The sequence below is a fragment of the Rana temporaria genome, chromosome 1, assembly GCF_905171775.1.
Source record: "Rana temporaria chromosome 1, aRanTem1.1, whole genome shotgun sequence".
Taxonomy (NCBI): domain Eukaryota; kingdom Metazoa; phylum Chordata; class Amphibia; order Anura; family Ranidae; genus Rana; species Rana temporaria.
In genome coordinates this window covers 655,711,510-655,855,688 of record NC_053489.1, presented here as the reverse complement: position 1 = coordinate 655,855,688, position 144,179 = coordinate 655,711,510, and the positions used below count along the sequence as shown (strand labels likewise).

The 144,179-nt window shown below is 46.9% G+C and overlaps 1 protein-coding gene across 1 annotated transcript; it reads left to right on the top strand.

Annotated features, from left to right (window-relative positions):
* Window positions 1-38,185: 38,185 nt before the first annotated feature.
* Window positions 38,186-142,280, top strand: LOC120924544 (5-hydroxytryptamine receptor 7). The gene is made up of 3 exons (XM_040335510.1): window positions 38,186-39,683; window positions 44,014-44,579; window positions 141,314-142,280. The coding sequence occupies exons 2-3, from the start codon at window positions 44,071-44,073 to the stop codon at window positions 142,083-142,085; spliced, it is 1,281 nt and encodes a 426-aa protein (XP_040191444.1). The 5' UTR covers window positions 38,186-39,683; window positions 44,014-44,070; the 3' UTR covers window positions 142,086-142,280.
* The last annotated feature ends 1,899 nt before the right edge of the window (window positions 142,281-144,179 follow it).

The following is a 144,179-nucleotide window of genomic DNA, read 5'->3' as shown; positions in this document are numbered from 1 at the left end:
ATACATCAAAGTGAACATCATTTAAAAATAAACCAAAACCATTGGCAAAATAAAACAAAACCCATGCAACAAACCACATTTGTGTTTAGCAACAGCATCCTGCCCCTTCTGAGGGCAGCTGAGGACTGATCGATCCAAGCTTTTTATAACAGTGCTAGTAATGAAGCAATTGAAATCACATGACCAAATTGCAGTCTCTAGTTTGGGTGAGCTTGTAATTGGGCACACCTGCAATTAACCCAAACCACGCTCTATGAGCATCCAATGAGTGTTTTTCACCTTTTAAAAAGAAAGGATATTTTTTTTCTAAGTGTTTGAGCATGCTCAGTTCATCACACATGTAGGAACCAAGCTGCAATGGAATGAGAGCTTTTTTTTTTTGGTTTCCCCTGATCTGATGCTTTCCAGCCTGAAGGGGAGGTGTTAAAGACAGAAGTAAACACGCACATTTAATAATCTATTTGTGTGAAAAAAAAGGTTGCCAATTTTGTTTGGGAGCCACGTCGCACGACTGCGCAATTGTCAGTTAAAGCGACGCCGCGCCGAATCACAAAAACTTGCCCGGTCATTGACCAGAAATATGGTCCGGGCTCAAGTGGTTAAAAATTAACAAAACACAAAAGTGAGCCCAATTTTTGGGGATAATGTGAAAGATGATGTTACACTGAGTAAATAGATACCTTACATGTCACGCTTTACTATTGGAAACACTCCTGCAATGGGGCCAAAATGAATTCCGTGAATATCCCCATAGGTGACCTTTTTCTTTTTTTTCCAGGTTACCAGTTTATAGTTACAAAGAAGGTCTAGTGGTAAAAGTATTGCTCTCGCTCTAACGCACGCGTCAATACCTCACATGTGTGGTTTGAACGATGTTTATATATGTGGGCGGGACTTGCGTAAGTCCCGCCCACATATGTAAAAATTATTTTTACTTTTTGCTATAATAAATATCCCCACAAATATATATTCAAAAAACTAAAAAAACCCTCAGTTTAGGCCGATACGTATTCTACATCTTTTTGGTTCCAAAAAATCGCAAATAGCGTTTAGTGTTTGGTTTTTGCAAAAGTTATAGCGTCTACAAATTTTTTTTTGTTGTTGTTTTAACTAGTTATTGGGGCGATCAGCGATTTTTATCGGTACTGCGACATTATGGCGGACACATCGAACAGTTTTTTGGAACCATTGGCATTTTTCTAGCGATCAGTGCTGTAAAAAATGCATTGCTTACTCAAAAAATGCCACTGGCAGGGAAGGGGTTAACACTAGGTGCGAGGGAGGGGTTAAATATGTTCCCTGGGTGTGTTCTAACTGTAGGGGGGGGGGGGACTGACATGTGTAAATGACAGATCGCTGTTCATGAAGGGGAACTCCAGACCCCCGGAAAAAAAATAAGGTGGGTTCCCTCCAGGTGCATACCAGGCTCTTAGGCTTGGTCTGGAACATAAGGGGTTAAACCCGCGCAAAAAAAATAGCGTGGGGTCCCCCCCAAGATCCAAACCAAGCCATTATCCCAGGCACGCAGTCTGGTCAGACAGGAATGGGGGTGGGGACGAGCGAGCGCCCCCCTCCCTCCTGAGCCATACCAGACCACATGCCCTCAACATGGGGGAGTGTGTGCTGTGGGGGAGGGGGGCACTGCCCCCCCAACCCAAAGCACTCTTGTCCCCATGTCGATAGGGACAAGAGCCTCTTCCCGACAACCCTGGCCGTTGGTTGTCGGGGTATGCGGGCGGAGGGCTTATCAGAATCTGAGAGACCCCTTTAATAAAGGGGTCCCCAGATTCCGGCCCCCCACCCTATGTGAATGAGTATGGGGGTACATTGTACCCCTACCCATTCACCTGGGGAAAAAAATGGAAAAAAATAATACACCACACATGAATAAATTAATTTATTAGTCAGCCGGGGGTCTTCTGCCGGGGCCCCCCACCACCACCCCATTAGGCCCCGGGCTTCGCCATCTTCTGCCGGAACCCCCTTCACCAGTGAGGCTCCTGCCTTTGGGGGAGGGTCCCGGGCTACTACGACGGTTTCTGCGGGGGGGGGGGTGCACTGGCACCCCACCCCCGTCTTCAGCGACGTAATTCACCGGGACCCCCTTCACCAGGGAGGCTCCTGCCTTTGGGGGAGGGTCCCGGGCTTACACGACGGTTTCTGCGGGGGGGGGGTGCACTGGCACCCCACCCCCGTCTTCAGCGACGTAATTCACCGGGACCCCCTTCACCAGGGAGGCTCCTGCCTTTGGGGGAGGGTCCCGGGCTTCCACGACGGTTTCTGCGGGGGGGGGTGCACTGGCACCCCACCCCCGTCTTCAGCGACGTAATTCACCGGGACCCCCTTCACCAGGGAGGCTCCTGCCTTTGGGGGAGGGTCCCGGGCTTCCACGACGGTTTCTGCGGGGGGGGGGCACTGGCACCCCACCCCCGTCTTCAGCGACGTAATTCACCGGGACCCCCTTCACCAGGGAGGCTCCTGCCTTTGGGGGAGGGTCCCGGGCTTCCACGACGGTTTCTGCGGGGGGGGGGGTGCACTGGCACCCCACCCCCGTCTTCAGCGACGTAATTCACCGGGACCCCCTTCACCAGGGAGGCTCCTGCCTTTGGGGGAGGGTCCCGGGCTTCCACGACGGTTTCTGCGGGGGGGGGGTGCACTGGCACCCCACCCCCGTCTTCAGCGACGTAATTCACCGGGACCCCCTTCACCAGGGAGGCTCCTGCCTTTGGGGGAGGGTCCCGGGCTTCCACGACGGTTTCTGCGGGGGGGGGTGCACTGGCACCCCACCCCCGTCTTCAGCGACGTAATTCACCGGGACCCCCTTCACCAGGGAGGCTCCTGCCTTTGGGGGAGGGTCCCGGGCTTGTACGGTGTCTTCCGCCGGAGGGCGCCACTCTCCGGGCTTCTGCGATGCCTTCCGCTTCTGCCTGTCTCCTCCGCGGAGCACAGGGCTTGTCTCCGCTGTCTTCTCCCTTCTCTTCCATTCGATGTTGACACGACGAGGTCCGGCGCTGGAATGCCGTCTGAGCAGTGGGCATGGACTTATATAGGGCAATGCCACCATGTGACCTCAACCCATGTGACATCACATTCCCATCATGCCCAGGGAATGTGATGTCACATGGGTTGAGGTCACATGGTGGCATTGCCCTATATAAGTCCATGCCCGCCGCTGACACGGCATGTCAGCGCGGAACCTCGTCGTGTCAACATCCAATGGAAGAGAAGGGAGAGGACAGCGCAGACAAGCCCTGTGCTCCCGGAGGAGACAGGCAGAAGAAGGAAGAGAGAAGAAAGAAGACGGAAGAAAGCCCTGGCTCCGCGGGGGAGCCAGGCAGAAGAGGGAGCAGAGAAAAGACCTGGGAGTTGGCGCACCCCCGGCAGAAGACCAGGAAGACCGGAACCCTGGCGGAAGGCACCGGAAAGACCGGGGGATAGGCGCCATCCCCCGGCAGAAGACCCCGAAGTCCGGATGCCCCTCCCTAATGAAAAAGAGCTTAAATGGGGTGGGGGCATCCGGCGGAAGGCTCCGGAGAGGACCGAGGGATGGCGCCCTCCCCCGGCAGAAATCACCGAAGCCCAGGGTCCCGGCAGAAGATCGGGAGAGAAGAAACCCCCCCTTCTAAGAGAGCTAAAGAAGAAAGGGGGGGCTCCGGAGCTGATTAATAAAATATTTTATTGTGTGTGGTGTTTTATTTTACTTTACATTTCCCCCATGTGAATGGGTAGAGGTACGATGTACCCCATACTCATTCACATAGGGTGGGGGGCCGGCATCTGGGGGCCCCCTTATTAAAGGGAGCTCGCAGATTCCGATTAGCCCCGCCCGCATACCCCGACAACCAATGGCAAGGGTTGTCGGGAAGAGGCTCTTGTCCCTATCGACATGGGGGCAAGAGTGCTGTGGGGTGGGGGGGCAGTGCCCCCCTCCCCCACAGCACACACTCCCCCATGTTGAGGGCATGCGGTCTGGTACGGCTCAGGAGGGGGGGGGGCGCTCGCTCGTCCCCGCCCCCATTCCTGTCCGGGCCAGACTGCATGCTTGGGATGAGGGCTTGGTTTGGATCTGGGGGGGACCCCCGCGCCGAATCGGCGCGGGTTTAACCCCTCACGTTCCGGACCAAGCCTAAGAGCCTAATGTAGCCCTGGAGGGGGACCCGCGCCGATTTCAAGTTTGAAATTTGGCGCGGAGTTCCCCTTCAGGGCTGAAAACAGCTCGGAGATTCCCGTGCGCCGCGTCACGCAGCGCATTCACGGGTACGCCGCTTGGTATTTACCAAGATTTTCACGGCGTACTGACAAGGCGCACGGGAATCCCTGACTTTTCTCTCTGCGCATGCCCAGTATGCAAATGAACCTCCCGAGGTTCAGGCGCACTGTGCAAGCGTACGGGGATCTGTTTTCAAAAAACACTTTCCCTTTCAATTCGGCCCGCCAAACACTTCAAAACACATGTCACTTCACTTCCCCTGCATCCCCCCACCTCCCCCCCTAATAAACTCCCGCCCAAACCCCCGCAATTTACAGTTTAATGTGCCGTGCGCCAGGTCTGTACTGGTGCACAATGCACCCTCTCCTGGGCGCACGGAGCACATTAGTAACTAGGGAAATACACTGCACTAGCAGCGTATTTCTTTAGTAAATGGCAAAACGGCTGCTACTCCTGCTTTTACTCCATGAGTCATGGAGTAAAGGCTTGGTAAATCAGCCCCAATATCACAAACACCTACTGTATACATTAAAACATTTTTACTGGATTACGCTATGTCTGCCTTCTTTCCTACAAATTTTCACATGCGATTTTTATATCTTCATATTGTAAGTGTGATTTTACTTATTTTATACATTAAAACGTTTTTACTGGATTACGCTATGTCAGCCTTCTTTCCTTCCTCACTTGGCTGCCTTCATACCTGACCATTTGTGAGCGGTGAGAGATCCATTTGACATTGAGGTAACGACATCCGGCTACTGTACATAGACCTCTAGGCTGGGTTTGAAAGCCACACGCCAACAGAAGATCTCTGGTTGGGATCTTCCCTTTCGGTAAGAGGCAGTTTTTTTGGAAGGTGAAGGATTTCCTTTCTATCCCATTACTGTTCTGTGGTTCCTTTGGGTTTGATGTCACTATATTACCTGCCGGAGAGCAGCATATTTCCAACTACTAAACCACCATCTGAAGCGTCCTTTCTTTTGAAAATAGGACATTGATTTGCTCACTCCTTTTTTTCACTGGGACTTTTCATTATTTAATTCAAATAGGGTTACCTATTTGTTTTTGTGATCTCAACACATCCACAGTACTAGTATTGCAATATATGTAGTCGCTGATTTTTGTTTGAATCATCTTATCAGTTGCACAGCTTGTTTTGCTATAATTGTTTATTTGTGTGTCTCGCATTTTAAGTTGCAGCATTTATGTTTTTTGTTTGTTTGCACGACAGCGCAGTATCACTTCAATCCTTATATATTCTTGCACTGCAGGTCCTCAGGTACAGCTTCTTCTCCAGCAAGGATAACAGCGTGTACCACAGTAAGGACATCACCAAATCTCACTCCAAATCTAGTCAGAGACAGCATTGCCTTAGATGATCTCATGCTGCAGACATACAACTGTTAGGCCACAGAACAGGAGTGCCTAGGCACAGGAAGTGTTCTTTTATTTATTTTTAGGACCAAATCAAGACAGCTTGTTCAAATGGTACTTTACCATTGGTCTAAAGCCTCGTACACACAACCGGTTTTCCCGGCAGGAAAACTGCCAGGAGAGCATTTGGCTGGGATTCCCGGCCGTGTGTATGCTCCCTAGCAGTTTACCCGTCAGGAAAACAGCCGGGAATCCCGACGGGATTCCTGCCAAGAAAACCGGTCATCTGTATGCTTACCTAGGGGCGGACTGACCATTGAGGCACTTGGACACTGCCCGAGGGCCCCATGCCACTAGGGGGCCCCATCAGGGTTGCCAGGCTCAGTAAAACCAGGGACAGTATGCAAAAATCTGTGTTTTTTTTTACATCTGTCCCTGATATGTCTGAAACCGACATGCTTTTGATGTGAAAATCCCAAGATTTTAGCTGCCTCTGCACTGCTTCCTGGCATGGTGGTCATCTGTAAGCCTGGGGGCCCCATAATCTTCTATTGTCCGGGGGCCCCATGAGTTGTCAGTCCGCCCCTGTTCTTACCTGCAGGGTAACGAAACCGCGTGTGCTCGATAACACTTAGACGCATGCGCAGTAGCATACAAAGTTACTGTGGGGTTTAGCAAGATGCCGGCGACGAAATCGAATGTGACGAGACGCCGGCTCGTCGTAGTCAATGATGTCACTGCGTTCTTGCCATTCAAAAGAACGGCAGTTCTTTTGAGTGGCCTTCTGTATACAAGGCTTCCAAGGCAAGCTTGCCAGGAATCCCGTCAGGAAAACCAATTTTTTTTCCTGACGGGGTTTCCCGGCCGTGTGTACAGGACTTAAGACTCCAAGCTGTCCATTAAGCTCAGTGCCTCAGACAAGAAGTTAGGAGAGGCACTGTGAGCTCATCCTCTCAGTCTGCTGCAAACAGAGCGTGCCAGCTTGTATTTAAACTGGCTGTTCTGTATGCAGCTTCTGACAGGCTGCACAAGGAGTCCCATATCTCCAGAACTCCAGGAGCCCAAATTTGTGGGGTAGGTCTCTGTGACCCCAGGTCGCCAAGCAACGACCCTCGAAGCTCAATTGTTTTTTTTGTTTTTTTTTTGGGGGGGGGGGGGGTTATGTTCATTGCAGGTGAGGCAGAGCCTCATAGGATTGCCACCTGTCCATGATTCACTCAGACAGTTGGTTTTGGAATCAACCTGGACACATCATGCAGAGTGGACTATGGATTCCCAGCAGGCTTGCTGGCTGCAGTTGGCTAAGCTGAGAGTGTCTGATATACTTTTTCACACTGCCCAAAACCACCACTAACAATACTAACAATTCCCCCATATACAGTAAGCAGATAAAACGTCAGCTTTAAATCAAGCATAAAGAGTCAGGCAACACAGGCAAAGTAAATAGAGCTGTAGCGCCCCCTTACTTTCAGTACGGGCACTACGCTAAAGTTAGTGGGGAATGAGAGAGTTATTTTGCTCCCATTCATAATTTATTAAATTTGGGCTGCTGTCATTCCTGAACTGTCCTGTAGGTCAGTCTGCGCTCCAGGGGTGCCGATTCCACCCCTGGGCGACAGTTGGCGCTAGAGGGGTGCTGGCAGAGCCACTTTTCCCCAGCAGCCAATTAGAGGAGTTTTCCCTTGCGGGGCATGCTGGGGGAGGGTATATCTGTGGCAGACGCTGGGGGAGGGTATATCTGTGGCAGACGCCATTTTCCTAGGTTCTTCGCGGGTTCCAGGTTCCAGGTGCGGCACCCACCTTCAGGGTGTGTGCATCCAACGAACCCCGGCGTTATGGCCTACCAGGCCGGGGTTGCATGCTACGCAGAGCTCCATGCTGCTGAAAGGGGCCCCAGTGACTTACTGGGTCCTCAGCTTTATTGAAGAGGTCCCAAGCTGTGTGCTACGCGATGGGGGATCGGCTCAAGGAAAACCCGGAGGCAGGTTATCTGAGGGGCTTGAACGAACCATCTGGTGTCTGGGACATTGGCAGGTACACTTCAACTGTCACCCGTTGACCCTAACCTAGAACCATCTGGTGTCTGGGACATTGGCAGGTACACTTCAACTGTCACCCGTTGACCCTAACCTAATCTACTGGGAGGATTCGCTCAATCCATTTAGCTCATCCAAGTACTAGGCCTGTGGCAGAGGTCCCTAGAGCCAGGTCTGTGGCAGAGACCTGTTCCTCCCAGCAACCATAAAGTGGCACTTCGGCTGCCAGACTCGTGGCAGGAGTCTGTCCGGGGGCACTTCACCCACTCTGGCTAGAGTGGCGACGAACTGTAACTACTACTACTGAGAGCAGGATTGCTCTTTTCATATCCAGGCCTGATACAGAAAGGCACGGAGCAACGAAGTGGGGGAAGGGCCGCATGACAGGGTGGGACCGTCAGCACAGATAGGTCAGGGGGAAGTAGGGGATGGGCTGGCCGGGCAGAGGGGGCGTGGTCGGCAGAAGGACAGACGTGGAGGAAGTGACGTGGGTCACTCCTCCATTTTACAGCAGAGGGAAAGCTTGTCAGCGCAGCTCCTCTAAACATGGCGGCGGTTGCGGAGCTAATGGCGCAGTTACGCGCGGCGGCGGCCACGGAGGGGGCCGAGTGGGTGAGACAGCAGGTGGCTGTAGCATTGGAGGCGCCGGCCGCGGCACCCGCGGAGGGGGGTAAAACTTCGCGCGCTCGGCGGTCAAAACCGCCGGAGCGGTACAGTCCGGGGCCTTCCCCAGGCACAGACCGGAATACTCGGAGACCCGCCAGGGGCCCTCCAGCTCCATCCCCGCAGCGGTCTACAGCCGGGCCCTCGGGGGGGGCTGGGAGGAATCCGCGTCGCGGACGTTGCGCCGCGGTGGGGGGGTCAGACAGCCCGCCTGGGCCCTCACCACCAGCTCGACGGAGATGCCCGGACAGCGCGGTCGGGACTGCAGGGGACGGTCGTGGCAGTCATGCGACCCAGCGGGTGGAGTCCAGCCAGCGGGCCCGGGGCCACTCTCCTACGGCGGCCAGGGGCCCGGCAGCGAGTGGAGGGAGTTCGGAGCGGAGTATGGGGGCGGCGAGGAGTGAAGGTCGTGGTCGGGGAGCGGAGGCCCGGGCCAGCGGGCGCTCACGGAGCCCATCTGCGGAGGTCGCGAGTGGGTCTGGTGTTCCGGGACAGAGGGGTCGGAGTTCAGCGCAACACAGGCCGTCTGCAGCTGCGTCACGTCAAGACGGTGACCGACAGAGAGACTTTTCGCCAGCGCGGAGTGAGGACCGGTCCGAGGGGGAGCTGTCCGGGTCAGAGAGTGATGATGGTCCGGGACAACGAGCAGCGGTGGATTCCATTCCGGCGGCGCGTGGACCTAGTCCAAGGCGGCCTGGTAAGTCACAATCTACTTCAGTTTGTAATTTATTGCAGGATTTGTTAGTACAGAGTGGGGCGGGGGGGGGGGCTCTGGGAAAGACAGGGCTCAGGAGACGAGGGGGGCTGCCACGGGCGGGGCACTGTCAGGGGGTGAGGCTCAGGATCTCTGGGCCGGGTTGCGGGACTTGGTTAGGAGGTTTGATCCAGGAGCTGGCAGCACGCCCTCGCCAGCGGTGGCGTGGTCCCCGCTGGGGGGGGGGGTCGGGTCAGACGGAGGGGGTTCAGGCAGCAGGCCCGGTGGGGCAGGAGGGCTCGGGGGCGGCGTCGGCGGTTGCGAGTGTGTCGGGGGCGCAGGTGGTTGCGCCGGAGGCGGCGAGTGATAAGAGGGAGGTGGTCCGGTTAGCAGACGCTGCGCAGAGCGAAATGTACACTTGCTTTGAGGCGACGTTGGGGGCTCATCTGAAGCCGGAAGTTAGGGAAAAGATTTGGAAGGGGGAGTACGTGGAGATTTTCACGTTACTTCCCCTCGAAAAATTTAATCTAACCCGGGTGAAGCCAGAATTGAATAAGAAGGAGGACGAGGAGCGACGGCGGTATCGTCTGATACCCCGTACGTTTACCAATTGGCTCCAAGCGTTTTCGATCCTGGCATGCGTGGTGGGGGAGAAAGCGCCTGAGCACTGTTCGGGTTTGTTTATATACCAGGAGGCTATCCGGTCGGCACATCAGACGTATGGCGGGACAGCGTGGTTGCAGTATGATGAACAATTCCGTCAACGGATGTCTTTCCGACCGACACTGCGCTGGAACCAGAAGGACATCAACCTGTGGATGACCTTGATGACAGCGGCGCGGGCTCCACAACAGTTTTTTCAGGGAGGGGTCGGGGGTGCTTCTGCCTCAGGACTACCGGCCGAAAAGAGATGGGGCTATTGTTGGCAATTCAATGAAGGGACGTGCAAATACGGCACAAACTGCCGATTTAAGCACACGTGTTCAGGGTGCGGAGGCACCCACGCGTTGGCAAAATGCTTTAAGCGGAACAAAGGTCGTCCCGGTGAGTCTGGGGGAAAAGGGGGTGACTCCGGTGCGGGTGGCAAGGATGCTTCCCTTCCTCAATAGATACCCCGATAGGCGCGCGGCAAAGTTGCTGGAGGAGGGCTTTGCCAGCGGTTTCAGGATACCATGTTCTCTTTCAGTTGTCCCCCCAGAAGCGAGTAATTTGAGATCGGCGGTGCTGCATTCTGAGGTGGTTTCGGAGAAACTCACCAAAGAAGTGCGTTTGGGTAGGATGGCCGGGCCGTTTGCGACGGCTCCGGTTGATGACTTGGTCGTGTCCCCGCTGGGGGTGGTCCCCAAGAAGGAACCGGGCAAGTTCCGGTTGATACACCATTTATCTTTCCCAAAAGGCGGCTCGGTCAATGACGCCATTGCGCCGGAGGATTGCACGGTGTCTTATACGTCATTTGACGCAGCGGTTTCGTGGGTGCGCAAGTGCGGACGGGGTGCTCTCATGGCGAAGGCAGATGTGGAATCGGCCTTTCGGTTATTGCCGGTTCACCCTGACAGCTTTCGGCTATTGGGATGCAGCTGGGATGGGGCATACTACGTGGATCGTTGTTTGCCCATGGGTTGTTCCATCTCTTGCGCGCTGTTCGAGACGTTTAGCTCCTTTCTGGAGTGGGTGGTGCGAGACGTATCAGGGCTCAGCTCCGTCATTCATTACCTGGATGACTTCTTGTGCATTGGCCAGCCTGGGGCAAACACGTGCGCGGTACTGTTGGGCACGCTGCAGTATGTGGCTGAGCGGTTCGGGGTTCCACTGGCGCCGGGGAAGACGGAGGGCCCCACTACTTCTATTGTCTTCTTGGGTATCGTGCTGGATTCGATGAAGATGGAGTGCAGATTACCGGAGGACAAGCTGGCGGCGTTGAAGGCGGAAGTGTGAGGGACCATTGGGTTACGGAAGATTCAGCTGCGCAGCATGCAGTCGCTGCTGGGTAAGTTGAACTTCGCCTGTAGAATTATGCCCATGGGGAGGGTGTTTTGCCGCCGGTTGTCGGGAGCGACAGCTGGTGTGCGGAAGCCCAAGCACTTTGTTACCCTTACGGGGGAGCACAGAGCCGACTTGAGGGTCTGGCAGGAGTTTCTGAGTTCCTTTAATGGCCGTGCGTTGTGGATGTCCGGGCCTGTGAGCAACTTCGACTTGGAGTTGTTTACGGACGCTGCTGGCTCGACAGGGTATGGAGCATTTTGTCAAGGCAGGTGGAGCGCTGAGGCGTGGCCGAGGCAGTGGCAGGAGGCGGGATTCTTGAAGAATCTGGTGCTCCTAGAGCTCTTCCCGATTGTGGTGGCGCTGGAGCTGTGGGGTGAGACGCTACGGAATTCGAAGGTACGTTTCAATTGCGATAACCTGGGGGTGGTGCAGGTAGTGAATCGTATGTCGGCGGGATCCCCACCGGTGATTTGTTTGCTGCGCCATTTGGTGCTACGTTGCCTGCACTTGAATGTCTACATGTATGCTGTACACCTACCGGGGGTCGAGAACACCTTGGCTGACGCTTTGTCTCGTTTTCAGTGGGACAGGTTCCGGGAGTTGGCACCAGCAGCGGAGCAACACGGAGTCCCCTGTCCCGCCTGGATGTGGGACATTGTTTTCACAGCGCAGCAGGGTGGATCCAGCGGTCGGTGAGCAAGGCGACATGGTCGGCTTACTCCAAGGTATGGCGAGAATGGGTGGAGCTGGCGTTAGGACTGGGTATCTCCCCGGTGGGGCAAGAGGCAGGCATCGCTGTTCTTTATTTTCTCACGTTGAAGATGGAGCAGGGGGTGTCGGTGTCGGCGATAGATCGGGTGTTGGCAGGCTTGACGTTTTTCTTTAAGTGGCACGGGGTGACGGATTGCACAAAGGAATTTTGGGTGAGGCAGACGGTGAAAGGGTATAGGAAGGGCAGGAAGGCGGCCGATTGCCGCCGGCCGGTGTCGTTTGGGATGCTTCAGAGCCTTTTTCTGCGTTTACCAGCGGTGTGTTCATCGACATACGAGTGTGCACTGTTCAAGGCAGCTTTTGCACTGGCTTTTTTCGGAGCATTGAGGGTGAGTGAACTGGTCAGTTCCTCGCGAGGGGTGCAGGGTGGTTTGCTGAGTCAAGATGTAGAACTATCCGGGGGAAGTCTAGGAATCTGGGTGCGCAGGTCTAAGACGGACCAAAGGGGGAAAGGAATGCGGCTACAGTTGTTCAGGGTTCCGGGAGCGGGAATTTGTCCAGTGCGGGCGGTGGAATCGTTTCGATCCATGCGTCCTGGGGCGGCAGGGTCCTTCTTAATGCATCAAGATGGGTCAGCATTGTCAAAGTTTCAGTTCGTGGCGGTGTTCCGGAGATGTTTGAAGGACGCAGGGTATGACCCGAAGGATTATTCGGCGCATTCGTTCCGGATCGGGGCGGCTACCGAGGCCGCCCGGGCCGGTTTGGCGGCGGACGTGGTAAAGAAAATCGGGCGGTGGGATTCGGAGAGGTTCAGGATCTACATCCGCCCTCATTTGATGCAGGAGTAAGCTCAGGGCAGGGGAGTTATCTGGGGGGGGCAGTTGTTTGTATACAGTGAGAGTGGAATGGGGATTGCTGTTAGAAGTTATATGTGTTTTACTTGATGTTTTTCAGGTGGTGTGCCTTGCCTGGTATGGATACTAGGTCACTCATACGTGCATTGGGGGGCCAGACAGGTGGATGGTCGGCCGAACGGCAGGCAACTGGGCATCCCTTTTCAAGAAGCCCTGGTCAGGTGGATTGGGTTCCCGGGGTTGGTGTGGAGCAGGGTCATGCCGGAGGTGCTGAAGTTTGTGCGTTTAGATAGGGCTCCGGACGTCCTGGTACTCCATGCAGGCGGGAACGACATGGGTTCTAGGTCCATGCATCAGCTGATCCGGGACATAAAGTATGATTTTCTTAGGTTGCGCTCGTTGTTTCCGGACATGATTATTGTCTGGTCGGAGATGGTTGGACGCACAGCGTGGAGATGGGCTTGGTCGGTGGAGAAGGTCAACAAGGCGCGGGTTAAAGTGAACAAGGAGGTGGGGAGGTTCTTTATGCGTAATGGGGGAGTGGTGGTGAGACATAGAGAGTTGGAAGTTGAGACATGGCGTTTTCTGCGTAGGGACGGGGTCCACCTCAACGAGGTGGGCATCGCCCTATGGGTGCTGGGGCTGCAGGAGGGAATCCAGAGGGCCCTGAGGGTGTGGAGGTGCTCGCAAGGGTAAGGCTTTATCCTTGTGAGCGGTGGCGTGTTTTTTGGGTCTCGGTAAGACTAAAAGTCTGGCTAGTTGGGGTAAGTTAAAGTTGTACCCATACGTGGTATGGGAGGTTATGGTGTACCTTGTGGTTGGCGGGTGTTAACCAGGAAGGGGTTTAAAGGGTTAAGGTCACTGAGGACGGTTACACTGCCTCCGAGTCGGTGTCTTGCGGCTGAGGCCTAGTTTAGAAGTATTTGTCCCAGTGTCCAAGTTCGAGAGGGGTGGTCCTTTTGACCACCAGGGGGTTGTTGATAGGGTTATACAGTATTTAAGTGTTATTTAATACAGTTATTTATATAATGTTATTGGTTTTAATAAATAAGGCCTGATGGCCAATTTTACTCCACAACGTGGTCTTTGGCTTTATTGGGGTTAGCGGGGTGGTACGAAAGGGGGTGGTAACATGGGGGGTTTAAGGTATTAAGTGGTCACGGAGATCGGTCCTTAACATGTCAAGAAAGGCACGGAGCAACGAAGTGGGGGAAGGGCCGCATGACAGGGTGGGACCGTCAGCACAGATAGGTCAGGGGGAAGTAGGGGATGGGCTGGCCGGGCAGAGGGGGCGTGGTCGGCAGAAGGACAGACGTGGAGGAAGTGACGTGGGTCACTCCTCCATTTTACAGCAGAGGGAAAGCTTCCCACCCACCCTCCCTAGTTTTAGGCAGGCTAGTGGGGCGTGTTTTTTGGGTCTCGGTAAGACTAAAAGTCTGGCTAGTTGGGGTAAGTTAAAGTTGTACCCATACGTGGTATGGGAGGTTATGGTGTACCTTGTGGTTGGCGGGTGTTAACCAGGAAGGGGTTTAAAGGGTTAAGGTCACTGAGGACGGTTACACTGCCTCCGAGTCGGTGTCTTGCGGCTGAGGCCTAGTTTAGAAGTATTTGTCCCAGTGTCCAAGTTCGAGAGGGGTGGTCCTTTTGACCACCAGGGGGTTGTTGATAGGGTTATACAGTATTTAAGTGTTATTTAATACAGTTATTTATATAATGTTATTGGTTTTAATAAATAAGGCCTGATGGCCAATTTTACTCCACAACGTGGTCTTTGGCTTTATTGGGGTTAGCGGGGTGGTACGAAAGGGGGTGGTAACATGGGGGGTTTAAGGTATTAAGTGGTCACGGAGATCGGTCCTTAACATGTCATGCAAAGTTCCCTCGCTTCATCAACCTTTTCTCCCTACATAGTGTTGATGTTGGTCGTGTTGGGCCGAGAAATAAAGCATTCAGAAAATCTCATTCGCTGATTGGACATTCGTTTACTGCTCTACTCACTACAGTCACCCTAGACAAAGACAAGAGGTAACCTAATACGCCGATCCCAAAACAACCAGCGGCTCCTGAGGGGGAAGCGCTACATAGCTAAATAAGGAAGAAATATACATCCATAAGTCTGCATGTATAGTGATATCACATCCTTATTTTCTAAGCACTTTTATCTGTTGATATAATCACTTACAAAGTATGTGGCTTCTTTATCTTTTAATCCTTGTCTATGTTCCTGTGTAATGTTTATGCCCCAGATTTCCTGTTTTAGGGCGGCTCTTTGTTCTTTTGCACTCTAGAGTTGTGTCTCCCTACACTGTGCTCCTCTACCCTCCGCTCTCTAAACCAGTGGTGCCCAACCAGTGGCCCGCCGAGCTCTCTGATGTGGCCCGTGGAGATCTCTGATGTGGCCCTCGACCTCCTGCTCTGGAGTAGAATACTGTTATTAAAGGTCAGTTTATTACTAAAATCACAGGGTATATATGGTCAGATGTGTTCTGCGGTGGTTACTGGCTGCTTTTAACTGATCCGCAGGTGCAAAACAATTTTTTTTTTCCTCCTCTCCCTCTCAGTCTCTGGAGCAGACATCGCTCAAAACGCAAAAGTACCTACACCAAAAGCTGCTGGTGTACTTTTGCGCTCGACGGGCGCATGTCTGGGCGTATTTATGCTCTGGGCGTAGGCGGTGGGCCGGCGTATCTTAGGGGTTACGCCTAGGATTGCCACCTTTTCTTCAAGTCAAACCCGAACACTTTAGCGGCCCACGGCAATTATTTTTATAGTATAACCTATACATATATTTTGCTATTAAACACCATTTCTGATCATATGAAGTTAATACCAAGAGTTCCCCTTTACATCAGAGTGCTCAGAGTTCCCCTTTTACATCAGACTCTGATGTAAGGGGGAACTCTGGGGGCTCTAACATAAGGGATGCTCTGGAAACCATGATCTAAGGGGGAACACTCGGAACTCTTACAAATATATAAGAGGTCCATACAGTGAACTTGGTGTTGAGTTATTCACTTTACGGTCAACACTGAGGACAAGGGGGCACTCTTTATGTCTAGAGGAAAAGAGATTTCATCTCCAAATACGGAAAGGTTTCTTCACAGTAAGAGCTGTGAAAATGTGGAATAGAACCCCTCCAGAGGTGGTTCTGGCCAGCTCAGTAGATTGATTTAAGAAAGGCCTGGATACTTCCCTAAATGTACATAAAATAACTGAGTACTAAGATTTGTAGGTAAAGTTGATCCAGGGTAAATCTGATTGCCTCTCGGGGGATCAGGAAGGAATTTTTTCCCCTGCTGTAGCAAATTGGATCATGCTCTGCTGGTGTTTTTTGCCTTCCTCTGGATCAACTGTGGGTATGGAGTTGGGTGTATAGGATTTTACTGTGTTTTTTATTTTGTTATTTTATTTTTTGTGGTTGAACTGGATGGACTTGTGTCTTTTTTCAACCTGACTAACTATGTAACTATGTAACTCTGATATACAGGAGGACTCTGATGTAAGGGGGAACTCTGATGTAAGGGGGAACACTGAGAACTCTGATGTATGGAGAAGACTCTAATGTAAGGGGGAACACTGTGGCCTCTGGTGTAGAGGGGAACTCCGATGTAAAGGGGAACACTGAGAACTCTGATGTACGGAGAAGACTCTGATGTAAGGGGGAAAGCTGTGGCCTCTGGTGTAAAGGGGAACTCCGATGTAAGGGGTGCTCTGAGAACCCTGATTCACCTTTGTGTACTCAATCAGAGGCAGGAGAGAAAAGGGAGAGGTGGGGGGGAGACATTCACAGGCAGGGATGGATGGTGAGCTCACTAACCCCCTGGCAGTCAGCACCTCTCATGCAGATGTATCTGAGGCTGCCGGACTTCAAATTTCCAGCCCCAACGTTCCTTTTCTGAGGCACAGCACTGAGGATTGGAGTGTGGACAGACACAGAGGGGACAGGGTGGGGGGGGGGAATAGGTGTAGATTGAGCCCTCTCTAAGGCAGTGTGAAAGAGACAACTGCAGCCATAAACCCTGTTGGCAAGCCATAGTCCAGGCTAAAAAATGTGTGATGATTCCAAACCCGAACTGTCCGGGTGAATCCTGGACAGGTGGCAACCCTAGTTACGCCGGGCGTAGTTGTGAGCATGCGCAGCGGGGTGCGGGACATACGTTTACGTCACGGCGCATGCGCCGTTTAAAATACGCCGGACGTAAACCACTGCGACACGCTCGGACCATCATTTGCATGGGGTCACGCCCACTTAGGCCCCGTACACACGATAGAATCCATCCGCTGAAAAATCTCAGCGGATCGGTTTCAGCGGATAGATTCTATGGTGTGTACATTCCTGCGGATATTTATCCGCGGAAATTTCACGATTCCAGCAGATAAAAATTGTCTACAAATCTATCCGCTTGAATCGATCCCAACGGATTGATCCGCTGGTCTGTACAGACTCACCAGATCAATCCGTCCGAAGGGATCCCCCGCATGCGTCGTAATGATTTGACGCATGCGTGGAATTCCTTATATGACAGCGTCGCGCTCGTCGCCGCGTCATCATCGCGGCGACGGCGCGACACGTCATCGCGAGGGGATTTCGGCGCGGATTTCGATCCTATGGTGAGTACACTCCATCGGATCCAAATCCGCTGAAATCCTCGAGAGGATTTATCCGCGGAAATGGTCCGCTGGACCGTATCCGCGGATAAATCCTCTCGTGTGTACTAGGCCTTACACTAACGCTGGCCTGCGCCTTCGAAAATACGCTACGCTGGCTCATCTTGGTGAGCAATGGCTTGCTGAATGCAGTGCATGCCTCTCCGCGATGCGCCGGCGTAGCCTAAAAACGATACGCTACGGCGGGATAAATATGCGCCGATGTATGCGAATCCGGGCCATATTGTTTATCTGACAACTATCTTAACCGAAAAACATCAGATAAAAAAAAATAGACAGGATTGTGTTGTTTGTTTAACATCAACAGAAGGACACTTTAAAATTGTTCCAGGGATAAATTCCTGAAATCCTGAGATGACTTCTCAGGAATCGGTGACATCTGGCAGATGTACCGTCCATATACACAGGATTATCTCTCTAATGTACATTGATTGCCATCTGAGAAACACAGCGTCTGCAATGCAAAACCGTTGGTACAGTTCAACATATGTATTTTTGGAAATTTTAGAAGTACAGTAGTGTGTGTCGGTGCAGTGGTGGAGAGTACAGAAGTGTGTGTCGGTGCAGTTGTGGAGAGTACAGAAGTGTGTTCTGGTGCAGTGGTGGAGAGTACAGAAGTGTGTGTCGGTGCAGTTGTGGAGAGTACAGAAGTGTGTGTCGGTGCAGTGGTGGAGAGTACAGACGTGTGTTCTGGTGCAGTGGTGGAGAGTACAGACGTGTGTTCTGGTGCAGTGGTGGAGAGTACAGAAGTGTGTGCCCGTGCAGTGGTGGAGAGTACAGATGTGTGTTCTGGTGCAGTGGTGGAGAGTACAGACGTGTGTTCTGGTGCAGTGGTGGAGAGTACAGACGTGTGTTCTGGTGCAGTGGTGGAGGGTACAGACGTGTGTTCTGGTGCAGTAGTGGAGGGTACAGACGTGTGTGTCGGTGCAGTGGTGGAGAGTACAGACGTGTGTTCTGGTGCAGTGGTGGAGGGTACAGAAGTGTGTGCTGGTGCAGTGGTGGAGGGTACAGACGTGTGTTCTGGTGCAGTGGTGGAGGGTACAGAAGTGTGTGCTGGTGCAGTGGTGGAGGGTACAGACGTGTGTGTCGGTGCAGTGGTGGAGAGTACAGAAGTGTGTGTCGGTGCAGTTGTGGAGAGTACAGAAGTGTGTGCTGGTGCAGTGGTGGAGAGTACAGACGTGTGTTCTGGTGCAGTGGTGGAGAGTACAGAAGTGTGTGCCCGTGCAGTGGTGGAGAGTACAGAAGTGTGTTCTGGTGAAGTGGTGGAGAGTACAGAAGTGTGTGCTGGTGCAGTGGTGGAGAGTACAGAAGTGTGTTCTGGTGAAGTGGTGGAGAGTACAGAAGTGTGTGCTGGTGCAGTGGTGGAGAGTACAGACGTGTGTTCTGGTGCAGTGGTGGAGAGTACAGAAGTGTGTGCCCGTGCAGTGGTGGAGAGTACAGAAGTGTGTTCTGGTGAAGTGGTGGAGAGTACAGAAGTGTGTGTCGGTGCAGCGGTGGAGGGTACAGACGTGTGTTCTGGTGCAGTGGTGGAGAGTACAGATGTGTGTTCTGGTGCAGTGGTGGAGAGTACAGACGTGTGTTCTGGTGCAGTGGTGGAGAGTACAGACGTGTGTTCTGGTGCAGTGGTGGAGGGTACAGACGTGTGTTCTGGTGCAGTAGTGGAGGGTACAGACGTGTGTGTCGGTGCAGTGGTGGAGAGTACAGACGTGTGTTCTGGTGCAGTGGTGGAGGGTACAGAAGTGTGTGCTGGTGCAGTGGTGGAGGGTACAGACGTGTGTGTCGGTGCAGTGGTGGAGAGTACAGAAATGTGTGCTGGTGCAGTGGTGGAGAGTACAGACGTGTGTTCTGATGCAGTTGTGGAGAGTACAGAAGTGTGTGTCGGTGCAGTGGTGGAGAGTACAGACGTGTGTGCTGGTGCAGTGGTGGAGAGTACAGAAGTGTGTGCTGGTGCAGTGGTGGAGAGTACAGACGTGTGTTCTAGTGCAGTGGTGGAGAGTACAGAAGTGTGTGCTGGTGCAGTGGTGGAGAGTACAGAAGTGTGTGCTGGTGCAGTGGTGGAGGGTACAGACGTGTGTGCTGGTGCAGTGGTGGAGAGTACAGAAGTGTGTGTCGGTGAAGTGGTGGAGAGTACAGAAGTGTGTGTCGGTGAAGTGGTGGAGAGTACAGAATTCTGTGTCGGTGCAGTGGTGGAGAGTACAGAAGTGTGTGTCGGTGAAGTGGTGGAGAGTACAGAAGTGTGTGTCGGTGCAGTGGTGGAGAGTACAGAAGTGTGTTCTGGTGCAGTGGTGGAGAGTACAGACGTGTGTTCTGGTGCAGTGGTGGAGGGTACAGAGGTGTGTGCTGGTGCAGTAGTGGAGAGTACAAACGTGTGTTCTGGTGCAGTGGTGGAGAGTACAGAAGTGTGTGTCGGTGCAGTGGTGGAGAGTACAGAAGTGTGTGTCGGTGCAGTGGTGGAGGGTACAGACGTGTGTTCTGGTGCAGTGGTGGAGAGTACAGACGTGTGTTCTGGTGCAGTGGGGGAGGGTACAGACGTGTGTTCTGGTGCAGTGGTGGAGAGTACAGACGTGTGTGTCGGTGCAGTGGTGGAGAGTACAGAAGTGTGTGCTGGTGCAGTGGTGGAGGGTACAGACGTGTGTTCTGGTGCAGTGGTGGAGGGTACAGAAGTGTGTGCTGGTGCAGTGGTGGAGGGTACAGACGTGTGTGTCGGTGCAGTGGTGGAGAGTACAGAAGTGTGTGTCGGTGCAGTTGTGGAGAGTACAGAAGTGTGTGCTGGTGCAGTGGTGGAGAGTACAGACGTGTGTTCTGGTGCAGTGGTGGAGAGTACAGAAGTGTGTGCCCGTGCAGTGGTGGAGAGTACAGAAGTGTGTTCTGGTGAAGTGGTGGAGAGTACAGAAGTGTGTGCTGGTGCAGTGGTGGAGAGTACAGAAGTGTGTTCTGGTGAAGTGGTGGAGAGTACAGAAGTGTGTGCCCGTGCAGTGGTGGAGAGTACAGAAGTGTGTTCTGGTGAAGTGGTGGAGAGTACAGAAGTGTGTGCTGGTGCAGTGGTGGAGAGTACAGACGTGTGTTCTGGTGCAGTGGTGGAGAGTACAGAAGTGTGTGCCCGTGCAGTGGTGGAGAGTACAGAAGTGTGTTCTGGTGAAGTGGTGGAGAGTACAGAAGTGTGTGTCGGTGCAGCGGTGGAGGGTACAGACGTGTGTTCTGGTGCAGTGGTGGAGAGTACAGAAGTGTGTTCTGGTGCAGTGGTGGAGAGTACAGACGTGTGTTCTGGTGCAGTGGTGGAGAGTACAGACGTGTGTTCTGGTGCAGTGGTGGAGGGTACAGACGTGTGTTCTGGTGCAGTAGTGGAGGGTACAGACGTGTGTGTCGGTGCAGTGGTGGAGAGTACAGACGTGTGTTCTGGTGCAGTGGTGGAGGGTACAGAAGTGTGTGCTGGTGCAGTGGTGGAGGGTACAGACGTGTGTGTCGGTGCAGTGGTGGAGAGTACAGAAATGTGTGCTGGTGCAGTGGTGGAGAGTACAGACGTGTGTTCTGATGCAGTTGTGGAGAGTACAGAAGTGTGTGTCGGTGCAGTGGTGGAGAGTACAGACGTGTGTGCTGGTGCAGTGGTGGAGAGTACAGAAGTGTGTGCTGGTGCAGTGGTGGAGAGTACAGACGTGTGTTCTGGTGCAGTGGTGGAGAGTACAGAAGTGTGTGCTGGTGCAGTGGTGGAGAGTACAGAAGTGTGTGCTGGTGCAGTGGTGGAGGGTACAGACGTGTGTGCTGGTGCAGTGGTGGAGAGTACAGAAGTGTGTGTCGGTGAAGTGGTGGAGAGTACAGAAGTGTGTGTCGGTGAAGTGGTGGAGAGTACAGAATTCTGTGTCGGTGCAGTGGTGGAGAGTACAGAAGTGTGTGTCGGTGAAGTGGTGGAGAGTACAGAAGTGTGTGTCGGTGCAGTGGTGGAGAGTACAGAAGTGTGTTCTGGTGCAGTGGTGGAGAGTACAGACGTGTGTTCTGGTGCAGTGGTGGAGGGTACAGAGGTGTGTGCTGGTGCAGTAGTGGAGAGTACAAACGTGTGTTCTGGTGCAGTGGTGGAGAGTACAGAAGTGTGTGTCGGTGCAGTGGTGGAGAGTACAGAAGTGTGTGTCGGTGCAGTGGTGGAGGGTACAGACGTGTGTTCTGGTGCAGTGGTGGAGAGTACAGACGTGTGTTCTGGTGCAGTGGGGGAGGGTACAGACGTGTGTTCTGGTGCAGTGGTGGAGAGTACAGACGTGTGTGTCGGTGCAGTGGTGGAGAGTACAGAAGTGTGGGTCGGTGCAGTGGGGCAGTGTACAGAAGTGTGCACTGGATCAGTGGTCGAGAGTACAGAGTTACAGATAAGGGCCCGGATTCAGAAAGAAGTTACGACGGCGTATCTCCAGATACCCCATCGTAACTTCGAATGCCGTCGTATCTTAGGGTGCATATTTACGCTGGCCGCTAGGTGGCGCCTCCGTTGATTTCCGCGTTGAATATGCAAATTAGCGAGATACGCCGATTCACGAACGTACGTGCGCCCGGTGTATCAAGATACGTCGTTTACGTAAGGCGTTGGACCAGCGTAAAGTTACCCCTCATAAAGCAGGGGTAAGTCATGTTGGGTATGGATGTCGGTAACGTATGAACAGCGTTGTATTTTACGTCGTTTGCGTAAGTCGTCTGTGAATGGGGCTGGGCGTAGGTTACGTTCACGTCGACTAAGCATTGAGCGGGCGTAATTTAATTTGAAAATTTGACGTGATACTGAGCATGCGCGCGCATGCGCCGTTCAACCGCCTATTCATTTGCATGGGGTCATGGCTGATTTAAATACAACATGCCCACTGCCTGGAGCATTTGAATTCCGCGGGCTTACGGAGGCCCATATACGCTACGCCGCTGTAACTTCAGGCGCAAGATCTTTCTGAATACACTACTCGCCTGACTAGGTTACGGCGGCGTAGCGCATATGAGATGCGCTACACCCGCAGAAAGATACGCGATTCTTTCTGAATCCGGGCCAAGGTATATAGGTGAGCATTGCAGATAGGGAATATAGGTGAGCATTACAGATAGGGTATATAGCTCAACATTACAGACAGGGTATATAACTCAACATTACAGATAGGGTATATACAGTAGGTTAGCATTACAGATAGGGTATATACAGTAGGTTAGCATTACAGATAGGGCATATAGGTGAGCATTACAGATAGGGTATATAGCTCAGCATTACAGATAGGGTATATAGCTTAGCATTACAGGCAGGGGGGCAGATTCATCAAAGAGATACGACGGCGGATCTCCTGATCCGCCGTCGTACCTCTGAGTCCAGCCGGTCGGATCTATGAGGCTGATTCATAGAATCAGATTCCTCATAGATCTCCCTTAGATCCGACTGGTGTAAGTGACTTACACCAGTCGAATCTTAGGCTGCAATCTATCGCCGGCCGCTAGGTGTCGGCGCTTTTTTTTACGCGTCGGATATGCAAATGAGGAGAACCGCCGATTCAAGTCCGTACGCCCGCCCGTCGCTTTTTTTTAACGTCGTTTGCGTTCGGCTTTTTCCGGCGGATAGCTACCCCTGCTATATGAAGGGTAGCTAATGTTAAGTATGGCCGTCGTTCCCGCGCCGAGATTCAAATTTTTACGTCGTTTGCGTAAGTCGATCGGGAATACGGATGGCCGCAATTGACGTAGCCGCCGCAAACAATGATGTCCTAGCGATGTCATTTGGAGCATGCGCACTGGCAAATTTCGCCGGCGACGCATGCGCAGTTAAATCAGCGCGGGAACGCGCCTGATTTAAATTGTACACTCCCCCTAGCCGCGGAATTTGAATTCCACCGGGGGGAGTTACGATCCGACGGTGCAATTTTCGAGGTAAGTGCTTGGTGAATCATGCACTAGCCTCGCAAAATTGGACCGGCGGATCGAAAAACAGATAGATTACGCGGATCTAAAGATCCGCTAATCTATCTGAATCTGGCCCAGGGTATATAACTCAACATTACAGATAGGGTATATAACTCAACATTACAGACAGGGTATATAACTCAACATTACAGATAGGGTATATACAGTAGGTTTGCATTACAGATAGGGCATATAGGTCAGCATTACAGATAGGGTATATAGGTCAGCATTACAGATAGGGCATATAGGTGAGCATTACAGATAGGGCATATAGGGGAGCATTACAGATAGGGTATATAGCTCAGCATTACAGATAGGGGGCCAGATTCACAAAGAGATACGACGGTGTATCTACAGATACACCATCGTATCTCTGACTTAGACAGGTCCTATCTATGCGCCTGATTCATAGAAGCAGTTACGCATAGATAGGGCGAAGATCTGACAGGTGTAACTGTGTTACACTGTCGGATCTTTTTTTTTAATTAAAAATGGCGCCGGGGGCGTTCCCGCTGATTTACACTGAATAATATGTAAATCAGCGAGATACGCAAATTCACGAACGTACACGGACCCGACGCTGTGTTCTTACGTCGTTTCCGTAGCGCGGTACCCGTCGTATACTTACCCTTTCTAAAAGCAGGCGCAGCCAATGTTAAGTATGGCCGTCGTTCCCGCGTCGAATTTGAATTTTTTTACGTAGTTTCCGTAAGTCGTTCTCGAATACGGAACTACGTAGTTTACGTACGCGTCGCAGCCACTGACGTCCTAGCGACGTCAGTGGGAGCAATGCACGCCGGGAAATTTCGCGGACGGCGCCTGCGCATTTAAATCGGCGCGGGAACGCGCCTGATTTAAATATGACACTCCCCTAGCCGCGGAATTTGAATTCCGCTGGGGGATTTAGGATCCGCCGTCGCAAGTTTGGAGGTAAGTGGTTTGTGAATTAGCCACTTGCCTCCTAAACTTGCGGGAGCGGATCTTAATTCACGTAGATCGAGCGGATCTATAGATCCGCTGAGCTACGTGAATCTGGCCCAGGGTATATAGCTTAGCATTTCAGATAGGGTATATAGCTTAGCATTACAGACAGGGTATATAACTCAGCATTACAGATAAGGTATATAGGTCAGCATTTCAGATAGGGTATATAGCTCAGCATTACAGATAGGGTATGTAGCGCTACCCCCGGAGGAGCCGCTGATTAGATTTGGGGTCGGTGTATTTGATGGCAACGAGAGCAGTAACGGAATGTCCAGACTGTTGGTTGATGTTTTCAATGCTTTATTTCTGGTCCAACACAACCAACAGTCAACTCGAGGTAGATAAGACAGATTGGTGAAAAGAAAGAATAAACCTTGCAGATACAGACAATGGATGAACAGAAGCAGTCCTGCCTCCAGTAGTAACTCTTTCCTCGTCGCCACTTCAGCCGACAGAACCCTCTCACAGGCCTGGCAGCCGGAGTGTCACTTAGCTCTCCTGGGAAGGAACAAGTCTCTGCCACAGACTTGGTTCTAATGGGATTTGGATCTTAGGATGAGACCTCTGCCACAGGCCTAGTACTTCAGAAGTTTGGATAGTAGAGCGAATCCACCCAGTGCATAATTTGGGGCCACCGACTGACAGTTTGCCGTCAGTGTCCGGTACCCAGATCCCCGATGGTTCGTTCAAGCCCTATTGGATCACCTGCCTCCGGGTTTTCCTCAAGCCGATCCCCCACCGAACAGCACAACTCGCTTGGGATCTTCTCAATAGAAATAGGGGGGACCCAGTAAGTCACTGGGGCCCCTTAGCAGCATCAGTTGCTCCAGGCCATGAGGGCCCAGAGTCAGGAACTCCGCGTGGCACGTGCGCCCAGGTCTGGTAGGCCATATCGCCAGGGTCCCGGGATGTGCGCACACCCTAAAGGTGGGTGCCGCACCTGGAACCAGGAACCCGCGAAGAACCCCTAGCAATGGCCTCCGCCACAGAAATACCTCTCCCCAGCATGCTCCATGAGGGAAAACTCCTCTAATTGGCTGCTGGGAAGAAGCGACTCCACCCAGACCCCTCTGGCGCCACCGGCCATCCAGAGATGGAAACGCATCTCTGGAGCACAGAATGACCCACAGGACAGTTCTGGATTGGCAACAGCCAAATTGAAATAAACCAACATGGATGAGAGCAAGTAAGTCTCTCATCCCACTAAATTTAACGATAGCACCTGTACTGATAAGTACACAGGCGCTACAGGTATATAGGTCAGCATTACAGATAGGGTATATAGGTCAGCATTACAGATAGGGTATATAGGTCAGCATTACAGACAGGGTATATAACTCAGCATTACAGATAGGGTATATATACCAGCATTACAGATAAGGTATATAGGTCAGCATTACAGATAGGGTACATAGGTCAGCATTACAGATAGGGTACATAGGTCAGCATTACAGATAGGGTACATAGGTCAGCATTACAGATAGGGTATATAACTCAGCATTACAGATAGGGTATATAGGTCAGCATTACAGATAGGGTATATAGGTCAGCATTACAGATAGGTTATATAGGTCAGCATTACAGAGAGGTTATATAGCTCAGCATTACAGATAGGGTATATAGAGCACCCCCTGACGCAGGGCTTGCAGCACTGACAGCACCCCCATCCCCCCCCCCCACCCAGGTCCAGAACTTACCGGGCTGTGAAGAGGAGCCTCCTGTGTTTCCACTCTCCTCCACAGTGTGGACAGCAGCGATGGCTCCGGTGTCCGCTCCTCATGCTTCCTCCGTCTCCTCTTGCCAAACTGCTAGGCATCCAATAGGATCGCCTGGCGCTTTGGTCAATCGTGAAACAGGTTTCACGACCTGCCTTCCTGATTGGCGGGGAGGCACTCTAATGTGAAAATAGTGAAAATTCATTTGCTATGGTCACACATATGGGTGGGATCAGGGCACACTCTTTCCGCCCCAAGCCCACCCTTTCTTGGAGCCTATTAGAGCCTTTGGCGGGATAGCGGCCTCTGGCTCTAATCAGGTGCTTAAAAAAAAAACACCTCCCGCCATAAGAATCCATGCATCAGGCATCCTGAAAGGACTGGGTGTAGCTGTCTATTGGGGTCTGTTTATAAAGCAGTTATAAAGCATGTGACTACTCCACCAAATATTCATTTGAAACACATAAACCTGGAACGTACTCTGGCCACAAATGCTTGCTGAATGTCAGATTCCCCCCCTTTATAAATACACCCTGTACAGTTTACTAGCTCTGCTCTTTTCAGTGCTTTTCTTTCTCCCCTGTCTCCCCTCCCCCCAGTGATCAGACTGTACATGGAGGGCCAGATTCAGATAGGTCAGCGGATCTTTAGATCCGCGTAACCTATCTGATTTACGTTACGCCGGCGCAAGTTTTTGAGGCAAGTGCTTTATTCAAAAAAGCACTTGCCTCTAAAGTTGCGGCGGCGTTTCGTAAATCCCCCGGCGGAATTAATTCCGCGGCTAGGGGGCGTGTAACATTTAAATCAGGCGCGTCCCCGCGCTGAACGCATGCACCGTCCGTAAAATTTCCCAGCGTGCATTGCTCTTAAAGCGGTTCTCCACCCTAAAGTGAAGTCCCGCTGATCGGAACCCTCCCCCCCCCTCCGGTGTCACATTTGACACCTTTCAGGGGGGAGGGGGGTGCAGATGCCTGTCTAAAGACAGGTATTTGCACCCACTTCCGGCCCGGCATTCGGGCAAAAGACGGGCATTGCGTCACATCCCGTCGCCCCCCCCCCCCTCCCGTTGTGTGCTGGGAACACTCGGCTCCCAGCACACAGCGGGAGCCAATCGGCGGGCGCGGCGCGACTCGCGCATGCGCCGTAGGGAGCCGGGCAGTGAAGCCGGAGCGATTCACTTCCTGGTTCCCTCACCGTGGATGGAGGGGGGAGCAGCAGGGTGACGAGCGATCGCTCGTCCTCTGCTGCGGACGGCGCTGGACTCCAGGACAGGTAAGTGTCCTAATATTAAAAGTCAGCAGCTGCAGTATTTGTAGCTGCTGGCTTTTAATATTTTTTTGGGGTGGAACATCCGCTTTAATGACGTCGCTAGGACGTCATTGGTTTCGACGTGAACGTAAATTACGTCCATCCGTGTTCGCGAACGACTTACGCAAACGACGTAAAAAATTCAAAACTCGGCGAGGGAACGACGGCCATACTTAACATAGGATACCCCTCACATAGCAGGGGTAACTATACGCTGGAAAAAGCCGAACGCGAACGACGTAAAAAAAAAAATGCACCGGGCGGTCGTTCGTTTCTGAATCGGCGGAAATCCTCATTTGCATATTCATTGAGTAAAAAAAACGAAACGCCACCTAGCGGCCGGCATAGAATTGCAGCCTAAGATCCGACGGTGTTACTCACTTACACCTGTCGGATCTTAGGGAGATCTATGCGGAACTGATTCTATGAATCAGGCGCATAGATCCGACCGACGGAACTCAGAGATACGACGGCATATCAGGAGACACTCTGTCGTATCTCTATCTGAATCTGGCCCTGTAACTTTGTAGCAAGTCACACAGCAGGGGCTGATCTGTGTCAGACATTTGTGAGCACAGTGAAGAACTGCACAGGCACCAAAATTTACATTACAATTGCATTTACATTTAAATGTGTCGTCTCTAAGCCAGTATCTCAGTCCAGGAAGTAGATAGCTAACCTGGAGGATGCCGGAGCTGAGATGACGCTATCCTTCTGCAGAGAAAAGCAGATGAATACATTGCCAGGAGGGGGGGGGGGGGGCTGTGATTTCTGTGAGAGGAGAAGATGGAGATCTTGTGTTTCTACTAAGCAGGAACACGGATCTCTGTCTTCCCCCTGTCAGAGCATACCCCCCCACAGTTAGAAAGCACTCCCTAGGAGTACAGTTAACCCCTTGATCGCCCTGAGGTTAACCCCTTCCCTGCCAGTGTCATTAGTACAGTGACAGTGCATTTTTTTAATAGCACTGATCATTGTATTAGTGTCACTGGTCCCCAAAAAGTGTCACTTAGATCTTGTTCACACTGGGGTAGATTCAGGTAGCAATTGCGTCTGCGTAACCATAGTTACGCAGCGCAATTGCTTACTTGCCCCAGCATAACGACTTCTCCTGATTCAGAGAGCTCGTTACGCTGACTACAGCCTAAGACCCCATTCACACCTTCGCGTTTTGTCGCATGTAGCGCGACGCGAACAAACGCCAGAGGGACGAAAAGCAATGAAAGTCAATGGGGATGGTTCACATCTGCACGCTGATGCGCCTGACGCGCATCGCCTGTAGTCAAAAGAAGTTCCGGACCCTTTTTTGTCGCGCAATACGCGCGATATGCGCGTATTTGAGCGTTTTTGGTTTTCCATTGAAATCAATGTAAAACGCCAGATACGCGCGTATTGCGCGACAACAAGCGTTTGCTACAGGCGTTTTGTCAATAGAACTTGTCGCCCATGCAGAAGATTAAAAAAATCTACCAACATAGCAACAAGTGATGAAAAGATGATAGTTTTTCCTATTGGCTAAAAAAAAAACGTCTAAGTACAAAAACGTCGGACAACGCTGTATGCAAACGCGCATATTAGCATGAATACGCGCGAAAAAAACGCCGAAAAAAACCGCTGGAAAACGCCGCTATTGCCTACGCCTAGGTGTGAATGCAGCCTAAGTGCTCTTTCACACGTCCGTTCCGTTCGTCCGTTTTTTGGACGTCCGTTAACAGACCGCAATGCTTCCCTATGGGCTAGCGTCCGTTAGCGGATGAGCATCCGCTAACGTCCGTTAGCATCCGTCTGCGTTCAGTTCCGTTTTTTTGGACGGAAGAAAACCCTATTTTTCTTCCGTCTAAAAAACGGAACGGACGAAAAACGGACGTTAACGGATGATCCGTTTATCATCCGTTCCGCTAACATCCGTTTTTCTATGTAAAAAGCCCCCCCCCCCCCAAAAAAAAAAAAAAACGGATGAAAAAACGGATGGAAAAACTGATGCAAAAACTGATGAAAAACTGACGAAAAACTGATGAAAAACTGACGAAAAACTGATGAAAAACTGATGGAAAAACGGATCAACTGATGAAAAAAAAACTGATCTGAAAAACGGACGTGTGAAAGAGACCTAAGATATGCGTGGCATAAGGCTCTTATGCCCTCATATCTTAGGCTGCATTCTTGCGATGGCCGCTAGGTGGCGTTCCCGTTGTGCTCAGCGTATAGTATGCAAATTGCATACTAACGCCGATTCAAAACGTTACGCGAGCCCTGCGTACGCAATTTACGTCATTTGCGTACGTCGGGTTTCGCGTAAGGCTGCACATGCTATTAGGAGGGGCAGCCAATGCTAAGGATACCCGTCGTTCCCGCGTCGCGAGGTTTGAAATTTACGTAGTTTGCGTAAGTGATTCATGAATGGCGCTGGACGCCATTCACGTTCACTTTGAAGCAAATGACGTCCTTGCGACGTCATTTGCCGCAATGCACGTCGGGAAAGTTTCCCGACGGAGCATGCGCTCTACGCTCTACGATCGGCGCGGGAACGCGCCTAATTTAAATGATTCCCGCCCCCTACGGGATCATTTAAATTGCGCGCGCTTACGCCGGGCATTTTGCCGGCGCGCCCTCGCAATTTACGGAGCTACTGCTCCGTGAATCGAGGGAAGAGCAGAAAATTTGCGGGGGCGCAGGGCAAAAACGGTGCTCTGCGCCTACGTAAAAAATGTGCATATCTTACTGAATCTACCCCACTAACTGTGGGAATACATTTGTGCGAGTTCAGCTAAACTTGCGCAATTTCATTCCTACATGTCAGTCCCGACTTCAGAGACGATTCCAGAGACATCAGTGGAGGTTTCTGCACCGAGGTCAATGGAAATCGCACCCAAAATCGCCAAAAATAGTACAGGAACTACTTTTTGGAATCAGTGCGGCGCCGCAAATGTGGTGTCGCAATAGATCGGACACTGCCATTGCCGGCAATTGCTGCCAATTTGGCATGCGATTTGACGCGTCAAATCGCATGCCAAATCGCATCAATGTGAACCAGGGCTCAGGCCCCTTTCACACTTGTGCGACTTGTCCTGCAACTGGGGGCTGCAAAGCCTCAAGACAAGTCTTACCCCATGATTTCCAATGAGTAACATTCATATCTTGGCGCCTTCAAGTTGCACCGACTTCAAAGTAGTCCCTGTACTACTTGAGTCCGACATTGATGCGAGTCGAGGTCCATAGACCTCAAGATTACACAGCCATGCCCTGAAATCGCGTCAAAATCGCACAACTTTAAAAACGCAGTAGTGTGAAAGGGGACTTACTGTCCGATTTGTCCACCGCAGTGTCGCAGTCCTGCTATAAGTCGCTGATCGCCGCCATTACTAGTAAAAAATAAAACCCGTAAATCTATCCCATAGTTTTTGTAGACGCTATAACTTTTGCGCAAACCAATTATTATATGCTCATTAGGATTTTTTTTAACGGAAACATGTAGCACAATACATATCGGCCTAAACTGACGAAGAAATTCGATTTTTTTTAAAAAAATTTTATTGGAAATATTTTATAGCAGAAAGTAATTTTTTTTCAAAATTGTCGCTCTATTTTTGTTTATAGCGCAAAAAATTAAAACCGCAGAGGTGATAAAATACCACCAAAAGAAAGCTAAAATGTTGGTTTTGGGATATACTCGCCGTATAAGACGACCCCCTTCCTACTATTAATGCCTCGCCTCACCTCACTGTGCCACCATTACATACCAGAATGTGCCACCATTACATGCCTCACTGTGCCACCATTACATACCAGAATGTGCCACCATTACATGCCTCACTGTTCCACCATTACATACCAGAATGTGCCACCATTACATACCAGAATGTGCCACCATTACATGCCTCACTGTGCCACCATTACATACCAGAATGTGCCACCATTACATGCCTCACTGTTCCACCATTACATACCAGAATGTGCCACCATTACATACCAGAATGTGCCACCATTACATGCCTCACTGTTCCACCATTACATACCAGAATGTGCCACCATTACATGCCTCACTGTTCCACCATTACATACCAGAATGTGCCACCATTACATGCCTCACTGTGCCACCATTACATACCAGAATGTGCCACCATTACATGCCTCACTGTTCCACCATTACATACCAGAATGTGCCACCATTACATGCCTCACTGTGCCACCATTACATACCAGAATGTGCCACCATTACATGCCTCACTGTTCCACCATTACATACCAGAATGTGCCACCATTACATACCAGAATGTGCCACCATTACATGCCTCACTGTGCCACCATTACATACCAGAATGTGCCACCATTACATGCCTCACTGTGCCACCATTACATACCAGAATGTGCCACCATTACATACCAGAATGTGCCACCATTACATGCCTCACTGTTCCACCATTACATACCAGAATGTGCCACCATTACATGCCTCACTGTGCCACCATTACATACCAGAATGTGCCACCATTACATGCCTCACTGTGCCACCATTACATACCAGAATGTGCCACCATTACATGCCTCACTGTTCCACCATTACATACCAGAATGTGCCACCATTACATGCCTCACTGTGCCACCATTACATACCAGAATGTGCCACCATTACATGCCTCACTGTGCCACCATTACATGCCTCACTGTGCCACCATTACATACCAGAATGTGCCACCATTACATGCCTCACTGTGCCACAATTACATGCCTCACTGTGCCATTACATGCCTCACTGTTCCACCATTACATACCAGAATGTGCCACAATTACATGCCTCACTGTGCCATTACATGCCTCACTGTTCCACCATTACGTGCCTCACTGTGCCACAATTACATGCCTCACTGTGCCATTACATGCCTCACTGTTCCACCATTACGTGCCTCACTGTGCCATCATTACATGCCTCACCGTGCCACCATTACATGCCAGACTGTGCCACCATTACATGCCTCGTGGTGCCACCATTACATGCCAGACTGTGCCACCATTACATGCCTCACTGTGCCACCATTACATGCCTCACTGTGCCACCATTACATGCCTCACTGTGCCATTTCATGCCTCACTGTGCCACCATTACATGCCTCACTGTGCCACCATTACATGCCTCACTGTGCCATTACATGCCTCACTGGGCCACCATTACATGCCTCACTGGGCCACCATTACATGCCTCACTGTGCCACTATTACATGCCTCACTGTGCCATTACATGCCTCACTGTGCCACTATTACATGCCTCACTGTGCCATTACATGCCTCACTGTTCCACCATTACATACCAGAATGTGCCACCATTACATGCCTCACTGTGCCACCATTACATACCAGAATGTGCCACCATTACATGCCTCACTGTTCCACCATTACATACCAGAATGTGCCACCATTACATGCCTCACTGTGCCACCATTACATACCAGAATGTGCCACCATTACATGCCTCACTGTGCCACCATTACATGCCTCACTGTGCCATTACATGCCTCACTGTTCCACCATTACATACCAGAATGTGCCACCATTACATGCCTCACTGTGCCACAATTACATGCCTCACTGTGCCATTACATGCCTCACTGTTCCACCATTACATACCAGAATGTGCCACAATTACATGCCTCACTGTGCCATTACATGCCTCACTGTTCCACCATTACGTGCCTCACTGTGCCACCATTACATGCCTCACCGTGCCACCATTACATGCCAGACTGTGCCACCATTACATGCCTCGTGGTGCCACCATTACATGCCAGACTGTGCCACCATTACATGCCTCACTGTGCCACCATTACATGCCTCACTGTGCCACCATTACATGCCTCACTGTGCCACCATTACATGCCTCACTGTGCCACCATTACATGCCTCACTGTGCCATTTCATGCCTCACTGTGCCACCATTACATGCCTCACTGTGCCACCATTACATGCCTCACTGTGCCATTACATGCCTCACTGGGCCACCATTACATGCCTCACTGGGCCACCATTACATGCCTCACTGGGCCACCATTACATGCCTCACTGTGCCCACTGTGCCCACTGATGGACATCGATGAGGTAGTACTGATGGGCACCGATGAGGTGGCACTGATGGGCACTGATTGGCGGCGCTGGTATGCGGCACTGATAGGCACTCATAGGCGGCACTAATGGGCACTCATAGGCGGCACTGATGGGCACTCATAGGCGGCACTGATGGGCACTCATGGGCGGCACTGATGGGCATTAATAGGCGGCACTGAGCACTCATAGGCGGCACAGATGGGCAGTCATGGGCGGCACTTATGGGTGGCACTGATGGGTATTTATGGGTGGCACAGATGGGCACTGATAGGTGGGCACTGGGCATGAATGGGCACTGTGGGGTGGCACTGATGGACACTGTGGGGTGGCACTGATGTATCCATGTTGCCAGTCAGTGCCCATTTGTGGGCACTGATTGGCATCTTTTTTTTTTTTTTTACTGCCCTTTATTTATTTATTTTGACTTTTTTTTTTTTTTGCCCTTCCCTGGCGGTCCAGTGTGGCGATCCGAGGGGGCGCTGCGCTGATAAACAATCAGCGCGAACCCCCCCTGTCAGGAGAGCCGCTGATCGGCTCTCCTCTACTCGCGTCTGTCAGACGCGAAGGAGGAAGAGCCATCAACGGCTCTTCCTGGAACACCGCTATACAGGGAGTGCAGAATTATTAGGCAAATGAGTATTTTGACCACATCATCCTCTTTATGCATGTTGTCTTACTCCAAGCTGTATAGGCTCGAAAGCCTACTACCAATTAAGCATATTAGGTGATGTGCATCTCTGTAATGAGAAGGGGTGTGGTCTAATGACATCAACACCCTATATCAGGTGTGCAGAATTATTAGTCAACTTCCTTTCCTTTGGCAAAATGGGTCAAAAGAAGGACATGACAGGCTCAGAAAAGTCAAAAATAGTGAGATATCTTGCAGAGGGATGCAGCACTCTTAAAATTGCAAAGCTTCTGAAGCGTGATCATCGAACAATCAAGCGTTTCATTCAAAATAGTCAACAGGGTCGCAAGAAGCGTGTGGAAAAACCAAGGCGCAAAATAACTGCCCATGAACTGAGAAAAGTCAAGCGTGCAGCTGCCAAGATGCCACTTACCACCAGTTTGGCCATATTTCAGAGCTGCAACATCACTGGAGTGCCCAAAAGCACAAGGTGTGCAATACTCAGAGACATGGCCAAGGTAAGAAAGGCTGAAAGACGACCACCACTGAACAAGACACACAAGCTGAAACGTCAAGACTGGGCCAAGAAATATCTCAAGACTGATTTTTCTAAGGTTTTATGGACTGATGAAATGAGAGTGAGTCTTGATGGGCCAGATGGATGGGCCCGTGGCTGGATTGGTAAAGGGCAGAGAGCTCCAGTCCGACTCAGACGCCAGCAAGGTGGAGGTGGAGTACTGGTTTGGGCTGGTATGATTAAAGATGAGCTTGTGGGGCCTTTTCGGGTTGAGGATGGAGTCAAGCTCAACTCCCAGTCCTACTGCCAGTTTCTGGAAGACACCTTCTTCAAGCAGTGATACAGGAAGAAGTCTGCATCCTTCAAGAAAAACATGATTTTCATGCAGGACAATGCTCCATCACACGCGTCCAAGTACTCCACAGCGTGGCTGGCAAGAAAGGGTATAAAAGAAGAAAAACGAATGACATGGCCTCCTTGTTCACCTGATCTGAACCCCATTGAGAACCTGTGGTCCATCATCAAATGTGAGATTTACAAGGAGGGAAAACAGTACACCTCTCTGAACAGTGTCTGGGAGGCTGTGGTTGCTGCTGCACGCAATGTTGATGGTGAACAGATCAAAACACTGACAGAATCCATGGATGTCAGGCTTTTGAGTGTCCTTGCAAAGAAAGGTGGCTATATTGGTCACTGATTTGTTTTTGTTTTGTTTTTGAATGTCAGAAATGTGTATTTGTGAATGTTGAGATGTTATATTGGTTTCACTGGTAAAAATAAAGAATTGAAATGGGTATATATTTTTTTTTTGTTAAGTTGCCTAATAATTCTGCACAGTAATAGTCGCCTGCACACACAGATATCCCCCTAAAATAGCTAAAACTAAAAACTACTTCCAAAAATATTCAGCTTTGATATTAATGAGTTTTTGGGGTTCATTGAGAACATGGTTGTTGTTCAATAATAAAATTAATCCTCAAAAATACAACTTGCCTAATAATTCTGCACTCCCTGTAAGGTAAGACTGGGGCCGCTTGCTGCAGTACGGGATTGGGCGCACGGATGGAGGGAGCCCTACTGCAGCTGGACCTAAAGTGGTTGTAAAACCTTACATATACCAAGTGAAGTTACAGGCCTCGGGTGATACACAGAGATGAGACAAATCCTCTTGCATAAGTTGTACCTGTTTATCTGCAGTCTTCTCTTCTCTGCATCCATTCAAAGTCCAGAATTTATAAAGCTTGTCTGAGCTGTCAGAAAGCAGGGGGGCGGAAGCGGCAGTTACACTTTGCAGAGCTCAGTGAGGAGAGCTCTGCAAGCTGATTGAAGGGAATGGACACAGGAACAGAACACAGGAACAGAGCTAAGGCTGTCAATCACAGGCTATTTGCCGGAGCTCCCTCCCATGTCACCTTTTATCTCTCTGTGTCAGGAAAACTTGTCAGGAGTGACCCATGCTGATAGCGGAGGAAGGAAGCAGCAGACAGAAATTACACTTAGTGCTCTGCATTGAGACAATTACACACTATAGAGGGATATGCTTTGTTCATATTTCATGTCTGAGGTTTACAACCACAACCAGGAGTTGTAAAGAAACATTTTTTTTCACCTTAATGCATTAAGGTGGAAAAACATTGGATGCTGCCGCCCCCCCCCCCCCACCCCGACCCCCCGTTTTACTTACCCGACCCCTCGAAAGTCCTGCGCAATCCCAAGATCCTCTTCACCGCTCAGCCTGGCCACTGATTTGTTAGAGGGGATGGATTGAGAGCAGCGCAGCCATTGGCTGGCGCTGCTGTCAATCACATCCAGTAACGCGGCGCGCCGAGGGGCGGGGCCGAGTGATACAGTGAGCGCCTATGGCCACTCTCTGTTTCACTGGAGCGTGCCCGCAATTACTCATCACCATGCGAGCTCTCGCATTACTGTGGTCAGTACTTGCGGGGAGGACCAGAGACAGCCACCGAGGGACCCCAGAATACGTGGATCGGGGCCACTCTGTGCAAAACGAACTGCACAGTGGAGGCAAGTATAACATGTTTGTTATTTTAAATGGAAAAAAAAATAATTCCTTTAATAACACTTTAACCCTTGCAATCTGGGGGACTCCACTGCAAGGGTACATTTTATCTAATTCCCGGAGATCAGCACAAACCTACAGTATGTAAAACCCTCCATGAATGGTTATAATGTAATACATATTATTATAAATATAATATAATATAATATGTAGAATATAGTAATAAAATAATATAATATATAGAATAAAAATGTAATATATATAATATGTAGAATATGATATAAAATGTTCTTGTGAAAAAAAGAAAGAATATAATATAACATAATATAATATATAGTATTGAATAGAAAAAATAAAAAATAAATATATATATATAATGTAGAATATAGTAATAAAATAATATATAGAATAAAATTGAATATTTATAATAAATAGAATATAATACAACATTTTCTTGTTAAAAAAAAGAATATAATATAACATAAAGTAATATAATATATAGCATTGAATGGAATATATATATATATATATATATATATATATATATATATATATATATATATATATATATATATATATAAAAGATGTAATATAATATGTAGAATATAGTAATATTATAACACATAGCATTGAATAGAATAAATATAATATGTAGAATATCATATAAAATGTTCTTATAAAATAATATAACATATAGAATTGAATAGAATATATATATAATATAATATAATGTAATATGATATGTAGAATATAGTAATAAAATAGTATAATATATAGAATAAGATTGAATATATATAATATGTGGAATATAATATATATAAGAATATAAAAGAATATAATATAACAATATAATATAACATAACATAATATAATATAATATATAGCATTGGTTAGAATATATATATATATATATATATATATATATATATATATATATATATATATATATATATATATATATATATATATATATATATATATATATATATATATATAATGTAATGCAATATAATATGTAGAATATAGTCAGAAAAGAAAAAATATAATATATAGCATTGAATAGAATATACATATAATATAATGGGTAGAATTTAGTAATAAAATAATGTATAGAATAAAATTATATACATTTTTTTTTTATATAATATAACATAAAATAATATAATATATAGCAATGAATAGAATATATATATATTGTAATAGAGTATGTAGAATATAGTAATAAAGTAATATAATATATAGAATAAAATTGAATATAAATTATATTTAGAATATAATATAAATTGTTCTTGTCAAAAAAATAATAATATAATATAACATAACATATATAGCATATATATATATATATATATATATATATATATATATATATATATATATAGCATTGAATAGAATGTATATATAATATTATGTAATATAATATGTAGATTATAGTAATAAAATTATATAATAATATATAGAATAAAATGTAATATATATAATATAATATTTTGAATATATGTGAACAAGGCTTATCAACCGGAACGCGTGAGCCTGTTTGTACTTTTTTCTCTTTCCCATGAAATTGTATAATATAATATAATACAATATAATATATAATACATTTCGCAACAATGCGTCCCAGAAAACGACAGTGTCTAGGCATAGTGTCGTTCTCCAGATTTTACTACTCCTGGCGAAGAACAATAAAAAACCAGCAGAATCCATGGAAAGGAGAAGCTGACAATGAATCTGAAGTTGTGCGCGCTGCGGCTGCCCCTTGCTGGGAGACGGTAACTTTTGTCATTCATCCAGCTCAGAGCTGAGCACGAGCTGCACTTTACACATAGTAGACTTCCAACTGTGAGACATAGAACGTGAGTGACAGGAGGAGAGAGCTGAGGCTGGGCTCACCGGCTGGAGTGGGCAGATACATAGAGCAGCATTGCATGCTGCCTGCTGGATAAGGAAACAGTCTGTGCTGTGGGTGAAGAAGATGGTTAGAGGAGAAGTTCCCTAGATTTCCGAGAGATGGGCTATCACAGAAGAGGCTGTAGCTATTTATGCTGAAGAAGACCCACCACCCCTGGCACCTGAGTCTGTGCCTGCAGCCCTACCACCTTCAATCTTTGCCAAGCTGTGACTATAAAATATTATTTTGGACTCTTTGACACCTAAAAGATTCTTGATATGAATATAGAAGACTCTATCCATTCTACATATAGATCTCATTGGCACCTTGGACACTAGGTACCCAAAGATCTTGCAGAGAAGACTTTCTCCAGTTGTTCGTGGCACCTACGACCAGGTTAGATAAGATCTGTGCCCAGCTAAGATTCCAAAAGACTTGCTAGGACTGGTACAGTTCTATGGGTATATCTGAATCCGGATGGGACTATAAGAGACACATTTTACTTTGGTGCAACTTTCTACGGCACTGCGTTCTTCAGCTGTAGCCAGATGACCATGACCCTCATGGCACCAGTGACTACATCTCTTTCTTGAATACTGGAGGCCCACCAGCTTGGCGCACTGGCACCTGGGGTTACATCTGAATCTTGAATGTTACTTAAAGAGACACATTTTGTGGCACAACTTTCTATGGCACTGCTGTCTGTAGCTGTAACCAGATGACCAGGCGACACGTAACACCAACAACAACAACAACCTAATCTTGAATACTGAAGGTCCACCAGCTTGGCACAGTTCTCACTGGCATCTGTGGGTACATCCTAGTTTTGGATAAGATAAATTTAGCTTTGGAACACCTTTCTAAGGCACTGCAATCTTTAGCTGTAACCAGATGACCATGTCCTACATGGTACCACTGACATAGTTCATGACCTAGTTTTGAATTTTGGAGGTCCACCAGCTTCTCCCTGCCACCCTTGAGTACATCCAAATCTTGGATGTGACAAAAAGAGGCATATTTTGCTCTGCCACAACTTTCCACAGCACTGCAGTCTGCAGCTTTAAGCAGATGACCGTGTCCTACATACCACCAATGACAGTGGCTACAAACTGATCTTGGGCTTTGAAGGTCCACCAGCTTGGCACAGTGGTCCATGGTGCCTGAGATTGTGACCACATGCATATGTCTTAAGTTCTCTGTCCAGCTGTGAAGATAGAAGACACTTTTTACAAATGCAATTTTTTTTTCATGGCACCACCTGAGCTTGTGGCGACTACAAGCTTTTCCCCCAACAACTAAGACCCGTGACATCTCATGTGATGCCAGTCCTTTTCTCCTCGAATCAGCACATGCCAGGAAGATGACTTTGTGCCCCGGACTTCTAAAGCGCAGCCGAGACTCAGCGCTGATCATTGAAGGTAACATGGCATGAATGTGTAGGCTGACAAATGTAGGTTATCTGTCTATTTGCCACGCATGGCTGCCCCCTTACATAACATCTATACATTAAGTTACATAAAGATGCAAGCTTGGCTCTTTATTCCGGCCGAAGGGGGAAAAGCGTCACAAACAGTTAATGCATAAGTTAACCCCTGAGCTGACGAAGCCCTGCAGCACGTATTGGGTTCTTGCAGCTGAGACATAGTTGCCAATATTTTAAAAGGAATTTCTAAGGGGGGTCATTTAGCTGATGCGTTATATGCTTGTCGTTTTAATTACGGTATGTCTCAGAATAGCAAAGATCACTTTAGTGCATGGCTGCAAACAGTTAAAAATGACTTCAGGGACCATTAGTTGATTAAGCTCAATTATTTTTTTCCGGCTAGCTACAATTTTACCTTTACGTGTTCATGCACTACATTTAAAAGTAATTTGATTCTGAAATATTTTGACACGTTATCTGCTTTCTCGTTAGAAACATTAACTTAAAAATTCAAGACAATTTGAACAGATAGAAAAAAGAGGATGTAACACTCCAAAAACAGTTTTTTTTTTTTAAAGCTCATCAATGTTTTAAAATTAGGAACATACGCAAGACCGGGTATTGGCCACGGTAGATCTCCAAATCCGAAGCTCCTCAATGTTTAAAATTAGGAACATTCACAAGACCGGATATTGGCCGGGGTAGATCTCCAAATCCGAAGCTCCTCAATACTTAAAATTAGGAACATTCACAAGACCGAATATTGGCCGGGGTAGATCTCCAAATCCGAAGCTCCTTAATACTTAAAATTAGGAACATTCACAAGACCGGATATTGGCCGGGGTAGATCTCCAAATCCGAAGCACCTCAATACTTCAAATTAGGAACATTCACAAGACCGGATATTGGCCGGGGTAGAACTCCAAATCCGAAGCTCCTCAATACTTAAAATTAGGAACATTCACAAGACCGAATATTGGCCGGGGTAGATCTCCAAATCCGAAGCTCCTCAATACTTAAAATTAGGAACATTCACAAGACCAGATATTGGCCGGGGTAGATCTCCAAATCCGAAGCACCTCAATACTTCAAATTAGGAACATTCACAAGACCGGATATTGGCCGGGGTAGAACTCCAAATCCGAAGCTCCTCAATACTTAAAATTAGGAACATTCACAAGACCGAATATTGGCCGGGGTAGATCTCCAAATCCGAAGCTCCTCAATACTTAAAATTAGGAACATTCACAAGACCAGATATTGGCCGGGGTAGATCTCCAAATCCGAAGCACCTCAATACTTCAAATTAGGAACATTCACAAGACCGGATATTGGCCGGGGTAGATCTCCAAATCCGAAGCTCCTCAATACTTAAAATTAGGAACATTCACAAGACCAGATATTGGCCGGGGTAGATCTCCAAATCCGAAGCTCCTCAATACTTAAAATTAGGAACATTCACAAGACCAGATATGGGCCGGGGTAGATCTCCAAATCCGAAGCTCCTCAATACTTAAAATTAGGAACGTTCACAAGACCGGATATTGGCCGGGGGAGATCTCCAAATCCGAAGCTCCTCAAAACTTAAAATTAGGAACATTCACAAGACCGGATATTGGCCGGGGTAGATCTCCAAATCTGAAGCTCCTCAATACTTAAAATTAGGAACATTCACAAGACCGGATATTGGCCGGGGTAGATCTCCAAATCCGAAGCGCCTCAATGTTTAAAATTAGGAACATTCGCAAGACGAAAAATTGGGTGGGGTAGATCTCTGATTTTAAGTTCTACCTGGAGATCAGTTAGCTATTTAGTAGCACTTGATTACATTGCCAATGCCAGGGGTTCTCAACCAGGGTTCCATGGAACCCTAAGGTTCCTTCAGAGGTTGTTAGGGGTTTCTTGAGCAATGAGCAAATTAATTCCTCTCAGATACGCTCCCACTGACATCATTGGCACAGCTTGGGCTTTAAATATTATTGGAGCCATATTTGTCATCTTCCTGGATTACATATTACCATAAGTGTCTTAGGTAAGAATTGGGGTAAAGATCAGGTGCATCTACCAGTTACCGGTACACTTTGGGGCAGATCCTCAAAGAAATTACGCCGGCGTATCTCTTGATACGCTGCGTAATTTAAAATTTTGCGCGTCGTATCTTTGTTTTGGTATCCACAAAACAAGATACGACGGCATCTCGGCTAGATACGACAAGCGTACGTCTTAGTACGCCGTCGGATCTAAGCTGCAATTTTTCGGCGGCCGCTAGGTGGCGTTCCCGTCGAAATCTGCATCGAATATGCGAATTAGCTATTTACAGCGATCCACGAATGTACGTCGGCCCGGCGCATTTTTTTCCGTCGTTTGAATTTGGCTTTTTACGGCGTATAGTTAAAGCTGCTGTTCTGAGGCGTACTCAATGTTAAGTATGGCCGTCGTTCCCGCGTACAATTTTGAATTTTTTACGTTGTTTGCGTAAGTCATTCGCGAATAGGAATTTGCGTAGAATGACGTCACTGTCTTAAACATTGGCTGGTTCCGGTTTAATTTCAAACATGCGGACTGGGATACCCCCAGGGACGGCGCATGCGCAGTTAAAAAAAAACGTTTTTTACGTCGGGTCACGACGTATTAACATAAAACACGCCCCCATTACATCCATTTGAATTCTGCGCCCTTACGCCGCGAGAGATACACTACGTCGCCGTAACCTTCTCCGCAAATTCTTTCAGGATTCGAAAAAAAAAAGATAAGTTACGGCGGCGTAGCGTATCTTAGATACGCTGCGCCCGCGGAAAGGTATGTGTATCTGCCCCTTTGTCTTTTGCATCCTCCTTCTTTATGTCTCCACCAATGGTTTGATCAGGGTTTCTCAACTAGGGTCCCATGAAACCCTAGGGTTCCTCCAGGAGTTGCTAGGGGTTCCGTGAGCAATGAGAAATATATTCTTCTCAGATTAGCTCCCACTGACATCATTAGCACAGCTTGGATTTTTCATATTATTAGAGCCATAATTGGTTAACATATTCTCAAACGTCTTGGGTAAGAATCAGATAAAGCGTATCAGATGCCTTTAGCATCTGCCTTTCTTATGTGCCCACCAATGTTTAGATCAGGGTTTCTAAAACAGGGTTCCTCCAGAAATTTCTAGGGGTACCTTAAGCAAGGAACAATTTCTGAATTAATAAATCTTTATTTGTAACAAATTGTTATATGGAAATTGGAAATGCCTTTTAATAAACATATTGAAACAGAAAAAAAGTAATAATACGCTAAAATCAACCTTCCAATATTACATAAACTTATACAAATTCTAATGGCATAAAAACAATGGGTGTTCAATTAAATTACAGCCATGAAAGTCCAATATGTGAACAACCATCAATTAATGGTTGTACTGATCACCTAACAGTTAATTAGTTAATGGCCAAAAGGAACAATTTCCGCCTTTTAGATAAGCTCCCACTGACACCATTGATCTTTTTAGCTATCTGTAAGGGGGGAATTCTTCCCAATGACCACAAGTGTAAGAAGAATTCTTCTTGACACTGACAATCACACTAATAAATCATGTGTGTAGATATATTGATTTTTAGCAGGGGTTCCCTGAGACCGGAAAGTTATTGCAAGGGTTCCTCTTCGTTGAAAAGGTTGAGAATGGCTGGGCTATGCTTATCTTGGTTTAGAGTTTTCAGGACATCAATGAAATTTGAGATTGAATTTTAGAAAGTATGTTATGTTGCTAAACTCAAAGGACAAAAAAGTCTGGGACAAATTTAAAAAAAAATTAAGATTAAGTTCCATATTGTGGGAATGCCCAATGACTTGATAAGAAGGCAGGACCAGTACCTGATCCCTAGTCCTACCCCGTTCTTCTGTTCAAACCGAGTCCAGGCTGGCTTTGCTTGCTGTTTGCTGACTTGCACTGCTTCCCAGATTGCCCTTTAATTTTTCATCGAAGCAGGAAACCCTGTTTAAGACCTGCTGAACCCGCTTGACTGCTCTATATAGTCTAGGGAGCTGTGCTCTGGTGCTCAGAGATTTTGGATGTCGCTTGTAATGACAATTGGGAGCAGGAAAATGCACTTCAAAGTCTGAAAAAAGCACAGAGAGGAGAAGTAATCCTATGAAGGCATGTGTGTCTGAATGCTCTGACATGTGAAATAAGGCAATGTCAATAGTGTGGAGGATAGTTCATTAATCATGATAATGTACATTAAATATTAATGGTGGACATATGTGTGAGCTCCTCTGGCTCTTCTCAGTGCACCTTGTAGTTTTGCCTTGATTGTCAGAACTCAGAACAATACTCTTGTCTTCTTCAGGAGAGCAACGGAGCATCTTGACAAGCTTGGCATCTGTGAGGACCTCAGGAAGAGGGGATGTTGATACAGGTCCAGCCAACTCAGCTGTCATCCGTCCATCATTCTTCGCACAGCGTGGAGTCGCCCTGTCCCCCTCAACACCTTCTCCCACCTGCATTCATGACTGACAGACCCTTATCTTCTACTGAACAAGACTTGGTCACTCTGACAAATCACACCAACGCTACCAATTGCGGAGAGGAAATTTTGCCCTATGGGGACATCGAAAAGATTGTCATTGGTGTGGTTCTGTCGATCCTCACTGTGTTCACCATTGCTGGCAATGGTCTGGTCATTATCTCAGTGTGCATTGTGAAGAAGCTGCGGCAGCCTTCCAATTACCTGGTGGTGTCCTTGGCGGCGGCAGACCTGTCAGTGGCCATCGCAGTGATGCCATTTGTCATCATCACTGACCTGGTTGGTGGAAAATGGCTCTTTGGGAAAGTGTTCTGCAATGTTTTTATAGCCATGGACGTCATGTGTTGTACAGCATCAATCATGACCTTGTGCGTCATCAGTGTGGACAGGTAAGAGATGGGGGGCATCAAATGTATGGTTGGCTGGTCTTTTTGAAGCATGTGTAAGGTTTGTAGGTTGCATTGTTTTACATATCCTGAGAAAACCATTAGTCTAGGGTAGGGTTGTCCAGATACCACTTTTTTAGGACTGAGTACGAGTACCGATACTTTTTTTCAAGTACTCGCCGATACCGAATACCGATACTTTTTTTTAAATGTGTCCCCAAATGCAGCCATGTCCCCCCCCATATATGCAGCCATGTCCCCCCCACAGATGCAGCCATGTCCCCCCCCACAGATGCAGCCATATCCCCCCCATATATGCAGCCATGTCCCCCCCCATATCCAGCCATGTCCCCCCCATATCCAGCCATGTCCCCCCATATCCAGCCATGTCCCCCCCCCATATGCAGCCATGTCCCCCCCTCCCATATGCAGCCATGCCCCCCCATATGCAGCCATGTCCCACCCCATATCCAGCCATGTCCCCCCCATATATGCAGCCATGTCCCCCCCCATATCCAGCCATGTCCCCCCCATATATGCAGCCATGTCCCCCCCCATATCCAGCCATGTCCCCCCCATATCCAGCCATGTCCCCCCCATATATGCAGCCATGTCCCCCTTACCGTACATGCTGCCGCGCCGCCGCTTGGTTAATACAGGCGGGGAACATTACAGCTTTCATTTGAATAGCTGTAGTCTTTCATGCCGCGCTGCGTATAGACACTCCCCCTTGCTCGGGATTGGACAGTTCACCTGAGCAAGGGGGAGTGTCTATACGCGGCGCGGCGGGAAACACTACAGCTATTCAAATGAAAGCTGTAATGTTCCCCGCCCGTATTAACCAAGCGGGAATGCGGCGGGGGTTTGCGGCGGCGGGGGGGGGGTATTCTATTTCGGTATCGGGGGTATTTGCGGGAGTACAAGTACTCCCGCAAATACTCCGAATCGGTCCCGATACCGATACTAGTATCAGTATCGGGACAACCCTAGTCTAGGGCAGTGCTAAAATATTTGTTTTGTGGGAACCCAAGAGGACCATATGCCTTTTTTGTTACCTCATCTTTAGGATTAAAGTCCAGTTGAAGTTTCATTTTAAATCAGCTGAACATGTTTCAGCTATATCCATATTTTTACAGTTCTTTAGAAAGCAGCCATAGCCTTAGTAGAAAAGGCTGTCCCCTGCCAGCATACTGCCAAGAAGGACCATTGCTCTTTGTGTGGAAGAAATGGCTTCTCTGCAGGGGTCCAATGTTCACCCTACTAAGTCAGATCTTTAGTTCTGCAATCAGCAAAGCTCACGTCCTTGTTGATTGGAGAGCTCTAGCTCTGAATCAGCAGTGGGCATGAACCTCTGCAGAGAGACCACATCTTCCTTACAAAAAACATGCACCCTCACTGCAGCATGATGGCAGAGGACAGGCTTTTTTATTTAGATTGAGACTCTTTTAAGACTGTGAAAACCTTATGGACATTAAATGTATTTAGCTTTTTATAACTGTTTAAACAGTTCAGTTGAACTTTAATGTGTGTTTGGGACCCCAGAAAAAAGGTGTTTTTTTTTAACAAGAATGATTTTTAATATTATTGGAGCCAAATTTGTCATCCTTCTGGTTTTCATATTACCATAAGTCTTGGGTAAGAATCAGGTGAAGATCAGGTGTATGCACCAGTTACCTGTACACTTTGCATTTAGCATCTACCTTTTCTTTATGTGCCCACCAATGTTTATATGACTTCAGGTCTCATGAGTAAGGTTCACATGTCGATAGTTGGAAATGTTCACAACTACTAGAACCAAAGTGTGAGATTGAGGCATAAAATAGAGGCAGTAGTGGTACCAGAAGGGGAGGACTGTGCCAGGGGCCAAGGGGGTATTTACCCCCAGGTCAGTGCAAATAATATACAGTATGTTTGGCTGGTCCATGTCATTTTCACAGAGTAGTAGTTATCTTTTTGGCTCAAAGTAATTCTAGGTTTTCAATTCATCCTTTGCAATCCCTTTTTTGGCATACACAGCATGTATACCACGATAAACCATGTCCGTCTTTTCAGCATGCCCAACAATCACAGCAGCATTGGTGCATTTTTTTTTTTTTTTTAGCCCCCAGGAAAGTCTCTCTCCCATGAAAGGGCCACTTGGTTGTGATTGCCCTCCAGCATAAAAGTTACCGGTTCTTCCCAGGGTACCAGTGAAATAGACAAGGCAATTCAAATTGGATGACATTGTTCTCAACTGAAACATCTAAGATCTCTGATAGGCAAAAGGTTAATAGATACGTTTTACTTGAACTTGGTTAACATGCATGTCTAACTACTTAGATCATGAACACATAACAGCTAATGGTAAAAAAAGTTTGCATGACGAGCAGGCAGATGAACATCCTATACCTGGACAGTACAATCTCTCTTGTTTTTAGTCCCTAGGGCTTTCATTCCACTATGTTTTAAGAAATACAACCTCTTTTTGGGGTCCACCAATAATAGTAAACTATTTAGACCTAGACACATGTAGGTAGATTCACGTACAGATGCCTAAACTTGCGGCGGCGTAGCTTAGCGTGTTTAGGCTACGCCGCCGTAAGTTAGCTAGGCAAGTACATGATTCACAATGTACTTGCCTGCTATGTTACGGCGGCGTAGCCTAAATCGGGCGGGCGTAAGGGTGCCGAATTCAAATGTGTGTAAGGGGGGAGTGTTTTATGTTAATAAGGCTTGACCTTACGTTTTTGACATTTTTTTTACTGCGCATGCGCCGGGCGCCTACATTTCCCAGTGTGCATTGCGGCTAATTACGCCGCGCGGGCCTATTGATTTTGACGTGGACGTAAACGGCGTAAATCGCTATTCGCGGACGACTTACGCAAACGACGTAAAAATGTTGAATCTCGAAGCGGGAACGGCGGCCATACTTTAACATTGCTATTCCATCTAATAGATGGAATAACTTTAGGCCTGATAATGGCTTACGGAAACGGCGTAAATGTACTGCGACGGCCGGGCGTACGTTTGTGAATCGGCGTATCTGCTAATTTACATATTGTACGCCGACCGCAATGGAAGCGCCACCTAGCGGCCATCCGAAATATTGCAACCTAAGATAGGACGGCGCAAGCCGTCGTATCTTAGATATGTTTAAGCGTATCTCTGTTTGAGAATACACTTAAACATAAGTCGGCGTAGATTCTGAGTTAGGTCGCCTTATCTACTCATAAGCCGGCCTAACTCTTACTGAATCTACCTATTGGTAAATGGTACTTCTCCTTACAGATCCATCACACACTCCCAGGGTCTAGCACAGTCTTCATCTCAGCTTAAGTGACAAATAATGTAGCTGTGGTTTATAAATGGGAAATGTTAAATTAAATAAGACTTTCATTCATTCTACTATGTTTTAGTAAGAACAGCCTCTTTTGGGGGTCAGCCAATAATGGCAAACAGTTTAGACCTAGACACATGATAAAATGGTATTCAAACCTCAACATTCAAAAGCTAAAGCACCTTAGATCTGAAGTCCCATAAGTTGGTCATCCACCAGTGTTGCCAACCTACCAGATTGAAATTTACTGGCACGACACCCAAAATTTACTGGCGCAGCCACGTTTTTACTGGCATTTCACAAAAGTTACAAAATTAAATTTTTAGGTGCAAATTTCAGTATTTAGGCCACAAACAAGTACGCTAGGCAAACAGCAATGTGATTTAAGGGAGATATTAAGGTAAAAAATACTATTTTTGTTATTTTCGATATAATAAGGGTAAATTATTTAGTCACAGACATCACCCCCTGCCTCCATCCCCCTCTGCCACCAACACCCCCTGCCTTCACCCCCCTCTGCGGTGCCACAATTTCTGTCGCCACCATCCCCCTCTGCGGTGCCACCAACACCCCCTGCCTCCAATCACCCCCTGATACTAACACCGCCTGCCTCCAATCTCCCCCAGGCCCCCTGCCTCCAATCACCCCCTGCCTCCATTGTCCCCTGCCTCCATCCCCCTTTGCGGTGCCACCAACAACCCCTGTCTCCATCCCCCACCCTCTTTGGTGCCACCATCCCCCTCTGCGGTGCCACTAACACCCCTTGCCACTAACACCCCCTGCCTCCAATCTCCCCCTGCCTCTATTGTCCCATGCCTCCATCCCCCTCTGCGGTGCCACCAACAACCCCTGTCTCCATCCCCTACCCTCTGTGGTGCCACCATCCCCCTCTGCGGTGCCACCAACACCCCCTGCCTCCAATCACCCCCTGCCACTAACACCCCCTGCCTCCAATCTCCCCGAGTCCATTTCCCCCTGCCTCCATCCCCCTCTGCTGTGACAACACAGCCTCCAATCACCCCCTGCCTCCAATCTCCATGCGTAGTTCTAAGCCGAACCGAACTCAGCTATTTTTACTGGCACATTCCTGCAACCACGGACATTTACGGTAGGGCGGAAAAAGTGCCCGTTTTTACGAACTGTCCGTAAAATTACGGACGGTTGGCAACACTGTCATCCACAGACAAGTCATCTAAGCTTGCCAATCATGATGGTCTTCTCCTTATAGATCCATCACACACCAACAGGATTTAGCACAGTCTTCTTCTCAGCTTATGTGACAAATGGCTGTGGTTTGTGAATGGGAAAGGTCCATTCTCTGTTCCTTGCTACTTATTATTAACAAGTCATTATGATGCCTGGAAGACCTTATTATCCATTCCTGTTTTACCACTGATGGCCATTAATGCATATCAAAAGCACACAGAATGTATGCAGTAATATATGTTAAAGCAAATTTTTTTTGCATGTGCATAGAGGTAAAAGGCCTTGTTATTTATATGGTGAATACCACATGGAAATCTTGACCTATCTACCATAATAATGTCCACTACTTCAAACGGATGACTTAAAATGTAAGTAAACCCTCCTATCGTTTTCAGCCAAGGAAGCTGCCATCTTTGACTCTGTTTAATCTACAGCTGCCATGATGCTGCACATGTGATCAGTTATGACACCAGCCATTGGATGGTTTGACAGTTTGGTTTAAAGCACAACCAATGGGAGTGTTACATTTCTGGCACGTGCCGGAATTTAAACTGTTTTATGGATGGGTTTACTTCCACTTTAAACAAAAAAAGTGACTCAAAAAACACACAACAAATATAAAGGAAGAAAAACACATTTCGTAGATGTCTCTTTTAAACATGCAGCTTTTAAGTGATTTCCTACTTTCTTTATACTGGGCAAGGTAATGGGTTAAGTTTACAAGAAGGCATGTTATAAAAAACGTATCTTCCATGTGCTCCCCTTTCGTCCCGATGTGTCTCTATACTGCCCATGACACTTATATGTGAGAGTGCTTGGGCCTCGCCAGCCTTGGTGATTGGCTTCTCAGGCACAGGGCATTGCATTGTGGGTAGGCAGAAAGAGTGCCACCGGAAGCACCAGAATTTCTTGGACAGCCCCGTGGGGTGGGGGAAGGCTTAGAAAGTGAATTTACACAGCTTTGCTCCTTCCCACTATCTGTACGCATGTACAGGGATAACTGTGAAAGCCAATCACAGAGATCACATTTTTAGGAGTCCGCCTACGAACCTCCCTTGCTTACATTCCTTTAAAGAGCCAGCTTTCATTGGCAGAAAGGTGTTGGAGAAACATTGAGGAATGCCATTGTTGGATTTCAGTACTTTAGAGTTAAACACCTGGAACAAACCTGCTGTAAACAAATGTCAAATGAGTGTTATAATTTATATCTCATTGCAGGCCAGCGGCTCAGTAAGCATTGAAGCCAAAGCATCAGCATGATAGTCAGGCAAGTTGCACCCTGTAAAGGAGTAGTCAGCAATGGCAGAGTACAATGTCCTCTTAAGCCAAAACACTTTGGGGCAGATCCACAAAGAGAGTACGCCGGCGTATCTACTGATACGCTGGCGTACTTTCAAATTTCCTGCGTCGTATCTTTGTTTTGAATCCTCAAAACAAGATACAACGGCATCTAGGTTAGATCCGACAGGCGTACGTCTTCCTACGCCTTCAGATCTAAGATGCAATTCGCTGGGTCCGCTGGGTGGCGTTCCCGTTGTTTTCCGCGTCGAGTATGGAAATTAGCTATTTCTGACGATCTACGAACGTACGAGCGCCCGTCGCATTTTTTTACGTCGTCTCTAGTCGGCTTTTTTCGGCTTATAGTTAAAGCTTCTATTTGGTGGCGTACTCAATGTTAAGTATGGCCGTCGTTCCCGTGTATAATTTTAAACATTTAATTTCGTTTGCGTAAGTCGTCCGTGAATCGGGCTGGACGTAATTTACGTCCACGTCACAAAAAATTACGTCCTTGCGACGTCATTTAGCGCAATGCACGGCGGGAAATTTAGTAACGGTGCATGTGCAGTTCGATCGGCGTGGGGACGCGCTTCATTTAAATGAAACACACCCCCTACTCGCCGATTTGAATTACGCGCCGTTACGCCGCGAGAGATAGACTACGCCACCGTAACTTACGGCGCAAATTTTTTATGGATTCAAACCAAACTGAAGTAAGTTACGGCGGCGTAGCGTATCTCAGATACGCTGCGCCGGGGCAGATCTTTGTGGATCTGCCCCTTTGGACGTGTTATTTTGCTCAGTATAGTATAGGTTCACTTTAACCAAGAAGGCCCATATGGACAGGTTTAGTCCATTTGTGGATCCACGTCTACAGTACATGAAAGACATCTTAGGTCAGTCAATAAAAAATAGTGTTGGTATAATTTTGAAATGTTTTCTTGGTCACCATATTTAGGATATAGGATGAAACCCGGTTCCCTCCCTCAACTCCCCACCCACCAAACCACCCCTCTCCACTCCACTGATTTGCAAAGTGCTTCTCCCTGGAGCACCCCTTGGCTCCACTCGTATAGCTATGTTATTCATTCACAGATCAGTTTTATATCTTCCAATGGAAAGACTACAAGTTATCTCCCACCATAGCAGAGGAAGTCCCAGATCTCAATGGAGCACAAGTTTAGTCCATTGATTACTTCTTCCAGTCCATAACAGAAGGTCCGTACCTCCAAATTGACCTGGGGCTGGGATGCAAACAATGCAGCAGCCTGTGCATTGCACCTACCATGCACTGATTATGGTTGCATTAATTTCTTTATTGCAAATGGTGGACTATGCCATTAATATTTATCTGAAGTTTTCTACTTATAAATGCAAAGAAATAAGAGGTTACACGACCCTTCTTGGTCTTGGCTGTGGGTGCATTGTTTGCCGACCTACCATACAATCAATTGGAATCCATGTGTCCAGCGCCCTGCATATAGATTAGGGGCCGAGCACATTGATTAGGGGCGGCGCCCCTTCTACCCTAATGGAGCGACCACTACTGAGAAGCAGGTTTTTTACGTTCTTTTTTTCAGACATAGACAGACTCAGAGGTAATCAGATGTAAACAGATGCATGTCCTTTTACATCCACCTGCCCATAGACAGACATGGAGCTTCTACTCAAATCTGCATGAAAAACTGACTGATCTGATTGTATTCCTTGTGTGAAAGGGGCCTTACTGTTATATGTTTGAGGATAATGGAAAGATAGCATTGGACCCATAGGTTTATTTTACTGTTAATGTTATCTTAAGGTGTTAATGTTGGTGTAAATTATCTGGTTCCTGGGCAGGTGGCTTCTACACCCCAGAGGATCTGCACAGTCTCCTTGGCTTGTAGTGTAATGTAAGAAGAGTGCGCCAGGGCTCGAGTCCTGCATGAACGCATGGGAACGGCGTTCCTGTACTATCTCCACAGCAGGAACGCCGTTCCCTTTTTCATCGCTCCTGCATGATGCGTCTGCTTTCAGTGGCCCGACATACCAACAGGGGTGCCAGACATTGCGGGGGTTGTCAGGCAGGTGCCGCAGGGCGACATTTGTCCATATGGGGAAAGTAGCTGGGAAGCTCCTTCAGCCCGTGTCGCTGATCTGGCCGCCTATTAGGTTCACCAGGTGGGGCGGGGGTGGGGGCGGGAACTACCCAGCTGCCCCGTGACCATGAAGGGGGAAGGAGCTGCGATGGATCCCGAGCCCATTGCCTTATGCCGCCTTGCCGGGAAAAAAGTGAAAAAGTGAGTGCTCGCCCGTGCAGCAGCCTCCCTGTATGCATTAATAGAAGCTGCATATAAAGGAATTGATCTTTGTATATTCCTCATGCAGCCGCTGAAAGCTTGATTCTCCTCCTTTCCCGCCTGAAAGCATTCAGTGTCTGCATGAGGAATATGCAAAGATCAATTCCTCTATTTGCAGCTGCCCCGCCACTCCTCCTATCCAGCTTTTTTTGCTGCTCATCTCCTCCATCATGCTATCGAGTAATTCAACACATAATGTATTTTCCTTTATCTGGGTATGCTCTTGTCTTCCATTATTTAACCATGCTCTCAGCTCTTTGGTGATCAGTGGCAGTAAAAGATCACGACATTCTGGAAATATTTAAGTGCTATCCAGTCCCCCCTCCCCCAGTGCTATCCAGTTCCCCCCCCCCCCCATGCTCTCTAGTCCCCCCTCCCATTTCTCTCCAGCCCCCCCCCCCCAGTGCTCTACAGCTCCTCCTGTGCCCTCTGGACCCCCTAGTGTTCTTATATTAAGTCTGCAGTTTCTGCCCTTCTCCTGTATCATGTCTGCAGTCTCTGACCATCGCCTGTATTATGTCTGCAGTCTCTGACCATCTCCTGTATCATGTCTGCAGTCTCTGACCATCTCCTGTATCATGTCTGCAGTCTCTGACCATCTCTTGTATCATGTCTGCAGCTTCTGACCACCTCCTGTACTGTGCCTGCAGTCTCTGACCGTCTCTTGTATCATATTCACAATATCTAACCATCTCATGTAGCATGTCTGCAGTCTCTGACCGTCTCCTGTATCATGTCTGCAGTCTCTGACCATCTCTTGAGGGATGCAGATAATTCTGAGCAGGGATGGGGATACAATGTGGAGAGGGATGGATTATGCTGGGTGGGGATACATTGTGGAGAGGGATGGATGATGCTGGGCGGGGATACATTGTGGAAAGGGTAGCAGGTAATTCTGGGTCGGGGATGGGTATACATTTATTTTTGAGGTGAGGGGTAATCTTGGGCGAGTTCCCACACTTTTTTCCCCAGGAAAGTCCAGAAGTCCAGATCCAACTTTGTTCCATTAGAGGTCAGGAGTACAGATCAAGAAATATCCAATGCATTTTGGGGGTCTATGTGCCCCCTTCATCTGGGCTAGAAAGAATCTAAGAAGATTATTGTGATGCAATTGCCTATATATACTTCAGTTTAATTCTCCCTGCTAATTTAATGCTGTGGGTTAGAGGAAACAGGTGTTCATGTGTGACTCATCTCTCTGTGAAGACTGTTCATATGTTAAATAAGGCTGGCTTTTGAAAGGCCTTTAATTGTGTGATAACACTGTCTAAAACCTTTTGATGCTCAGAGGTGTTAATAGGTGTCACGCTGCATGCAGGGACGAAACGTCTGCCTAGGAAACTCAAGTGTGTGAAGGTGGTTTGTTGTTATGCTGTTTAAGGAATGTGCAGTGATTAGACATGATGATTATCGGTCGGTGCCGACCTGTCTAGAATGTTTTAGTAATTAGCCTTAGTGTGTGATTAGGGGGGTGGAGATCTCATTGTTGCTTTAATGTCTTGGACTGTATAAAAAGCTGAGAAGAAAACCATTAAAGTGTGTTGTTCCAGCAGTAAGCTTGGCATGTGTGGCTTATTGGGCGATCCCAGGAATATTCCCCCTTATGGAATATTGGGGTGATTATGTTTATGGGAAGAAGGGAAGACTTTGACGGGGATATCATTCTAATACCGTCACAATTATCATGTCAATCTGACATCAATAAAATGGGGTTGGTTTACGAAAGGCAAATAGACTGTGCACTTTGCAAGCGCAGTTGCTCCAGAGCTAAGTAAATGAACAGAAGCTCTGCTGACTTTCATCAGCCAATCATGTGCAAGCAAAAACATTTTTTTTTTCCTTGCACGTGATTGGGTATTCTTTGCAAAGTGAAGCTTTGTAGAGTGAACCTGAGTTTAGTAAATCAACCCCAATGACCCCTCCAGAGGGTCATAATTAAAACTAAACAGTCAATAGTAATGACACGCTCATTACTATTGACTGTTTGCTTTTAATTATGACCCCATGGAGGGGATATTGTATTGATGTCAGATTGACATGATAATCTTCTTATGTTCCTTCTAGCCCTAAAGAAGGGGGCCCGTACAGTACCTTAAAAAAGTATTCATACCCCTAGAAATGTTTCACATTTTGTCATGTTGCAACTATAAATGTAAATGCGTTTTATTGGGATTTGATGTGATAGACCAACACAAAGTGGCACATAATTGTGAAGTGGAAGGAAAATGATAAATGGTTTTCGATTTTTTTTACAAATAAATATGTGAAACGTGTGGGGGGTGCATTTGTATTCAAGTCAATACTTTGTAGAACCCCCTTTCGCTGCAATTACAGCTGCAAGTCTTTTTGGGGACGTCTCTACCAACTTTGCACATCTAGAGAGTGAATTTTTTTCCCATTCTTCTTTGCAAAATATCTCAAGCTCTGTCAGATTGGATGGAGAGCGTCTGTGAACAGCATATTCAAGTCTTGCCACAGATTTTCAATTTAGGTCTGGACTGTGACTGGGCCATTCTAACGCATGAATAGGCTTTGATCTAAACCATTCCATTGTAGCTCTGGCTGTATGTTTAGGATCGTTGTCCTGCTGGAAGGTGAACCTCCGCCCCAGTCTCAAGTCTTTTGTAGACTCTAACAGGTTTTCTTCTAAGATTGCCCTGTATTTGGCTCCATTCACCTTCCCATCAACTCTGAGCAGCTTCCCTGTCCCTAAAACGTTTGATCTCATCTGACCAGATTACCTACTTCCACATGTGTCCCCCACATGGCTTCTCGCAAACTGCAAATGGGACTTCTTATGGCTTTCTTTTTGCCACTCTTCCATAAAGGTCAGATTTGTGGAGAGCACGACTAATAGTTGTCCTGTGGACAGATTCTCCCACCTGAGCTGTGGATCTCTGCAGCTCCTCCAGAGTTCCCATGGGCATCTTGGCTTCTTCTCTGATTAATGATCTCCTTGCCCGGCCTGTCAGTTTAGGTGGACAGCCATATCTTGGTAGGCTTGCAGTTGTGCCATATTCTTTCCATTTTTGGATGATGGATTGAACAGAGCTCCGTGAGATGTTTAAAGGTTGGGATGTTTTTTGTGACCTAACACTGCTTTAAACATGTCCACAACTTTATCCCTGACCTGTCTGGTGTGTTCCTTGGCCTTTAGGATGCTGTTTGTTCATGAAGGTTCTCTAACAAACCTCCGCGGGCTTCACAGAACAGCTGTATTTTTACTGCGATTAAATTACACACAGGTGGACTCTGTTTATTAATTAGGTGACTTCTGAAGGCAATTAGTTGCACTAACAGGGAATGAGGGAAAAGAAATGGGGAAGGAAGGGTGACGGAGACAAAGAGGGAATTAGTCTAATCAAATATAAATATGGAATATATGGATAATTAGGGTGGAGATGAAATAACTGGGGAAGAATGAAATTAAGCTATAGTAGGAATAGTAATTTGGTTATGATATCTTTCCCAGTGGTAATGGACTTAAAATTGCTGGGGATACAGTATATTATAATTCCCCTTAAAGGTAAACTATGAATTGTAAAAATAGTTGAAGAGAGAGAGACGTAATGTAATATCCATATATGTTGTTTTTTTGGATTTTGCTTGTTCCTTTTCTTTTGTTTCCTGTATTGCTTTCTTGCTTAAAAAAAAAAAAAACAGAGAATTTGAAAAAAAATTAAAAATTAGTTGCACTAGATTTTAGTTAGGGGGTATCAGAGTAAAGGGGGCTGAATACAAATGCACGCCACACTTTTCACATATTTATTTGTAAACATTTTGAAAACAATTTATCATTTTCCTTCCACTTCACAATTATGTGCTACTTTGTGTTGGTCTGTACTCCAGTCTGTACAGCAGCCACGAAAGGTGGGGAGCAGGCTGGGACATGTAGTTCCTGAAGGTCTGATGTTTACTTCAATCAGTTGGACTTCAATCCCCATCAAATTCCTGGCAGTTCGTCTTATAAAACATGAGTGCTGACTGTTTATTAATTGCTCATCAGTTATTTATAAAGGTTGATAGGATCAGACAGGCAGATCTGGGTTCTCCTGTCATTCATGCTACGCCTGCCTCGGCAGGTACATCGCTGTTATCGCTATGTAAGGTTTGCCTGCGGAGGCAAATTGATCTCAGGAGACCATTGGGTTAGATATTGTGTGAATTCCTGGTGACATGGATGATTTAGTGAGGTTGTTATAACTGAGTGTTTAGGAGAGAGGGAGAGAGGGGAGAAAGAGCGAAGAGAAAGAGAAGAGAGAGGGGTGAAAGAGAGAAGAGAAAGAAAAGAGAGAGAGAGGGAGAGAGAGAGAAGAGAGAGGAGAGAGAGAGAGGAGAGAGAGAGCGGAGAGAGATGAGAGAAAGGAGAGAGAGCAGGAGAGAGAGAGAGAGAGATAATAGATAAAGAAGTGGGAGAGAGAGGAGGAGAGAGAGATAAAAGAGAGAGAGAGAGAGAGAGGGGAGAGAGAGAAAAGAGCGTGAGGGCGATAGAATAGAGAGAGAAGGGGGAGATAGAGAGCGGAAGAGAGACAAGAGAGAGAGATAGATAAAGAAAGAGAAAGCGCAAGAGAAAAAATGGAGATAGAGAGAGAGAGAAAGGAAAGAGAGAGTAGGAGAGAGAGAGATAGAATAGAGAGAGAAGTGAGAGAGAGAAAGGAGAGAGAGAAGAGAGAGAGAGGGAGAGAGAGTAGGAGAGAGAGAGATAGAATAGAGAGAGAAGTGGGAGAGAGAGAGAGAGAGAGAGAGAAGTGGGAGAGAGAGAAAGGAGGGAGAGAGAAGAGAGAGAGAGGGAGAGAGAGTAAGAGAGAGAGAGATAGAATAGAGAGAGAAGTGGGAGAGAGAGAGAAAGGAAAGAGAGAGAGAGTAGGAGAGAGAGAGAGAGATAGAATAGAGAGAGAAGTGGGAGAGAGAGAAAGGAAAGAGAGAGAGAGTAGGAGAGAGAAAGATGGAATAGAGAGAGAAGTGGGAGAGAGAGAGAGAGATGAGAGAGAGAGGAGAGAGAGGGAGAGAGAGCAGGAGAGAAAGATAGAATAGAGAGAAGTGGGAGAGAGAGAGGCGAGAGAGAGCGGGCTATAGAATAGAGAGAGAAGGGGAGAGAGAGAGGAAAGAGAAAGAGAGGAGAGAGACAAGGGACAGATCGAGATAAAAGAGAGAGAGGACAGAGAGAAAAGAGAGACCAGGCGATAGAATAGAGAAAGAAGGGGAAGATAGAGAGCAGAAGAGAGACAAGATAGAGAGATAGAGAAATAAAGAAATAGAGAATGAGAAAAGAGAGAGAGAGAGAGAGAGAGAGAGGGGGGGGAGACAACAGACAGAGAGAGGAGAGAAAAGAAAGAGAGAAAAGGGTGTAGAAATACAGCGAAGGGAATTGAGACGGATGGATGAAGGTAAGGAAAATAGACAGGGAGATAGAGAGAGAAGGGAAGAAGAGAGGAGGAGAGAAAATGAAAGGGAATACAGAGATGGAGAGAAGGAGAGAAAGAGAAGGGAGACAGAGAGATGGGGAGAAGGTGAGAAAGGTAAGGGAGATAGCGAGAAGGAGAGAAATAGAAAAGATGATGACAAAAGGTAGAGAGGTAGAGATAGCAGATGAAAACAGAACAGAGAGGGACATGGGGAGAGAAAAACATATGAACACTGAGAAAGGCTATCCATAGACTTCCACACATGGAAGAAAAGGTTGCTGCTCCCAACCTTTCTCTGTGATGCTGGTGACTGGTAACCCAGGTGTAGGCATCAGATGCAGTTCTTCTACACTTCCCATACATCATCCACACACCAATGATCTCAGCATTCAATAAAACCATATTCTTCTGGCAGAGGTGTAACTAGAACCCTTAAAACCCCCAGTGCAAGAAACCATGATGGACCCCCCCCCCCCTTCCATCCCAGCCACAAGCTTCTGATTTTGGAAAGGTGTCCATGAACATCCTCCCAGAACCCTGCCTCCTGCATGTCCCCTGGGGAACGCATCCAGCTCACTTTATGACTGCTGTGTCCTTCAGATGATCATAGATCACGGTAAAGGGCCAATCAGAGCAGCCTTTTTACCATGTGATCAGCTTATCACATGTAAACAGACTTGCCGGTTATCGGAAGCCTTTTCCTCCCACGCTGTGTCTGTACATAAACAGTAACTGTTTTCCTTCATGAAAAACAGTTGGACATTTCAAAATACACATCAATGTACCACATACTTGTCAAAAGAATGGAGATGTGTGTTGTGTACAATCATCTGGTCATCTTAAGATGGATATGCAAAAAATAGTTTCCTCAATTGTTCTTTAAAACCAAGCTGTTCATATCAGTTCCGCAGGGGGTGTTCATCTAAGGCCGCGTACACACGGTCGGTCAAAACCGATGAAAACGGACTGAAGGACCTTTTCATCGGACCAAACTGACTGTGTGTGGGCCCCATCGGTCAGTTATCCTTCGGTCAAAAAATGTAGAACATGCTTTAAAATTGAACCGATGGACGCCTAACCGATAGGTCAAAACCGACGGTTAGTATGCAAAAGCATCGGTTAAAAATCCATGCATGCTCAGAATCAAGTCGACGCATGTTTGGAAGCATTGAACTTCGTTTTTTTAAGCACGTCGTTGTGTTTTACTTCACCGCGTTCTGACCCGATCGTTTTTTTAACCTATGGCGTGTAGGCACATCAGACCATCAGTCAGCTTCATCGGTTAACCGATGAGAACGGTCCAAAGGACCATTCTCATTGGATGGACTGATCGTGTGTACAGGGCTTAAGAAGGATTTCTTCTGTGAAATATCTGACTTGAAATCACCTATTTCTTCAAACCACTACCTTACAGTAGGGATCGAAAGTTTGGGCACCCCAGGTACAAATTTGTATTAATGTGCATAACAAAGCCAAGGAAAGATGGAAAAATCTCCAAAAGGCATCAAATTACAGATTAGAAATTCTTATAATATGTCAAAAAAAGTTAGATTTTATTTCCATCATTTACACTTTCAAAATTACAGAAAACAAAAAAATGGCACCCTGCAGAGTTAATATCTTGTACTGCCCCCTTTGGCAAGTATCACAGCTTGTAAATGCTTTTTGTAGCCAGCCAAGAGTCTTTTAATTCTTGTTTGAGGTATCTTTGCCCATTCTTCCTTACAAAAGTCTTCCAGTTCTTTGAGATCTCTGGGCTGTCTGTCATGCACTGCTCTTTTAAGGTCTATCCATAGATTTTCAATTATGTTGAAGTCAGGTAGTGTTTAGGATCATTATATATTTGTAGAAGCCATCCTCTTTTAAACTTCAGCTTTTGCACAGGTGGCATCAAGTTACCATCCAAAATTTGCTGAAATGTTATTGAATCCATTTTTCCTTCTACTCATGAAATGTTCGCTGTGCCACTGGCTGCAATACAACCCCAAAGCATGATTGATCCACCCCCATGCTTCACAGTTGGACAGAGGTTCTTTTCATTAAATTCTCTGCCCTTTCTTCTCCAAACGTACCTTTGCTCATTCCGGCCAAAAAGTTCTATTTTAACCTCATCAGTCCACAGAACTTGTTTCCAAAATGCATCAGGCTTGTCTATATGTTCATTTGCAAATTTCAAACGCTGATTTTTGTGGTGAGGACGTAGAAGAGGTTTTCTTCTGATGACTCTTCCATGAAGACCATATTTGTAAAAGTATACCTTTATAGTGGAATAGTGTACCACAACTCCAGTGTCTGCCAGATCTTTCTGGAGGGATCGTGCAGTCAAACGTGGGTTTTGAATTGCTTTTCTCACAATCCTGCGAGTTCTGTCTGATATTTTTCTTGGTCTTCCAGATCTTGCTTTAACTTCCACTGTTCCTGATGACTGCCATTTCTTAATTACATTCCGAACAGAGGATATTGACATCTGGAAACGCTTTGCTATCTTCTTATAGCCTTCTCCAGCTTTGTGAGCGTCAACTATTTTCAGTTTCAGTTTTCTAGACAACTGCTTAGAAGAACCCATGGTGCTGATTGTTGGGGCAAGGTCAGATGAGTCTGGGCATTTAAAACCTTTGAGATTGAGAACAATCCATGACACTGGCAGGTCTCAGCTTTGCAAAGGGGGCAGTGCATGCTATAAATTCTGCAGGGTGCCAGACGCCATTTATTTTTCTGTAATTTTGAAAGTGTAAATGATGGATATAAAATGTAACTTTTTTTGACATATTATAAGAATGTCTAATCTGTAATTTGATGCCTTTTGGAGATTTTTCCATCTTTCCTTGGCTTCGTTATGCACATTAATACAAATTTTGACCTGGGGTGCCCAAACTTTCGATCCCCACCGTATCTCTATGGGAAGTCAAATAGGGAAAAAGGAAAGTTATTGTTTGACTTAAACTGCAGGCGGTTTTCCCCAATCACCTAACACCTGCTGGCTATACACAAATATTTAATATATTCTTGGTCAATCTAATATTCAAGGAAACAGATAGAATTATGAAACCCCCGGGTCATTTCTATGCTGTTTAGCTTCCTTGTATTCATTATAGACATTGGCCACACCTGAACTGTTCATCTCTTGTGCAGCACACAGCGTCTGCCTCACAGATGTCATTTATGATCTACCGATAATTTTTGGAGTACACTGCAAAGATTAACAACTCATAAATACTCATGAAATGGTCCTTCAAACACGGAAGGTAAAGGTAGAGGCAGTTTCTCCTTGTGATGGTGTAACGTGCTGCCAATGATTCACCAGGGTATCTGTTGGATTTATTTTACACAGGTAAATGTGCAACAACATAAACGAGCCTGTTGAATGGTAGGATTTGTAAGGCATGTTAAAGGCATGTTTAAGGCATGTTTAAGGCATGCACAAATCAACAAGTTTCTCAATGCTTCTGCCCTAAAATTCAATTAGTATTGCTACAATAACATGACCAAATTACTCATAAACAAATCACAGCTCATGTTTCTACTTCTCATGTATAACTTTTTTTTCAGTCGCTCTACTCAAAAGTTGAACCTGGTGGGCTGATTTAACCCATGACTTCGTATATGTCTTAAGCCTCGTACACACGATCAGTCCATCCGATGAGAACGGTCTGAAGGACCGTTGTCATCGGTTAACCGATGAAGCTGACTGATGGTCCTTCGCGCCCACACACCATCGGTTAAATAACCGGTCGTGTCAGAACGCGGTGACGTAAAACACAACGACGTGCTGAAAAAAATGAAGTTCAATGCTTCCAAGCATGCGTCGACTTGATTCTGAGCGTGCCTGGATTTTTTAACCGATGGTCGTGCCTACTAACGATCGGTTTTGACCTATCGGTTAGGAATCCATCGGTTAAATTTAAAGCAAGTTGGCTTTTTTTTTTAATCGATGGTTAAATAACCTATGGGGCCCACACACGATCGGTTTTGACCAATGAAAACGGTCCATCAGACCGTTGTCCTCTGGTTAACCTATCGTGTGTACGAGGCCTAAGATTCTCCAGTGAGATATCCAAGGCATAATTCCTGACTTGGTTTCTAACCACTTAGGAAATTTGAGTGTTCTCACCCATCTTTGTGAATTCTATTACAACTGTACTGTTGCATTCTTTATATATAAAAATAAATAAATGCAGATACAGGAGCAATGGTGGGATCGTAGAGACTTCACCAATCCTCGAGTGAAAAAGTCCTCAAGAGGTACAATAAACTATCAGGTGGATTGACTCTCCAGCATCCACCAAGAAGTCTTGGTGGACTGAACCTCTAATAGATCCCATTATCGCCAGTTACAGGGATCAACAATGGGTACCAAATATGCCTCCACTTTCAGCAACCTGTAACAATTATTTTCCAAAGATGGTTTATTTATTCTTTGTGTTTTATCTTAGCATTGATGCAAATGATTAAAGGGCATCAACTTATTCCATCCACAGGCTGAGCATGTCATCCTCATTCCTATAAAAGAATAACATGTGGCTCAGTTACGTAGATGACATACCTGAATATTGAATATATAAGTAATATTGAAAGGATCAGTGGATACGCTTCTGTCATTTCCACTGACAATCTAAATGATTCACTTTTAATAGTAAAATATCTGTATTAAATGTATTTGCTAAGATAACCATTATTACATTTAAAGCAATAAAACACCAAACCTTTAATAGATCGGATAACCATCACTACCTTAAAAACATAGAATATAGCGCCAATCTTATAATAGATAATTTTTAGAGTCTTACCATCCAGGAAAGAAAGAGCATGATGTTATTGATGCAATAACATTTTGGGCACTTCTGTTGCAAATGTACTATTTATCATCGAGGGAGTGAAAATTTTACCTGATGCTTAAAGGTAAAGATTATGTTTAGGGGTTTAGTTGAGATTGAGCATTAAGATATGTGTTTCTAAGCCCTACTTCTTTCCTTCAACTTATATCCTCATTTATCCCTATCCCAGTTCTCATATTATCTTGGCTCTGTGGCCTCCTTAGTGCCTCAAAGCCTCTTCTGAAAATCTTGTCAGTTGAAGTTCTGCCATTTGAGTTGACAGGTGATATATAATATGAGGGATACATAATGATACTCCATATATGTCAACTTTCTGAAAATGCACATACATATTAAAGGGTTTTTCCACCTTTACACATCCCTTCAGTACCTCTTCCAGCTAGTATAACAGTCTGCAACTTTAAGGCTCCATTCACATCTCCGCGACAAGCGACGCCGCGTACGTGGCGTATTTTGCCGCGGATAGTGTATCTTTTTTTTTTTTTTCAAATTCTTCCCATTGCTGTCAATGGGCGAACGCCAATGTCGCCTGAAAAAAAGGGTTCCGGGACTTTTTTGCAGGCGACAGGCGTACAGCGTCTATGAGATGTGAACCATCTCCATAGACAGCAATGGGAATTTCCCCCTCTAGCGGCACAAGCGTCCGGCGTCGGGAGTTTTGTCGCCTAGATGTGAATGGAGACTTAAACTTCACTACACAGCACCAACGGCTGTATAATGGCATGATGAGAGCAAGGGTGAGCGCTCATTGGTCAACGCTATCACCAATGAGAATCCTTTTGAGGCTCCTTTCTTCTTGTCAGTATGGTCACATGGCTAGTGTTGACCAACAAGCACTCCAATGTGATCAGTAGGCTGTTGTACAACTTCCTGTGCTGTTTGGTGATGTCGTAAAGTGCAGAACCATTTTACCCAGCTGGGAAGGACGGCAATAGATGAAGATCATATGAAGCACATGCAGTAGAGACTGGAGGGGTGGGGAGGATGTTGTAAGTCAGTTCACCTTTTCATCTTTTGTGAAAAGGTGAACTAACCCTTTAAAGACAAGGTTAGGAATTAGGTTTAGGGCTAGGCCGAAGAATCATATTGAGTTTTAATGATCAGTAGTTTTTGAATATTGCAGGTGTAATAAAAGTTATTCATGGTAAAGAAAAAAAATTGTAAAAACAAGTAAATGTCAACTTTTTCAAATAATTAAAAAAAAGGGATGTGTCACCTAATACCACCACCCGGCCCAAGTATCTTCTGTAAATATGCACCAAACGATCATAGTATCCAGGGTAAACCAATTGTACACATCACATTTTTGTAACCTTGCTGTGATTTATTTAGTTGCACCAGTGCCCAGGGTCGGTACAGTGGAGGGTACAGCCCATACAGATGTAAGGGGACTGGGAGTCCTGAGGGGCCCAGTCTTCCCAACGGTCCGAGTCACTTACAAGTTGGCACCTCCCCTTTGTTCTTTTCCGCCCCCTACAGTCCTAGCTGTGTAAGGGGCCCCAAAATGTCTGATGTCTGCCCTGTCAGTGCCCCATGTGGTATCTTGCATTTGGTTACAACAAAAATAAAAACTTAATAATAAATCCTAATTATAATATTCAAAATGCAACCTCTGCGACCAAGCATCAGTGTGATGAGCGAAACATGTCAGGGGGGGGGGGGGGTTTGGCACTGAATGAGGCCACACTCATTCACATATTAATTCACTGGGTCGTGAGTGGTGTTCCTTCCTTTTTCTGATGATGCTTCTACACCTCTGAATGTTGCATAGGTGTCTGCTCCCCTCACTGCAACCGGGGGGAGATCTTTTTTTCTCAACGAAGACAGGCACTTTAAGTTATAGCTTGATCATATTCAAAATGCAAACTTGGGATTTCCAGCCACCCAAGTCCATTTTCTAAGTAGTGGGAACACAAATTGTGTGTGCATAAGGACCCTCTGTAGATGTATGAGGCAGTGGCGGCTGGTGCTCAAAATTTTTAGGGGGGCGCAAACAAATGAAAAAAAAAAAGACAATTGCAGCCTTACTGTGCCCATCAAAGGCAGCCACTGTGCCCATCAAAGGCAGCTACTGTGCCCATCAAATGCAGCCACTGTGCCATGCCATCAATTGTCGCCACTGTGCCATCAATTGTCACCACTGTGCCCATCAATTGTCACCACTGTGCCATGCCAAACGCAGCCACTGTGCTATGCCATCAATTGTTACAACTGTGCTCACGTCAATTGTCGCCACTGTGCCCACATCAATTGTCGCCACTGTGCCCACATCAATTGTCCCCACTGTGCCCACATCAATTGTCACCACTGTGCCCACATCAATTGTCACCACTGTGCCCATCAATTTTCACCACTGTGCCAGGCCAAACGCAGCCACTGTGCCATCAAACGCAGCCACTGTGCTATGCCATCAATTGTTACCACTGTGCCCACATCAATTGTCGCCACTGTGCCCACATCAATTGTCCCCACTGTGCCCACATCAATTGTCCCCACTGTGCCCACATCAATTGTCCCCACTGTGCCCACATCAATTGTCCCCCACTGTGCCCACATCAATTGTCCCCCACTGTGCCCACATCAATTGTCCCCACATCAATTGTCCCCACTGTGCCCTGTAAAATGCTGCCAGTCAGATTGCCCCCCCCCCCCCCGGCACTTACCTTTCTGGGGTTCGCCCACCTCCTTCCACGGTCCCTCGATGTCTTCTGCCGCCCTCGATGACGCTTCAACCAATCAGGTTACTGATAACCAGAATCAGTGAACCTGATTGGCTGAGACGGCCGTCAGTCTTATCCAAGGGACGTAGCCCATTACGTTCCGATGATAAGACATCCGGGAGCTGAAGGGCTGTACTGGGAAAGCCTATCAGAGCCGTTGGCTCTGATAGGCACTTCCGCACAGCCAACCAACTGTCCTTATTCAGATAATCGGCGCCCAATGTCTGGTTATCTGAATAGGCTGGCCACAATAATATACACTCATGCAATGCATGAGTGTATGTTATTTGCGCGGCGCTGCAAACCGCATTTTTAAAAGCCTTAAAGGGCCCGTTTTTTTTTCTTAAATATTTTTTTTGACTACAGGAGGGGGGGGGGGGCGGCGCCCAGGCGCCCCCTATGGATGGGCCGCCACTGGTATGAGGGAAGTTGATCTCAACTGCAGAGCCAGTGAAGAAGGAGTTCTAAGTTCAAAGCTACCTTTCTCTAATGACCATCTTTACTCTTAATTAATCCTTTGGGTTTTCTTGTTTTCGACAAGCAGTTATTTGGGCCTAATCCAACCATAAATCCAAGCCCTAGGGCTTGCCATGTGCTCTTTGACCCTCTACTATCACATTGAGTTTCAGGGGCTGCTATTAATCATTATAACCGAGAACTGACTTTTTATTCAGCTGTTGAATCTTATACCATTTAGAACCTTAGAAGGTGTAAACCATTGATCATATAAGTTTCCAGAATTACCGGTTTACATCAGTTCTCATAATTTATTACTAGAAATCGGAATGCAAACAACCGGGGATGTGACCTGTGATTGAACTTTTTTTTATTACCCGTGTAATCACATTGCATTTACAGCAATCATAATTTTAGAAGCAGAAAGGAGCATGGATTGTTTACGGTTCTTTTATACTCGTCTTTCAAAAAAAACAAATGCAATAATAAAGAGTGATTGCATATCAAAGATAGTGCTGCTTAAAAGCCTTCCACTCGTCCTGTTGCTGGTTGTCCTCCCACAGCGGGTTCCAATTCCTTTAGGGCTCTTTCACACGTCCGTTCCGTTCGTCCGTTTTTTGGACGTCCGTTAACGGACCGCAATGATTCCCTATGGGCTAGCGTCCGTTAGCGGATGAGCATCCGCTAGCGTCCGTTAGCGGATGAGCATCCGCTAACGTCCGTTAGCATCCGTCTGCGTTAAGTTCCGTTTTTTTGGACGGAAGAAAACCCTATTTTTCTTCCGTCTAAAAAACGGAACGGACGAAAAACGGACGTTAACGGATGATCCGTTTATCATCCGTTCCGCTAACATCCGTTTTTCTATGTAAAAAGCCCCAAAAAAAAACAAAAAAAAAACGGATGAAAAAACGGATGGAAAAACTGATGCAAAAACTGATGAAAAACTGACGAAAAACTGACGAAAAACTGATGGAAAAACGATTCAACTGATGAAAAAAAAACTGATCTGAAAAACTGAACGGACGTGTGAAAGAGCCCTTAGGTGCATGGTATGCTCCATGAGACAACCACAGTATTAAACTTAGGGCTCTTTCACACGTGCGGACAGTTTCTTAGATCAGTTTTTTATCATCAGTTGATCTGTTTTTTCATCCGTTTTTCATCCGTTTTACATCAGTTTTTCATCAGTTGTCATCCGTTTCTCATCAGTTTTTCATCAGTTGTCATCCGTTTCTCATCAGTTTTTCATCAGTTGTCATCCGTTTTTCATCCGTTTTTTCATCCGTTTTTCATCCGTTTTTTTTTTTGTTAGAACTTTATTTTTATTACATATTTTGATGAAAAACGGATGTTAGTGGATCGGATGTTAAACGGATCGTCCGCTAACATCCGTTTTTTGTCCGTTCCGTTTTTTTGACGGAAGAAAAATAGGGTTTTCTTCCGTTCAAAAAAACGGAGCTTGACGGAGACGGATGCAAACGGACGTTAGCGGATGCTCATCCGCTAACCCATAGGAAACCATTGCGGTCCGTAAACGGACGTCTAAAAAACAGACGAACGGTCCGCACGTGTGAAAGAACCCTTAGGGGTGCACTTCAATTAGATCAGCCACATCCACTGGTGAAAATAGAGGCGTCATCTATAGTCCCCACATCTTGGCCACGCCCCTCTGATGCTTTTCACGCTTAGACTCTATGACTAAGCCCAATCAGGGTGAAATGTTTCACAGGGACGTGGCCAAGATGCGGGGACTATAGCTGAAGCCTCTATTTTCACCAGTGGATGTGGCTGATCTATGTGGAGCGTGCCACCTACGTTTATTACTGCAATAAAAAAGGGACTGCAAGAGGCTGATACTAGGTAAAATTCCGGTACTTACACTAGTTGCAAAAAAACATTGAATTGTGTTTTAGTAAATACCGATTTATTTTTTGTCTTTTATATCTACCTGGATTTTAGCATTAAACTTTCTGCAGACACATTGCCATGACAACTTTAGATTGTCCACAGTGATATCATATTTTATATTTATCTAGTTCCCTGAAATGATGCCGCATTAGTAACATTTATTTAGATAGGATGTATTAAAGCCCAACTCCAAGTTTTAGGGTTAGGGTTCCCACTAGGGTTGTCCCGATACCACTTTTTTGAGACCGAGTACAAGTACCGATACTTTTTTCAAGTACTCGCTGATACCGAATACCGATACTTTTTTTAATGTCATGTGACAGTATTTTTTTTTTTTTTTTTTTTAAGGGGGGGGTAGTGGATTGTCAGTGTGTGTGTGTTTTTTTTTATTATTATTATTTACATTTTATTTTTTATTGCAAATTTTTTTCTTTTTTTTAATTAGCCCTGTTGGGGGGCTTTGGTGAGATATCAGGGGTCTTAACAGACCTCTGACATCTCCCCTTTAAGACAGAGAAAGGGACTAGTGACACAGATTCCCCAGTCCCTTTCTCAGCTGCACTGGAAATGAATGGACAGGAGACAGAGGCTCCTATCCATTCATAAACGGAAGCATCGTAAACACAGTTTACAATGCTCATTCATATGAATGGACAGAGTCAGTGATCACTGACTCTGTTCATTCAGAAAAGGTAAGAGCCGGGTTTAGCGGCTCCTACCGCCGCTCTCCATCCTGACAGAGGGGGCGGAGGAGGACATGGAGGGGGGGGACACAGATCACGGAGGGGGGAAGCAGCGGCAGGCAGGAAGCGGAGGCGGGAAGCAGCGGCACTGAGGGGGGGAGCAAAACAGAGGACAGCAGCGGCACGGAGGGGGGGGAGCAAAACAGAGGACAGCAGCGGCACGGAGGGGGGGGGGAGCAAAACAGAGGACAGCAGCGGCACGGAGGGGGAGAACAGAGGACGGCAGCGGCACGGAGGGGGGGGGACAGAGGACGGCAGCGGCACGGAGGGGGGGGGACAGAGGACGGCAGCGGCACGGAGGGGGGGGGCAGAGGACGGCAGGGGCACAGAGGGGGAGAACAAAGGACGGCAGCGGCACGGAGGGGGGGAACAGAGGACGGCAGCGGCACGGAGGGGGAGAACAAAGGACGGCAGCGGCACGGAGGGGGGGGAACAGAGGACGGCAGCGGCACGGAGGGGGAGAACAAAGGACGGCAGCGGCACGGAGGGGGAGAACAGAGGATGGCAGCGGCACGGAGGGGGGAGAACAGAGGATGGCAGCGGCACGGAGGGGGAGAACAGAGGATGGCAGCGGCACAGAGGGGGGGAACAGAGGATGGCAGCGGCACGAAGGGGGAGAACAAAGGACGGCAGCGGCACAGAGGGGAAGAGCAGAACGGCAGCGGCACGGAGGGGGGGAACAGAGGACGGCAGCGGCACGGAGGGGGAGAGCAGAACGGCAGCGGCACGGAGGGGGGGAACAAAGGACGGCTGCGGCACAGAGGAGGAGAGCAGAACGGCAGCGGCACGGAGGGGGGAAAAGAGGACAGCAGCGGCACGGAGGGGGAGAGCAGAACCGCAGCGGCACGGAGGGGGGGAACAGAGGGCGGCAGCGGCACGGAGGGGGGGACACAGGAGCATGGAGGGAGAGTCAGGTATCGGTAAAGTATCAGAGCATTTTCCCCGAGTACAAGAAATGCTTGGTATCGGTCCCGATACTGATACTAGTATCGGTATCGGGACAACCCTAGTTCCCACCAAAGACTCTGGACGATAGAGGTGAGATGACCCTGGACAGCATTCAACCCAGAAAAGCAGAAGCCATGACAGCATATAGAGGGGTGTCTATGGGGGGTAGACACAGCAGGAAGGGGAGAGTACTGCAGAGAAATGTAGTATTTTTTTAATGCTATATGTGTTAGGAAATCTAAAATGTATAAAAAAAATGTAAAGATGGCATCAAGCTTTAAGATAGAACTATCTAAGGACTCTTTCACATGGGTGACAGTGCCTACCTCCCTCTGAAAAACAATCCACAGTGGATCAGTCTTCAGTTGGTGGAGTAGCAGCAGCTGACAAGTGTTTATATATATATATATTTTATTCTGCTCTATTCTAATATTTTTCTATTCGAATTTGAGTTCATTCTATATGAATTTCGAATTTCAGAAAATGGAAGATAGATAGAAGATAGATAGAAGAAGCCAGGTCATATTCTATTGTATTTGATTACATTCTATTAAATTCCATTCTGTTCTTTACTATTCTTTGATTTTCATTCTATTGTTTTATTATTTTATATTCTATTTTATTGTATTCTTTTTTAGAAATCGATTTATATTTTTTAGATTTTGATTCAAATTTGCGTTCAATTTTCATTCGAATTTGTTTTCGAATAGAATTGTTTTCAAATTCGATTTGAATAGAATTTGTTTTCGAATTCGATCGAATTTCGTCCGCGGGTTTTCGATTCGAAAACGTTGGTTCGGATTCGGTTAAATTAGTTAATATTACAATTCGGGAATTCGTATGCATCCGAATGTCCGAATAATGAAAAATTTGTCCGAATTTCGATTCGGAACGAAACAAAATGCACATGCCTACTGGTGGGCACTGATAGGCACTGGTAGGTGGCACTGATAGGCGACACTGATGTGCACTAATAGGCTGCACTGATGAGGTAGCACTTGTGGGCACTGATGAGGCTGCAATGATAGGCAGCACTGATAGGATGGAACCGATAGGTGGCACTGGTAGGCGGCACTGATAGGTGACACTGATGATGTGGCACTGGTGGGCACTAATAAGCTGCACTGATGGGCACTGATGAGGTGGTGTTCCGTCAGACATGGCGACCCGTCAGAATTGGTAACGGAAGTGACGTTCCTTTGCCGCCATCTTGCTGCACCCCGCAATCCCCCATACTAAATTTCTTGATGGATTTTGCAGAGGAAAACGGTCATATGTACGAGGCCTAACATTGGCATAGAACCATAAAAGCAGTATAAAACTCCAAATGGCAGCCGACTCACACGCTGTGGTGGCCGTTTGAAGTTTTATACTGATTTTATGGTTCTATGCCAATGTAAGTGCAATTGCGTTTTAACTTTATTTTAATAAAATGGTATTACACCATGGAGATTTTTCCCATCCTTTCCCTACATGATTTAACTGATGATCAAATGGGGATCTATATTGGAGGAGAGGGGGAGGTGAAAAGTGAGACTATGGGGTTATTTACTAAAGCCAGAGAGCGCAAAATTAGTCACAATTCTGTAGAGAATCCAATCAGCTTCTAGGTTTTATTGCTAAAGCTTAATTAAACAAGCTGAGGTTAGAAGCTGATTGCTTTCTTTGCAAAATTGGGACTAATTTTGCCCTTGCTAGCTTTAGTAAATAAACCCCATTATAGCCATACCCTATATATGAGAATACCATACATTGTTTCCGGGAAAAGTGTAGGAGGAAGAAAGGAGACTTTATATACGATCAGTGCCTGTTATACACCTAGGGCCAGATTCACAGAAAAAGTACGCCGGAGTATCTGCTGATACTCCGGCGTACTTTCAAATTTGCCGCGTCGTATCTTTATTTGTAATTCACAAACAAAGATACGACGGCTTTTGGCTAAGATCCGACAGGCGTATGGCTTCGTATGGCTTTGTACGCCTTCGGATCTTAGGATGCAATACTTCGGCGACCGCTGGGTGGAGTTCGCATCGTTTTCCACGTCGGGTATGCAAATTAGCTGATTATGGCGATCCACGAAGATACGCGCGTTCGTTGCATTCTCTTACGTCGTCGCTAGTCGGTTTTTCCCATCGCAAACATAAGCCTGCTTTTTCATGGCTTACATTTAGAACAGCCATGTTAAAGTATGTCCGTCGTTCCCGCGTCGAATTTCAAATTTTTTTTTTGCGTAAGACGTCCGGGAATACGAAAGTACGTTACGCGCGTCGCCATTCAAAAACACGTAGGGGCGCCATAATTTCGCGCAAAGCACGGCGGGAAATTTCCTAGAACGTTCGGAGTGGGAACGAGCCTAATTTAAATGGTACACGCCCCATTTGAATTAGGCGGGCTTGCGCCGGACGGCTTTACGCTACGCCGCCGCAAGTTTACAGGCAAGTGCTTTGTGAATCAAGCACTTACGCCGAAAACTTGCGGCGATGTAACGTAAACGGGATACGTTACGCCGCCGCATTTGTACCTGAATCTGGCCCCTAATTTTGGTGAGTAGGAGTCCATAGGAGGGGAGCACGTCTATGGAACATCTCACGGGAACAGAAGTCACCTATTTTTCATGGAATCAGCACAGAGCACTTTACCACAATTTGTTTGAACGCAGATGATATGTTTGGACTTTATGAACTGTATAGGAGCCTAGAACTGTGTTTTATGAATTTATATTAGGGCAGCGCTGTAATGCTTATTGGATTCACACTACAGGGTACACAGAACCTACATTGCCGCAGAACCCTAGTCCAATTTAACTACTTGCAGATCGGAAGATTTGCCCCCTCAACCACCTGCCGACCGCTGCACACCAATATACGTCGGCAGAATGGCAGCGGTGGGCAAATGGATGTACCTGTACGTCCCCCTTAAGAAGCCATGGTCTCCGTGACCGTGCCCGTGGGATCCGCGGACTCGATGTCCACCGGTGTCCCGCGATCGTGTCAACGAGAGGCAGAACCGGGAGATGCCTATGTAAACAAGGCATCTCCCTGTTCTGCCCTCTGACAGTACACTGATCTACTGCTCCCTGTCATCGGAAGCAGTGATTAATGTTGTATCACTCATAGTCCATCCCCCCCACACAGTTAGAATCACTCCCTAGGATACACTCAACCCCTTCAGTGCCACCTAGTGGTGTAACCCCTTCCCTCCCAGTCACATTTTTATAGCACTGATCGCTGTATAAATGACAATGGTCCCAAAGTAGTGTCAAAAGTGTCTGATGTGTCTGCCATAATGTCGCAGTCACAATAAAAATTGCACACAGCCGCCCTTACCGGTAAAAAAAATATTAATAACAATGCCATAAAACTATCTTCTATTTTGTAGATGCTATAACTTGTGCGCAAACCAATCAATAAACGCTTATTGTGATTTTTTTTTTACCAAAATTATGTAGAAACGGCCTAAACTAAGAAAGAAACTTGTTTTTATATATATATATATATATATATATATATATATATATATATATATATATATATTTTTTGGGGGGATATTTATGATAGTAAAAAATATTGCTTTTTTTTCAAAATTGTCGCTCTTTTTTTGTTTATAGCGCAAAAAATAAAAACCGCAGAGGTGATCAAATACCACTAAAAGAAATCTCTATTCATGGGGAAAAAAAGGACATCAGTTTTGTTTGGGAGCCACGTCGCATGACCGTGCAATTGTCAGTTAAAACTACACTGTGCCGTATCACAAAAAATGGCCAGGTCATCTGGCAGCCAAATCCTCCAGGGCTGAAGTGGTTAATATAAAAAAATTGCAAGCGTTTGGCTCGCAGTTTAGGCGCATACAATGGAACAAATTGGTTTGGCTTTTATGGGGTTAAAACAGGTGGCGAGGAGACGTAATTCCCCTCCTCACTGCCTGTCAAAAGCCACTGGAAATTAATCTGAACGTGGATCGCTCTTCCAATGTGCGACAATTTAGCCGCACATTTAAACCTAGCCTTTTAGGCACTTTGGTATTACATTGTTGAGCTGCACAACATACATGGAATAAGGAGGCAGCTGAAATAAAAGGAGCAGACCGGATTTACATGTGAATTGTGGTTGGCTTATGCTTAAGTGCAAATCAATCCTTTAATGGACATTATGGCGACATGGCCTACATTTTTTAAAAGCAGTCGATACATTTCTATGTGGTAACACTATAGAGCATTTAGGATGGTGGTGTGATTGCTGGAATTGGTACAACCTGGGGAAGCCAGCAACAGATCATATTTCTTCAGGGTCCAATCACACGGTTGCGTTGTGTTGCACTAAACTGCCAGAAATGGTACATATCCCTTTTTCATGCATCAAATGAATGTGTTGCCTTATATGGAAATAGAAAAAAACTGCGCTAAGACAAAATAAAAATGTTTAAACCAACAAACAAGGGCAGCAACACAAGTGGGATAAACACAATTGGGCCAGATTCATGTACAATTCCGGCGGCGTAACGTATCCCATTTACGTTACACCGCCGCAAGTTTTCAGCGCAAGTGCTTGATTCACAAAGCACTTGCCTGTAAACTTGCGGCGGCGTAGCGTAAATCCGTCCGGCGCAAGCCCGCCTAATTCAAATGGGGCGTGTATCATTTAAATTAGGCGCGTCCCCGCGCCGAACGTACTGCGCATGCTCCGTTTTGTAATTTCCCGCCGTGCTTTGCGTGAAATGACGTCGCACCGACGTAATTTTTTGAACACCGACGTGCGTTACGTCCTTTCCTATTCCCGGACGACTTACGAAAAAAAAAAAAAAAAATCTAAATTCGACGCGGGAACGACGGCCATACATGGCAAGTCTAAATATAAGCCATTGAAATAGCATCCGTAACTTTACGACGGGAAAAGCCGACGTAAGAGAATGCGACGAGCGCGCGTAGCTTCGTGGATCGCCGTAAACAGCTAATTAGCATACCCGACGCGGAAAACAACGAGAACTCCACCCAGCGGGCGCCGAAGTATTGTACCCTAAGATCCGAAGGCGTACGAAGCCGTACGCCTGTCGGATCTTACCCAAATGCCGTCGTATCTTGGTTTGAGGATTCAAACTAAAGATACGACGCGGGAAATTTGAAAATACGCCGGCGTTTCAGTAGATACACCGGCGTATTTCATCTGTGAATCTGGCCCAATTGTACATATATAAAGAAAGAGCTGCGCCAGTGAGGCCTCGTACACACGACCGAGTTTCTTGGCAAAAACCAGCAAGAAACTCGTGTGTACATTTTCGTAGAGGAAACTGTCGAGAAACTCGACGAGCCAAAAAGAGAGCATGTTCTCTATTTCCTCGACGGGAATGGAGAAACTTGCCTTGTCGAGTTCCTCGACAGCCTAACAAGGAACTCGACGAGGAAAACGATGTGTTTCGCCCGTCGAGTTCCTCGGTCGTGTGTACGAGGCTTAAGAGTTATTTTGAGCAATCCACAAGGAAGAGAAAATAACTAATGATGTATAGCAATCCCAAGGATGACTATTGGTGCCAATATATCATGAAAAGCAAAAAGGTCACAGAAGGACCATAAGCTGTAAAAGTCCAAAGGTCCAATAGGATGACACCACAGTGCTTGAAACCGAAGTGCCTCCACCACCATAAATTGGCCGCTTACCAGAAGCAAGCCAAAAAGCACAGTCGGCTATAACCTAGCCGTGGCCTTTGGCTTGCGTGTTGTATGTGGATGGAACTCAGACACAATGCGGACACCCAGGACACTCCTCCGGTATACCGAACACTCGTATGCTATGTTGCAAGCTCCATAGCAATAAGGTTTAAGAAAGGGAGAGGACCATGGGTTTATAACGTCTAACAACGTTTAATCATAAAAAAGTATCGTACTTACATCAAATATGACATATAAAACATAGCAAAGGTGCCGGCCAGCAAATACAGAAGCCCTTCCTTGAACGAGCTGCGTGGCGACGTCACTGCGTGTCTCCCAGGCGCGTTTCGTCACATCTGACGTTCTCAATGGGAGAATGCTTGTCAAAGCGCATGCATTAACACACAACAATAAAATCCTTAGGAAAAATGGGGAAAAAGCTCACTGTTTAAACGGCAGTATTCGGGATTATTGAAATGGCGCTACCAACTCTAACTTGTTTCACTCCATATTCAATATTCAATATTTGTAGTCCAAAAAGCATCAATATTCTTAGTCAATATTTGTAGTCCAAAAAGCGTTAGATAGTGTATCAGTCATTTTAATAAACCTGATAATTTTCTTTTAAATGGTGAGTGGCCTCCAAAATGTTTCCTTGAGCCTCATACACACAATCGGATTTTCATCGGACAAAGCATAGGACTTTGGCCCAAAGGGTGTTGGCCGTAAACTAGTCTTGCATACAAACGGCAAAGAATTGTCTGCCAACAAGCACAAAACTATGTGTTTTTTTTCAGCTCTTTAGCGCTACCCTTTGGGAAATTTCTGCTAATGTTGTGTTATGGTGAGCATGAATAGGACATGTGTTTGCTTGAGGATTTTAGTAATTGTAGTAGCATTTTTCAATAGGAAGGGGGAGGTGGGACATTTTTGTTCACTTATATGTGTAGGGCTGCCTGACCTCACAAATGCTCTTCTGGAAGAATGGTCAAACATTCCCATAGACACACTCCTAAACCTTGTAGACGGCCTTCCCAGAAGAGTTGACGCTGGTATAGCTGCAAAGCATGCCAATAAAGTTCATGGGCGTCCCAATACTTTTGACAATATAGTGTCGTTACAGTGAATGTGAAATGCTGGTAGTCTGAGCATTAAGTAGCTCAAATGGACATGGGCTCCTATACACATTATGCCTTCTGAAGAGCCATTTCATGGAATGGGGTCGTGGGGCAGTTGCAGCATGGCCCCATTCACTTGAATGTTGGCAAGTGGTGCTGCCTGCTGACGTGACAGTGACAATAATTGCCTCCACAGTGCAATGCAAAGCACAGTGGCTGCGGTATGTATATATCCCCATGTATATATTTTTGCAGCCTAGGGGGAGCAGTCAGGGGTGGTAAATACACGACCGTCACCCCCCCCCCCCCCCCCACCCAACTGAAAGTGTAAACTAAGCCATACTATGCACTGTTTTGCAATAAGAGAGGGCCTGAGGAGAGATCATCTTGGAAGGGTTTTATTTTTGAGGCCTATTTCGTTTAATAATTTTGTTGGGTATAGATCCACCTTAGACTAAAGAAATGATGCCTTCTACCTTTGGCACTAATGACATCATCTCAGCCTAGGCTAAGGAGCTCAAGGATGGCTTTTCAATGATAGAAGCTGGAGGGTTTTGTTTTTTGTTTTGTTTAATGATGATGTTTCTTTATAATGATCATGATAAAAAAAGAGAAAAATGTTAAAGGGAATGCACTAGATTAGAGAAAATAAAAGAGAGATAGAGAGAGATAGAGAGAGAGCGTAGCAGAATGCCTTCCCTGTTCAGATGGTGGTGCATAACATTCTGGTTGAAGCTGAGAAGATTTAGGGTCTTGAGCATAACAGGGAGCCCTGGATGGTCAGGATAAGCGTGTGGAGCAATAATAGATCTCCCTTAAAGCGGTGGTTCACCCTCCATAACAAGATTTTAGCATTTAGCATTGACGGCTGGCTCTGGCACGTCACGCTCCCCGAAGACAGCCGGAGTAGGTCTCGGCTCTTCACGGCGCTATACGGCGCCTGCGCACAGACTATGCGCAGGCGCCGTGAACAGCCAAGTCCTATTTCGGCTATTTCCGGAGAAGCGTGACGTGCCAGAGCCGGCCGTCAATCACCTTCCCTCTGGATAGGAACGCCCATTCCCCGCGGGGAGTCGGAATCTTCAATATACGATTGCACAGTGAGTACCGGGCTAAAAAAATAAATACAGGCATACTGTAGCTCGCGCTACTATGCCTAATTTTATAGGGTGAACCCCCGCTTTAAGTGGATGGTCCATCTATGCGTGTGTGGACTTTTTTTAATGTGTTGTTGTCTTCCCATTCTTTTTTTTAAATCAGAAAATAATGTTTATTGTGACAGAAACACAAGGCATATTAACGGACTGCATCGAATATGTGTTTTACAATTCTTTGTACAATAATACAAAATTCCCCCCCAGTACAGAACAGTCCAACAAAGGTTATATCTAATGCTATGGGCGTAGCATAAGGGGTTGCAGGGGTCAAAATCGCAACCCCACTCCTAGCTCCAGGGGGCCCCAGCTGCCTCCCTGTCAGGCCTCGTACACACGACCGAGAAACTCGACGGGCGAAACACATCGTTTTCCTCGTCGAGTTCCTTGTTAGGCTGTCGAGAAACTCGACAAGCCAATTTTCTCCATTCCCGTCAAGGAAATAGAGAACATGCTCTCTTTTTGGCTCGTCAAGTTTCTTGACAGTTTCCTCGACGGAAATGTACACACGACCGGTTTCCTCGGCAAAAAAATATCTCCCAGCAAGTTTCTTGCTGGTTTTTGCCGAGAAACTCGGTCGTGTGTACGAGGCCTCATATTATCATATCCTCCACAAAGTCCAGCTCCAATCTGCCCAAGGGCCCCACAGCCACGCTTCAGTACTTGGCTTCCACTTTGCTTTCCACAGTCCACACCCCTCGGTTCTCATTGGCTGGGGACATGCTGTGAGCCATTTCCTGAATGGAGAGGAGCACAGGGTGAGAACCAGCAAGGGGCCAGGTCAACCTTTGCATCGGGGGCCCACAAGCTTCAAGCTACACCTCTGTCTAATGCCTGGATGTTTTACAACAGATGTATGCATGTTTTTCCATGCTTGAGACAATTCTATTTTTGCAGCTGTATAAAAATTTTCGGTGAGAAAATAGGTTGAACAAATAATAAAAGAAAGAAAACAAAAGAGAAACGATGAACTAATACCAACTAGTGGACCTTGGAGTCGCACATACCATAAAACAGTCGCACATACCATAAAACAGTCGCACATACCAACCTCTCATCATCTGACTATGTCTTCACCTAATATGTCTCAACCCTCCAATAATCTATTCAACACTAGTTGATGTGGTGCCAGGACTGGAACATCCAACCATAGTTGCCAAATAGAGAATCATTTTTTAGGAGCTTTTCTATGTAAATAGGTCAGTTTTTCTCTAATTATCATAGCATTGACCTGTTCTATCCATTGTCCCCTGGTAGACACCCTGGGAGAGATCTAGAATCTTGCAATCAATTTCTATGCGATGTACAGTAAACGCAAAATAGCTATTTGTTCATTTGGGTTCAGGGTATCCTCTCCCAGTGCGCCCAACAGACAGACAACGGGATCTCTCTTCATCTTGTAGTTATAAACCTGGGATATTGCAGATAGGACCTCTGTCCAGTAACGGAAAAGCTTGGGGCATTTCCATATAGTTACATAGGCCCAGATTCACAAAAGAGATACGATGGCGTATCTCCTGATACGCCGTCGTATCTCTGTTTTAGGGTCTTCCTAACTATGCGACTGATTCATAGAATCAGTTACGCATAGTTAGCCCTAAGATCCGACAGGTGTAATTGTTTTACACTGTCGGATCTTAGGATGCAATACCTCTGCCGCCGCTGGGGGGAGTTTGCGTCGTAAACCAGCGTCGGGTATGCAAATTAGTAGTTACGGCGATCCACGACGGTTTTTCGCGTTCGTTACGTCGCTGCTAGTCTAGTTTCCCGTCGCAAAGTAAGTCGTCGTTTTAGGTGCCCTAACTTTACACAGCCCACGTACGGGCTGTTTAAAGTATGGCCGTCGTTCCCGCGTCGAAATTTCAAATTGTTTTTCTCTTGCGTAAGACGTCCGGGAATACGAAAGTACGCTACGCACGTCGCCATTTGAAAAAATTACGTCACTTCGCGCAAAGCACTGCGGGAATTTCAAAACAGAGCATGCGCAGTACAGTAGGTCCGGCGCGGGAGTGCGCCTAATTTAAATGGCACACGCCCCTTTGAATTAAGCGGGCTTACGCCGGAGGCCGCCAGCGTAAATTTTCATGCAAGTGCTTTGAGAATCAGGCACTTGCGATGAAAACTTGCGGCGGTGTAACGTATCTACGATTCTACGTGAATCTGGCCCATAGTTACATAGTCAGGTTGAAAAAAGACACAAGTCCATCCAGTTCAACCACAAAAAAAAAATAAACAAACAAAATAAAAAACACAGTACAATCCCATACACCCAACTCCATACGCACAGTTGATCCAGAGGAAGGCAAAAAACTCCAGCAGAGCATAAGTAGTAAGTCTCCATGGTCCCTTTTGACATTTCGGGCATAATGGGTTATCTCTACATCCCCATTTATGCAGCTGCTGGGGAGTCCCGTAAGTTCTATGAATAAGGAAGAGATGGGATAACTTCTGTGAGGCCAAGACAGACAACAAGGCACAGCCGTTAGGCAAGCGTCCCAGATTTCTTCATCGATATTGCCCACATCACTTTCTAGGGTTGTCCCGATACCGATACTAGTATCGGTATCGGGACCGATTCCGAGTATTTGCGGGAGTACTCGTACTCCCGCAAATACCCCCGATACCAAAATAGAATACTGCACTACGACCCGCATATGGGGGGAGACATGGCTGCATATGGGGGGAGACAATGGCTGGATATGGGGGGAGACAATGGCTGCATATGGGGGGAGACAATGGCTGCATATGGGGAGAGACAATGGCTGCATATGGGGGGAGACAATGGCTGCATATGGGGGGAGACATGGCTGGATATGGGGGGAGACAATGGCTGCATATGGGGGGACATGGCTGCATATGGGGGGGAGACATGGCTGGATATGGGGGGAGACAATGGCTGCATATGGGGGACATGGCTGGATATGGGGGGAGACAATGGCTGCATATGGGGGGAGACATGGCTGCATATGGGGGGAGACAATGGCTGCATATGGGGGGAGACAATGGCTGCATATGGGGGGAGACATGGCTGGATATGGGGGGAGACAATGGCTGCATATGGGGGACATGGCTGGATATGGGGGGGGAGACAATGGCTGCATATGGGGGACATGCCTGGATATGGGGGGGAGACAATGGCTGCATATGGGGGACATGGCTGGATATGGGGGTAGACATGGCTGCATTTGTGGGGGGACATGGCTGCATTTGGGGACACATTTAAAAAAAAGTATCGGTATTCGGTATCGGCGAGTACTTGAAAAAAAGTATCGGTACTCGTACTCAGTCCTAAAAAAGTGGTATCGGGACAACCCTATCACTTTCCCAACCCCTCTTAAAAGGGCAAATCGGATGTCCCCTGCAGTGCACCCAGAAACAGAATAAGCACTGTAAATTATGCCTTTCTTGTCAGAAGCCATGAATACCTCTTCTATGATAGGGTGTGCTATCGGTATAAGTTTTGAAATCCGGGCTTGCGCGTTCAGGGCGTGTCTCAATTGTAAGTATTTGTAAAATTGTTCCGTCAGGATTTTATAGTCATGTTGTATCTCTATAAAGGCTTCAAGTACATTCCCCTAATATAATTGAGAAATATATTTAATCCCCTTATTCTCCCAATCGTGGGAGCCCTCCAACTTCATTAGTTCCCTATATCGAGAGTTACACCAAATCGGAGTACACGACAGAAAGCTTGACACCTTTAAATGTGCATTGGTGTAGTTCCATACGTTTTCCAGTAGGGTAACTGTTGGGAAAGCTGGTGGCAGATGTAGAAAGCCTCCTTCTAAAGGAGTTAGAACGGCGTAGCAGGTTCCTGATTGAGTCTAATGGGTCCATTAGTCCCCAACCTCCTAACTGTTGCAATTGAGACGCTATATAGTAGGTTCTGGAATGTGGTACCGCCAAACTGCCCTGATCCTTTCCCAGTTGTAGTGTGGACAATCTAATGTGTGCCGTCTTTTTACGCCATATCAATTCCCTAAACTGTGAATTATTGGAGGTAATAGGGTGTGTACTATACAGAATTGGAGATAATGAGGGGTGTACTATACAGAATTGGAGATAATAAGGGGTGTTTTATACAGAATTGGAGCTAATGAGGGGCATACTATACAGAATTGGAAATAATGAGGAGTGTACTATACAGAATTGGAAATATTGAGGGGTGTACTATACAGAATTGGAGGTAATGAGGGGTGTACTATACAGAATTGGAGGTAATGAGGGGTGTACTATACAGAATTGGAGATAATGAGGGTGTACTATACAGAATAGGAGGTAATGATGGATGTACTATACAGTATACAGATTTTTAGGTAATGAAGGATGTACCTATACAGAATTGGAGATAATAAGGGGTGTTTTATACAGAACTGGAGATAATGAGGGGCATACTATACAGAATTGGAGGTAATAAGGTGTGTGCCCTATACAGACTTTTAGGTAATGAAGGGTGTGCCTATACAGAATTGGGGATAATGAGGGGTGTACTATACAGATTTGGAGATAATGAGGGGTGTACTATACAGAATTGCGGATAATGAGGGGTGTACTATACAGAATTGGAGATAATGAGGGGGTTTATACAGAACTGGAGATAAGGAGGGGGGTTTTATACAGAATTGGAGGTAATAAGGTGTGTACTATACAGAATTTGAGATAATAAGGGGTGTTTTATACAGAATTGGAGATAATGAGGGGTTTACTATACAGAATTTGGTATAATGAGGAGTGTACAATACAGAATTGGGGATAATGAGGGGTGTACTATACAGAATTGGGAATAATGAGGAGTGTACAATACAGAATTTGGTATAATGAGGGGTGTACAATACAGAATTGGGGATAATGAGGGGTTTACTATACAGAATTTGGTATAATGAGGAGTGTACTATACAGAATTGGGGATAATGAGGGGTGTACTATACAGAATTGGAGATAGTGAGGGGTGTACTATACAGAATTGGAGATAATGAGGGGTGTACTATACAGAATTGGAGATAGTGAGGGGTGTACAATACAGAATTGGGGATAATGAGGGGTGTACTATACAGAATTGGAGATAATGAGGGGTGTACTATACAGAATTGGGGATAATGAGGGGTGTACTATACAGAATTGGAGATAGTGAGGGGTGTACTATACAGAATTGGAGATAATGAGGGGTGTACTATACAGAATTGGAGATAATGAGGGGTGTACTATACAGAATTGGGGATAATGAGGGGTGTACTATACAGAATTGGAGATAATGAGGGGTGTACTATGCAGAATTGGAGATAATGAGGGGTGTACAATACAGAATTGGGTATAATGAGGGGTGTACTATACAGAATTGGAGGTAATGAGGGGTGTACTATACAGAATTGGGAATAATGAGGGGTGTACTATACAGAATTGGGAATAATGAGGGGTGTACTATACAGAATTGGGGATAATGAGGGGTGTACTATACAGAATTGGAGATAATGAGGGGTGTACAATACAGAATTGGTGATTATGAGGGGTGTACTATACAGACTTGGGTATAATGAGGGGTGTACTATACGGAATTGGAGATAATGAGGGGTGTACTATACAGAATTGGAGATAGTGAGGGGTGTACTATACAGAATTGGAGGTAATGAGGGGTGTACTATACAGAATTGGGAATAATGAGGGGTGTACTATACAGAATTGGGAATAATGAGGGGTGTACTATACAGAATTGGGGATAATGAGGGGTGTACTATACAGAATTGGAGATAATGAGGGGTGTACAATACAGAATTGGTGATTATGAGGGGTGTACTATACAGAATTGGGTATAATGAGGGGTGTACTATACAGAATTGGGGATAATGAGGGGTGTACTATACAGAATTGGAGATAATGAGGGGTGTACTATACAGAATTGGAGGTAATGAGGGGTGTACTATACAGAATTGGGTATAATGAGGGGTGTACTATACAGACTTGGGTATAATGAGGGGTGTACTATACAGAATTGGAGGTAATGAGGGGTGTACTATACAGAATTGGAGATAGTGAGGGGTGTACTATACAGAATTGGAGATAGTGAGGGGTGTACTATACAGAATTGGAGATAATGAGGGGTGTACTATACAGAATTAGATAGAATAGACGGGAAGTGGATAGAAGGTCAGATGCGTTGTTTCTGCGTGTCTCGGTCCTGATGAAAGCTCTGTATTTGGATTAGTGGGTAGAAGAATATTTCGTAGCGTCGGGGGTCTCGCAGTGGCTGATAATCCTCAGAAGTGCGGGCAGGAGGCTGAATCCTCACATTAGTGATGTTACAAGTCAATGAACAACGTTCTACTATTATAAGAGGCTTTTCTCCTTTCTTCTGCTCCATAGCTGCAGATGAAGCAGATTAAGGCGAAAGCCGAGCGCGGCCCTCTAATGCCTGCTGAGTACATGACAGAAAACCCCCATTACAGGCTTTCCGCTGATGATGGGAAGAGCGTTGGAGTGTCTAGAAGCAGCCTGGAGGATGAGATCTTCCATTCACTGCCAGAATAAGAACCACACTACACCCCCCTCCTTCTCCCAATCTCCTCATTCATGAACCATCTCACCCCTACTGTGCTGGGTGCATGTACCAGACTAGAGGACCACGGGAGGGCTTCGGTGGCGGTGCGTCCATAGTGGGCGCAGAAGCGCCGCCCCCTCTCTCCTGCACCGTCCTGTCAATCAACAATACATAGATTCATGCATTGCATGAATCTATCTATTGTTGCCGCTGCCGCCCCCTATTCAGGTGTCCGTCCCCTTGTCGAGTGCCGGCCATCTGAATTACAGCGGTGGGGGTGTTCTGGAAGTGCCTGATTTGAACGAGAGGCTCTAATAGGCTTTCAAATTGTTAAACAGCAGCGCACTGCTCTGCGTTCTCTGTTTAAACAGTGCTGTGTTAGGAAGTCGCTTCCCTAACAATGACCCGCCTCTCAGCCAATCAGGTGCACCGGGTCTGGTTACCGGTCACCTGATCGGCTGAAGCAGCAGGCGCTGTGATTGGACGCCTATTAGGCGTCCAATCATAGCAGAGATGACATGAAGAGGATGGGAAAAGACATTGGCCCAGATTCAAGAAGCAATTGCGCCTGTGTAACCATAGGTTACACAGCGCATTTGCTTACTTGCCCCGGCGTTACGAATGCTCCTAATTCAGGAACATCGTAACGCCGACTGCAGCCTAAAATCTGCGTGGCATAAGGCTCTTATGCCACGCATATCTTAGGCTGCATTCTAGCGATGACCGCTAGGGTGCGCTCCCATTGTGCTCAGTGTATAGTATGCAAATTGCATACTAACACCGATTCACAACGTTGCACAAGCCCTGCGTACGCAATTTACATAGTTTGCGTACGTCGGGTTTCGCGTAAGGTTGCACATCCTAATAGCACGCGCAGCCAATTCTAAAGGATACCCGTCGTTCCCGCGTCGCGATATTTGAAATCTACGTAGTTTGCGTAAGTGATTCGTGAATGGCGCTGGAGGGCATTCACGTTCACTTTGACGGAGTTTCCCGACGGAGCATGCGCTCTACGCTCGGTGCGGGAGCGCGACTAATTTAAATGATTCCCGCCCCCTACGGGATCATTTACATTAGGCGCCCTTACGCAGGGCAAGTTTACACAGCACACACGCAATTTATGGATCTACTGCTCCGTGAATCGCGGGTAGCGCAGTAAATTTGCGGGGGCGCAGGGCAAAAACGCGGCCCTGCGCCTCCGTAAATAAGGGGCAAATCTACCTGAATCCGGGCCATTGAGGACTCAGAGGGAGCGTGGAGGATGGCGCTGACCCAAGAAAGGTAAGTGCCGGGCAGGAGGGGGGGGGGGCACACTGGCAGCATTTGATGGGGTAAACTGGTGGCAATTCAAAGTGACGTATATATACGTCACTTTGCGCGGCACTTTGCGCAGCTGTGCCATTCTACCAACCTATATGTGCAGGTCATGGTCGGCAAGCGGTTAAGCTGTTTTGACATTACAGAGGCTAACAAGGACAAAGTTGTCACCTCAGAGGCGACCATTTTGTTGGCTAGTATCGGAGCAAATAAGAATCACCACTCATAATATCCTGCATCGTACTCCATTCGATAATGAGGTAATTTTTCAGGGGGCGGTCCTCTTTCAGTGAAAAGTGGTCTCTGCGGAGGATACGCTGCAAGATCACTTTTATCGACGGCGGGAGAGGCGGGGGCGATTGGGTCTGTTCCCTGCCTGGGTATGGAGCTGAGTGAGGGGAAGATGGCCCCCACCCGTCTCCATACCATTGCAGGGCTGCTCTCCTGACAGGGGGGGTATGTGCTGATAGTTTATCAGCGCAGCCCCCCCTCGGATCACCGCACAGGACCACCAGCATGCCACCCAGGACCACCAGGGATGGGCATCCACACTGGACCACCAGTTATGCCCCCTAGACCACCAGGAAATGCCAATCTGTGTCAAGGCAGCTGCCAATTAATGCCCAGGCAGCTGCCAACCAGTGCCCACTCAAAATCCCTGCCAGTGCCCACCCAAAATCCCTGCCAGTGCCCACCCAAAATCCATGCCAATGCCAGTGCCACTAGGGATACCCATCAGTGCTGCATATCAGTGCCGCATGTCAGTGCCCATTAGTGCACATCAGTGCCATGTATCAATGCCCATCAGTGCCGCCCATCAGTGCCGCCTATCAATGCCACCCATAAGTACCCACCATTGCAGCCTTTCAGTGCCCATCGGTGCTGCATATCAGTGCCACCCAACAGGGCCGCCTACCAGTGCCCCATCGGTGCTGCCTTATCAGTGCCTGTTAGTGCCGCCTTATCAGTGCCCATCAGTGAAGGAGAAAACTTACTTATTTACAACATTTTATAATGTTTTTATTTGTATAGCAAAAATTAAAAACCCCAGAGGCGATCAAATACCACCAAAAGAAAGCTCCATTTGTGGAAACAAAATTATAAAAATTCTGTTTGGGTACAGTGTAGCATGACTGCGCAATTGTCATTTAAACAGCGACAGCGCAGAAAGTTGAAAATTGGCTTGGGCAGGAAGGGGCGTAAGTGCCTGGTATTGAAGTGGTTAATTTACAAAAAAAATAAAAAATTCTTATTGCATTTTAGAGTAAATATGAGATCTGAGGTCTTTTTGACCCTACATCTCATATTTAAGAGGACCTGTCATGCTTTTTTCTATTACAAGGGATGTTTACATTCCTTGTAATAGGAATAAAAGTGACCTTTTTTTTTTTTTTTTTTTAAACTGTGTAAAAATAAAAAAATGTAAGAAAAATAAATAAGAATTTTTTTTTTCTTTAAAGTGCCCCGTCCCGACGAGCTTGCGCGCAGAAGCGAACACATACGTGAGCAGCACCCGCATATGAAAACGGTGTTCAAACCACACATGTGAGGTATCGCCGCGATTGGAGCAATAATTCTAGCCCTAGACCTCCTCTGTAATTTTTTAAACACTGCCTATGGAGATTTTTAAGGGTAAAAGTTTGTCATCAATCCACGAGTGAGCGCAACTTTGAAGCGTGACATGTTGGGTATGAATTTACTCGGCGTAACATTATCTTTCACAATATAAAAAATTGGGCTAACTTGTCTTATTTTTTTATTTAAAAAAATGTTTTTTTTATTTCCCAAAAAAGTGCGCTTGTAAGACCGCTGCGCAAATACGGTGTGAAAAAAAGTGTTGCAATGGCCGCCATTTTATTCTCTAGGGTGTTAGAAAAAATATATATATACATTTTTGGGGGTTCTAAGTAATTTTCTAGCAAAAAAAAAAAAAAAGTTTTAACTTGTAAACATCAAATCTCAGAAAGAGGCTCGGGGCCTAAGTGGTTAACAAATAACAATGTTAAATGAATTTCAAGAGAAATGGAAATTTGTACTATGCCCTCCTAACAACACACCCACAAGTGTAGTATGTTGAACTCCAGCAAGAAAAACACACTTCATTCTTTATTCATTAGAATCATTCATTCATGTATTCATAAAATCAATCATTAAGTTATTCATTAGAAATCAATCTCAGCCAGTGTTGCCAACCTACCAGATTGAAATTTACTGACACGACACCCGAAATTTACTGGCACAGCCACGTTTTTACTGGCATTTCACAAAAGTTACTAAATTACATTTTTAGGTGCAAATTTCAGTATTTAGGCTACAAACAAGTACGCTGGGCAAATAGCAATGTGATTTAAGGTAGATATTAAGGTAAAAAAAAACATATTTTTGATATTTTCTATATAATAAGGGCAAATTATTAAGTCACATCACCCCCTGCCTCCATCCCCCTCTGCCACCAACACCCCCTGCCTTCACCCCCCTCTGCGTTGCAACAATCTCCCTCTGCCTCCAATCACCCCCTGCCACTAACACCTCCTGCGTCCAATCACCCCCAGGCCCCCTGCCTCCAATCACCCCCTGCCTCCATCGTCCCCTGCCTCCATCCCCCTCTTCCGTGCCACCAACAACCCTTGTCTCCATCCCCACCCTCTGCGATGCCACCCTCCCCCTCTGCGGTGCCACCATCACCCCCTGCCTCCAATCACCCTCTGCCACTAACACCTCCTGCCTCCAATCTCCCCAGGCCCCCTGCCTCCATCCTCCTCTGTGGTGCCACCAACAACCATTGTCTCCATCCCCACCCTCTGCGATGCCACCCTCCCCCTCTGCGGTGCCACCATCACCCCCTGCCTCCAATCACCCCCTGCCTCTAACACCTCCTGCCTCCAATCTCCCCCAGCCCCCTGCCTCCAATCACCCCCTGCCTCCATCGTCCCCTGCCTCCATCCCCCTCTTCCGTGCCACCAACAACCATTGTCTCCATCCCCACCCTCTGCGATGCCACCCTCCCCCTCTGCGGTGCCACCATCACCCCCTGCCTCCAATCACCCCCTGCCACTAACACCTCCTGCCTCCAATCCCCCCCAGGCGCCCTGCCTCCAATCACCCCCTGCCTCCACCCCCCTCTGCGGTGCCACCAACAACCCCTGTCTCCATCCCCCACCCTCTGCGGTGCCACTATCCCCCTCTGCGGTGCCTCCAATCACCCCCTGCCACTAACACCTCCTGCTTCCAATCCTCCCCAGGCCCCCTGCCTCCAATCACCCCCTGCCTCCATCCCCCTCTGCGGTGCCACCAACAATCCTTGTCTCCATCCCCCACCCTCTGTGGTGCCACCATCCCCCTCTGCGGTGCCTCCAATCACCCCCCTGCCTCCAATCACCCCCTGCCACTAACACCCCCTGGCTCCAATCTTCCTCTGCCTCCTTTGCTCCCCTGCCCCCCCCCCCCCCCTGCGGTGCCACCGCAGCCACCATCACCCCAGTTCCATGCCAAACCGATCACGGCTATTTTCACTGGCACATTCCCGCAACTACGGACATTTACGAACGGGGGGGGGGGGGAGTGCCCATTTTAACGGACTGTCCGTAAAAATACCGCTCTCCTTGGTGCACTGCTATCACACACCTCCCAGGCCTAACATGGGGAAATTACAGTGTAGTAATCACATATTGACTTATTATGGAAGTGTTTGCTCTAAGTAGGGATGAGTCGAACATACCCGCGTTCAGTTCGCACCAGAACTCTCAAACGGACCTACCGTTCGCGCAAACATTTGGAACCCCATTGAAGTCTATGGGATTCGAACGTTCAAATTCAAAAGTGCTAATTTTAAAGCCCAATATGCAAGTTATTGTTGGAAAATGTCTTTGAGAACCCGGGTCTTGCCCCAGGGAACATGTATCAATGGAAAAAAAAGTTTCAAAAACGGTAGTTTTTTCTTGAGCAGCGATTTTAATGATGCTTAAAGTGAAAAAAAAAAAATGAAAAATTCCTTTAAATATGGTACCTGCTGGGTGTCTATAGTAGTGGCACGTGTTTAGAAATGTCCCTGCACACCATGAGATTACTATAAGAAAAAATAAATTTAATACTGCTTGCGGCTTTAATGTAATGTTTGGTCCCTGCAATATGGATAGAAATCATTGAAAAAAATAGCATGAGTTTCCCCGCCACCACTCCCCCCAGGTCATTACAAGACCCAGTGCTGATCCTGACCTCCCTGGGGCCCTAAGCAAAATGACATGGCACATTAAAAATGAGAAGCGGAGGGCGGGGGTGTTCTGCTGTCGGAAATTACTCGGCCAGCGAGTTTAGAAGTGGGGTGAGGGGGCGAAAATGACTTCTCACCAGGCGGGGCCTCTAGTAATTTGGGGGGCCCTTTGCAGCTTTGCGGGGCCCCAAGCGGCTTGCATAGTGAGCCTATAGGGAGGATCGGCCCTGACAAGACCCTTTGGCCCTATATACTTTGAACAGCAGTATACAGGCGGTGCAAACAAGATAAGGACTGTAGGTTTCTTAAGTAGAATCAGAACCATGTCATACTTTGCTCCTGCATATTGCACAATTTCCTAAAGAGACCCTCAACAAACTACATGACACTTGTGCCTGATGAGGCCACTGATGTTCCAGTGGTGGTGGCCCGTGAGACTGTCCATACAGGCTTGGCCCCCCAAAGCGCACGTGCTGTGTGGCAACAATATGACGATTATTTTAGGGGTGGGGGGGGGCAATACAATGCCAGATCTTGGCTCAATAAAAAAATTTTTTGGGAAAGAAAAATTATAGAAAAAAGGGGGGTTGCCATCCGGGGCCCCTTTGAACAAATTCTGTGAAGAACTCCTGTTCTCTGAAGGCCTCCATTATTCCTGAAAGTCAAAATTAAGCAAAAAAAGCTAATGTCAGTCAAGCCTTAGCTTTCTCCCCATATCTAACCCACAAACTCATCCACTGATCATCAAGTCCAAAATCAAGTTCACGCAATATCCCTTTATACACCGCGCATGTGAGAAGCTCCGCACGTTTCCCCGCACACAGGCAATACAACACGTTAGAGCACTGCAGCTAGCACAATCTACTGCCTGCCAAATAGGAATAGCTGATCTAGCTAAGCTATACAGTGTATAAATATAAGTACAACTCCTAGGATGTATATATATATCCTCTACACACTGTAAACTGACTAGCCTGCCTGCTCTATCTATCTATCTGGTAGAAAAGACAGTGGGCCAGATTCATGAAGCACTTACACCGTTTTTTTGGTAGATGCACGGCGTAAGTGCAGATTTGCGCCGGCGGATCGCTGCGCCGTACCCAGAGAACCAGATTACGCCTCCAAATAGACTTCATCGCCTCGGTGTAACCTTTCCACGCCGGCGTTGGCGCAGATTTACGCTGGTCGGATCTGGCGCGGCCATGGTTTTTGTGTTTTAAATATGCAAATGAGGTTTTTGGGCCGATTCATCAACTTAAGCTTGACCGGCGCAGGCTACTCCCGGTGAGCGGAGCTGAAATTTCCAGTGCAAAGTTACACCTCATAAAAGCAGGGGTAACTTTGCACCAAACTTGCAGAGGTCAGCTGGAGAGCAGCTAAAGCAGCAGCGTTACAAACGAACTGAGCAACAACACTTGCTGGACAACACATAGAGGCGGTCCCCATGTTGGGAGAGGCCCTCAATAATTACAGCCCTCTCCTCTGGGCTGAAATTGGTCATCTGCCCACCTGAGGATTCCTCATCAGCCATAACTGCCCCACCACAATGCAAACGACCTAGCTTAGAAAAAAAAAGCTTCAGTACATTTGCACCTGCAGGGCGGAAGTCTGGGCTGATTCATGGACTGGGCTTTGGTAGTGGGTCGGCGTAGCTCAGGGAACACGCCGGGGCGCAGTTCTGAGCATGTGCAGATTGGGGCATTTACCCCTGGATGTCACTGAGCATGTGCGGTCTAAGATGCGCCCCGGCGTGACCCCTGCGCCACGGTCGGCACTTCATTAGCATAGGGTGACTCCCAGTTGGCCTTACCCCGCCTTACGCCGTCTAAAATCCGCCCCGCTGGGGCATCGTAGACAAAAAAAGTTTCTTGAATCACCTAACTGCCTCTCCGCGCTGGACCGGTGTAGTCTAAAAATGATGCACCACGCCGGTGCAAATCTGCACCATTGTTCATGAATCTGGCCCACTGTCTCTCTCTAACTGACTGACTGTCTGATCTGTTCTTTAACAACGCTGCAACACACTACACGCGGCCGACTTGCAGGTGGCCTTATATAGTGTGGGGCGTGCACTAAACCCCCTGAGCCATAATTGGCCAAAGCCACCCTGGCTTTGGCCAATTATGGCTCTCCGTTTTTTGCGCGCTGTGATTGGCCAAGCATGCAGGGACATAGTGCATGCTTGACCAATCATCAGCGCGCAATGCCGCAGTGAATTATGGGCCGTTGCGCGTCCCTCGAATTTGGCGCGAACGACCCATTTTGTTCGAATTTCGTCGAACGTTCGAACAGACGATGTTCGAGTCACCTCCCCCAGTCAGTCCCCTCCCCCCACAGTAAGAATCACTCCCAGGGTACACATTTAACCCCTTTCTCGCCCCCTACTCAGGGCCGTCTTTCTGAGCGGGCGCGCCCGGGCACAGCCCAGGGGCCCCACATTCACCTAAGGCCCTATCCAGGGCCGGCGCGCTGCTACCTGCGGGAGTGTGTGTACGGAGGTGGAGAGAGAACGTATGCTGCTGGCCGGGGATTGCGCAGGGGCGCGGAGAGGGAACTATCGAATGAATGATGCAGTACACTGACTGACAGATCCCTCCCCCGGCTTCCCCAGCTGCAGAGCTGTTCCGACGGCTCAGGGCTCTGATTGGTGCTGAGGAGCTGGCCCGCCTCCTTCATTGTGAATGGTCAGGACTCGTGAGGGGATGTGGCCAGGCAAGGGGTGACCGTGTCACTGGGGGCGGAGCGGCCGGCTTCAGGGATGATCGCACGGTCCTTCTGGGCAGAGCAGAGCAACATGGAGATAAAAAAAAAAAACCTCTAAAAATGCTATTTTTTTTTTCTATGCAGCCACTGGACTGAGAGTGCTACAGGAAAACCCAGATACCATCTTAAGGCTTTGTCAATTGTATTACTTCTATCTTTAGACTTTTACATAGAAGTAAAAAAGTTCTGTTAGCTGACAAAGATCAAGATGGTATCTGGTTTTTCCTGTAGCACTGTAAGTTTTCAACCAAATTTCTCCCAGTCCTCTGCCTGCTGCCACCCAGCCCTCAGCTGCCACCCAGCCCTCTGTCGCCAAGTCCTCTGCTGTCGCCCAGTCCCCCTGCCATCGCCCAGTCCCCTGCTGTCACCCAGCCCTCTGTTGTTTCCCAGTCCCCTGCTGTCACCCAGCCCTCTTTTGTCTGTCAGTCCCCTGCTGTAGCCCAGTCCCCTGCTGTCACCCAGCCCTCTGTTGTCTGTCAGTCCCCTGCTGTCGCCCAGTCCCCTGCTGTCGCCCAGTCCCCTGCTGTCGCCCAGCCCTCTGTTGTCGCCCAGTCCCCTGCTGTCGCCTAGTCCCCTGCTGTCGCCCAGCCCTCTGTTGTCGCCCAGTCCCATGCTGTCACCCAGCCCTCTGTCGCCCAGTCCCCCTGCTGTCGCCCAGTCCCCCTGATGTCGCCCAGTCCCCCTGCTGTCGCACAGTCCCCCTGCTGTCGCCCAGCCCTCTATCGCCCAGTCCCCCTGCTGTCGCCCAGTTCCCCTGTTGTCGCCCAGCCCTCTGTTGTCGCCCAGTCCCCTGCTGTCGCCCAGCCCTCTGTTGTCGCCCAGTCCCCTGCTGTCGCCCAGCCCTCTGTCACTCAGTCCCCTGCTGTCGCCCAGTCCCTTGCTGTCACCCAGCCCTCTGTCGTCCAGTCCCCTGCTGTCACCCAGTCCCCCTGCTGTCGCCCAGCCCTCTATCGCCCAGTCCCCCTGCTGTCGCCCAGTCCCCTTGTTGTTGCCCAGTCCCCCTGTTGTCGCCCATTCCCCTGCTGTCGCCTAGCCCTCTGTCGCCCAGTCCCCTGCATTCACCCAGTCCCCTGCTGTCGCCCAGTCCCCTGCTGTCGCCCAGTCCCTTGCTGTTGCCCAGCCCTCTGTCGCCAAGTTCTCTGCTGTCGCTTAAGTCCTCTGCTGTCACCCAGTCCCCTGCTGTCGCCCAGTCCCCTGCTGTCGCCCAGTCCCCCGCTGTCGCCCAGTCCCCCTGCTGTCGCCCAGCCCTCTGTTGTCGCTCAGTCCCCTGTTGTCGCCCAGCCCTCTGTTGCCAAGTCCTCTGCTTTCGCCCAGTCCCCTGCTGTCACCCAGTCCCCTGATGTCGCCCAGTCCCCTGCTGTTGCCAAGTCCTCTGCTGTCGCCAAGTCCCCTGCTGTCGCCAAGTCCTCTGCTGTCGCCTAGTCCCCAGCTGTCACCCAGTCCCCTGCTGTCGCACAGTCCCCTGCTGTCGCCAAGTCCTCTGCTGTCGCCCAGTCCCCTGCTGTCGCCCAGTCCCCTTCTGTCGCCCAGTCCTCTGCTGTCGCCCAGTCCCCTGCTGTCACCTAGTCCCCTGCAGTCACCCACGCCTCTGCCCTGCAGTCACCCAGGCCTCTGCTGAAGCCCAGTCTCTGCTGTCACCCACCCCATGCTGTCACCCAGTCCCTCTGCTGTCATCCAGTCCCTCTGCTGTCATCCAGTCCCTCTGCTGTCACCCAGGCCTCTAAAAAATAAAAATACATTTCAAATGTTGGTAACTATGCTCGCTGTGTATGGCAGTTCAATGAGGGGACAACAAACATCACAGGGTGGTTTAGACATGGCTTGTGCTAGACTATTTTGCGCCCTTTCTATACCGTCCAGATATTATATTTTAGAGGTACAGAAATTTTGTTTTTTGGGGGGCGCAAGAAGCTGGTCTTGCCTATGGCGCAAAATAGTCATGCACAGGCCCTGGCACCATCAGAGCCAGACAAATAGCACTAGCAGTGGGACAAGGGAGTCAGGCTGAATGGGCATAGGCAGTCCAGGGTGCGGCGGCATCTTTGGTTCCGCATGCAAGCTGGGCTGTCACCACTTCTCCTGAGCCTCCCTGTGTGAGGGAGCGAGCTAAGGCAGAGGGGGCGCAGAAGCTCAAGTGCCAAAGACGAGTGGGTCTGAAGAGAAGAAACTGTGCTGCCCCTCCCCCTCGAGCAGCCGCTGTCACAAGAGGGCTCTATTTCTTGCCTATCCCCTCCTCATGTCAGCAGTGGGGAGAGCTGCTGTGTCTCTGGAGAAGAATGGGTGGCAAGGACACTCTGAATCTGGTGACAGGGGACTGGTGGCAAGTGACAAGCTGAATCTGGTGGCAGGGGACCGTTGGCAAGTGACAAGCTGAATCTGGTGACAGTAGCAAGTGACATGCTGTAAAGTAGAAATATTGTACTTTCCTTCTTGTGATTAGGTGCGTAAATTGGGGCAAGCTTGTAGGGGCCCCACAGCATTACTTTGCCCAGGGGCCCATGATGCTATTAAGATGGCCCTGCCCCTACTGTTAAACCCTTCCCTGCCAGTAGGGTGACCACGTGTCCCGGATTGCAGGTCTGTCCCGGGCACCTTCATTCCAGGACAATACAATGTCCCGGAATGAAACTGACACAGCCACCCCCCCGGGCCGATCTGATGCCCCCAAAAAAGGCCTCCACATCACCGCTTTACTCACTGACTGTACTTGCCCTGGCCGGGAATGCCTGGAGGAGCACAGTCCCCGCCCCCTGCTTGTAATTGGAGAAATCATAAATCCTGCCTCTTGTGTCCAATCACTGTGCTGTGATTCGTTACAGCACAAGCTGATTTTTGGGAAGGGGGGGGTGTCCCTGAATGGTAGTTTGGAAATGTGGTCACCCTATATGCCAGTCACATTTATACAGTAATCAGTGCATATTTATAGCAGGGTTCGCTGTATAAATGTGAATGGTCCCAAAAATGTGTCAAACGTGTCCGGTGTGTCCGCCATAATATCGCAGTCCTGACAAAAATCGCAGATCGCGGCCATTACTAGTAAAAAAAAAAATATCAGAATTCTATCCCCCATTTTGTAGCCGCTATAACTTTTGCGCAAACCAATCACTATACGCTTATTGCAATTTTTTTTTTAACAAAGATATGTAGAAGAATACATATCGGCCTAAACTTGAGAAAAAAATTGTTTTTGTTTTTTTAAACATTGGGATATTTATTATAGCAAAAAGTAAAAAATATTGTGTTTTTTTCAAAACTGTTACTTTATTTTTGTTTATAGCGCAAAAAATAAAAACCGCAGAGGTGATCAAATACCACCAAAAGAAAGCTCTATTTGTGGGGAAAAAAGGACGCCAATTTTGTTTGGGAGCCACGTCGCACGACCGCGCAATTGTCTGTTAAAGCGACGCAGTGCCGAATCGCAAAACCTGGCCTGGGCATTTAGCAACAAAATGGTCCGGGGCTTAAGTGGTTAATTGAGACAAGTACACACTAAAGAGGGATATGCTTTGTTCATATTTCATCTCTGAGGTTTACAACCACCTTAAGTGCAGAAATTTGGGGTTATAAAGCGTCCCCCCCTGTCCCTGTCTCAGGAAGCCAGGAAATGTTCTGATAAAAAGTGCAATAAGATGAATCATGTGCCCGTTAAGTAGCTCCACTACAAGCACACCTTAATAAGGAGGATATTTATTACAGCGGGATAATTACTTTCTGGAAGTTTCTCTTGTGCTGTTGTTTACGGCTGCTTAGCAGTTTTATTTTCGAGCCGATAGTGTAGAGATAGATGAAAGGAAATGATAAATCTGCCCATACTGGGACTGAATATAAAAAAAGAATTTACAGACATACTGAGCTCTATAAATTGGCCAGAGAAGAATAATAAAGCGAAGCATCTCATAAAAAGGCAATACACTCAATAATACGTACAACTGCTGAATGTTTCATTAACAGAACAGGACGGCATTGAGATGTTTTCATAAGCAAAATATAGGGAATCGGCAAACTGTACGGGATTGTACCAGGGGCGGATCCAGAGTCTAGTCTTGGGAGGGGCACTACCAGAAAAAAAAATGGGGGGGGGGGGCAATTTATCAGGGAAATGACTGGCACCATGGTTGTTATGGTGTCAGGAGGATTGAAGCGCATTATTTCTATTATTACATTGTAATATAAAATTAAATGGTTCAACTCACCATAATGCCGAATCAGTGGGGGCCCCGAGTGTGTCACCTGCCACGTCACCTGCCACCAGAGGCAGCTTGTCACTTGCCACGTCACTTGCCACACGTTGTGGATTGTCACTTGCCATGTCACTTGCCACACGTTGTGGATTGTCACTTGCCATGTCGCCTGCCACAATTTGCAGATTGTCACTTTCACGTCACCTGCCACATCTTGCGGATTTTCACTTGCCATGTCACCTGCCACAACTTGCGGATTGTCACTTGCCACAAGTTGCGGATTGTCACTTGCCACAAGTTGTGGATTGTCACTTGCCACGTCACCTCCCACAAGTTGCGGATTGTTACTTGCCATATCACCTGCCACATGATGGGGATTGTCGCTTGCCACATCACCTGCCACATGTTGCGGATGTCACTTGCCTGCCACAAGTTGCAGATTGTCACTTTCACGTCACCTGCCACAAGTTGCGGATTGTCACTCGCCACAAGTTGCGGATTGTCACTTGCCACGTCACCTGCCACAAGTTGCGGATTGTCGCATGCCACGTCACCTGCCACATGTTGGGGATTGTCGCTTGCCACATCACCTGCCACAAGTTGCAGAATGTCACTTGAAACAAGTTGCAGAATGTCACTTGCCTGCCACAAGTTGCAGAATGTCACTTGCCTGCCACAAGTTGCAGAATGTCACTTGCCTGCCACAAGTTGCAGATTTTCACTTTCACGTCGCCTGTCACATGTTGTGGATTTTCACTTGCCACGTCACCTGCCACAAGTTGCGGATTGTCACTTGCCACAAGTTGCGGATTGTCACTTGCCACGTCACCTGCCACATGTTGGGGATTGTCGCTTGCCACATCACCTGCCACATGTTGCGGATTGTCACTTGCCACATCACCTGCCACATGTTGCGGATTGCCACTTGCCACGTCACCTGCCACAATTTGCGGATTGTCACTTGCCTGCCACCAGATTCAGAGTGTCTCTTGCCACCTCACCTGCCACACCTTGCGGATTGTCACTTGCTAAGGTTATGTTTTGCTTGTCAGAGTCAGGCAGCAGAGAGATGATGTAATCTCTCTGCTGCCTGCACAGTGAGGGCGGAAGTTACTGCAGGGATGCAAGGCGGGTGCGGGGCGGTGAGAGATGATGTCATCTCTCTGCTCCCCCAGCCGCCCGGCTTGTTGATTGGCCAGCCGCCCCACATACCCACAGAGCCGACCAGCTGACCGCTCTGACTCTCACTCGCGGCGGAGCCACCCGCAAACTCTCCGTCTCCCGCAAATTCCGCAACTAAAACTCCGTGGTGGCATTTGCCCCATTGTCCCCCCCCCCCCCCCGATCAGCCCTTGGATTGAATACCTAGCAGGAGGGATGAGTATGGGTTTGGTCTGAACGTAGGTTGGACCAGTGGCGGTGCGTCCATAAGGGGCGCATGGGCGCCGTCCCCTCTCTCTTGCCACCACTTTATCACCATAGATAGATTCATGCTTTGCATGAATCTATCTATGGTTGCCGCTGCGGTGGTTGCCATTGCCGCTGCCACCCCCTATTCAGGTGCCCGGCCCCTTTTCGGTTGCCGGGTTGTCGTTGCCGCTGCCACCCCCTATTCAGGTGCCCGGCCCCTTTTCGGTTGCCGGGTTGTCGTTGCCGCTGCCACCCCCTATTCAGGTGCCCGGCCCCTTTTCGGTTGCCGGGCACCTGAATTTCAGCGGCGGGGTATTTTTTGGAAGCAGAAAGGTGCAATCAGCGCAAAAAATATAACAAAAAAAACACGTATGCAAGCTGAACACTAAAGAATTTTCACATAATTCAAATAACAATTATTAAAAACAAAATAAGTGCAGCACAGTTAAGAAACAGTCCAAAATAATAACAGAATAATGAATAATGATCCCAGAAAGTAATGTAAAGTGTTAAGCCGCGTACACATGACCATTTTTAATGTCCTAGAAAAAACAAAGTTTTTTTCTATGTGATTCTTGTCAAGCCTGCCTTGCATACACACGATCGCGGAAAAAAAATGCCCTAGCAAAGCGCGGTGACGTACAACACGTACAACGGCACTATAAAGGGGTAGTTCCATTCGGATGGCGTCACCCTTTGGGCTGCTTTAGCTGATTTTGTGATAGTAAAACTTTGGTGAGAGACGATTTGCGCTTTTCAGTCTTTTACAGCGTCACGAATGTGCTATCTCCATTACAAACGCTAGTTTTACCAGAACGAGTGCTCCCGGGTGAGGTATGGGTGCCACCATTACATGCCTCACTGACTGTGCCACCATTACATGCCAGACTGTGCCACCATTACATGCAAGACTGTGCCACCATTACATGCCAGACTGTGCCACCATTACATGCCTCGATGTGTCACCATTACAAGCCTCACTGTGCCACCATTACATGCCTCACTGAGCCACCATTACATGCCTCACTGTGTCACTGCATACCTCACTGTGCCATTGCATGTCTCGACGATCCATTACCTTATCCCTGACATGCAGAATCTGTCAGACTGCGGCAGTCCATTTTTCAAAAGCCGCGCCTCCTCCTTGTGCTGTTCCGTGATAGGCGGAACACTCAGCTTCCCAGCAGACACTGTGTTCAGTGTTCCGCCTATCATGGATGCCCTCTCGTCCGAGACCGAGGACGAGAGGGCATCCGTGATAGGCAGAACACTAAACAGAGGCTCTGCTGGGAAGCTGAGTGTTCCGCCTATCACGGAACAGCAGAAGGAGGAGGTGCGGCTTTTGAAAAATGGACGGCTGCGGTCTGAGTGAGAGTTTGCATGTTAGGTTACCGGCATATAAGACGACCCCCGACTTTTAAGAAGAATTTCAGAAGTTAAAAAGTCGTCCATGCCGCGCACACACGATCGGTTTGTCTGATGAAAAACGGTCTGATGGACCGTTCTCATCAGACTAACCGATCGTGTGTGGGCCCCATCGTTTTTTTTACCATCGGTTAAAAAAATAGAAACTTGTTTTAAAATTATCTGATGGTTAACTAACCGATAGAAAAAAAATGATCGTCTGTAGGCATGTCCATCGGTTAAAAATCCACGCATGCTCAGACTAAATTAGGGGACGGGAGCGCTCGTTCTGGTAAAACTAGCGTTCGTTATGGAGATGGCACATTCATCACGCTGTAACAGACAGAAAAGCGCGAATCGTCTTTTACTAACACAAAATCAGCTAAAGCAGCCCCAAGGGTGGCGCCATTGGATTTGAACTTCCCCTTTATAGTGCCGTCGTACGTGGTGTACATGACCGCGTTCTGACACGATCGTGTTTTTAACCGATGGTGTGTAGGCACGACTGACCATCAGTCAGCTTCATCGGATAACTGATTAAAAAATCCATCAGACCGTTTTCATCGGATGGACCGATCGTGTGTACAGGGCATTATACGCCGGAAAATACGGTAAGTGTCCTTATTTTAAAAGCCAGCAGCTGCAGTATTTGTAGCTGCTGACTTAAAAAAAAAAACATGGTAAACTTTGTATACATCGCAAGGTTGTGCTGCAAATTTCATTTTTTTTTTATCAAGGCACATTAAAAGATGGCGTGTGTTGGTATATTAGTTTAAAGTGGAGGTTCACCCAAACAACATCTATATCAGACCAACTTCTTTATACTTCTAACATATACAGTCCGCATTTATTTATTTTTTTACGCTGTACATACTGTATAATCTATATTTGTAATCTGGCTTCCGGGTACTTCTCCCCGTGGGAGTAGGCGTTTCCAAGCTGAGGAGGAATATCCTCTGGGAGGTCGCCCAGATGATTGACGTCCTTTCAGAAAAAGTTCACCTTGGCGGATAAGGCCCCACCCCCCGTATTGCGTAGGCGCGTCACGAGTCACTGCGTTTCCGAAAGAAGCCGAACATAAGGAAGCTCTATACAGCGCCTGCGCAGTCAGCTCTACACGGCTCCTAGTCAGTGCGCAGGCGCCGTATAGAGCCGACTCGCAGCTCTGCAATTTTTGGCTTCTTTCGGAAACGCCGTGACTCGTGACGCGCCTACGCAATACGGGGGGCGGGGCCTTATCCGCCAGGGTGAACTTTTTCTGAAAGGACGTCAATCATCTGGGCGACCTCCCAGAGGACATTCCTCCTCAGCATAGAAACGCCTACTCCCGCGGGGAGAAGTACCCGCAAGCCGGATTGCAAATAAAGATTATACGGTATGTACAGCGTAAAAAAAAAAATGCGGACTGTACATGTTAGAAGTATAAAGAAGTTGGTCTGATATAGATGTTATTTGGGTGAACCTCCGCTTTAATTTTTTATTTTTATTTTCTTACATTTTGCTTCCTATGTAAGCATTTTTTTGGTTTACATTTCTCCACTGTAACATGTCAACACCCTCAGTTTCAAAGTAGTAATTATGTTTCAAAGCAACAAAGCCCATGATTAATAGGTTTGGCACAATAAAAAAAAAATAACAGGGAATAAAAACATTTTTTAAAAATCAATCAGATTTTACAAAATTGAGGTATAGATGGGAATGGAAAAAAATCGATAATATTTTGTAAATAACCCTTTGGATACGTGGGTGGCTCTGCCGCAAAAATCAATAGCAGAGTGAAGCAATTAGAGTTAGAATACAGAAAAGTTACAATTATATTTTCAAAGATAATTGTTTTGGTCTCTACAAGATAACATCGGGCTGTGCTTATGTTCCATCTTCTGTGTTTACCGGAGCTGCTTGCTCTCCGCCGGCGTGATCTATGATGGTTCTGGAGGAACTTGAGGTCATTGATTGCATTTTCCCCTCAGAACTCTATTTTCCGAAGTTCTAATGAAAGATCGCTGCCTGTTTGGGCTGACATTCTAACAATCTTAGACAATTTAATGTATCTCTTGCTTTTTATCCAATTTTGTTCTTTTGATGTATGGGGGTGTTTGGTTTTGTTTGGCAGTATGGGTGAAATCCATAATCCTATGATGCTACCATAGGACAGTGCTTCCCAAAATGTGCCATATGCATAGGTGTGCGCAGCCCAGGGATGGACTGGCCATTGGGACTACAGGGAGTTTCCCGGTGGGCTGATGGCTCAGTGGGCCGGCTTCAGTGACAGCGGACCGCCGCCCCCCTCCGCTCCTCTGTCGCTCCCTTCCCGCATCGCTCACCTCTTCTCCCTGCCTGCAGCGCTCACCTGGGGGGACAAAGAAGCAGGGGGAGGACCAGAGGAGCAGGGGGGATGACAGAGGAGCATGGGGGAGGGGACAGACAGCTGACTCAACAGCTATGGCCTGGGAGTTTCTCACTTCTGCCTAATCTTGTCCCATAAGGGGGGGCACCGAACTTATTCTTTGCCCCGGGTAAAATAATGTCTAGCTTCCCCACTGGTACTGCCTATAAGAGTATCAGTACCAGCCATTCTACTCTACTAAAGTAGAACGGCTAGTGAAGGGGGAGAGGGGGCTTGGGTGGCCGGGGGGGGGGGGGGGGGTTGCGGGAGTTGTCCGGCCGCCATGGGAGAGACCCGTCAAAGTGGGCCAGTTTTTGTCCCAGTCCAGCCCTGGCGCAGCCTATTGCATTAGGGCCTGCATCTCAAAGCTCCAACACATATGCGTTTGGGACATATTATCCAGCCTCTTCCCCGCTCGTCATCCTGAAACAATAGGGGGGGGGGGGTGTGGGGGAGCACACAGGGGTGCCTGGGCAGCAGAAAAAAGAGGAACAGGGACAAGAGGGGGTGGCATATATTGGTACCGATCCCCTGTATTTTACGCTTGTGGCAGCTGAATGTCAGAGAGAAGGCTAGGAGGATAAGCCTACTTTCAGCTGCTGCAGAAGAAAATACAGATCAGTTCCACTAATTTCCACCCCCGCTGCCTATCCTGTCCAGGCTCTGGGGGTCGTCAAGTAAGGATCGTGGCTTACCTGTCACCTGCCCACGATTGACGGATTGCCAGATTCAGGATTAGGGTGTGCACAGGCACACCCCTTGTGCACGCCCATGGCCATATGTAATGATGTCAGTGATATGGGCCAAGGTTTACAGTAGTAATGCAAAAGACCAGAGACTTGTTGATTCCTTAAACTGATAATACACCCTCAGTATTAAACATTTTCTGCAGAAATCAGTAGATCACTTACTGAGTATGCAACTTCTTTATCTTTTAATTCTTGCCTATGTTCCAGTTTAAGCTGGGGCCAGGGCCGATCCTCCCTATAGGCTCACTATGCAAGCCGCTTAGGGCCCCGCAAAGCTGCAAAGGGCCCCCCCAAATTACTAGAGGCTCCGCCTGGTGAGAAGTCATTTTTACCCCCTAAACTCGCTGGCTGAGTAATTTCCGACAGCAGAACACCCCCTCCCCCCGCTTCTCAACTTTCTTTAATGTGACATGTCACTGTCGTCAGCGCCCCCCGCTTCTCATTTTTAATGTGCCATGTCATTTTGCTTAGGGCCCCAGGGAGGTCAGGATCGGCACTGGCTGGGGCTATGACCACTGCCCCAGGTTATCTGTTTCAGGGTGGCTCCTTTCTCTTGCAGCAACCAAAGGAGTCAACTTTGAATGTGGGGACTAGAGTTGTGTCTCGCTACGCTGTGTGCATCAATAGAAACACACAGCTCCATAGCCTGGAATACCAGAACAAAAAAAACATGCAGAAAAGGAAGGAACACCAGACCAAAAGATAAAGGAGTCTGAATTCATTTATTGTATTGTAATGAAACCGTCCAGCGCTGCGCTTGAGTGCTTCAGTCAAGATATACAGGGTGTTTAAAAAGTAACTCCTTATTTAAAAAATCGTATAATTTATTTTGTAATCATTATTTTTACAAAAACTGAATATGAGAAGAACACACATAACATGGAGTTGTTGTTTTTTTATTCGATTATTGCACCAGAATTCGCTTGCAATTTCTGAAGCCGCTTCGCAGGAACTCGTGGGATGGTAGAAATAACTTCTCGGAGTCGCCCTTCAAGTTCTTCTAAAGTCTTTGGTTTCATAGAGTAAACTTTTTCCTTAAGCCTACCCCAAAGAAAAAAGTCGCAGGGTGTTAAATCAGGGCTTCTGGCCACTCATGCGGACCATGTCGACCCAGGGCTGTCTAAATAGCATCATGGGCCCCTGGGCAAAGTAATGCTCTGGGGCCCCTACAACGGAGATAGTGCAGGTAAACAGACATCAAGTAGGTAGGAGCCTGGAGGCAGACAAGTGGAGCTTCCCCTTTTGGGTGGATCTCCGCATTAACTACAATCATTCTGTACAGCAAAGTAACAGTGGGGAAAATACTACATACATAAAGTAACAAAGCTGTCCTGTGCATATAATATATCTGCTAGATTGATTCCTCCCCAGCACTATGGCCCGCGTCTACGCCCTAGGTATCCTCCCAGCACTCTGACCCCTCTACACCCCAGATATCCCCCAGCACTCTGACCCTTCTACACCCCAGATATCCCCCCAGCACTTGGACCCCTCTACACCCCAGATATCCCCCCAGCACTCAGACCCCTCTACACCCTAGATATTTCCCCCAGCATTGTAATCATATACTATAAGATACCCATTGTATTGTGACCCCACTACATCCCTGATACCCCTACACTGTGGCCTCTCTACATCCCTGATACCTCTAGCACTATAGCCACCCAAGCTTCCCCAAGCATTGCTACCCCCCTATACACCCCAGATCCCCCCTCAGCATTGTTTTTCCCCATATACCCTTGATTTTCCCGAGCACCATTATTCCATCCATGTAGTATCCCCTTTTCCAGTGGAGATACAGTGCATTTAAACTTTTGGCTCTGTGCCCACCTCCAGCACTGCACTCACTTATACCAATCAAGCAGGCAGAAGGAGGGGCGGAGGAGGGAGCATCCCTCCGGGCATTACAAGCATTTCGGTGCAAACAGTGCTGGACAGCTGGGCTCATTATGACACCATTCACAATGCTACTTCCTCAGGTGGGCTCTCAGTGCTGCCGACCCACAGCTTCCACTCCAGCTCCTACCCCGCAGACTTCAAGTCCTGAGCATTCAAGCTGCATGGGGCGGGGTCAGAGCATCACTGGCACTCTGGCCCTGCCTCTCCTGTGTATCCATCACTCTCAGTGCCATCATGGGGCCCCCAATTTCGGGGCAGCGTGGGCTGAAGGACCAGCTGCTTTGGGGAAAGTGCAGGGCCCATGAAATGGAGCTGGGGCCCCTGGGCTGTGCCCAGGTGTGCCTTCTCATTAAGACAGCCCTGCGTCGACCCAACCATCTCCCAGGAAAATGTTCATTCAGCCATTCACGAACAATAATAGCAAAATATGGAAGAGCACCATCTTGCATACAAATCAAGTCTTCAATATTCTCATAGGTATTGACTTCTGGCCAGATTTCATCTTGCAGCATAGTGAGATACCTTTCAGCATAAAAGGATCCATAGTCATGTCACAGATTAAGGATCATACATTAAAGAATTGAGAAAAAAGTTACTTCATATAAAAAAAATGTATAAATAGTTAAAAATAGGGAGTTACTTTTCAATCACCCTGTATAGATTCCTCCAGTCTGGACATAGGAGCCAGAGATTATAGCGGACCATACAAGACTAACCGGCAATAGCTTATATGAGAACTGGAACTGTTTGTTGAAAACTCACGCAGAATTTATAGTACACCAGATCAGGGGAGCCTGATCACATTATCGTATGCAAAGAAAATGTATACAGAAATATAATTAACATAACTAAGGGACAACCAACATACCTTATACTTTATGCAAAACCACCTCTAGTAACTAATAGCTGACAGTGATATAATTAGCATGAACTAATTAACTAGTCACTTCCACCAGCCTAGGTGACCAGACTTCCCGACACCTACAACCCTGAATACAAAGTGCTGTACAATATACATTATTACAATTATAAACACATAGATGAGAAGACAGAGTAATTAACACAATTAACAATGGGAGAGGCATATTTAACAGAATAACACATAACACCTTAATAAACAGACTATAGCAGGAGACCACCAACACCAGGTGGCTTGCTGATTATATTAACATATGCTATAAATCTCACAGTCTGAAGCAGTCATTGTTGATAATGGGGCATCTAGGCTCTAAACATAGATCCCGGGCCTAGATTTCCAGAGTGTGATTTTGGGGAGACATGAACTTGGATCAGAAGCAAGACCACTTCAAGGGTCCCCCAGGCACCCACCTCCCAATGAATAGTGTTCCCTCACAAAGCCTGGGCCCAAAGTCAGTAGGCAGTCCCCCCCAAAAGCCTCTATCCTTGGTGAGTCTGTCACATGTACTAAAAAAATTGCCAACATGTTTCAGGGGTCAAAGAGCTCTCCCTTCATCAGGGCTACAATAAAACATAATATAATGTAAATATAAATGTGACTTATAAAATCATGAGTGTAACAGTCAGAGAACATCACAGAAAACATACATCCACCCTAAATTGTCAAAATTATTAGGACGCCTGCCTTTACACGCACATGAACTTTAATGGCAACCCAGTCTTAGTCTGTAGGGTTCAATATTGAGTTGGCCCACCCTTTGCAGTTATAACAGCTTCAACTCTTCTGGGAAGGCTGTCCACAAGGTTTAGGAGTGTGTCTATGGGAATGTTTGACCATTCATTCAGAAGTACATTTGTGAGGTTAGGCACTGATGTTGGACACAAAGGCATTCTAATTCATTCTGATGCCCCGTACACATGACCGGTTTTCCCCGTCGGAAAAAGTCAGATGAGAGCTTTTGGCCGGGAATCCCGACCGTGTGTATGCCCCATCGGACTTTTTCCAACAGGAAAAATGCCGGAAAAAAAAGAGAGCAGGATCCTAGCGGGAAAACCGTTAGTCTGTATGCAATTTCAACGCGCAAAAAAAAACGCGCATGCTTAGAATCAAGTCGACGTATGCTCAGAAGCATTGAACTTAATTTTTTTGGCTCATCATAGCGTTGTACGTCACCGCGTTCTTGGCAGTCAAAAGTTCACAGACATTTTGTGTGACCGTGTGTATGCAAGGCAGGCTTGAGAGGAATTCCGTCTGGAAAATCATTGTTTTTTTTTTTCGACGGGAAAACCGTTCGTGTGTAAAGGTGTTCTATCGGCTTGAGGTCCAGACTCTGGACAGGCCAGTCAAGTTCCTCCACCCCTTGAAACAAAACACCACCGGAAGGGAGTCAGATGTATGCTTACCAAATGGCAAGGACCTTCTGTTGAAAAAAAGGTCAAACAAGCCACAATTACATGTGGTTCTCCAAACTCTCCACGTTCCTATGCAGCATTAGATAGAGTCCAGACCATATCATCACATAACTGCAGTTGTTCTAGAAATGTTAATGTCGGCTTTATCAGTGTCTTTTTGAAAAAATGATCAGTCTCACATGAACGAGGCCTACAGCTCAGAGAGATACAGCTCTGAAACCACCTTTCGGTGGTGGTGGGTGGGTTTGTCACATTTTCTTTTGCTCACAAGAAGAAGTGGGGCGTTCTTTATTTGGACAGAATTTTTTCACTTATGGATGATTTATTTAAAGACTGTATTTATTAGTTTGTAGTAGCGTAGCACTTTGTCCACTAACTCCCTCATCAGTGCTTTCATGCTTAAATAGATCCAGAATAATATATACTAAAAAGTATTATGTCAGCAAGAAAAAAAGAAAGACAGCAGCTAGTACAAAAAGGTAAATAAACCAAACCTTCGTACTGCATTACTTTTACAGAATAATAGACAGGTGAAACTCGAAAAAAATTGAATATCGTGCAAAAGTTCATTTATTTCACTAATGCAACTTAAAAGGTGAAACTAATATATGAGAGAGACTCATTACATACAAAGCTAGATAGTTCAAGACGTGATTTGTCATCATTGTGATGATTATGGCTTACAGCTCATGAAAACCCCAAATCCACAATCTCAGAAAATTAGAATATTACATGCAATCAATAAAACAAGGATTGTACACAGAACAGTATTGGACCTCTGAAAAGTAAAAGCATGCATATGTACTCAGGGCGTAACCCACAAAGATCCGGCGTAACGTAAATTTTCCCATTTAACCACTTCCCTACCGGCCCATAGTAAAATGACGTCCACAAAGAACCTCTGCCGTTCTAAGTGGACGTCATATGACGTCCTGGGCTTTGTGGGGGGATATCTGAATGATGCCTGCAGCTAGAGGCATCATTCAGATATCCTTCTAAACTGCCGGCGATTCTGCACAACGTAAGAACGATCATAGCGGCGGTTCCGCCGCTAGATCGTTCTTACAGGCGGCGGGAGGGGACATCCCCCCCCTCCCGCCGCCATCCGGTGCTTCTCCGGGCTCTCCCGTGCCATCGGGGGCCCGGAGAACGAATCGTCCGGCGCGCGCAGGAAGCATAGAGATGACTGGTGACCAGATGGTCACCAGTCATCTCTATGACCGTCGGAGGACCCGGGCGCGATGTGATGACGTCACGCCCGGGTCCCCGTAAGTAAACAAAGCCGCGATTGCGGCTGCTAAGCAACCACAAGCATGAGATCGGTGAATTTTTTTTCACCGATTTCATGCTTTCCAGCCTGGAGGAGAGATGTGGGGTCTTATTGACCCCGCATCTCTCCATAAAGAGTACCTGTCACACACATTCCTATTACAAGGGATGTTTACATTCCTTGTAATAGGAATAAAAGTGATAAAAAAAAAAAAAAAATTAAAAAAAAAAGTGTAAAAAAAGAAATAAATATATAAAAAAAAGAAAAGAAATAAAATTTATTTTTTTAACGCCCCTGTCCCCGGTAGCTTGCGCGCAGAAGCGAACGCACACGCAAGTCCCGCCGACATATGTAAACGCAGTTTAAACCACACATGTGAGGTATCGCCGCGTGCGTTAGAGTGCCAGCAACAATTCTAGCACTAGATCTCCTCTGTAAATCTAAACTGGTAACCTGTAAAAATTTTCAAATCGTTGCCTATGGAGATTTTTAAGTACCGAAGTTTGGCGCCATTCCATGAGTGTGCGCAATTTTAAAGCGTGACATGTTAGGTATCTATTTACTCGGTGTAACATCATCTTTCCTATTTTACAAAAAAATTGGGCTAACTTTACTGTTTTTTAATTTTTTTAATTCATGAAACAATTTTTTTTCAAAAAAAAGGCGTTTGAAAAATTATTGCGCAAATACCGTGCAAGATAAAAGGTTTCAATGACCGTCGTTTTATTCCCTAGGGTGTCTGCTAAAAAAACATATATAATGTTTGGGGGTTCTGCGTAATTTTCTAGCAAAAAAATTATGATTTGTACATGTAGGAGAGAAGTGCCAGAATAGGCCTGGTATGGATGGGTGTATAACTGCCCGGTATGGAAGAGGTTAAGTTACACTGCCTTAAAATTTCTACCTAAGTGCCCGATCCACAAAGCACTTACCTAGAAATTTTTGGCTGTGTAACTTAAATTCCGCCGGCGCAAGGCGTTCCTCTTCAAATGGGGGTGATTCCCATTTAAATTAGGCGCGCTCCCACGCCGGCCGTACTGCTTGTTACGCCAAGCTTTGTGGATCGCGACGGGTCAATAAAGTTGCGTCGGGAAAAAAAAAGATACGGCGAAAAAAAAAAAAAAAAAAAATCGCGTCGCTGGACAGAAGGGTCTGATTTTACATGGTGTAAACAGTTTAGGCCTTGTAAAAGCAGCCCTAATTTTGCGTTTGCAAACTAAAACTTACGGAGAAAAAACGAAGCTGAAAAGCTTTGTGGATCTCCGTAAGTGCTAATTTGCATACCCGAGGCGGCATTTCGACACGAAATGCCCCCAGCGGCGGATGCGGTACTGCATCCTAAGATCCGGCAGTGTAAGTCCCTTACACATGTCGGATCTTCTGCCTAACTATGGAAAACTGATTTTGTGGATCAAGTCCATAGTTAGAAACAGGGATACGACGGCGTAACAGCAGTTACGCCAGCGTATCCCTTTTGAGGATCTGGCCCTCAGTACTTGGTTTGTGCCCCTTTTGCAGCAATTACTGCTACAATGCGGCGTGGCATGGAAGCGACCAGCCTGTGGCACTGCTGAGGTGTTATGGAAGACCGGGATGCTTCAATAGTGGCCTTCAGCTCTTCTGCATTGTTCGGTCTCATGTCTCTCATCTTTCTCGTGGCAATGCCCCTTAGATTCTCTATGGGGTTCAGGTCAGGCGAGTTTGCTGGCCAATCAAGCACAGTAATCCCACGGTCATTGAACCAGGTTTTGGTGCTTTTGGCAGTGTGGGGGAGTCTTGCTGGAAAATGAAGTCCGCATCCCCATAGAGCTCGTCTGTGGAAGGAAGCATGAAGTGCTCCAAAATCTCCTGGTAGACGGCTGCGGTGACCCCGGACTTAATGAAGCACAGTGGACAAACACCAGCAGATGACACGGCTCCCCAAATCAACACAGACTGTGGAAACTTCACACTGGACTTCAAGCATCTTGCAGCGTGTGTGCCTCTCCATTCTTCCTCCATACTCCGGCTCCTTGGTTTCCAAATGAGATGCAAAATTTGCTCTAATCAGAAAAGAGGACTTTGGACCACTGAGCAACAGATTCAAATGGATGTAATGGGGGCGTGTTTTATGTAAATATGTCGTGACCCGACGTAAACGTTTTTTTTTTAACTGCGAATGCGCCGTCCGTGGGGGTATCCCAGTGCGCATGCTCGAAATTAGCCCGGAAAAAGCCAATGCTTCCGACGGTGACGTCATTCTACGCAAATCCCTATTCGCGAACGACTTACGCAAACTACGTAAAAATTTCAAATTTCTACGTGGGAACGACGGCCATACTTAACATTGAGTACGCCTCAGAACAGCAGCTTTAACTATACGCCGGAAAAAGCCGAACGAAAACGACGTAAAAAAATGCGCCGCCGGACGTACGATCGTGGATAGCCGTAAATAGCTAATTTGCATACTCAACGCGGAAATCGACGGTAACGCCACCTAGCGGCTGCCGAAATATTGCACCTTAAGATCCGACGGCGTACTAAGACGTACGCCAGTCGGATCCCTCCGAGATGCCGTCGTATCTTGTTTTGTAGATACAAAACAAAGATACGACGCAGGAATTTTTAAATTACGCCGGCGTATCAATAGATACGCCGGCGTAATCCTTTTGTGGATCTGCCCCCAGGTGTGTTTTTCTTTAGCCCAGGTAAGACGCTTCTGATGTTGTTTGTTGTTCAGGAGGCTTGACAAGAGGAATACGACATTTGAAGCCCATGTCCAGGATCTGTCTGTGTGTGGTGGCTCTTGATGCTCTGACTCCAGCCTCAGTCCACTCCTTGTGAAAGTCCCCAACTCTTTTGAATGGCCTTTTCCTGACAATCCTCTCCAGGCTGCCTTTATCCCTGCTGCTTGTGCACCTTTTTCTTCCACACTGTTCCCTTCCACATAACTTTCTATTAATGTGCTTTGATACAGCACTTTGGGAACATCCAACTTCTTTTGCAATTACCTTTTGAGGCTTCCCCTCCTTATGGAGGGTGTCAATGATGGTTTTCTGCACAACTGTCAGGTCAGTCTTTCCCATGATTGTGATTCCTACTGAACCAGACTGAGAGACCATTAAAGGATCAGAAACCCTTTGCAGGTGTTATGGCTTAATTAGCTGATTAGAGTGGGACACTTTGGGCCTAGAATATTGCACCTTTTCACAATATTCAAATTTTCTGAGATTGTGGATTTGGGTTTTTCATGAGCTGTAAGCCATAATCATCAGAATTATGACAAATCACGGCTTGAAAAATGGACCCCTCCATATTGACCACAGCAGAGGTGCAGTCCCGTTTTTCGAGATCTCACAAGTTCATTGGAGGAACCAGTAGGTGATTCACCTCTACTGTAAATAGAGGTATACGTTTTGGATGACCTGAACTTTGCAGTTTTCTCAGCTGAATCATAGACTCGAAGAGCTGATGCACTTTTTTCTTTATCCCCAGAATAGCTCTTCTGCATGAGCTGCTGATTTGAATCATGTCACTAAATGCAATTTCATGTCACCTCTCCCGCTGGGTGCTTTAAGCAGGAGTCGCTCCGTCTTAATTCAGTGAATGGTTCTCAGGTGCTGTTGTGGTTAAGTCTGTGACCTCATACGGTTCTGTTCGAATTATACGAAGTGACTTAACAGAACAAATTAATTTAGGTTCACTAGTCTCTACCCATAAATAGACGGCGTACGGCATTATAAGATGAAATGTCCTGCCGAGATTGTCATGGTAACCTACAATAAGCTGCGATCGTTTGTAATTATTTCACTAGATCACGGCTGGAAAATTACACTCGCAAATATCTTAGGTGCCGTCACTGTGGGAGGATAGTATATCCATACTGGGAGATTTTACAAGACTAACCTTGAGCGGAGAAAGCAAGGAGACGAGGAGACGGAATTCATCCTACTTTACATGGAAGGGAGATGACAAATTGGTTAGGATAACTAATTATTCCACAATAAAGAGATAAGAAAAACATTAATTTAGAGAGATAAGCCTAGCCTGTTCTAATTTCCCTTAAAGGAATTTATAGAGAGGAATGTAATGCGGTCACATCATTTGCAGCATGGTTATTGCTCATCTAAAGCTGACAAATATATAAAGTGTATCTAACTCAAAGCTTCGTTTTTCATATAAAGTGGAAATCCATCCAAAAGATAATTAAAATGCTGTAATGTTTAATATTAATGCAGAGATTATACGGAAGTAAAGAGAAATATCCTCAATGGAACCAGGCCCGGATTTACTCCCTTTGCCGCCCCAAGGCCGGGTCCTTCAATGCAGCCCCCCACCATCACATGGGGGGGCGGGGGTAAGCGCGGGGGTAAGCAATTTTTTGCAGACAATGACTGGTGTTAGTGCTTCAATTATTCCGGCACCATGGTTGTTATGGTGTCAGGATGATTGAAATGCATTATTTCTATCATTACATTGTAATGTAAAATGAAATAGTTCAACTCATCATTAAGCAGAATGAGTGTGAGCCCTGAGCGTGTTACTTGCCACCGTCGCTTGTCACCAGATGGGAATATCACTTGCCACACTGCCTGCCACCAGATGGGGATGTCACTTGCCACACTGCCTGCCACCAGATGGGGATGTCACTTGCCACGCTGCCTGCCACCAGATGGGGATGTCACTTGCCACGCTGCCTGCCACCAGATGGGGATGTCACTTGCCACACTGCCTGCCACCAGATGGGGATGTCACTTGCCATGCTGCCTGCCACCAGATGGGGATGTCACTTGCCATGCTGCCTGCCACCAGATGGGGATGTCACTTGCCATGCTGTCTGCTACCAGATGGGGATGTCACTTGCCACGCTGCCTGCTACCAGATGGGGATGCCACTTGCCACGCTGCCTGCCACCAAATGGGAATGTCACTTGTCACACTGCCTGCCACCAGATGGGAATGTCACTTGCCACACTGCCTGCCACCAGATGGGAATGTCACTTGCCACACTGCCTGCTAGCAGAATGGGGATTGCCACAGTTACCTGGCTGCCACCCAAAAAGTACCAGTTTGTCACTAATTGTATGTAAAATCAAGCCCCCCCTCCAGCATTGCAGAGAACTTGCAGCCAGGTACACCGCTGTCAGTCTCTCCTCTCCCGCGCGGGGAAATTATCTGCAGGTTAACGGTGAAACAGAGGCACATGAGACTAGAGTGAGAGATGAGAGTGAGGGCGGGCAGTGAGAGATGACGTAATTCTCCCTCTTCTGTGTCACGCAGCCTGTAAGTAAGGGCGGAAGTTGGAACAGCATTGTGGACAATGAGAAAAGATGTAATCTCTCTCTCCGCCGCATGGCCCGCACCGCTGAAAAATTACTTGTCTCGTCTGCCGCGCGGTGCCGCCCCTGCACACAGTGCCACCCCGAGGCCTGGCCTTGTTGGCCTTGTGGGAAATCCAGCCCTGAATGGAACACAAGATCACCCATGTCTTTATGGACCTTGCTTTCTGCACTGGTCCAAATCGTTTGGTGGGGGGGATTATGGCGCTGGGTTTGTTTTTCAGGGGTTGGGCTCAGCCCCTTAGTTCCAGTGAAGGGAACTCTTATGCCCCGTACACACACAATCGCATTTTCCGACAGCAAAAGTCCAATGTGAGCTTTTGAATGGAAATTCCGACCCTGTGTAGGCTCCATCGGACTTTTGGAAAAAATTCCAAACGAAAATTCCGGTCGTCTGTAGCAATTCTGACGCGCACAATTCAGACGCATGCTCGGAAACAATTCAACGCATGCTTGGAAACATTAAACATAATTTTCTCGGCTCATCGTAGCGTTGTACGTCACCGCGTTCTTGACGGTCGAAAGTAGCGAGAACTTTTGTGTGACGTGTGTATGCAAGCCAAGCTTGAGCGGAATTCCATTGGAAAAACCATCCAAGGTTTTTCCGACGGAAAAACTGATCGTGTGTACGGGGCATTAAAGGGGTTGTAAAGGTACATGTTTTTTCACCTTAATGCATTCTATGCATTAAGGTGAAAAAACATCCGACGATTAGCGCCCTCCCCGCGTTTACTTACCTGAGCCCTCAAAAGCCCTGCGTCGTGAACGCGCTGGCTTCTCGGTCGGGCATCTCGGCTCTTCTCGGCTCATTCATTAGATGATTGATAGCAACGCAGCCATTGGCTCCCGCTGCTGTCAATCAAATCAATGACACGGCGCGCCGGGGACGGCGCCGACTGTATCACGGAAGTTCATGTGCGTGTAAAGGCAGGTGTCCCAATACTTTTGGTACTATAGTGTAGATGGCCCACGTGTGCATCGGTGGTACATTGCGTTTGCCCAGTGGGGAGCAACTGAAAATGAATAGGTCTGCTATGCAATGTACCACTGCTGCACATGTGTTGCACTGCATCCCGACATTGGGTTGAGCTGCACTGTGTTGGAAAAAATGGAGCATGTCCAATTTTTGGTTCATTTTGGTGCACTGACATCCCATGAATGGGGCATGAGAGTTATGCCGCGTACACGCGATCGGAAATTCTGACAAGGATTCTTTACCCACAGAATCTTGGTTCAAAATTGTGTTGCATACACACGGTTACACAAAATTCCCACCGTCAAGAACGCCAAGACTTACAACACTACGGTGAGCCGAGAACAAATGAAGTTCAGTGATTCCGATCATGCGTTGAATTGATTCCGAGCATGTGTGTTGATTTTTTTGCGCGACTGAATTGCATACAGACGATCGGAATTTCCGACAAGAGCTTTTCCCTTCGGAAAAATCTGAGAACCAGCTCTCAAATTTTTGTTGTCGGAAATTACGACAGAAAAAGTTCAATGGAGCCTACACACGGTCAGAATTTCCGACCAAAAGCTCACATCGAAATGTTCTTGTCGGAAATTCCCATCGCGTGTACGCGGCAATTCACTTTTTCTTTGGTAAATTCATTTTTTAGCCAGAGAACACACATGGAAAAGACAGCTGGCATAATAAACACCAGATTGAAGTCTATAAAACAATAATGGTCCATCTCCCATATTTTGCAGCTTGTATTTGTTCTAGTGATGACCTCTATGCAGGGCCGGCCCTATGATGGGACCGGGTGGTACCATGGGTACCAGGCAGCACTTTTAGGGGGGCAGCATACTGATGCCCGCCAGCCCGTTACGCCAGCTCCGCTACCCAAATAAAATTGATGTCCTTTTTTTCCCACAAATAGAGCTTTCTTTTGGTGATATTTGATCACCTCTGCGGTTTTTATTTTTTGTGCTATAAATATATATATTTTTTTTTACTTTTTGCTATAATAAATATCCCCAAAATTTAGAAAAATAAACTATTTTCTTCAGTTTAGGCCAATATGTATTCTACATATTTTTGGTACCAAAAAAAAAAACACAATTAGCGTACATTGATTAGTTTGCGCAAAAGACATTGTGGCCGCCGGCAATTTACAGGTCCCTTTATACTCCTGGATACATGTATAGAGCCATGACAGGCCCTCTTTATACATGTATAGAGCCATGACAGGCCCTCGTTATACTCCTTTGTACATGTATAGAGCCATGACAGGTCCTCTTTATACTCCTATATACATTTATAGAGCCATGGCAGGTCCTCTTTATATTCCTTTACATGTAAAGAGTAATGACAGGTCCTCTATATACATGTATAGAGCCATGACAGGTCACAATTAGCGTACATTGATTAGTTTGCGCAAAAGACATTGTGGCCGCCGGCAATTTACAGGTCCCTTTATACTCCTGGATACATGTAAAGAGTCTCGACAGGTCCTCTATATACATGTATAGAGCCATGACAGGCCCTCGTTATACTCCTTTATACATGTATAGAGCCATGTCAAGTACTCTTTATAGTCCTATATACATTTATAGAGCCATGACAGGTCCTCTTGATATTCCTTTACATGTAAAGAGTAATGACAGGTCCTCTATATACATGTATAGAGCCATGACAGGTCCTCTTTATACTCCTATACATGTATAGATCAATGACAGGTCCTCTTTATACTCCTTTATACATGTATAGAGCCATGACGGGTCCCCTTTAGTTATCATGATATAATATAATGAATGTGGGGGCCTTTTGGTTGGCGTGATTTTTTTTCTGGGGGGGGGGGGCAGCATTTCATTCTTGGTCCCAGGCAGCACAATGTCTTGGGCCGGCACTGCCTCTATGATTCCTTTCATCTTCAGTATCACATGCATCATCTCCCCCACACTCATCCCCTATCCCAGCCTGCTAATGAATCACCTGCAAGACATCACTTCTCACCTTCAGAGCCATTTGGCACGGTTAGTCACAGCAAGTCTTGGCAGAGTAAAAGGCTGTTTGTGTCTGGACACAGATATGATTCCGTCTTTCATTCAGCGAACAATAATTGAGGTTTCGTAGGGTTACCACATTTTTCAAGTCCGAAACCAGACACCTGTAGAGAGAAAATACAAATTGTCAAAAAATCGATCCAAGGCAGGTCTTCAGAGCTTTCTCAAAACTCATACATCATCACCTAAGCTGGAGCTATAGGAATCTAATGTCTTCTCACCGGTGGCATGGTTGCCAAGTGCTCCAGAGCTGGCTGCAGGACAGTTTCACAGTTTTGGACTCTACCCCATGGCATCTACGGTATGTCCCGTGGCCAGCAGCCCAGGATCAAGGATGTTCTTCCAACTCAGACATCTGTCAGCATGGTCATTGATCTCTAAAATGACAGCTGATATTGTTATAATAAATACACATGATCTTCTACTCATACCCGCCTATAGACCTACACAGTATAGGGGGGGGGGGGTGAACTAAAGTGGATGTAAACCCCCCCAAAATTTTTTTTTTAATTAAGACTCATATCTGTTACAGCAGAGGATGTCATTTCATCTGTGCCCAGTCTTGCCACAAAGAGTTAATCTGTGAATGTTTACATGGTGTGTTCAATAAAAACATGGTAACATTTAATTCTTTGTGTGTTATTAGTTTAAGCAGACTGTGATTGTCTATTGTTGTGACTTAGATGGAGATCAGATCAAATTTTATGACCAATTTGTGCAGAAATCCATATCATTCCAAAAGGGTTCACATACTTTTTCTTGCAACTGTATCTCATATTGAGCTGCTCCTGTTCTTTTTCTTTCTTATTTGCATCACTCTTAGCGCGGTATTTTTTCAATTTTTATATATAAATAGGTGGTTATGGTTACAAACATTCACTTTGCTGTATCAGTTGCTGAATTAGAATTTTAGGCAGTAGTAGGCAGTTTTCTCATTTGTCTTTGTTCTCTACAGAAGTCCTCCAGGGAGAAGAAATGTTCCTCTATGACACGCTTCACTCATTATTGAGTCTAATTGGTTGACACTTTTGGTAGATGTCATAGGAGGAACATGGAGGCTGCCATTGATGACCTCTCCCCTGTCTGCTGGTTGTCTTGCTGACCTTCTTGCTTGGAGAGTTTGAACCTTTGATCTGGAAGAAGAAAGCATCTTCTGAGTTTCCTGATCCGAGGGTCAGCCACTCATAGTATGGATTCTAAAGGGTCAAAAAACAAACAAAAACCAGTCATTATTGCAACCCGCGCAACCAATGCTATTGCGCCCGCGCAAACAAAAACCAGTCAAGTGAATGGTATTTTCAGAAGAAGGTCAGCCATGGCAACTGCTATTTTTTTTTCATTACAGGTTTAACCACTTGACCTCCGGAACATTTATCCCCCTTCATGACCAGAGTTTTTTTGCAATACAGCACTGCGTTACTTTAACCACTTGACCACTGGGCACTTAAACCCCCTTAAAGTGGAGGTTCACCCAAAAAAAAAATTTTTAACATTACATTCAGCCGAGTTGTCCTAATGACAATCGGCTGTTTTTTTCCCCCCGTACATACCTTATTTTCACCGCCACTTCCAGGTATGTCTTCTGTGGGACTGGGCGTTCCTAATTGATTGACATGCTTCCGACCGTCGCATACTGCGCATCACGAGTTGCCGAAAGAAGCCGAACGTCGGTGCGCAGGTGCCGTATAGAGCCGCACCGACGTTCGGCTTCTTTCGGCAACTCGTGACGCGCTGTATGCGACGGTCGGAAGCCTGTCAATCAATTAGGAACGCCCAGTCCCGCAGAAGACATACACGGAAGTGGCGGTGAAAATACAGTATGTACGAAAAAAAAAAAAACGTCCGATTGTCATTAGGACAACTCGGCTGAATGTACTGTTAAAAATTTATTTTTGGCTGAACCCCTCGCTTTAATAACCAGACCAATTTTCAGCTTTCGGTGCTCTCACATTTTGAATAACAATTACTCAGTCATACAACACTGTACCCAAATGAAATTATTGTCCTTTTTTTCCCACAAATGGAGCTTTCTTTTGGTGGTATTTAATCACCGTTGGGTTTTTTATTTTTTGCGCTATAAAATAAAAAATAATGGCTGGACGCCATTCACGTTCACTTAGAAGCAAATGACGTCCTTGCGACGTCATTTGCCGCAATGCACGTCGGGAAAGTTTCCCGACGGAGCATGCGCTGTTCGCTCGGCGCGGGAGCGCGCCTAGTTTAAATGATTCCCGCCCCCGGCGGGATCATTTACATTAGGCGCCCTTACGCCGGGCTATTTAGCATAGCGCCCGCGCAATTTACGGAGCTACTGCTCCGTGAATCGCGGGCATATCAAAATATTTGCGTGGGCGCAGAGCAAAAATCGTTGCCCTTTGCCCACGCAAATATTGCGCGGATCTACCTGAATCTGGCCCATGGTTTTCTGAATGCTTTATTTCTTGGCCCAGTGGACAGGAAAGGTTGATGAAGTAAAGGAACTTCGCAGTATCAGGCTTTGGATAGAGAAGAGCAATCCTGCTATTCTGTAGTTGTATCAATGCGTCACCACTCCAGCCAGAGTGGGTGAATTGCCCCTGGACAGACCTCTGCCACAGGCCTGGCAGCCGGGATGTCACTCAAGGTTGCTGGGAGGAACAAGCCTCTGCCACAGACTTGGCTCTGATAAAATATTGAGACCTCTGCCACAGGCCTAGTACAAGATTTAAGTTGAACAGCAGAGCAAATCCTCCCAGTAAATTGTGTTAGGGTCACCGGTTGACAGTGCAAGTCTGTCAATGTCCCGGTCACCAGATCCCCGATAGTTCGTTCAAGCCCTTTTGGATAACCTGCCTCTGGGTTCTCCTCAAGCCGATCCCCCACCGAACGGCATACAGCCTGGGATCTCCTCAGTAGAGGGGGACCCAGTAAGTCACTGGGGCCCCTTAATAGCATCAGTGGCTCCAGGCCAGGAGGGCCCAGAATCAGAAACTCTGCGTAGCATGCGACCCCATGCCAGGTAGGCCATAGTGACGGGGCCCGCGATGTGCGCACATCCTAAAGGTGGGTGCCGCACCTGGAAACAGGAACCCGCGAGGAACCCAGAACAACGGCCTCCGCCACAGAAATACTCCTCCCCAGCATGCCCCGCAAGGGAAAACTCCTCCAATTGGCTGCTAGGAAGAAGCAGCTCCACCTGGACCTCTCTGACGCCACCTACCACCCAGAGATGTAACTGTATCCCTGGAACGCAGACTGACCCACAGAACAATCCAGATTTGGCGACAGACAAATTTAACAAAATCAAGAATGAGAGCAACTTATCTCTCTCATTCTCCCACTAACTTTAGCGTAGTGCCCTTACTGAAAGTAAAGGGGGCGCTACATTGGCCAAAAGTTATACTGCTACATATCTTTGGTAAAAATAAGTACAAATTGGTGAATATTATTTGGTCTTTGTGAAAGTTATAGCGTCCACAAGCTATGGTGCCAATATTTAAAAATTGTGTGGGGGTATTGCAGAGTATTGTGCAGGGGATATTGCAGAGTATTGGTCGGGTATTGCAGAGTATTGTGCGGGGGTATTGCAGAGTATTGTGCAGGGGGTATTGCAGAGTATTGTGCAGGGGGTATTGCAGAGTATTGTGCAGGGGGTATTGCAGAGTATTGTGCAGGGGGTATTGCAGAGTATTGTGCAGGAGGTATTGCAGAGTATTGTGCAGGGGGTATTGCAGAGTATTGTGCAGGGGGTATTGCAGAGTATTGTGCAGGGGGTATTGCAGAGTATTGTGCGGGGGGTATTGCAGATTATTGGTCGGGTATTGCAGAGTATTGTGTGGGGGTATTGCAGAGTATTGTGCAGGCGGTATTGCAGAGTATTGTGCGGGGGTATTGCAGAGTATTGTGGGGGGGTATTGCAGAGTATTGTGCAGGGGTATTGCAGAGTATTGTGCAGGTGGTATTGCAGAGTATTGTGCAGGGGGTATTGCAGAGTACTGCGCAGGGGGTATTGCAGAGTATTGCGCAGGGGGTATTGTAGAGTATTGTGCAGGGGGTATTGCAGAGTACTGCGCAGGGGGTATTGCAGAGTACTGCGCAGGGGGTATTGCAGAGTACTGCGCAGCGGGTATTGCAGAGTATTGCGCAGGGGGTATTGCAGAGTATTGCGCAGGGGGTATTGCAGAGTATGGGTATTGCAGAGTATTGTGCGGGGGTATTGCAAAGTATTGTGTGGGGGTATCGCAGAGTATTGCGCAGGGGTATTGCAGAGTATTGCACAGGGGGTATTGCAGAGTATTGCACAGGGGGTATTGCAGAGTATTGCGCAGGGGGTATTGCAGAGTATTGTGCGGGGGTATTGCAGAGTATTGTGCAGGGGGTATTGCAGAGTATTGCACAGGGGGTATTGCAGAGTATTGCGCAGGGGGTATTGCAGAGTATTGCGCAGGGGTATTGCAGAGTACTGCGCAGAGGTTATTGCAGAGTACTGCGCAGGGGGTATTGCAGAGTACTGTGCAGGGGGTATTGCAGAGTATTGCACAGGGTATTGCAGGGATGGCTGAGCAGGGATGGCTGGATTTGTGACTGCAATAGTCACAGATCCAGCCCACAGCGCTGCTGACACCCGCTCTCTCCTCTCACACTGTACCGATCGGTACAGAGAGAGGAGGGAGGAACCGGCGTCATCAAATGATTGTTGGTTTGTTTACATGTGATCGCTCCGTCATTGGACGGAGCGATCACGTGGTAAACAGCCGCCATCAGCGGCAATTTACCGCAATCCGTGATGCACTGGGTCCTCTGGACCCGGCGGTCACGGACACTCCCATGTGCGCGCCCCAGGGGGCGTGCGGGAGCGCGATTCTGGGAGGACGTCCATGGACGTCCTCCAAGAGTTAAGGAACCGCCTTGTAGCCGTAATTCGGCTATGAGGCGGTGATTAAGTGATAAATTGACAATTGCGCAGTTGTGCAACGCTGTACATAAATGAAATGTAAGCCTTTTTTCCCCACAAATAAGATTTCTTTTGGTGGTATTTAATCACCACAGGATTTTTATTTGCACTATAAACGGAAAAAAAATATACCGTATATACTCGAGTATAAGCCGAGGACCTAATTTTACCACAAAAAAAGGGAAATCTTGACTCGAGTATATTATTATTATTATTATTATACAGGATTTATATAGCGCGAACAGTTTACGCAGCGCTTTACAACATCAGGGAAGACATTATAGTTACAATACAATTTAATACAGGAATGATCAGAGGGCCCTGCTCGTTAGAGAGTATAAGCCGAGGGTGAGAATGCAGCAGCTACTGTAAGTGGAAATAAGGGTCAACGATGCCCATTTGCAGCCTGACCTCACTGTGCCCATTGCAGCCTGACCTCACTGTGCCCATTGCAGCCTGACCTCACTGTGCCCATTGCAGCCTAACCTCACTGTGCCCATTGCAGCCTGACCTCACCGTGCCCATTGCAGAATCCGATCTGTGTACCCGAGTCTGTGACATAGACGGCGGCCGTGCAGTTTTAAAAAATAGCGCTCCCCCTTGTGCTGTTCCGTGATAGGCAGAACACTCGGTTTCCCAGAAAACACTGTGTTCAGTGTTCCGCCAATCACGATCGCCCTCTCGTTTGTGATAGACGAGAGGACGAGAGGGCGATCATTATAGGCGATCGAGTATAAGCCAAGGGGGTCATTTTCAGCCCCAAAAAAAAAGGCTGAAAAACTCGGCTTATACGCGAGTATATACGTATATATATATATTTTTTCTTTCTGCTATAAAACATATCCAATAAAAACATTACAAAAATAAAATAAAAATTCTTTATAAATTTAGGTCAATATGTATTCTAATACATATTTTTGGTTAACAAAAAATCCCAGTAATCGTATATTGATTGGTGTAAGCAAAAGTTATAGCATGTACAAACTATGGGATATATACTGGAATATGTATTTATTTATTGTTTTATACTAGTAATGGCAGCGATCATTGACTTATAGTGGGACTGCGATATTGCAGCGGAAAATCTGAAACTAACTGATTCTTTGTGAGAACCAGTGGCACTAATACAGTGATCAGTGCTAAAAATATGCACTGTACTAATGACACTGGATGGGAAGGGGTTAAACATCAGGGGCCATCAACGGGTTAAATGTGTTTTTGTGTATACAGCATGTTGTTTTCACTAAGCTATGTGCTGGAATTAATTGGAATTAAAAAGTGTATATACACCCTAACAATGAATTTCTCTTATTTGCTCCCTTTTATCTGCTAAAGACATTTTTTGTTTTGTTTGTTTGAGTAATACACAAAATACAGGAAATGTTTGTAGCAAAGCCCCGGGTCCCTTGAGGCCTAAGGGTGACCTCCAGAGTTAGAGAGAGCTAACATCCTTCTGTGTAGAGTGGGTTACAAGGTATGGTGGGTTTAATGCAAGATGAAATGGTGGGCGCCAGACACTTTTTGAATGCAAAGAGGTTTATTTTCTCTTGAACAGAACTGTGGGAGAGAGGGGTAGGGCCAGGACACCCTTACGTAGATGCAATGATAATTGTCAGACTCCGAGACTTCTATAGGTAGACAGCTATACAGGTGAAGGCCTCCAGCCGGACACCCCTTCTGTATAGGTAGGACTGCTGTCTCCTATGGCAACAATCTTGTAATAGTCACTAACAGTAGCTGTATTCAACTATTGGTAACACAAACAGTTCTCCTCTTACTCCACAATCTCTCACTGTAGGTCTTTAACCACTTCCCGACCGCCGCATGTATATGTACGTCCACAGAATGGCATGTACAGGCAAATGGGCGTACAGGTACGTCCCTGCCTTTCCGCGGGTCGGGGATCCGATCGGGACCCCCCCCCCCCCGCTACATGCGGCGGTCGGAAACCCGCGGGGAGCGATCCGGGACGACGGCGCGGCTATTCGTTTATAGCCGCTCCGTCGCGATCGCTCCCCGGAGCTGAAGAACGGGGAGAGCCGTATGTAAACACGCCTTCCCCGTGCTTCACTGTGGCGGCTGCATCGATCGTGTGATCCCTTTTATAGGGAGACTCGATCGATGATGTCAGTCCTACAGCCACACCCCCCTACAGTTGTAAACACACACTAGGTGAACACTAACTCTTACAGCGCCACCTGTGGTTAACTCCCAAACTGCAACTGTCATTTTCACAATAAACAATGCAATTTAAATGCATTTTTTGCTGTGAAAATGACAATGGTCCCAAAAATGTGTAAAAATTGTCCGAAATGTCCGCCATAATGTCGCAGTCACGAAAAAAATCGCTGATCGCGGCCATTAGTAGTAAAAAAAAATAATTAATAAAAATGCAATAAAACTATCCCCTATTTTGTAAACGCTATAAATTTTGCGCAAACCAATCGATAAGCACTTATTGCGATTTTTTTTACCAAAAATAGGTAGAAGAATACGTATCGGCCTAAACTGAGGAAAAAAAAAATTATATATGTTTTTGGGGGATATTTATTATAGCAAAAAGTAAAAAATATTGTTTTTTTTTTCAAAATTGACGCTCTATTTTTGTTTATAGCGCAAAAAATAAAAACCGCAGAGGTGATCAAATACCACCAAAAGAAAGCTCTATTTGTGGGGAAAAAAGGACGCCAATTTTGTTTGGGAGCCACGTCGCACGACCGCGCAATTGTCTGTTAAAGCGACGCAGTGCCAAATCGCAAAACCTGGCCTGGGCATTTAGCTGCCTAAAGGTCCGAGGCTTAAGTGGTTACTCAACAAACTCCCAGTCTTTCACTAGACTTTGGATCCAATAGCCACTGGATCTCCTGAGCTCTTCCACTTTTATCACTCAGTATCTTCCTCATGCGTCACACCCGCTTCCCTGCTGGGCCCCTGGCTTGGCACCCGCAGATACTCTTCAAGCCGCACCCCTGTTGACCCACTAGGCCCCTGGCTTGGCATCCACTGATGCTCCGCAAGCGTCACCTCTGCTGTCCCACTGGGTCCCTGTCTTGGCACTCACTGAAGGTTTCGCACTTCTTCACCATTCCCGGCTGGTAAGAAGACTGCTCTGGTACTGGCTTCAGCTTACTCACAGTGGTCTCCCATGACAAGGTGGGTGGTCCCATAGTGGCGACAGCTTCCCCTACTACCTTCGACCACAGCTGGTTCCCCATTCCGGCTGAACCGCTACTTCTGGTTGGACTAGAAGCCCACAGTCCCAACCCTATGCTGCTCTCCTGCTTCTGGATAGGCCATCAGACAGCCTAGCAGCCAGATATCCCGGGATAGGCCTCAGGCTTCCGGCCCAGCAGCCTGGGGCAGCTTAACACATGTCCACCCAGAGTAGGATGACCAGACATCCCCGTTTTCAGGGGACAGTCCCTGGATTGTGGGACACTGTCCCCGGACCAAGTCTGTCCCTGGTTTTGTCCCCGGATGGCATTTGAACAGGGGCTGGGGCAATTTCAAAGACATTGGGGCAGATCCACAGAGCGAGTACGCCGGTGTATCTACTGATACGCCGGCGTACTTTCAAATTTCCGGCGTCGTATCGTTGTTTTGAATCCTAAAAACAAGATACGACGGCTTCTGGGTTAGATCCGACAGGTGTACGTCTTCGTACGCCTTCGGATCTAAGATGCAATTCTTTGGCGTCCGCTGGGTGGCGTTCACGTCGTTTTCCGCGTCGGGTATGCAAATTAGCTATTTCCAACGATCCATGAACGTACGAGCGGCCGTCGCATTTTTTTTACGCCGTCTCTAGTCGGCTTTTTCCGGCGTATAGTTAAAGCTGCTATTTTGTCGCATATAGTTAGACTTGCCATGTTAAATTTTTTATTTTTTTTGCATAAGTCGTGGATCGGGATGGACGTAATTCACGTCTATGTTAAAAAAAATGACGTCCTTGCGACGTCATTTAGCGCAAAGCACGGCGGGAAATTTAGGGACAGCGCATGCGCAGTTCATTCGGCTCAGGGACGCGCTTCATTTAAATGAAACACGCCCCCTAATCGCTGATTTGAATTCCGCGCCGTTATGCCGCTTGACATACACTACGCCGCCGTAACTTACGGCGCGAAATCTTCCTGGATTCAAACTAAAGCCAGGTAAGGTACGGCGGCGTAGCGTATCTCATATACGATGCGCCGGGGCAGATCTTTGTGGATCTGCCCCATTCAGTGCAGAATAAAAAATAAATTCTGAATTACACACCTCCACTCCACCGCTTCTACTAGCTTGGAGAGGGGGGGGGGGTGTATTTTTTTTCATTATCTGTGCCCCTTTCTGATGATCATGTGCTGGTCGGAGTGGAGGGAATATTTCTTCAGTTTCGAGCGCATGCCCATTCCGCTCCACTTCTGTTCTTCTGCCTAGGCTCAAGTCCCAGCCAGCCGCCTGCCTATCTCCTTGCCTTCCCTGGTGGAGTGATCTTCCACCGCACCCCACCCAGTAATAGCCGGGGCCCGGAGAGTGAGACTTGACAGGCTGTGAGGCGGGCGGCGACGGGCATAGAGTCGCTGATTGCCGCCATTACTAGTAAATAAAAAAATATGTCCCCGGATTTCATTTTAAAAATGTGGTCACCTTAACCCAGACAGCCGTCCAGGTGGCACAGAACCCCGATCACCCGGCTCCACCCAAATAAATAGGCTCTCGCAGCAGGCCAAGGGAACAAATAAAATCCCTGCCCATTGGCTGAGACACCCTATCCATTATGTCTGAGGCTGTAAGCCCCCATCTTATCGAATTCCACTAGCATAGTGCCACCTAGTGACAGAAGAGAGAGGGTGCAACAAGTCTAGATTTAGAGAGTAACTAGCTGAATACCCGGCGTTGCCCGGTCTACCTATCTTAACCTTTTGGGGTGGAAAATCATAGTAATATAAATATACCCATCTTTTATATAAGGGTGTAGGTAAGGGTTAATTTAACTGTCATATATTTTTATTTACCAGGTATTATTGAAATATCTCCAGGCGTACAGAAGTTATGTGGGAACATACATTTCCCATTGATTTGCATGGGACTTTAAAAAAAAAAACGACCCTCACAAATGGGGGTAGTTAAGGGATAAATTAACTATCCTATAGTTTAAGTGGACATATAAGTAACATGTGACCAAGTGTTATCGAAATATCTACAGCCGTTTTGGAAGTTATGAAGTAACATGTATTTCCCATAGAGTTGAATGGGACTTTAAAGGAAAACCCCAACCATGGCAAATGGGGGTGGGTAAGGGTTAAACCACCTATCCTATGTTTGTTGCTGACATATAAGTAACATGTGTGCCAAGTTTCATGTTAACCACTTGCTTACTGGGCACATAAACCCCCTTCGTTCCCAGGCGAAATTTCAGCTTCCGGCACTGCGTCGCTTTAACTGACATTTGCGCGGTCGTGCGACGTGGCTCCCAAACAAAATTGGCGTCCTTTTTTCCTCACAAATAGAGCTTTCTTTTGGTGGTACTTGATCACCTCTGCGGTTTTTATTTTTTGCGCTATAAACAAAAAAAGCGACAATTTAAAAAATATATATATATTTTTTACTTGTTGCTATAATAAATATCCCAATTTTTTTAAAAAAAAACAATTTTTTTTCTCAGTTAAGGCCGATACGTATTTTTCGACGTATTTTTGTTAAAAAAAATCACAATAAGCGACTGGTTTGCGCAAAAGTTATAGCGCCTACAAAATGGGGAACAGAATTATGATTTTTTTTCATTATTTTTTTTTTACTAGTAATGACGGCGATCTGCGATTTTTATTGGGAATGCGATGTTATGGCGGACGTATCGGACACTTTCGACACAAATTTGGGACCATTCACATTTATACAGCGATCAGTGCTATAAAAATGCACTAATTACTGTATAAATGTGACTGGCAGTGAAGGGGTTAACACTAGGGGGTGAGGAAGGGGTTAAATGTATTCCCTGGGTGTGTTCTAACTGTGTGGGGGGAGGGGACTGACTGGGGGAGGTGACCGATGCTGTGTCTCTATGTACAAGGGACACAGATCGGTCTCTTCTCCCTGACAGCACGTGGAGCTCTGTGTTTACACCTCATCATTACACACAGAGCTCCACTTCCCAGCTGTTACCGGCTGTGTCACCGACGATCGCGTGTACCCGCGGACATCGCAGCCGCCAGGTACACGCATCGGGTCCCCAGCGATGCGGCGGCACAGTGGTTACCCGCCGCGCGCCCCCCAGTGGCGCGCGCGGGTAATGCATTTCAAATGACGTCCAAAGACGTCCACTTGGCACCTGAGAACCGCGCTGTTGACGTCTTTTGTCAATAGCGCGGGTCTCAAGTGGTTAATATCTTTAGCCGTTTGGACGTGATGCTGGAACATACATACACACACACGTTGAGTTTTATATATATAGATCAATTGATCTCCTAACAATTGGCAAAGCAGGGAAACAATCCATCACATCCCTTAATAAAAGCAGCACACAATGTACACAAAAATACTGGTTAGGCACACCATTAACCTTTTGATTGCCCTGATGTTTAACCCCCTCCTGGCCTTCCTTAATACAGTGACAGTGCATATTTTTAGCACTGATCACTGTATTAGTGTCACTGGCTGCCACAGAGTATCAAAAGTGTCAGTAAGGCTCGGTTCACACTTGTGCGATGCGGGGACCCTGTGAATCCACTGTGGGTTCCCACATCACACTGCCATATGCGAACAGCTGGGAGTGTCAATACATTGTTAATGACACCCCCATTTGAGCTTGCATATCGCACTGCGAACTGTCAGTTCAGACACAAATCGGATCACATGGATGTGAACACCTATGCAATTCGATTCTGGTGCGGCTCAAACAAAGAGTCCTGTGAGTGTTTGGTCCGAATGCAATACGCTATCAGCTATACTATCTGTATGGCTGAAATCGCATCACACGGACATCACATGTGATTTACACTGCAGAGCGGTGCGAAACACATGCGCATGGGCATCCGCTCCATAGGACAAGGGGGGGCAATTGACCCCCCCTGGAAAACCTAGAAGGTGTTGAAGAGTGAACACCCCTCCGCGACTGAAGCAGTAACAGCACCGTGGTGACAGGCAGGTTAGAACAGGGACAGAGAGGCGAGCTGCTGGCCGTGGTGTTGCAAGGGGGGGGGGGCAGTGGGGTGGTCTTTTACGGGGTGACACCACTGCAACTGACCATTCATCCCCTTCTCCGCGGCTGCGGGCTGTCTGAGCGGTCCTGGGCCGGATGTCACACAGCCACAGCGAGCAGAGTGAAGCAGCCTCCCCCTCCAGTGTTTATGTGTACACAGGGGGAGGGAACCTGCTGTGCCTGTGCCGCGCTGATTTGAGGTACTGGATGGGGGGGGGGGGTCCGTCTGTGCTGAAGGGGCGGTTTGTGCTCAATGGGGGTCCATCTGTGCGGAAGCGGGGTCTGTACTGAAGGGGGGTATGTGCTGAAAGGGGGTCCATCTGTGCTGAAGGGGGGGTCTGTGCTGAATGGAGGGGTCTGTGTGGAATGAGGGGTCTGTGTGGAATGGGGGGTCTGTGCGGAATGGGGGTCCATCCATGCTGAATGGAGGGGTCTGTGCTGAAGGGGGGTCATCTGTGCTGAATGAAGGGGTCTGTGCGGAATGGAGGGGTCTGTGCTGAAGGGGGTCCATCTGTGCTGAAGGGGGGGTCCATCTGTGCTTTATGGAGGGGTCTGTGCTGAATGGAGGGGTCTGTGCGTAAGGGGGGGTCCATCTGTGCTGAAGGGGGTCTGTATATTGTCTAGGCTATATTTATATGGGCATAAAGTGAAGCTGAATTATCTCAAGATGCGAGGCTTTCTCCCTGGTGTGGAGTGTTGTGCTCACCCCCTCCATTGGACTACAGGAGAGTCAGTAAGCTCTCTATGTTGCAGATAGAGAAAGGAGCTGTGTGTTAGAGGGCGTCCTGACTCTCCTGTAATCCAAGGGAGGGGGCGAGGACGACACTCCACACCAGTGAGAAAGCCTCGCATTACTGTGTGGAGTTACAGACAGAAGAACAGGAAGTGAGGATTTCTCAGAAGAAATAAGGACATTTAAAAGCAAAATGGAAGGATGAGGTAAGTGAAGGAGGACTGCACTGAGGTAAAGGAAGCTATTTAGGAAAAAAAAAATTGTATCTTTACAACCCCTTTAAATAAAGATGGATGTAAACATTTCTTTCTCCCCAGACCATGATTATGAATCGTTCCTTTATATTTTCTCCCCTAAAGCTATAACATCCTCAGATATAGTAATCCAGGGAATAATTATAGGTAATTGCATAGAAGATTTACATATTTCCTGGTAAACACGTATCTTGTGTGTCTAATTACAAGGAAGTCAATTAGGTATTCATATAACTTACACTTTTATCATGGACTAGCTCAAGTAAAGACTAATGAAGGAATTATGTTGGCGGTAAGTGGTGAGCACCTTTGTAGTGCGAAGGTTCTGGGCTTACATCCCACCTGCACGAAGTATGTATGTTCACCTTGGCCCAGATTCTGGTAGATTTGCGTAAAAATGCGGCGGCGTAACGTATCTCATTTACGTTACGCCGCCGCCGCAAGTTTTACGGGCAAGTGCTTGATTCACAAAGCACGTGCCTGTAAAGTTGCGGCGGCGTAGCGTAAATCCTTCGGCGCAAGCCCGCCTAATTCAAATGATCCGGGTAGGGGGCGTGGATCATTTAAATTAGGCGCGTTCCCGCGCCGATCGTACTGCGCATGCGCCGTCCCTAAAATTTTCCGACGTGCATTGCGCTAAATGACGTCGCAAGGACGTCATTGGTTTCGACGTTAACGTAAATGGCGTCCAGCGCCATTCACGGACGACTTACGCAAACAACATAAATTTTTACATTTCGACGCGGGAACGACGGCCGTAGTTAACATTGGTTGCCCCTCAAATAGCAGGGGCAACTTTACGCGTCGCAAAAGATACGGAAGCGTCGTAACTTTACTGCGTCGACCGCGCGTACGTTCGGGAATTTTGCGTAAATAGCTAATTTGCATAGACGACGGGGAAAACGACGGAGGCGACAACTAAAAAAAAAATTGCATTTAAGATCTGACAGCGTACGAGCCTTACGCCTGTCAGATCTAATGGATATCTATGCGTAACTGATTCTAAGAATCAGTCGCATAGATACAACGGCCCAGATTAGGACTTACGACGGCGCAAATGGCATTGCGCCGTCATAAGCCCTTTGAGAATCTGGGCCCTTGTGTTTGTTTGAACTTACTCCCAAAAAATAAAGCTGAAATAGAACAAGTGGATGGCCGCATACTGTAGTAAGGACACTCTGAAATACTTGATTGAGGCAAAATCACAATAGGAACATCACAGCCCCAGGATCCAAGGAGATACAGTAGGTTGACGCGTTTCGTGCTAAAAGGCACTTACTCATAATAAGTATGCGATTTGCGCATAAAACATCAACATATCTTCATGGATTTTGTTGCTGTGATGTTTTTATTGTGATTTTGCTTTAATAAAGTATTTTTGGAGTGTCCTTACTACAGTGTGTGGCCATCCATTTGTTCTATAGAAGCCTCTTTGGTTGGAAGCCGGGCAAGCATCTCAATGTAAAGCTTCTTGGAATGGGTTCTGTGTGGACCGACCTGGAGCAATGAATTTTTTTTGGTAACGTTAAAGTGGTTGTAAAGGTTTAATTTTTTTTTTTTTAAATAACAAACATATCATACCTACCTCCACTGTGCAATTTGTTTTGCACAGAGTGGCCTCGATCATCGTCTACTGGGGTCTCTCAGCGGCTGTCTCGGCTCCTCCCAGCAAGAGCTAACCCCCCTCTGGGAAGCGCTCTCCCAAGGGAGTTAGCTTGCGGGCGCACTCCCGTGTGATACAGTTGGCGGCCATAGCCGCTGAGTGTATCACTCGGCCCCACCCCCCTGGCGCGCTGCGTCATTGATTTGATTGACAGCAGCAGGAGCCAATGGCCGCGTTGCTATCAATCATCCAATTAAGAGCTGGGGGAAAGCAACGTGGGATCGCGCCCATGGAGATTTGGGTCTCAGGTAAGTAAAACGGGGGCTCGGGGGGGGGGGGGGCGTTAAGTGCAAGGTGTTTTTTCACCCTCCCCCCCCCACCTCAGGCCAAAAGCGGTACTGCACACCGCTTTGGCCTGAATCCAGCTCGTTTTGCGGGACAACACTTGCAAACCGAGTCAGGATTTTTAGAAATACAGTGCTCATATTGCGAAACGCTCGTTAACCGCGTTACTCGCAATCCAAGGTTCCACTGTAGTGGAAATGAATGACATAAACAGCACTGCAAACCAGACATATTATAACGTTCCCAGCTCTATAATACTATTATTATTATTAATATGTGCTGTCAAGACAGAAAACTCCTGGGGGCAGATCCACAAAGAAGTTACGCCGGCGTACCTACTGATACGCCGGCGTAATTTCAAAATTCCCGCATCGTATCTTTGTTTTGAATCCTCAAAACAAGATACGACGGCATTTTTCGACGTCCGCTAGGTGGCGTTCCCGTCGTAATCCGCGTCGAGTATGCAAATGAGCTGTTTCCAAAAATCCACGAACGTACGCGCGGCCGTCGCATTTTTTTACGTCGTTTCCGTTCGGCTTTTTCCGGCGTATAGTTAAAACTGTATGGCCGTCGTTCCCACGTCTAATTTTGAAAATTTTACGTCGTTTGCGTAAGTCGTCCGTGAATGGGGCTGGACGCCATTTACGTTCACGTCAAAACCAATGACGTCCTTGCGACGTCATTTAGCGCAATGCACGGCGGGAAATTTTAGGAACGGCGCATGCGCAGTTCGTTCGACGCGGGGACGCGCTTCATTTAAATGAAACACGCCCCCTACCCGCCGCATTTGAATTCCGCGCCCTTACGTGACGAGAGATACACTACGCCGCTGTAACTTACGGCGCGAATTCGTTGAGGATTCGAACCTATGCCAAGTAAGTTACGGCGGCGTAGCGTATCTTAGATACGCTGTGCCGATGCTGATCTTTGTGGATCTGCCCCCTGGTGACCACATGATCTGTCTTCAGCTTGGGTTTTAAGTCTTTGTAACTTCATGTCCATACTTTCTCTGGCTGTATCCAGACACCATGTTGCTGGCTGTCCTCTTCAACTTTCCCAAGTATAATGGTTCTTTCCAGTGAGTTGGCTATATTCATAAAATGTCCAAAATAAGAGCTTCAACAAAGCCAACTGGGCTTCTACAGAAAAGTTGGGCTTGAACTACGTACGGATCCATTAGTTTGTTTTCTTTTTTGTTAAAAAAAAAAATCATAAAATGTATCACCAACGCCAAAGTTCAAAGACATCTATACTTTTCCATTATGTTCTTCTTCGTTGTCCAGCTTTTACGGCAACAAGTGACAGATAATACCGAAGCCTGGACAAATCTGACCATTGATCTTCTAGACACATCAATACTTCTAAGATCTTTTCTGGGTCTTTCATCCTTGCTCCACCAAGAGCCGCTGTACTTCATGTTTCTCCATTGCTGGATCCTTTGTTGTTAAAAATTGATCCGAGGATGGAGAAGCCGCCAGCTATATCTTCACCATTAGCTCTGAAGTGTGCTGTCTTCCTTGACATAACCTTTTTTGATATTTTCACTCTGTTCTTTCATTTTTGGTGGCTTTTGAGGTTGTCCAAATTTTCAGCTATGGATGTAGTGTCTTCGGCATATCAAAGGTTGTTGCTGTTCCTTCCCATAGGCGTGCTCACAGGGTGTGCCAGGTGTGCCTGGGCACACCCTAATCACTTTGTGCAGTACAGTGCAGACTGCCCTGGCTTATTCCTCTTCTCTCCCAAAGGCTGCTGCTGCTGGCACACACAGGAGAAGTTTTAAAAGGAGTGTGGGAAGGGTCCGGTAAATATATAATTTACCAGTCCCTTCCCTTTGTGAATGAACACAGTAAGTGATCGGTACCATGTGTTTAAGCTTTGGAGTGCACACCCTAAAGCCTCGTACACACGATCAGTCCATCCGATGAGAACGGTCTGAAGGACAGTTGTCATAGGTTAACCGATGAAGCTGACTGATGATCCATCACGCCTACACACCAAAAAAACGATCGTGTCAGAACGCGGTGCCGTAAAACACAACGACGTGCTGAAAAAAACGAAGTTTAATGCTTCCAAACATGCGTCGACTTGATTCTGAGCATGCATGGATTTTTAACCGATGGTCGTGCCTACTAACGCTCGGTTTTGACCTATCGGTTACCAATCCATCGGTTAAATTTTAAAGCAAGTTGGCTTTTTTTTAACATATGGTTAAATAGCCTATGGGGCCCACACACGATCGGTTTTGACCAATGAAAACGGTCCTTCAGACCGTTGTCCTCTGGTTAACCGATTGTGTGTACGAGGCCTAATGCAATAGGCTGTGCACACCTATGTAGCTTTGAAACCTCTACCTTCCTTCATGCTTGCTCCACTTATAGTTCAGCTTGAATAAGTAGGATGGGTGTACATAACCTTGTCTCCTTTGCTTAAACCAGTCTGTGTCTCCATTTTCTGCCATGACCATGGTGTTCTTGATTGGTGTAGAGCAGGGGTCTCCAAACTTTCTAAACAAAAGGGCCAGTTTACTGTCACTTCAGTAATGGAAAAAATACTGCGCTCATTCAAATGGCATCAAGCAACAACTAAAAAAGTTATACAATACTGAACAAGATATACGAAAAGAAAAAAGTTGCGCTAGTGAAAAAGGTGATGAATAAGTGCACTCATAAACATAAGTGATAATAAAAAATTAGGGTCAATAGACCTATATATAAAGGTACAGAAATGAATCAATCCTAATATATGTGGTGAACCAGTGAAAATGTGAGGTCACATACAATCCATCATAAAGTCCATAGATAAATTCAGGCTGTAAATCTCCAAAGTGAAAAAATAAATCCACAGCATCCAGAAACGTGGTGATAGAAAAGAACCTCCACCTCAATGACACACTGCCGCTTACCAGCTGGGCATGATCTCTTATTACAGGAGATCAAAAACTCATGTATTAAAGCTCTCCACACAGGTCTCCGCCAAGAAAAGCGTTACTGGGATAGTTGCCTCGTCAAATATGTCATTGCAAGATGTACCATAAAAAAGGGGGAAACTCACATAGCGTAAAATCCTTGGTACATTTATTAAATCATATAAAATGCACACTTACATCAGGCAAAACGATGAAGGCATAAACACAATCAAACCGGCTCGATTGTGTTTATGCCTTCACTTAACCGTCACTTATGTTTATGAGTGCACTTATTCATCACCTTTTTCACTAGCGCAGCTTTTTCTTTTTGTATATACTGTCACTTCAGACCTTGGCCATCAGGAGTACAAAATGTCCCAGTATTGGTTGGAGTAAACAATGCCCCATCCTTGGAAACCGTTCCCATTATTGTGTCATTAGTAGGAATTTTCCCTTACCTTTGATGTCATTGGGAGGAACCCAGATAGCAAGGATCACTTCCCCCAACTTGCACATTTTCACTGGCAAGTTATACACACAGGGGGGGGGGTAAGCGAATTTTGCGGGCAATTTATCGGGGGAATAGCTGGTGTTCTGCTGTTGGCACTTCAATCATCATGGGACCATGGTTGGCATGGTGTCAGAATGATTAAAGCGCATTATTTCTTATATTACATTGTAATATAAATTAAATAGTTCAACTCACCATAATGCAGAATCAGTGGGAGCCCTGAGGGTGTCACTTTCCACATCGCCTGCCACCAGATGAGGAATGTCACTTGCCACGCTGCCTGCCACCAGATGAGAAATGCCACTTGCCACGCTGCCTGCCACCAGATGAGGAATGCCACTTGCCATGTCACCTGCCCGTGCCACTAGATTAGGAATGCCACTTGCCACATCACATGCCTGTGCCACCAGATGAGGAGTTAGTTATCACACGATGAAAGGTCTTTCAGGAGCCAGCCTCATTTAACAACTCAATAGCCTGGGCTAAGCATTGAAAGAGTCATTCTATTGACCGGTAGGGTCAGAATAAACCAACACTTGTAATATCTCATGTAATTTAGGATATCATTTCTTAGTCACCCTATGGCCCTATTGGACATAAGGTGACCCTAGACATAAGACTCCTTGGTGACGCCGGCACAGGAGCACCCCTCATCCTTCCAAAGTCTCTGTTTGTCACGGGTCATTCCGTTACATCTCTCCCCTTTCGGTGGGAGACTGACACAGGAGGGAACCTCAAACGGGTTGACTCCGAAGTTAGTCAGTAGTTCCAGTCCTCCAATGCTGGTATCCATACCGTACCCCAAATAAATTGCTCCAAACAGAGCATTACTCACCCCGCCAACCTCTGCCTCTCTCAGAGAACCTGCCTGCTGCTGGGGAGAGCCCTGGACTGGCCCTTCTTCCTGGAGTCCTTTCAGCCGCTGGAGAGAAGACAGGGTGACTGGGCTCAGTCCATCATGCTGTTGGGGATCTGGGCCAACTGGCCCCCATCCCTGGGGTATACCAGTGGAGACTGAAGTCCCATCCACTGGTGGTAGGTTAAAATCCCCCGATGCTTGCAAAGCAAAGCCGACATCCTCCTGTCTTGGTGACGCACCATTTTCTGGGGTTGTGTCAGTGAAGACTGAAGTCCCATCCACTGCCCCAGGAACTCCCTCTTCCATTAGTTGAGAGCAGAGGCTTGTGGCACTCTGCTCTGTTGTCAGCTCTTCTGCTGGGTTGCTGTGAGGGGAGACCACAGTCCCATCCCCCGATATCAGTTCAAGCTACAGTGGTGTGCAGCGGTCAGCAGCATCCTGCCCCACTGCCAGTGATTCCGCTGGGAGTAAAAGCTTTACCAACTCAGCTTGTTGCTGGAGAGAGGGGCCAACTGCCCCGGCTCCCTGGAACTCCACTTTCATGGCGACTGGCATCTGTACCTCTCCTCTCTCTTCAGTTGGTGCTGCTGTGACTTCTGCTTCTGCAGAACCTCTTTGCTGTAGCCAAGTTGCATCCACAGCTGCTATAACCCGGTCTATGATCTCAGGTGGAGGATTAGGTCCATACTGTGCCAGTCCGCGTTTAACAGCCCGGTCAAAAAATTCTTCCTCGGGTGTCCTGTCTGTTATGCTGGGCCTTTCTGTTACGCTGGGTCTTTCAGCTCTATCCATTCGGACAAGCTCCTCAATAATGTCCCTTCTCTTACGGTTGCAGGCCGATCTGCCCCGGCTCTCCAGTAAGTCCATGAGGGAAGAGAGCTTTAGCCGTTCATACAGCGTCTCCATTGTCCCGTGCCCTTGTAGCTGTTCTTCAAACGATGGAATGATCTCACTGCTGTGCCACCACTGTAACGGTCACCACCGTTTACGACCCTCCATCAACCCACAACAGCTTATCCGACACACCGACAAACCAGCAGACATGATCCATATCAATTCCCCAGAAAATGAGACTGACAGCTCTATTCTCTGCTTCAAAATGTATGAACACTTTTAATGGTTAGCTCTCAAGTTTATATACAGTTTACAAGGCATGTTTCAGTAATCACAGGAACAATCAAACTCTCCACCCACACATCACACACTGGGGGGGGGGGGGGGCTTCAATACACCTTCAGATGGGCTAATTACTAAACATTCCAGACATTTTGGCGCCGGTCTATAATTAACATGACCTAATCACTACACCTGAGAAGTCACATTCCTTTATTAATAGAATTCAAACAAAACACCATCACACAATGAGTTCCCCTCAATCCACATCTTTAGACAGACGGTCTGTCTCCGACAGGAAGGTATTCACACCTGATCATCAATAGGCTTTAAACAGTGTTATCACACAATGAAAGGTCTTTCAGGAGCCAGCCTCATTTAACAACTCAATAGCCTGGGCTAAGCATTGAAAGAGTCATTCTATTGACCGGTAGGGTCAGAATAAACCAACACTTGTAATATCTCATGTAATTTAGGATATCATTTCTCAGTCACCCTATGGCCCTATTGGACATAAGGTGACCCTAGACATAAGACTCCTTGGTGACGCCGGCACAGGAGCACCCCTCATCCTTCCAAAGTCTCTGTTTGTCACGGGTCATTCCGTTACAATGACTAAAACTAAAGTGTCATTTTAGTCAAAAGACTATGACTAAAACGAAATAAAAATTTTACGTCAAAATTAACACTGCAGGTAAGTATATTTCCTTTGAGTGTTCTTCTAATGCCCTGTACATACGATCGGTTTGTCTGATGAAAACGAACCAATGGATTTTTTCATCAGATATCCGATGAAGCTGACTTTCATCAGTCTTGCCTACACACCATCAGTTAAAAATCCGATCGTGTCCAACACGGTGACGTAAAACACAACGAAGTGGTGAGAACAATTAAGTTCAATGCTTCCGAGCATGTGTCGACTTGATTCTGAGCATGCGTGGATTTTTGATCGATGGATTTCCCAAAGACGATTGTTTTTTCTATCGGTTTTTTAACCATACGAAAAATTTAAAACAGGTTCTTTTTTTTTTTCACCGATGGGGAAAAAAACTGATGGGGCCCACACACGATCGGTTCGTCCGATGAAAACGGTCAATCGGTCCGTATTCATCAGACGAACCGATCGCGTGTACACGCGATCGGAAATTCCAAAAAGAGAACCGTGGATTATTTTCTGACAGAATTTTTGCTCAAACTTGTGTTGCATACACACGGTCACACAAAATCTTTTTTCTTTTATTTGCCTTTAAAAAGCTAAATAACATTTTATAAAAGATATTCAAACAGGATAATTTACAGAGAAGTCTTTACCAAGTAAAGTAGAAAAAAAAGGTTCAGATAAATTTTTGATATTTTTCTTGTTTGCTGCTTCTTTCCTACATCGTATTATTTTACATTAATTTTACTTGTCCAATTTCGATAGTCTTCTGTTTCAAATTCTAATTATGTTTCTGTAGCTATCCTATTTGAATGGATCTTATATTTCTTACTTTGAAGTCATTACGCAAATGAGATTTAATTATTGTCTCTTATCATCAGTGAAGGGAGTCAAGAGAGCATAAAATGAAGGCAAATGCGATCATACACTTCTGTTTCCTCCAGCATACATCTCAGGTCACATACGTCCACATTCTACAACACATACTGACATCTCTAATGTCTGCCATTCATTTTAGGTAGGGTGTCGTTTTATATTGGGGGGGTCACAGTACACGAACTGCTGGGAGCTACATGCTCAACCTGGGGGAGGGGGTATGGCTTTTTAGAATTTATTGATGAATAACTTGAGGGAGAAGGGAGTAGCCGCTCCAGGTGGGAACCCAGATGAATATCCTCCGTTGCAGATAACTCAGGCGCAGGCAATGCACTTAGCAAAGCAGGAACACAGATTGGGCCAGATTCACATAGAGATACGACGGTGTATCTCCTGATACACCGTCGTATCTCTGATTTACGTCGGTCGTATCTATGCGACTGATTCATAGAATCAGTTACGCATAGATATGCCTAAGATCCGACAGGTGTAACTGTGTTACACCGTCGGATCTTAGGCTGCAATTCCAGGCCGGCCGCTAGGTGGCGTTTCGCTTTATTCACGCGACGATTATGCAAATGAGGAGATACGCCGATTCCGAAAACGAACGACCGCCCGGCGCTTTTTTTTTTACGTCGTTTGCGTTAGGCTTTTTCCGGCGTATAGTTACCCCTGCTTCTATGAGGCGCAGCCAATGTTAAGTATGGCCGTCGTTCCCGCGACAAAATTTGAATTTTTTACGTCGTTTGCGTAAGTCGTTCGCGCATACGGATGGACGTGATTTACGTAAACGTCGAAACCAATGACGTCCTTGCGACGTCATTTGGAGCAATGCACGCTGGGAAGATTTCCGGACGGCGCATGCGCTATTCGATCGGCGCCTGATTTGAATAGTACACTCCCCCTAGCCGCGGAATTTGAATTCCGCCGGGGGGTTTACGATACGCCGCTGCAAGTTTTGAGGTAAGTGTTTTGTGAATTACCCACTTGCCTCAAAAACTTGCGGCGGCGGATCTTAAATCACATAGGTTACGCGGATCTAAAGATCCGCTAACCTATGTGAATCTGGCCCATTGTCTCTGGACAGCCGCACTCTGAACAAATTGTAGCCTTTATAAAAAGAAGGACAGCACTACAAGTCACAGCAAAATAAAATAAAAACCAGACCGCTGACGCTTTTCGCACTGAAACTAGTGCATAGCTGACTAAGCACTAGTTTCAGTGTGAAACGCGTCAGCAGTCTGGTTTTTATTTTATTTTGCTATGACTTGTAGTGCTGTGCTTCTTTTAACCACTTCAATACCGGCCCATTGTAAAATGACGTCCACAAAGGACCTCTACCGTTCAGAGTGGATGTCATATGACGTCCTAGGCTTTGTGGGGGGATATCTGAATGATGCCTGCAGCTAGAGGCATCATTCAGATATCCTTCTCTTCTGCCGGCGATTCTGCACAACGTAAGAACAATCATATCGGCGGTTCCGCCGCTAGATCGTTCTTACAGGCGGCGGGAAGGGACATCCCCCCCTCCCGCCGCCATCCGGTGCTTCTCCGGGCTCTCCCGTGCCATCGGGGGCCCGGAGAACGAATCGTCCGGCACTGGCAGGAAGCATAGAGATAACTGGTGACCAGATGGTCACCAGTCCTCTCTATGACCGTCGGAGGACCCGGGCGCGATGTGATGACGTCACGCCTGGGTCCCCGTAAGTAAACAAAGCCGCGATTGCGGCTGCTAAGCAACTGTAATCATGAGATCGGTGAATTTTTTTTCACCGATTTCATGCTTTCAGGCCTGGAGGAGAGATGCAGGGTCTTATTGACCCCAAATCTCTCCATAAAGAGTACCTGTCACACACATTCCTATTACAAGGGATGTTTACATTCCTTGTAATAGGATTAAAAGTGATAATAAAAAAAAAAAAAAGTGTAAAAAAAATAAATAAATATGTAAAAAAAAAAAAAAGAAATACATTTTTTTTTTTTTAACGCCCCTGTCCCCAGTAGCTTGCACGCAGAAGCGAACGCACACGCAAGTTCCGCCGACATATGTAAACGCCGTTTAAACCACATATGTGAGGTATCGCCACATGCGTTAGAGTGCCAGCAACAATTCTAGCACTAGATCTCCTCTGTAAATCTAAACTGGTAACCTGTAAAAAATTTCAAAGCGTTGCCTATGGAGATTTTTAAGTACCGAAGCTTGGCGCCATTCCATGAGTGTGTGCAATTTTAAAGCGTGACATGTTAGGTATCTATTTACTCGGTGTAACATCATCTTTCATATTTTACAACAAAATTGGGCTAACTTTACTGTTTTGTTATTTTTTTAATTCATGAAACAATTTTTTTATAAAAAAAAGGCGTTTGAAAAATTATTGCGCAAATACCGTGCAAGATAAAACGTTTCAATGACCGTCGTTTTATTCCCTAAGGTGTCTGCTAAAAAAACATATTTAATGTTTGGGGGTTCTGCGTAATTTTCTAGCAAAAAAATTATGATTTGTACATGTAGGAGAGAAGTGCCAGAATAGGCCCGGTATGGAGGTGGTTATAAAAGCCCTGTATGGAAGTGGTTAATAAAGGCTACAATTTTTTGCAGAGTGCGGCTGTCCAGAGACAATTTTTGTTAGCTGCCTGACAAGTCACGCTCTGTTGTGTACAATGGAACCGTTCTAATAGGAGCGACTCAAATCGCCTTGACTTAGAAAAGCGTTCCTATACAACTTTGGGACGACTTCAGGGCGACTTGCATTGACTTCGATACAGAAGTAATTTTGCAAGTCGCCTCTGAAGTCATGTGCAGATTGCCTTGCAGAGTCGCGCTTCAAGTCGTACAGGCATTGCCAAAATTTGTTTTAGGAGATTCATTCTTTACCTTTCTACTGTGAGGTCTACAAGTTCTAAACATTTGATTTTGTTTTGCAGGTACCTTGGAATAACTCGTCCCTTGACCTACCCTGCTCGACAAAATGGCAAGCTCATGGCTAAGATGGTGTTTATCGTGTGGCTCCTCTCTGCCTCCATAACCCTCCCTCCTCTTTTTGGATGGGCCCAAAATGTGACCGTGGAGAGAACGTGTCTCATAAGTCAAGACTTTGGCTATACTGTCTACTCTACTGCAGTGGCCTTCTACATCCCTATGACCGTCATGCTCATAATGTACCAGAGGATTTTTATTGCGGCTAAAATCAGTGCCGAGAAGCACAAATTTGTCAACATCCCTAGACTTATGGAGCAGGAAGGCATATACACTTTGGAGGAGAAAATGGCTCCTAAAAAGAACTCTAAAAAAAAGAAAGCGGTGGAAGAGTTTGCCACCTTGTCGAAGTTAATACGCCAAGACAGAAAGAACATTTCCATCTTCAAGCGGGAACAGAAAGCTGCAAGGACTCTCGGAATCATTGTTGGGGCTTTCACGTTATGCTGGCTCCCGTTTTTCTTGTTGTCTACAGCCCGGCCATTCATCTGTGGCATTAGCTGCAGCTGCATGCCCCTCAGGCTGGAGAGGACCCTCCTGTGGTTGGGCTACACTAACTCTCTCATAAATCCATTGATCTACGCCTTCTTTAACAGGGATTTAAGGACTACGTTCTGGAACTTGCTGAGGTGTAAATACACCAATATCAATCGGAGGCTGTCGGCTGCTAGCATGCATGAAGCTCTGAAAGTCACGGAGAGACACGAGGGCATTCTGTAACAATTTGGCGTGGTTTCTTTTTGGTGAACTTGTGACATCATTTGAAGGAAACCTCCAAAAGACATGCTATACAGTGCCTACTCCAAGTGATGACGCTTTATTGTGAATTGTGTGTGATATTTAATGGATATTTATTTAAGTCTTTAACATTCATTTGTGAATCTGTGGCATCTTTCCAACATAAAAAAAAAAAAACTTGAACAGACTGTTGAGAAATGTACACAATTATCTATGTAAATACTATAAAGGGCGACATGACTGATATTGAATGTGCAATGTCCTCAATTTTCAAGGTTTACATAAAAATCAATATCACATTGAGGCTTCAAATTCAACCAGATTGTGAGATAATATATTTTGGTAATAGTTTGCCACTTTAAATGGGGGTGGGTCAGCCACGCCTCGTGACCTTTTACCTCTGGGAACCCGCCTTCTGACCTTTAACCTCTGGCGGAGGTCCCTGTTCTAATTCCTGAGTCCTAGCCTTATTCTTTAAGGGAAAACCCTAAACCCTTACCCTAACTCTAACCCTAACCCTTATGCCGCGTACAAACGATCGGTCAAACCGATGAGAACGGTCTGATGGACCGTTTTCATCGGACCAAATCGATCGTGTGTAGGCCCCATCGGTTATTTATCCATAGGTTAAAAAAAAAGCAATCTTGTTTTAAATTTAACCGATGGATACCTAACCGATAGAAAAAAAACGATCGTTTGTATGCACGACCATTGGTTAAAAATCCACGCATGCTCAGAATCAAGTCGACGCATGCTTGGAAGCATTGAACTTCGTTTTTTTTAGCACGTCGTTGTGTTTTGCGTCACCGCGTTCTGACACGATCGTTTTTTTAACTGATGGTGTGTAGGCAAGACTGGCCATCAGTCAGCTTCATCGGTTAACCGATGAAAACGGTCCATCAGACCGTTCTCATTGGATGGACCGATCGTGTGTACGCGGCCTGACCCTCACCCTAACCCCCAACCCTGACCCTCACCTTAACACCCACCCTGACCCCGACCCTGACCCTAACCCTAAACCATAGACAATTTGTACCTCGTGTTAACTGTTGTGGAAAAAAAATATTGAATACCAATATTTAAAAGCATACCTCTGTTTTGAGCCAATTTTTTTTTTTAGAGGAGTGGGGCTTCATATTAGTAGGTGTGGTAAGCCCAAGTACAAGAACTTTTGGGGCAAGTGATACTAAACACACAGGGGTAGATTCACGTAGATCCGCGTATCTTTGCGCTAATATGTATACGTCCCCCTTTAGCATAAATTCTCCTTCCTCACAGTACAAGTCCGCCTGCCTGCTGAAATCCCTCTCAGCACAAATATTTACCCCCAAATCCTACCAGCCCCCCCCCCCCCCCCCAAAAAAAAAAATCACCAAAAAAGATTTGCAAACTCCTTTGCTCCTAAAATTTTCTACACACCTCACGCCCCATCCCCCCCCCCAACACAAATCCCCTTAGATTACCACTCTTAGCAACCCCCCCCCATATTTCCCCTCCTAGAACAATACTTACCACCTGCCACCCCCCAAATTCCCCCTTCCAACACAATTTCCCTCCCCCAATCTCCTTATGGTGCCCGTCCACTTCACATGATACCACAGCACCTAGGGCAGCCACTCCCTCCTGCCCACCCCTTCTCATGGCCCTAAAGTCCAGCATCCACTTGAGGTCCAGAACTCGCCCACATTTCTTACTCACAGTAAAGTTCTAAAAGAACATAGCTGTAGACACTGGGAAGTCAGAAGAGACATGCTGGGGTTAGGGTGACCACATTTCCAAACTACCATTCAGGGACACCTTCCCTTCACCAAAAATCAGCTTGTGCTGTAACGAATCACAGCACAGTGATTGGACACAAGAGGCGGGATTTATGATTTCTCCAATCACAAGCAGGGGGCGGGGATTGTGCTCTTCCAGGCATTACCAGCCAGGACAAGTACTGTCAGTGAGTAAAGCGGTGATGTGGTGGCCTTTTTTGGGGGCATCAGATGGGGTGGCTGTGTCAGTTCCATTCCGGGACACTGTATTGTCCTGGAATGAATGTGCCCGGGACAGACCTGCAAACTGCGGGACTGT

Bases quoted from the DNA above. Each gene is read 5' to 3' on its own strand.
- LOC120924544 (XM_040335510.1), top strand. From the start codon at position 44,071: ATGTTGATACAGGTCCAGCCAACTCAGCTGTCATCCGTCCATCATTCT. The intron at 44,580-141,313 runs GTAAGAGATGGG...TTTGTTTTGCAG, and splicing joins TGCGTCATCAGTGTGGACAG to GTACCTTGGAATAACTCGTC.